Source organism: Falco rusticolus, chromosome 1 (assembly GCF_015220075.1).
Source record: "Falco rusticolus isolate bFalRus1 chromosome 1, bFalRus1.pri, whole genome shotgun sequence".
NCBI lineage: Eukaryota > Metazoa > Chordata > Aves > Falconiformes > Falconidae > Falco > Falco rusticolus.
In genome coordinates, this window is record NC_051187.1 from 27,601,150 (window position 1) to 27,739,157 (window position 138,008).

The window sequence follows — 138,008 nt, forward strand, 5'->3', positions numbered from 1 at the left end:
CCGCGTCCCCGCACCCCGGGGTAGCCGCAGCCGGGATGGATGCTCCCCGAGGGGACCAGCACCTCACCCTCCCAGCGGCTCCGGCCCCAGGACCCCCACCCGGGTGCCGCAACCCCGTTGCTCCGGCCCCGCCCCGCCCGGCTGCGCGGTTGCGGGGGCGCGGCGCACCGCCCCGAGGCCGCGGCGAGGGGCGGGCGCGGAGGCGGGCGGGCGGGCGGTGCTTCGCCCGGGGCCCGCAGGCTGCCGCCCCGGCGCGGTCCCGGCGGGGGCGGTGCGGCCCCTCCTGCCCGGGCTGCTGGGAGTTGTGGTCCGCGGCGGCGGCGAGCGGAGCGGAGCGGAGCGGAGCGGCGGCCCCGCACGGCCCGGCGCGGGCAGCAGGTCGGTACCGCCGCAGCGCGGCGCGGCGCAGGGGGGCGCGGGCGGGAGCGGTGCCCTCGGGGGGGGGGGGGCGCAGTCCGGGGCCCCGCCCGGCCGGGCGACACGGCCCCGCCGGGTGACACCGCGGTGGCGGGTGCCAGCGCCACGCTGGGTGACGTGACACCGGCCCGGTGGGCAGCGCTGCCACCCCGGGTGATGCAGCTACAGCGGTGACAGCCTAGCTGATGCCGCCACGCCGGGTGACACCATCACGCCGGGTGACACCATCACACCGGGTGACACCGCCGGGGTGGCACGGCAGAGGAAAGGGCGAAGCGAGCACCCGCGGCTGCCTGGCCGTGCTCCAGCCCCGTAGTAGCAGCCGGCACCTGCCTCACCCCGGCGCTCCGGCATCCAAAGGAGGTTCCTCACACCCATCCCGAAGGCGCCGCCGCCTGTGCCGTGCAGATGACAGCCCCGCCACGCGTCCTCGTCACCGCGGGGCCCACGGCCTGGGGATCCCGGCCGGGCTGAGCAAAACCCACCGCCTCCAGGAGATGCCGGGGCCACCGCGGAGCCACCAAGATGCAACTTTCTGCTGCATCGAAGCCTCTCTGCCTTCATTATGTAACACCGCTGCTGCCTGGCACGGTGCTCGCCTCCACGTCCTGCACAACTTCAGTGCAATGTGGAATTGATTTCCACTCTTCTGGACTGGCTCTGTTGTTTGTTATCAGCTGACGAGCCTTTTCTTGGATTTCGGGCCGGGGGTGCAGGCCCACAGTGCTCCGCACAGCCAGGCTGGAAGGGTGACGGCACCGACCGGGCCAGCAGCAGGTCCCAGCCGCACAGTGTCCATCAGGCGCGGTGCCGGTGTTTGGGCCCTGCTCTGCTGCCGCCGGCACAACGCCAGTGGAAGGTGGGTTTGGGTAGGTTTGCATCGGGGCGCAGGAGGCAGCTGCTGGGCTGGACCCCCGAAGCGTTCCCGTGCAGCCCAGGGCTCAGCAGCCCGAAGGCTCCCTGGCTGCGAGCTCTGGGGCCAGGCAGGCTGCACGTGGGTGCAGGGGCTTTGATCTCCTACTGCTCTGACGGTTTCCCCCTTATTTTCCCACTTTGGGGTGTTGACAGCAGCCCCGGGGCAGCAGTGGGGCCCTGTTTGTGCTGCACCACCCTTCCAGGGGTGTAAGCAACTCTGGCTGGAGGACCCCGAGTCTGTCAGACCCCCCAGCTCAGCCCCCCCATGCCCTTGCTTTGCCAGCTGACTTCTCAACAAGCCTGGCTGCTGTGCTGAGGCAGCTCCCTGTTTGCCTGTCAGGGTGAGAGCCACCCTGAATACAGATAGTGCCAGGGCTCTCCCTGCCTTCCCTGGCACACTCCAGCACGGCGGAGGAGGGTGGGGGGCTTGTGCCGACCTCAGGGAGCACCCTTGGGACCGGCTCTGTGGCTGCACCCCGGGAGCTGAGGACTGGGCTGGAGAAGTTGGTGTGTCTGGAGGAGTGCCAGCTGGTGGGGCTGGAGGAAAGTTATCTTAAAATTCCCAGGAGGCTGTGACATGCCACGTGGATTGCAGTTCCCAGGACAGGGCATGCAGGCGATGTGCTACAAGGAAGTAGGAGGGAGGCTGGCTGTGTGGCTGTCCCTCCCCAGGATGTAAAACTGCCTAAAGCCTGTGTCCCCAGCACTGCACACAGTCCCCAGCTGCAGGGTCAGGTCCCAGCCAAAGCTCCGCCAGCTGCAGCGCATCACTATTGCCATCAATAGGGAAATGCACATTCATTAACAGGCTACAGGACCTTGGCAGGGAGGGCCAGGAAGGGTTTGGATGGCTTCCCTGGCTAATAAACCCATCCTACTCCTTCAAGTCAATGCTCTTACAGAGGAGCTCCCATGCCATCTCCCTTCCCCTTACCTGTATCATCCTGATTTCACTCCTCCCAGGTGGAGAGCTATTTGCCCTGCAGCTCCTGCCAGCCTGCATCCCCCTGCCCTGCCCAGGGCTGTGCACCGATTGACTTATCCAGGAGGTGCAGTCTGGGCACAGCAGTAGCACAGATGATCCCAGTGAGAGCCTGTATGCCTCTCTTTGCTTCCAGTGCTCCGGGTCGGGCTGTGACCCCCCACACGTGCCCAGCCTAAGCACCTGCTTCGTGTGGAGACTTGACCCACGGACGCGCTGGTTCAGCCACACATCAGTAATTACAAGGCTTTCCTTCAGTGCTGGCAGCGTGCTGTAGGCTGAGGTCACTCTGGGTGTGCTTTCCAACCTGGTTTGTGTATCCCCTCCGTTTCTCACCTGTTGCCTTGCCTGCCCCTCTGGTCCCACTGCCTTTTGCTCAAAGCTGCCCAGGGATGGAGTTTGGGGTGAGCGAACATCACTCGTGGTTGTGGGGAGTTGGAGCATCTTCTCTTTTTGTCAAGCTGCTTTCCCAACAGCTGTGATGGTGGGGCAGGACAGAGCTGCCCTGACACCACTGAAGAAGGGACAGACAGCAGCTGGTTGTGTAGCAGACTTGTCCCCTGCCGGGGGAGGGAGGACAGGCTCTGCTTTTCAGGCCGGGTGTGCGGGGCGTTGCAGTAGTGCTGGGAGCCGTTCAGCTGTGGTAACCTGTGAGCTGGTGAACTCTGGTTGGTGAAATCAAACAAGAGAACCACGACCTGCCACCATCACTGCCGTGCCCTCGCCAGGCTGGCCAGTGCCCTCGCCAGGCTGGCTGAGTGCAGGGGCAGAGCTGGCGGGCTCGGGGCTCTCAGCTCAGTCTCTGCAGGGAGAGTCGTTTCAGAGCATTTAGATCGAGGGGATAAAGTGATGTGCTGCAAGATAGGGCTGTTAAGTGTCTATTCCCAGCTTTGCCCCGCTGTCTATCAGCCAGATTTCAGTCATGATAAGGCAGCAATGGAGGAGAGAAATGGAGGGGAGAGCAGGAGGGAAGATCAGTGTGGGGCAGTGGGAGCTGAGGGCCCTGTCTCTCCCCCCTTAACTTCCATTTGGGTATTTGTGGAAGACGTTGTTGGGGGGTGGGGGCTTTTCTCAGCATGGGATGGTGTTGGGCTCCTGGGCAGATAGGAGGACTCCTCATCCATCATCCCCCCACGAGGAGCTGGTGCCCCACGTGGCCATGGCACACAGCCGCAGCTGCACCCTGTGCGCTGAGCTCCGGCAGGGACCTCAAGGGGAAACAGTCTACCCCCTAATGCCTCCGGGTTTCTTTCTCCAGAGCCTCCCTCCAGTGCTGCCTTTCAGGATGATGGCCCCAGGAGCACCAGTGGGGACCCTCCAGGCACGTCTCTGCTGACCCGCTACACTGGGACCCCCGGGCAGCCTGGCCACCCACCTCCCCTGGAGCTGCTGGCTGCTGCTGCCAATGCAGAGCCTCTGGGCGTGCAGGGGAGAGCCACAGCTCCGCTTCCCCATGGCAGCCCTTTCCCCCAGCGCCCTGGCCCAGCTGCATGGTGTGGGTGCCTCTGAGGACCACAAGGACTGACTGCTGGGCCCCCCTGCGTGCACCCATCACCCGCTGCACCACCATGTCTTTGGAGTGGCTGGTGGACTGGAGCTGGTCTCTGGACGGACTCCGGGATTTCATCGCCACTGGCATCCAGTCTTTCCGGGACTGTGATGCCACTGCCCTCGCTGCTGTTGCCTGCCTCCTCGTCCTCTTTGTGTGGTACTGCTACCACGTGGGGCGGGAGCAGCCCCGCGCCTATGCCACCGTCAACGCCCTGATGCAGAGCGCTGAGGTCAATGGTGTGCAGAATGGGTTTGTCTACTGCCACTCGCCTGAGTGCGTGCGCTGCACGCACCATGATGGGCTCAACCAGAAACTCTACCACAACCTGCAGGAGTACGCCAAGCGCTACTCCTGGTCTGGCATGGGCAGGATCCACAAAGGCATCCGCGAGCAGGGCCGCTACCTCAACAGCCGGCCATCCATCCAGAAACCAGAAGTCTTCTTCTTGCCAGACTTGCCAACCATGCCCTATTTCTCCCGGGACGCTCAAAAGCATGACGTGGAGTTGTTGGAGCGCAACTTCCAGACCATTCTGTGTGAGTTTGAGACCCTCTACAAAGCTTTCTCAAACTGCAGCCTCCCGCAAGGATGGAAAATGAACAGCACGCCCAGTGGGGAGTGGTTCACCTTCTACCTGGTGAACCAGGGCATGTGTGTGCCCAGGAACTGCAGGAGATGCCCACGGACGTACCGCTTACTCGGGAGCCTTCGCACCTGCATTGGCAACAACGTCTTTGGGAACGCGTGCATCTCTGTGCTGAGCCCGGGCACCGTCATCGCCGAGCACTACGGGCCCACCAACATCCGCATCCGCTGCCATCTAGGTAAGTGCCCAGCGGTGTGGTTCAGCCTCACTGGGTGTCCCTGCCACGGGTGCTGTGGGGGGGCTGCAGCCATGCCTGGGTGCGGGAGCCCTAAAAATGCCTCTGGCACCCCGTGCTCTCCAAGTTCAGCCACTAACTGCAGCCCCAGGATTGGCTCAGGTGCCTCTTCTGCTTTGGCCTGAGGGAAGTTTTGGGGCTTTGGCAGCAGCAGCCTCCCCAGAAGAGGATGGCGCTCAGTCCCCCTGGGTGTCCAATCTCCCCAGCGTCCCCAGCTCAGCAGCAACAGCATTTTGCCTCCTCCCCCCGCCAGCCTGGAGGCATAGGCTCTTGCTGGTGTGAGATATGGAGCTGATACTGTGCAGGGGTCTCCAGATGACCCCTGCTCTGCAGGCAGCCCCACCTCCCATCACAGGACCCAGGGCAGCCTGGGGTGCTGCTCCAGGGACCCAGGCGTCTCTCACTGCTGCGCCTCCAGCAGCTCCCCCCTCTCGTGGGATTCCAGGGCTCTGCGCGTGACATTGGCAGATGTGAGCAGAGATGCTGCTTTGCTGCAAATCAGGGGTGGGGGTCCTGGGGTATCCCCTCCGGTGGGTTGAGCCCTGGGCTGGCAGCGCAGAGCTCCCCGCCCTGCGGGCCTGGGCTGGGGAGAGCCCACGCGGCACAGATGGTCAGGGCTCTGCTGCGCTGGAAGCAGCGCAGATCGTGCTGGGGGAGGCACTGCACGGGCCCTGCTGGCAAACACTGAACACGCTTGTTCAGCCAACTCTTCTTGGGTAAACACACTCAGGCAGTGACTGGCCATTTATTTAGAACGGGAATCAGTCGTCAGAGCTGATCCAAGGAGTTCTCCAGGCCTGGGGAGCTACTCGGGAGCTGGGACATGCCCTTGCTGGTGCCAGGAGGCAGCCCGCTGCCCTGCCACTGGCTCTCCCCTCTGTCTGGGTCACTGGGAAGGTGCAGTCTACTTGCAAGAGGCTGAGTGGTTCCTGGGAGGGGGCCAGTGAGGTGAGGTCCAGGCCAGCCTGTCCTGGCAGCAGAGCTGGGGCCAGCCCTCCAGTTGGAGCACACATGCCCTGGGGAGACGAGCAATGCAGGTCATTCATTCCCTTGTCCTTCCATGTTTTCCAGCTCCATCTGCTCAGTGGCTGCTGGTTCTCCAGCCGGGACACAGCACTGTGCCTGGGGCACACCGACCTGTGCTCACCCCCACCTCAGTGCTGGGGACTCAGCGCTTGCTTTGCCCAGGGCATGGATGTGTTTAAGAGACAACCTGCCCTTTCAAGCTGGTTTGCTCTGCAAAGCCAGGACAGCAATCAGCGTAGCCAAGTCACTGTAGGATTTTCTCCAGCACTGGTACTGCTCTGCTGAACATGTGGGCCCAAGCACAGGCACCAGCTCTGCCCCTCCAAGGGCAGTGTCCCCTGGGGTGTGGGTGTGATGGAGAGGCTGCAGGCTCCCCACCTCCCCCAGCTGCTCAGCTCCCCCTTTCCAGCTGGAGCATCTCCAGCTGAGGCTGTTGTGCAGGGAAATGGCTTTGGGTTTTGTAGGCTTTGAAATGTCTATTAGAAAAGCAGATCGGTTTTTTACACTCCCAGCTCTCCTGGGCAGATGAGGGTCCCTGCTGCACTCGCTTGGTTTTGGCATCACTCTGAGATCCATTCCTGCTCATTTGCTGCATCGTTACTGTTGGCAAGCCACGTGAGCCCTGACCCCTTTCTCCGCCACGGCTGCATCCTCGGGGCAGGTTGACTCTGCACCAGCTCCAGCGGTCCCCAGCACTGCGGAGGGTGACATTCCTGATGCAGGTGGTGATGGAATCAACCCTCCTCAAACTGGTCTGGCTTACGCTAGTATTTTAGAAAAAGACCCATTTTATTTCTAGGATTGTCCTTCGTGTGGCCTCTTCCCTATGAGGGTTTTGTGACACCCCTGAATTTCTGTCCTTGCAGCTGCCTGGTGGGTCACCACATGGCAGTATCTCAGGTGGGGAAGCAAGTGACAAGGCAGATGCTGAGCGATGCAAGGTCAAATGGGGATCTTGTGGCAGAGCCAGGAATAGAGCCCATTTCTCAGGTCTCAGTGCAGCATTTCCTCCTACCCCAGCCCTGCAGTGGGCAGGGTAATTGCAGCAGAGCTGGAGGAGGGAGGTGGCAGGGTCTGCCTTTGGTCCTGAAGCTAGAAAAAGCACCAGGAAACTGGCTTCCTGCGTGCACCTGGTGTTTGTGGGCTCTGGGGACTTGACAGCTGTTCCAGATACAAAAGAGAGCGCTCACAATGCTGAGCTCATTGGGGTACAGCAAGCAACTGGGGGCAAAAGGGGCAGGAGGGAGAGGGCAGGGGCTGAGCTGCATCAGGCTAAAGGTTCAGCTTGCAAATGCAGCACCAGCTTCGTGCCTGTTTTGAACCCTGGACTCTGCCATGCACTGAGTTCAGCACAGCACCTGCTGCTGCTCTCTGGAGGGAAGCAACCCCTCAGCAGTGTGGAGCTCACCAGTTGCACTTCAGGGCTGCTCCCTCATCACAGGGAGCACAGCACCACCTGACCCTCCCTGTCCTCTCTCTTTGTGCCTGAAGGTCTGAAGACACCCAGCAATTGCGAGCTGGTGGTGGGGGGCGAGCCTCAGTGCTGGGCTGAGGGCCGCTGCCTGCTCTTCGATGACTCCTTCCTGCACACGGCGTTCCATGAAGGTAAGCACAACGTGCAGCTTGCGGGGCCTTGCAGTCCCATCTCACACTGACACCAGTGCTGGGGGCTGGGGAGGGGTGGATGGCCAGGGCGACTGCACCCAGTCCCTTCTGCTGCCAAGGTGTCTGTGGGGTTGGAGGCACCTCCATCCTGTGGGGGTTAGAGTGCCCTTGTCTTGCTCCAGGGAGGGTGGTAGCTCCATTCCTGGCATGGTGGGGCTCGCCCATCACGCATGCTCCCTGCTGCTTCGGGGTGGTGGACCCCCCTCCTCAGCCTGTCCTGGGACTCGCTTCTGTCCTGACTTGCATGCAGTCCCGCAGCGCTGCCGCAGCACTGCCAGCCTGGCCCGGGCCCGGTGATCCTCTCCCTGCTGTGGCAGCCAGCATGGAAAGGCTTCCCTCATCCCCCGGAGCTTTGCAGGGCAGCTCAGGCTCCAACACCGACAGCCTCGGCATCCTCTCACCCTGGCTCGCAGCAGAGCTGCCGGCTGCAGTGGCCCCGTTGAGGCAGCAGCTCAGTGCTGACGTGCCAGTGGTGCCTTTGTCTCCTGTGTAGGGAGAAAAGCTTCACACCGGCCTGTTTTGTTGCCTCTCTCCATCACTGATGGAGGCTGTTCCACTTCAGCTCTCCCAGATTAACCGGCATTAGTCGCTGATGGCATAAAAGCATCAAGCCAAGCTGTTTTACGTAAGGGACTGTGTGAAGAGAGTGGGAGAACAAAAGCTGTTGCTCCCACATCAACCCTGCTGTGGGATTGGGAAGCACAGCTCAGTGCAGAGCTGCGGGGCCGGGAAGGCTGGAATAGCACAGCAGCAGCTGCCTGCACAACTCTGAGGTGCAGCTGCAAGGAGGACAAGCTTAGAATCGTGCCTGCTGCCCTGTGATGGGAGACCTTTGGGTCTGATCACCCCGAGCAGCCCCAGAGCCCTGGCAGGGAGGACCCTGCCCCATGCCGGCTGCTGGAAGCACTGAGCTCCCAGTATGCAGCAGTTCAGTACGGGATTGCACTGGCTAGGCACCTCCCCGCTGCAGGCTGGCCCTGCCGCTGGGCACACACTCTGCCCGGGGTACAGGCAGCAGCGTCCCGGGAGCCCGTCACCGTGTGCCAAGGCAAGCGCTGGCCTCTCCCATGGGAGCAGGGAGCACAGCTTCACCCAGTGCTTGCATCCCACCCAGGTCCCCCGGAGGAGGGTCCCCGCGTGGTCTTCATGGTGGACCTGTGGCACCCCAACGTCGCCGCTGCAGAGCGCCAAGCCCTTGACTTCATCTTTGCCCCAGGACGATGACGGCGCTGCCTGGTGTTGTGGGATCGAGGGCAGCCGGCGGGCGGGCGGCCGTGCCAGCTCAGCTCTGCTACGGGTCCAGCACCGCACATGGACACCTGCGGCACAGGAAGCCTCCTTCCAGCACGTGGCCTCGGGGTCCTCCATCCCCAGGGGCTCTTGTAAATGGAAACTGCAACGTGTATCAACGCCCATCTCTCTCCTCTCATCGTTGGCTTCAGGGATTATTTTCCAACATGACAGCGCATTGCCTTCCTTCCGTGGTTAGCTGCAGCACCACTCTCGTACGTGTTATGTTGCTACTGTGTTTTGCGGTGTTCAGAAGTAGAGTAACAAAACCAAGGGTGTTTGTTTGAATGTAATAATGTAAAACTTCTTGTGGTCATCAAAAGAACAATACACACACACACACACACACACACAAAACAAAACAGCAAACCAGCCAAACAGCCCAGCACTGTGCTCAGCCTTCCCCTGTCCCAGTTGCAGTCCCTGGATGGATGGACAGACGGATGCTGAGGGCTGCAGTGGGCACAAGGCACACCCCGGGCAAGGGCTCTCAGGCTGGGGCAATTGGGGTTGCAGGCAGGGCAGCACAAGCAGGGCAACGCTCTGCCTGCAGAGAGCTCTTGCAGGGGCTCCTGCTTCCTCCCTCGCATGCCAGCAGGGACCCCGCACATGGCTCCCCAACCCTCACGCCTTGAGAAACCTTTTTACCACACAGGCAGGAGAAGAGCTTGCTGGCTGCACACCCGGCTGCAGGTGCCCCAGCCCCAGCAAGGCAGCAAGCCCAGGAGCGCCCTGATGTACACCCTGTTGAGGGGACAACACACATCGAGCCCTGCTCTTTAATCTGACCAAGAGTGTTATCAATTGCCTGAATCCCCTGCTTACTTTATCTGCAACCCTCAGTTTTCACAGCTGAAGCTGGGAAGCCTCTGCAGGGGCAGGGATGCTGTTTGGGAATGCAGAGCAGGGCTTTTGTTTGTCCATAGACAAAGGGAAAAAAGGAGGTCGCGCTTTCTTCTGCTGCTCCATCTTCTTTCCTGGAGCCAGGACAAGTTTAGAGAGAGGCAGCTCACAGACCTGAGAGCAAAGAAAAGGTTTCCAAAGGCAGGGGGTGTTTAATTCTGCAGCCCAAGGAACAAGCCCCTCCACCCCCTGGGAGTCTTGCCCATCTGTAACCAACACACTTTGCCTGAAGTTGCCCGACATCCAGGGTTTGTTCGGGGTTTTCAGGGGTACAGAGCTACCTTACAGTTTATAACATGCTACACGTGAAGCACAGCATGTCATGGATGCTCACTGCTGTCCTCACGCCTCTGGTTGGGAAGTGGCTGCACTGGGCTCAGTGGCCTCGGCACGGCTCTGGGGACCGCTTGCCTCCGTGCCCTGCCCAGGAGGGAACGCAGCCCTGTTCCCCTACGATTTCTTTACAGATTTTTCAGTGATTACATTGCAAGATAAGGCAGAGATTTCAAATACATCCGAGATATTTTTTACACCTGTCTTGTTACAGAATACCTGAAGTGCATGATTTCTACACACATTGACTACCTGGAACCAGACCCTGAGGAAGCAGGCTGGCTTGGTAACTGTCTTACGGTTTGGTAACATTCATACAGTGGATAAGCAAAGATTATCAATAAACAGTTGTGCTGAAAACAGAACAGGCTCTGGCTGCTGTGTAACTCATCCAGGGTCAAGCAAAACGCTGAGGGCTCAGGTCCTGCTTACCCCAGCTGGGCCCAAGCAGCTCACCCGGCTGCTGGTGTGGAGAAATGCAATGGAAAAGCAGGAGCTCCAGGGTGGGAGGAGGGCATGAGCCCGGGCTGGGTTTGCGAGTGATACAGTGAGGGAGGGTAGTGCTTTAAAACACTTGTCCCCCTGGCACTTCTGTCCTGAGCAGTTACAGCCTCCCTGGCCCGGATTTCCCTCAGAGCCCAGGGTGCCAAGGAGCACAGGGAGTGTCTGCTCTGCATCTCCCTGCATCTCCCATCTCCTTCGCCCCGCACCGAGAGCCGGGCAGCACACACAGCCTGTGCCCAGGGCAGCAGAGACACCAGTCAGCAACATAAAGAGCTGCAGCCCCACCTGCCCCCCAGCTCAGCTCAGCTCAGCTCAGCACACTCTCCAGGCTCCGCAGCAGGGCCACCAGCCTGCTGGAGAGTCTTCAAAGCAACCATTTCGGAAAATGCTTCCAGCTGCCTGCACTGATGCATCAAAGGCAGCAGGCAGCTTCAGCAGGAGCAGCTCCAGGGTGGAGGGTGCTGGGCTGCCACTCAGTTCCTGCCCAACTGCCTGAAAGCCAGTGCCCAGCATCACCGCGAGCATGGAGCCAGCCTGGCAATGCAAGAAGTCGCTCCACGCGAGGTCCCCAGCCCTCATTAGCAGCACTCCCACACGCTCAGGCAGGACACAGCCAGCGCAGCAGCTGCTCATCTTGTTATACTTGAAATGACCGATTTTTAAATATCCTCTCTGCAATGCAACCATTACGTCGAGGGCCTGGAGCTCTTTGCTGTCCTACCCCAAGACAACTTTCCTCTTAACGATCAAAGGACAGAAATAGGTCTTGGTGGCCAGATGCAGTTCAAGAAGCAAAAGGGAATGAAGCTGCCCCAGCTGTTCCACTGCCGACAGATGGCACAGCAGATTGTGGTGGAAGATTCCTGACGACAGCAGGCAAAAGCATCTATTTTGTGCCTTGCTGCTGTGCCAAAACTCCCTCCTGTCCCTCTCAGGCTTTTCCTTCAACTTCTTCATGTTTCCTGATAGAACAGACAACTTCCCCAAACACCCAGCTAGGAGACAGCAGGATCTCCCTCGGGGAAGCCGAGCGTCTGGAGCTGCCTCGCAGCTTCCTTGCCACCCGAGCATCGCAGAGAGAACCTGGATCAGGGCTGCCGGGCGTGCAGAGAGGAGACAGACAGAGCAGCGTCTAACAGGGGGTGCCTCTTGGCTTAGCATCACAGCAGAGCCCAGAACATCACAGGAGGGCTGGAGCTGTCTTTCCTCCCACCTTCTCCCACCACCTCATCCCTCACCAACACGATGCCTCTCTGTGCTGCACTCCAGAACCAGAGCAGCTTGTCCGTACCTCAGGGAAGCAGCACCTTGCTCCGTGCTGGCTCCCGCATGGGTGTCACCAAGGCAGGAGGTCTCCTGCACGGCCACAGCTCGGGCTTTCCAATGAGCTTTCACATCCACACTGCCATTAGCCACAGGCAATGCTGACAGTAAGTTAGTGCAGAACAGTTTCACTGCAATAGTCCCCCAGAGGACAGCAGTGGCAGGGAACCGTGCCACACAGCTCTCCTGCTGCTGCAACACCTCCTCGGCTGCCAGAGTTGGAAGCCAGATGGCAATCCATGCCCAGCCACCCTCTGAGCAAGCAGCTGGCTCTTCCTCTGGAGTCCACTGGATTTCCCAGCCAAGGTCTGCAGAGGAGCCCTGCAATGGCAGAGCTACCTTGGGAATTGTCTGTTGCCAGAGTGGAATGAGAAGCTGCAACGATGGTGACTTTACTGTGTCCAGCTCCTGAGGTTGCCCTGCTAACACCGACGCAAGCCTTCTCACCATTTCACAGTTAAGCCAGTAACGCATCTACCTTTAGCAACCTTCTAAGACCCTGACAAGGAGCCACTTTTTGCAGGAGTGATCCAGGCAACAGGCACTGCCTGTTCAACCCCACCAGTGCAGGAATTTGCCCTTGGCACAGGGCTAACCAGGGGCAACAGGTCACCCAACCCCAAACCTTCACACCAGGAATCACAAACATGACGACCAAGCAGTAAGTGGGACTGGCCGCTGACACATAGTACTTGGACGAGTCTTGGAGACTCCCTTTTATTTTCATGGTCACAGTGATGTGCGTGTAGGTAACAGCAGCAGGCTTTGAAACATACAGCACAGTCAGACAGAGGCATCCATCACGCAGGTCTAAGCAGCCGTCACCAGCAGTTCCCCCCCAGCCAGCTGCTGACACAGGACACGCTGTCTGAGCAGAAAGAGAACAGTTGCTGAGGAGCTACAAAACCTCTTTGGTCCCATTAGCTTAAGGGCTCCCACTTGCCTTTTCTGTCACCAGAGAGTAGACAAATTGAGCAGCAAGAACAAGAAGGTGAAACAAGATCCTGCAACTGCAACAGGAGGGAGGGGAGGAAGCAGAAGGCCGAGGGGCAGGCAGGTGTAGTGCATTCGTACCACCGCCAGCACGGCCCTGTGAGAGGCCAGCAGGTTACAGCTACGTTGGGGGTCAGCAAGGAAGGCTGCATGGTGCTGTACAAGGATCTTCCAGATTCAGCTACAGTATAAAAACCTCCTGACAACGCCTGTAGGAGGATTGCGAGATTTGCAGCACTTGTTCTATTCCAGTTAGTCTGAGAACATGCAGGCTCTGTTAGTCAAGGTAAGGCGTTACATTGTGGCGGGGATCATTTCTATAGATTAAGAAATATAAATAAAGCCCAAGTCTGACCAGGGCAAGTGTAGGCACAGAACTCCACGCACCTGCAGTGTCTGAGTGACATCTCTGACAGCCAGTACTGCCCAGTAGCCTGGTGTCTGTGTAGCTTAGAGCAAGAGGTTCTACTTTAGGTCAAGGCACTCCAGGAGTCTCTGCCCATGGCAGCAGAGCACCATGAATAGTCCTAGAGTCAATGTAAACCAAGTACCCCAGCACAGCTACTTTCCATCTTCAGTCTTTGGTAAGTGCTAACATCAATAGTACCCTGCACTAGCACAAAATGTGCTGCAGGAGCAAGGCAGTAAGTGTTCCCCTTGCTCAGAGCAAGGCAGGCTGGAGACACTACAGACATAGCACAGAGCCTTGTGCCTCCTATGGAACAAAAGGCTTTGAGATTTTAATAACTGAAGATGAACTAACTTTTAGCACGGGCTGAGACATGTTGCCTCAGTGTATCAGTTCAAAGCAGGTTCACTCCATGCTTCAGCAGCTTTTGCTTGGCTTTGCTTGGCAAGGTGAATGCACTGTCGTGAGGGTTGGGAACACCTGAGTTGCGGAGTGGAGCACCCAGCTGCTGGAAGTAGGTTTCCTGGACGGGGTTCCGGCAGGCATACACAGCTGTGGAGGCATTCCTAGCAGGGCAGGAGAGAAGGCAGTGGTCAGGATTTATAGCTTTGTGCAAGATCCACTTCAACTCGCCAGACTGGCTGTTGGGATGCTTACGGCACTGGACTCCCAGCTGTTGAGAGGGACTTTTCTCTCAGCAGAGCAAAGGAACATAGAACTAAAATGGGCAGCAAAACCCTGCAGTGTATCACCAGAAGGCCACAGGGAACCAGACCTGCCTTCCTAAAAGAGAAAGTGTCATATGTCGCATGCTCTGGGACCTACTCAGCAGCCTTAACACCCATGCATGTGGCCATCCTGTGATTATTTCCCTTGCTGGCACACTAGCCCTGTACATCAAGAGCCAGTAGTTAAATGCTCCTTGCGTCCAATACCCCTTCTTTCCTGGAGGAAACTAGCTCACTGCTGCTGTCCATAAGCAAATCCCAGCACAGCACCCTTGCAACAGGAACCATATGAGGTCATTCAGTCACACATGATGAAGCTTAGATGACAGTCAGATACTGTACCCAGGAAAGCTCAAGTTGTTGATTAAAATCACTCAGTATTTACCTGCAAGAGGGCTGGCAGGGAGCAAAGCAAAGGAGTCTGTACTCCTCCTTGATGGAGGAAAGCAGCAATTGATATGTTTGCTGACACCCTTCTGTGACAACCCTCCATAAAAGAAAGCAGTTTTAGTCATCTTGTTACTCAGTCTGATTCACACACGGAGTTGCTTTTTTTGGGGCACCAGAGAATATGCCAGCTTAGCCAGTACAGGATTTAAGGAGCCAGTCAAACTAAGGCTAAACAAGGAGTTCTCCAGCATTGAAGTGTATGATTCACATTCCTTTGGCAAGCTGTGTCAGAGAAGTGTAACAGTGTAATTCCCAGAAGCATCTTTATTTCAACATGTTTTGGACAAACAAGCGCAGCCAGGCAAACAGAATCTCTGCACGCTCACAACACAACCATCCTCTCTGAGATCAGCTACAGGAACGGGGCGAGTGCTGTAGCACGAGATCAGCTTTAGCTGCGGCTGTGTGGAAGGGCTCTGACTGTGATAAGACCATCTCGCCTGGCGCATTACAATTGAGTTTGTCACACACATTACAGTGTGTTTCCAACCCAACAAGCCGTGCAAGAAAACAAAATCTAGGTTGCCAATTCTGGGTGCCTTTGGCTCCCAGCCGAGACACAAATTTATTAGGAACAGCTATATTTAAAACTGCATCTTAGAACCTTATGGTGCCAGAACTGGCAATACTCTAACATTGTATCTTAATCCAAACCCATGGCACAACTCAGCTGGGCCTCCAGTCCACTCGCCACAGTGCCATTCTTGCCTCTCAACATCCAGATCACACTACAGGCAGAATATTAAGTAGCCCGCATCTAAAGAGGAAACTTCAGGGAATAAGGCAACATGCCTGACCCTTGGCAAGAGACACCAGTGTGATTATAATGCGTGCTGAACCTCAGCCAGCCTCAGAAAAGGCATTCCCCCCTTCTGCCTATTCTGTGTGCCACCCAGTACTCCTGGGCCTGGAAGAGGAGGGAGTTACAAGCACACTTTACCTGATTATCACTTCTGAAGCAGTCGGAAGCTGGTTGAAGTTGGAGTGGATCAGTGCAGCAGCTCTCAGGAAGTGCCGATCCAGAGGGCCAGGTGTTTGGGGCAGGTTGGCTGCAGAACAGGAGCAAGGAGCATGTTAAAAGCCCACTCTGTAGAGGAGCGTGCCCCCATTTACTGAGCAGGAAAAGGCTGCGGACCTCTCCCACAGATCCTGGCTATCTGCAGAAGAGAGACTGGGTGACAACCTAAATCCCAATGTGACCTCAATGCAATTAGTCAGTGACTTGCGCCTGGTGTACACACTTCAGAGGGGGGGGACAAGAAGGCCCAAGGCCTGGGTTACCCAGAATCGTTGGGGTTTCTCTCTTTCCCTAAAGCACTACTTCTGAGCTGGAGGGAGCCAGGACGCTGCCTATGACACTGCCAGAAAAAGGGAAACATTAGAATGCAACTGGAGAAATAGTGTACGGGACTTTCTACACGTTGATGGTCTAGTCACCAATCCAGGGCAGCAGTCACTGAACTGCTGGCTACTGCCTGTTCCCTGTTCCTGCTTCTCATAGCCAGAAAGGACTGACAAACACTGCTGTACAGCAGGACAAAAGGCATCACACCAGGGATGAATGGAGTTGGGGGAAGGACAACGGGTTTGAAGAGGATGTCGAGTCCTACTTAGTCCTTCACAGAACCCAAAGCAACATCATTTCAAGCAAAGTGCCAGTGGCAGCTGCTCCATCTCCCAGAAGCCTCTGGGCTCTCATCCAAATAAAGCAATCAACAAGCCTTCAGCAGATTATAAACTCACAAAAGATAAAGCTTCCTCAATAGGGCCTCATATCCAGGCTATTTTGTAAGAGTTATAGCAAGCAATGATTCTAAAAAGTTGTCTGAAGCATGAGAAAAGGTTACCATAAACCCTGCTCTCCTCCTTACTCCCTCCTCCAAAGCAGCTGCTGCTCTAGGAGATGAAGGCTTACCTGTGAGTACGTTCTGAACGCAGTCATAGTGAGTGAAGCTGTAGGTTGTCTTGGCTGGGGACAAGGAGTCTTTGGGCAGAGTCTCCCTCAGATGAACCTCAAGGCCGTTTAGAGAAGCCAGACTGCTGTGGTACTGCAGAGAGGGCAAAAAACAAGTGTTACAGCAGAAGCCTGACTTCATCTAGATTTCCAAGGAGGTACCAGAGGGAGCTTGGGTGACCAATGTTGATGACAGGGAGACTGGACCCTTCCACATACTGCTGCTGCTGACCAGGCCCCCACCAGGAACGGCTGGGAAACTTGGGCATGGAAGAAAGCAGATGAGCCTCATAACTTACAAGTCAGTGAGACAGGGACTCAGAAAAGGGTACTCCAACCTGAAAATAAGCCATTAAACCAACTGATGCTATTAATTACAGGAAAACATAAGACTCCACTAATTTACCATCAAACTTTGTTCTCCAGGGCTCATTTTCACATCCTGGCCATTACTTTCAGCTGCTAGCAAGGGATATTCCTTTGCTTACCAGCCTTTACTACACCAGACAGACAGTACAACACAGGACGCAGCTTTACATGCTTGGGCTGGATTTAATTGCCTGCAGTGTTTCCTGCAGCACGCTCTCAACATATGAGTAAATCTTCTAACAGGCACCCAGCCTCCGCTCTGAGCTTCTTGCTGGCCACAGACTGCAGGCACTGGGCTACCACCAGAAGGAAAAAAAAGCAAAGCCAAGAAAACAGCCTCACCTGTGAGGTAACAACAGGCCTGGCACAGAGCAATGGATTCACGTAACAATGTACTAACATGAAAGCCAAGTTGCTTTCCTGACTGGACTTTCAGTAGCCCAGCTGCCTTGGCCGTGTGAGGCCCCCAGGCAGCAGGCAGGGCTGAGGGGCTCTCCAGCAGTGCCGGAAAGATTAACTCCATGATCCTCCAGCCTGCCCATGTGCTTCCCTCTGCCACGGAGAGGATCAAGCCACTATTCAGCAGGACGACAGCACCTGGCCTACCCTTGATCCCCCTGGTCATGGAACAGGTTTTCTTTTCTGTGCAGCGAAATGAAGGGCTAAGACCTAAAGAGCAGCAGGAAGCCAGCCTGAAAGCCGCCTGCTCTGCAGGGAACGCCTGTATTGGAAACCACCCTCCCAGAGGGATGATCGGTACTGCCTGCTGTTCTCAGCTGCACAAGTAGCATATTTTACCCTTCTTTGGTGTCATTCAGGGGCCTCAAAGCATTCAACAAACATTAATTACAACTCGGCTTTGACATCCCTGAGAGCTGAGGGTCATTTTTAATCTACAGATAAACAAAGGAAGAGACAAGCTGAGGTTACGCCTCAAATCCACCATGATGCCAGCAGCAGAGACCAGCTCTACCTCCTCAAACAACACTCTTCCTCCTGGGATGATGAGACATGCAGTGCATCTCCCCTAAGAGATAACAAACACCTGTACACAGAGTGAGAGTGTAGTCAGAAGAATCCAAAACCCAAGATGTGTGGAAGTACAGTTTTGCTAAGATTTGCCAAAGCAGGAGTATGCAAGACGGAAGCAACGTGTTGGGGAAAAGAGGAACCTGAATGAAACAGGACTTTGTCAGCCCTGGAGCAATACGTAAAGGAAAACCGACCAAAATGCATTACAACGGTGTCAGGCAGTTGATCTTGAGACATAACGAACTGAATGACAAACTGAGCCAGGCTGGGTCCACTGTGGGTCTTGCTTAGGCATCTGATGAGGGGAGGACACGCAATGCAATGTGTCACTAGCAGAGCTAACCCTCCAAACAAGGCGTTTCACATGCTAGCTACATCCTTCAGATGCTCCTTCTCATGGCAGGTCAGACATGAAGCAGAGCAGAGGCTGTCGGGGATCACACTGCCTCTGAGCACTGTGCTGCCAGACTGGAGCCACAACTGGAGGCAACCCTGAAAAGCTGGGGGTACCTGTGCAATAAAGACAACCTCCATCTCTCAAGAGCGCCAGTTCCTACCTCCCTGTATCTCCCCCTTTCCCCCTCACCAGAGAAGACGTGGTAGAGCAGGAGATGTTGTGCAGATGCCTGTTCAAAAGGAGCAGAAAGGGGGTAGAGCAACATGCCATGTCTGATGCAAAAGGCCACGGCTGCACCTCCTGGCCTCTGCTGATTTTGCCAACCCTTCCTAGAGACAGCAGTCCTCCCATGCTGTGCGGAGGTGGCATCGCACTGCTTACAGGGGGTGGGATCGCAGGCACAGCCCCCGAGTCCCACAGCTCAGAAGGAAACGGAGTAACCTTGAGGCTCTGCTAATGCTGGGAGCCCTTAGTCTGAGCTTTCCTCCACCTTCCAGTCTGTCGGTTAAAGAAATTAGGTTGTTCCTATGGCAACTGGCATATCAAACAGGCCTCTGCAGCTTTGACTCAGCTCCTGCTAGGGAGGCAGAGGCCAGGCAACAGCTCTGCAGACTAATGCTTCACCGGGAAATGCCAGGGGCTGGCACCTCCTTCCCCCGCAGCCCCATTAGCTGCACCTCACCGCTTGGCAGGGAAGCCTGTGCACCGAAGCAAATCCCACAGCAGAGTAATTTGGAATTGCTCTGGTACAGCACCTATTTGCAGTGCCCAAGCGGCAGCCTTCGCTCTGCCCCCCCGGAGAGCAGTGCCAGGGAGAGCAGGCTGTGGACTCAGCCAGCCAGACTTTCTTGAAGAGAGGAAACGCTCTGGGGACTCGATGCCAGACACGTCTCTCCAGTGCTTCCAGAGTGAGAAGCTGTGACATGTGAAGTGGAGGTTAAACAGAGAACAAACCTTGCTTTCCAAAAAGCACTACAAAACTGACAGTTTCCCAACAAAACCCAGATCCAGCACAGGCCTTTGGCAGCCTGCGGGGCTGTCTGACAGTCACACCTACACATCCTGCTCCAGCGCGGAAACCGACAGACAACAGGCAACAGGAGTCGCCTGAGAGACAATGCTCTCACCTCTCAGACTCGCTCCCTGACGTTTGTGAACAACCTCCCAGGTAGCTTTGGTTGTGGCAACGAACCCTAAGACAAATGGCTTTGCCTTGCACAACAGAGAGCAGGTAAGGAATGAGATGGGGAGCGCAATCCAATGCTCGCTCTTCAGTTGTAACCCCTGCCCCCACCAACAGGCAAGCAGCAGTGAGCGGAAGAGCTTTCCCACTTACCACATCTTCAATGGAGCTCTGGTCCTCTCGGAGGTCATCTTCAGCTAGCAGGGAGAGCACAAGCCCCTTAAGGCAGTGAACATACAAGCTCATCTTAACTGGTTTGCACTGTTCGCCTGACTCCACACCGATGTGGGCTCCTCGACTGTCTACCTGAAGTGGCCAGTCACTCTCCTTGCTTCTGGGACAGTGGACGTTCTCTGCTGGGTCACCGGGCAGACTCTCTTGAACCTCTACAGCTGGCAGCTGACTTCTGCTTTGGAGCTCTGATTGCACAGCAGCAGCTGGACAATCCAAACCCCACACATTGCCACCAGCTGCACCGCTGCTTTCTCCAGAGACACTATTTTGGCTCATAGTTCCTTGTTTGTCTTGTTTACCTGATTTCCTTCTGCTCAACTCTTGGGCAGGAGAGCAAACAGCCGTACTGCCACTGGCTGCACGATAACTTTGGAAACTGCTTTGCTCAACGTCAGAGTTCACAAGGGATTTCCCCATGTTCTGACTCTCCTGTTCCCAGGCATAAGGGTTCGGAAAGGAAAAGCCTTCCAGATATGGACCTGTAGTTTGAGCATATTCAGCAGTATGGAGTGTGGAAGGGCTCAGCAGCTGCTTTGTGCCTATCTTTGATGGGAAGGCTGCTTTTTTACTGAGCTCTGAGGTTTTGTTGTCTGATCTGCTCGGTTTTGCAGTTGGAGAATTCTTTGTACTAGTTTCCGTTTCAGAGAAGCCCTTCAAAGGACCGGTGTTAGCAAGGCTGCCTGATTGCACAGCATCTTCTGGTGCAGCTGTGCTTGAAGCTTGCTCAGGGGACTCCTGCACAGAGATATTATTCATGTTTTGGTTTTCATGAACTCCTGTTGACTCCGAAACTGCCGGAGAGCAGAGAGCATTCTTCTCTCCTCTAGGGCTTGCTGAGGACACAGATGACCTAGCAGGAGATGACAAGTTGATTAAACTACTGAGTAGGATCTGTTTGGAGTTATTACCTATCTAGTAACATTACCACCTCCTACAGTGTTCAATAGCTGATCTATTCTCTGCTACAAAAAGCATCCACCTGGGAAAAGGATGGGCTAAGGTCTAACAGAGGTGAAAAGCATGGGTCTCTTACACTGCAGACTCCTGGGAATGTCACTCCCTTACTCACAAAGCACATAGGCTTTAAGCAGCACTGTGAGCTAATAAACAACAGATCACACTTGGTCTTGGGAAACAGTTCCGCTTCATGCTGCTTCACAACAGAGACACGGACACCACAAATTCTGTCCGCTCCGAAAGACCTCAGGCAGCTTTAACAGTCAGATGACAGAGTTTGAGTTAGTATCAGAGAAAACAGTGACAATGGCTAGTGAGGACACAGGGTCACATGTTAGCTCCTTTGCTGCAAAAGCCTCTCTGTGTGTCAGATTGATTTCCTACCTAGTCATCCACTCCACTGGAAAGTCTCGGAGCACTGAGACTTCACCTTCTGTTAGGAATACTGGGATGATACGGACACCCTGCGGCAATGGAGAATCTGCAAAAGCAATGGAGGTTCGAGGACTAAATTAACATGCCCAGCATAAAGAACAGAAGCCAAACCTATCAGCCCAAAGGCTTCCGCAGGAGATGAAGGCAGCTATCATTCTGTATCTTGGGTCACCACAAACTAATCACGTCTGACTAGGCAGCATTTTCCCCCCCTCTTCATCGCTTAATGCCCGACAGTTAAAATTTCCCTTGGTGTTTTTTTTATTAACCATCCTGGCAGAGTATCTATAAACTGATGCTCAGAAACAGTGACTGAAGATCTGGACTGTAAGCATCAGCCATCTGTTTTCAGGGCTCCATCAGTGGCCAAATAGGCACATGGGTAACTGGAATTAAAGCAGGCGTGTTGGGAATCTGCAGAACTGACAATTAAACCCAAAAGAGCAAATTCCTTTGCTTAGCCAAAGGAAGGAACTAGTTCTGATTACACGACACCCACTGGCACATGCTGACTAGTAGCAGCAACACCCTCAGGGATATACTCCTGCATCCAGCAAGAGCTTTGACGTGAATCCCAGAGAATCAGCTCGTGCTCTCACTGCAGAGAATGCAGCCCCAGAGGGTCGCCCATATGCTGCTGTGCGCTTGGCAATCAGTACTCTGCAGCTGGATGCTCACCAGGCTCCCGCTGCTCCTCACCTCCAGGCTCACTCTGAAAGAAAAGCCAAGAATCAGCTCTGTGGCATGACTTGACACTGGTCATCAGTGCCACCAGGACGTCTCTTCCAGCCTCCTCAGCCTCCCTGTAACTACTGCAGGCCCCAGACCATCCCCTTCAGCAAATGCTGTGACTGGTTTACTATGCTGGGCAGTGATTTGTTCCTTAGGTAGCCCTCGAGGTAGAGGGATGTCCCAAGAACCAAAATACAGCTGAAAGTAAGGACAAATACACACCTGAAAGCAAGGACAAATACCACAATTTGCCATTACTGCCTGCTCAGGGCACAAAAACTTGGTTTGCTCAACCAGATTAAGAGCAGAGGCCTTCTTCTTCATATCTGGATCTTGATGGCTTTTTTGAACCACATAAATAATTACTTTTGACAGGTTTTAATGCAAACGAAAACTGATTTGTCACTGTCAGACATAGATTTTATATGTTTAGCACTAAATACCTAAACTTGGGTAAAAAGTTAATCAAAACATGACACAGATGAGAACTCATGAATTCAGTAACTTAAAGAATAAAAAAAAAAAAAGCAAATTCCTAGTGCAGAAGTCTTGAAACCTTACTCAGGCATAACTAATAAAAGCTTTTAGCATCAGCATCAATATTTGTCCTTCCCAGTAATGGACACGTAAGATCTACATGACAAGAGCTCCCACACTGCTCTTACAAGTGGGTATCTGCATGCAGGGAACATGTTTAGCAACATACCTGGCCTGAAGACTCATTGCCTTGAAGGAGAACTTTGGCAGTGAGAGGAGGTGGCAGCTGGGTGCTCACAATCCTAAAAGGACAAAGCAAAATCATCCAGGAGCAGAACATCCATTTCCTGAAGCTCAGCCATAGACTCCTGGCACTCAGTGCATCAGGACAGGCAGAGTCAGCCGTAACGCTCACAGGACATTTCTGCTTGTACTGAGCAAAACCAACAGTGCTGCAGGGCCCCACGTCACAGCTGGGTGATCCTTGGCAGTCCCCAAGGTTCCATGGCACCCACCTCTCCCGGTCCCACCAGATACTCTGCAAGGGTTGAAGGACCATCCCCAGACATGGGCTGGAGCTAACACATTGCTGCACAAGGGGAATGAACATTGAGTGACCATCAGGAATCTTTTTTTTTTTTCTTTGGGTAGTTCCACTCTAAACTTAGGAAAGCTGCTTGCTGGCATTTACTTTGGGCCAATAAGTCTGGTTTTGCTAAGTCAAAACCTAAGACAGATCAATCTATACAGGCTTCCTGCCACTCCAAGAGCCGTGGACAGTGGAGAAGGTTTGGAAAGACTAGCACTCAAACTACTGCAACACAGGCCCCTTGTACAGGACTTCCAAAAGTATTCTTGGTCTTTCCATTTACGTCTCATTGAGATCCACATTCTGGAGGTTCTCCAAACGACTCTAAAGAAGTTTAACCAAGCACAAAGCCCTTTGCAGTGTTGTTAGCAAGACTTGACTTCAGAGAACTCTGATGACACTTGGTGAACAAAAATCTCCATTAGACAGACCAGTGATACAAGACACAGACATCAGTGATGGCTAGATGCAGAAGACTCCGTTTTCAAGTTAGATGTCCACTTCCACTGCAACATGCTGCCAGCTTTAAGGTGCTGCAATGACTCACGCTCAGCATCCTGCTTGTAAGTATGAGATCATTCCCTTAAAAATGCCTGACTTGCCTCTGTCAGACCTGGAAGGATGCACACATTGTGGCATATTTCCAGTACTCGTAAACGGTGTTACAGGAACAGTTTATGCTGAAGAAAAATGGCATTTGAATGCTATTGCCAAGAAATTCTCAGAATCCCACACCGCCTGTCTTTCAAGGCCACCTCTGAGGCTTTCCTTGATGTTGTTCAGTGCCACATCTGCAGCATCTTCAGCTATGATTAATCTCCAGCTGAAAGAAGCCAGCATTTCTCATGGGAAATTCTGGCTTGTTCTTCTGCATACTTTCTATCAGTATAGACAGTGGTCCCGGGCCATCAAGTTGGTCACAAATACATACATACAGCACATGCATCCACTGTATTTGTAAGACTGCAAAAAGAATACTAATGGGAAAGAATCATATTCGCACAACTTTTTCTTGGTGACTTCCACCTAAAAAGCCAAAGTTCATGTCCTGCTGAACATCAAAGACAGCAGATTACTACTAAACCCCAAACCTTAAATTTCTTCATGTTTCCATTTCTCTCACTAATAACTGCAAGTAACCTCTCATCCTCTGTGAAACACACCAGACAACAGGGATTACTTTGCCTGAAGCATTAATGTTCCCACCAATAACACAGAGCAGCCCTGTGTGTACAGCTAGGTCCTTGCTCCGCTCCCCGGCTGCACTCCGGGATCACAACCCTGAGAAGGCGCAGATTTAACGTGCGGGTTAAACCTTTAGGTAACATCTGGTTACTTACAAGCCTTTGTAGAGAATACAGCCTGCCAAGACATGGGGAGACCGCTGGCAAGTTTGCAAGATGAGAGCTGCTTTCAGTAAAAGTAGGGGGTCCACCTAGACAGGGAGAACCACAAGAAGTTAGGACAGAGAATCCTGGGAAATGCTCAAAGCAGCAAATAAACACAAAACCATTGGCATTAAGGCAGCTCGAGAGCCAGACACTATAGAGGACAGATGTTTACCTTGGTTTTGTCCAGATTCCAGAGAGAATTGAAAATCTTGTGGAGGTCACTGGTGTTTTTTTGGATATGTTCAATGTATCTGTCCCACTGCCTGCTCAGTTCCTCCTGAGAAAATGCCTGCAGACAACAAAAATCCACAGAGCTGTCACTGCACAGGCCTTAATGCATTCAGGATGTTAGACTGGCACCATCAACCTGAGAGAGTACCTATAAGTGACGAATCTGGGGAGGATGAGGAGGAAGATGATACTGAAAGTGCTTCAAACTGAACATTTAGGAAACTTTTAGTAGATACCCCCACTACCACGGTGCAACAGGAGGATGGGCCTGTACACTTTTCCAGGTCCCAATTCTTTCATGTATGAGCTTGTTCTGATCCTTGCTAGCAGGAAGACAACATAAAGGAACACGCCAGCACATATGTGCCTGGGTAGAGCTTGGCCAATACGGGAAGTATTTTAAGATCTCTTCCTAGGCAGAAACATCATGGCTGCTGGTCTTTAATTACCACATATGCATGGTGCACAGGTCCATTGTAGAAGGTGAAGAGGCTGATCAGCTGCTCCAGAAACCGTCTACAGCTGACATCAGGAAGCTCAACAGCACAGCCCAGAACCTTCAATACAGAAAGCCAGGAATGAAGAATGTTTACTGACAAAACCCAGGTACAGCAGGTGAGAACAACTCTCAGTCGCTTTCAAATGAGTATCAAAGGCATACAAGCAGTTCTGTAGCAGGCAAACATCCCCCAGATTCACAAGTCAGATGAAAAGGAAATTCAAAAATACCCACAAAAGAATCCTGGTGCAGACAGGATAAATAAACAATATTGGAAACCCAGCGTTTTAGATGTGCTCCCTTCCCACGTTAGATGACCTAGCTCAGTGCTCTAACAGCTAAGAATGCTTTCCTGAAACTAAGTACTTAAAAACATTCAAATTAACTTGTTATTTATAGCACTGAAGATACTTAATTTAGTTTTTGAGAGAAACAGAAGCATCAGGCTTTCCATCTCAGAGAGCGCCCAGTGAGCCTGAACAGCACTGCCAATTCATAGAATCACCGAATGGTTTGGGCTGGAAGGGACCTTACAGATCTTGTTGTTCCAACCCCCCTTCTACTAGACCTGTTTGCTCAGAGTTCCGTCCAGCCTGGCCTTGAACACTTCCAGGGACAGGGCATCCACAGCTTCTCTGGGCAACTTGTGCCAGCGCCTCGTCAGCCTCACAGCATTTCTTCCTGATATCTAATCTAAATCTACCCTCTTTCAGTTTAAAACTCCTTGTCCTATCACTACAGGCTCTACTAAACAGTCTGTTCACATCGTTCTTACAATCCCCCTTTAAGTATTGAAAGGCCACTGTAAGGTCTCCCCAGAGCTGCCTCTTCTCCAGGCTGAACAACCCCAGCTCAGCCTGTATCCATAGGCAAGGGGCTCCAGCCCTCTGACCATCTTCGTGGCCCTCCTCTGGTCTGATGGGTCTCAGCCCAATTTCCAGGGGACAGTTTGGGGCATTTTTCTCATGACTCTGCCACAGGCTGCTCTTTATATACTAAATGTCTGCTAACACTGACAGAGTCTGCAGGAAATACCGAGGGTTAGAAGGAAGGAACAATCAGACTATCAAACAGGGAGATCGAGTCCTTATTATAAACTGCAGCACATGGTATCTTGTTTCCAGTCACTACCAGTAACCCAAGGACACATGTAACGATGTAGAGCTCAACATTTTACAGCCACTGCCAGGCACATCTTAAAAAAACACATTGGGTGTGAACACACAGATGAGGTATGTGAAGCTTTTTACAGAACAGCTGAAGTGACTGCCGCGACACACAGTTGTAGGCTGTGGTAAAAAAAATAAATCTAAGTTACCTTGCAATGAAAAGTTGTGCATTGCAAGTTCCCACCCCAGCTCTCCCCAGGTCTATCTGTGTGCAGCCCATACCCGGGGCGGGGAGGGGAAGCAGTCTTTTTTGATACGGTAGTTCAGACTCTCACTGTTTTCACTCTGTGACTGCCTCCAGATCTCTTGAACTCACCCACAGATAGTCTCCTTCCACTACAACTGCAAATTTGAGCTTTCTCAGGCGAATGAGACTTGGAGGAACTCCAGAAATCTCAGTCATGCAGTGCACCACTCCGGCAATCTGTCCGCATAGCAGTTCCTGCTGGTCGGGGAGAGTCTGTCGAGGAAGGCAGGGAAAAAAGACTTTTGTTTTCCTTGGAAAAAGAAATCCTGGACTTGGCGGGAAAAAAAATCACTACAGTATTCAGATATAAATAAAAATTAATTATAAGTTTAATACAATTATAAATCAAATGTAGTAGCACAGGCAAATTTCTGGGGAAAAAATAATTGGACTTTTTTTTTTTCAGGCAGCACAAGGGCCTAGAGCTTGTTTAGGGGAACTTCTATCCCTCGTGCATAATTATTCATATCACCAGAACAGACTTGGACTCTGCTGGACTACTCCACCAGTCAGAATCCACAGTGAGGGAGCAGAGCACGGGTCTACCATGACCAGCCTCGGAAGCCGGAGGACTTCTGTGCACCAAGCCTGGGGGAGCACCACTCTGCTCCGCCTGGTTCTAGCTGCACAAGTTTCCTTAAAACTTTTGTGAATACTAAATAGGAATTAATCCAAAGCTCCGCCTGAAAGCCCGGCTATTCCCGAACTAAAATTATGAGCACTGACTAGCAGGACAGACACTTCCTTACAAGCACTGAAATAAAAGCAGACATTACCTGAGGAGGATAAAAATAACAAATCCCAGCACTTGTAGGATCTCCTTCTTCCTTAACCTTTGAGCCATCATAAAGGAAAAAATAATTCCACCTAAAAAAGCAAAGCATTAGCAGAAACGACCGTATATTTGAAAACTGTTACATTTCTCCCTCTCCTTTCTATTATTTCAGGTGGAGGAATAAAAGGGTTATTGCAAATGAAGGGAGACATTGTTGTCACAGAGTCACACTGAGTTCAGACCCAAAAGGGTCCCACACTATGAAGTCTGCCCACTTTTGTGGGTTGAAGATCCCTTCTATAACTCTGCAGCTGAGAGAGGCGGAAGGAGAGGCAGCCTTGTGAGACCCCATCCTGAGCACATGGATTAATCGTCATTAAGCATCAACCACGTACAGCCCAAACAGCTCCCACAATCTGCTGCTTTTCACCCAGTCGCCGACTGCACAGGCCAGGCTGCAAGGAGCACGGGCGGAGGGCACAAGCCGCTGCCCGGCCCACAGGCACCGGGGCCGCAGGGCGGCCTGGCCCGGCCCGGCCCGCCCCTCCGCGCTCCTGCGGCCGAGCCCGGGGAGCCCCGGGCCCGCTCCTGGCCCACATGAAGCACCTCCCTACGAAACCGAAGGGACAAACCCGCGGCCGGTGCCCGCCACGCGTGCCGCAGGCCCAGGGGAAGGGGCTCACCATGGCGCCGGGCCGGGCTCCGGTGCAGCGGGCCAGGCCATGGGTGTCGGGCTGCCGGCGGCGGGCCGGGCCGAGAGAGGGGCTGTCCCGCCGGCGCCGGGGCTGAGCGGCGCGGCCCTCCCGCCGCTTCCGGGAGGCGCCGCTCCCGTGACCGCGCTACGGCGGCCGGGCGGGACATGGCGGCGGCGCCGGGCGGGTGGCGGGCCGCGGGCGGGCGGCGGCGCCGGGCGGGCGGGGAGGCGGCGGGGGCCGGCGCGGTGCTACGGAGGCTGCGGGAGGCGCGGTGAGTGCCCGGCCCCGGCCCCTGTGCCCCCAGCCGCAGGCGCCGGGCCCCGCTGACGCTGCGCTCTCCCCGCAGGGACGATCTGCTGAGCTCCGGGTTCTGGGAAGCGAGCGCCGGTGAGTGCGGAGGGCCGGGAGGGAGGGGGAGGGGGCCGGAGGAGGGGGCCGGGGCGGGGGTGGGGGCTGGAGGAGGGGGCCGCCGCCCCGCCGACGCTAGTCTCCGTGCCCGCAGGAGCCGTGCGGGCCCCGTTGGGCAGCAGCGCGGAGCCGCCCGCCCACTGCGTCTGCTACGGCCTGGGCCGCTTCAGCGTCTGCCCCGCCGCCCGGCACCAGCTGGCCTTCCTGCTGCTGCTGCTGGAGGAGCTGGGGGTGAGCTCCGGGGGGTGAGCTCCGGGGGCGGGGGGCGCGGGTCGGGGTCCGCCGGGCCCATCCCCGCCGCTCCCCCGCAGGTGCCGCCCGGCCGGTGCGCGCTGTTCGATCCCGCCTTCTCCGCCCAGGAGGCGGACGCGCTGCGGGAGCTGGGGCTGCGGCTCCTCCCGGAGAACGAGGTGAGGGGGGCGCCGGGGATGGACCCCCATCCCCACGGGGGGCTCCCGGGGCTGGACCCCCATCCCGACCTGAGCCACCCCCACCAGGGCTGGATCCCCCATCCCCCCCGACCCACTCACCGGGGTTCTGGAGCTGGACCCCCCCACCCCCAGGGTCTCCCAGGGCCAGACCCAAATCCCCACCCAAGCCACCTGTTGGGGTTCTGGGGCTGGACCCCCCATCCCCACTGGGGCTTCTGGGGCTGGACCCTCATCCTGCCTGAGCCACCCCCCCCCCAGACCTGGACCCTGATCCCAGCCACCCCAAGGCCTGGACCGCCGTCCCCACTGGGGCTCCTGGGGCTGGACCCCCATCCCTGCCTTGAGCTACCCTGCAGGGCTCTCAGGACTGGGATGAACCGTCCGGCCTTTGCTGCCTGCCTGCCGGGGCCCAGCTGTAACAGGAAGAGTTGGTTTACACGCAGGAGGGGAAACACGACGTTGAGGGATCGGCCACGCTGTTTTACATGGTGCACTGCGGGAAAGCCTTGTACAACAACCTCCTGTGGAGGAACTGGTCTGCAGGGGCACTGGCCAAAATGGTCATCATCGGGAACAGCTTCAAAGGGATTGAGGAACGGTGCGTGCAGCCTCCCCAGGGAAAGGTTCTGGTGCCTCCAGCAGTGTTTTCCTCTCCTCCCTTCTTTCACTCCTGCTTCTTTATTGCTTCTGACAATAATACCCATGTTTCGCTCATTTTCAACTTGCTATCCCGTTTGCAGTCATCAACCATCTCCTACCTTTTCTGTCCCACACACTTGTGCAGAAAAGTTGTCTGAAGTCACAGGAACATTGTGTCTAATGCTGATTACCTTATGTTATTCTAGATTGTTGTCAAGAATATTGGAGAGAGATTATTCTTACATAGCAAAGGTATGAGTAGTTTTTTTTAACATTAGCTTTCTGTTGACAAAGCACCTTTTAATGAGAAAGGAAATTAATAGCAATTGCAAAGAGGGTGGTTGTTTTTAAAACCTTTTTTCCTGGTTGCTGCAGTATAAAAATGGAATTGCTTTAGGATCTTTCTACATTATCTGCAGAACACACTGCATGCAGGTGTTGAGGTTAAAATACCATCCTCATTCTTCACAGACTCTAACTGAAATTTGCAGAGTGGTTCCACATCGTCATGTAACTTTTCCTGCAAATGCTTTTCAGGTCTTGAAAGGGACAGAGGAAGTGGCACTCCCCACTCACCCTCGGTACCTGGACACCTTTAATGACACCTCCATCCACTGGTTTCCCTTGCAAAAACTGAAGGAACTCTCCCCTGAGGTCTGGGAGTTCATGGAGGAGCCAATGTACCAAGACTGTGATGACTTGGAGATCATCAGAAAGGAGGACAGAACTGACCGGCACAGTCCCGCTGCCACAGAGTCCTGACAGTGCTCTGCAGTGCCGGGGGGGAACCTTGTGGCTGCACCTTTTCCTGTGGCAGCTTCTGCACAGCCATGACGAAGCTCAATCACTGACAGTGTCACCATGCTCTGCCAAAAGTGGCAGCACTCCAACACTGAGTGTGATGGGACATTTTTGTACCTGAATTATTTAATAAAAGGTAAAGTTGTGCTTTGACTTATGACTCACTAAACCCTGCCTTTTACACCATGCATACTGTGTAACAATTGCTCTTTCGATCCCCTCCCTTTTACGAACAATTCAAGGCCTTTGCATATACTACACACGTTCTGAAGCATCAGGAAGGAGAACTTATTGGAGAGGGGGTTGTAGTATTAGCGTCTAGTTGCAAATGCAGACTTATAAAAGCTTTCTCATAGGCAAGGGCCTCCAGCTGCTCAGTGCTACTGAAATCAGCACTTTTTTCTGTAAGGAATAAGGTCATCTCTAGGGGGAAAAAAAATAATCCTGTTTCCCTTCCTTACCTCTGTACCCCGAAGTGCTGTGGTCTTGCCAGCACTCATTCTGTGTATTTGCTGGAAAAAATTACCTCCCTTCCAGCTCTGTGTTGACAGGGCAGAGGGGCACCTGGAGCAGCTGATGGCCTGCAGGCAAGCACCAGGCTGAAGGAGCCACCAACACACCTGCAGAGAGGCAGGATAGGTCCTGGCTGCAGGCCACAGAGATGAGCCCACTGTAAGAGAGAAGTTGTCGGGACAGTAACTTGCTGCCAGAGCAGTGCAGCAGAAAAGGAGCTGTGACATCTCTGTCACTGGAGCCCTTCAGGACTCAGCTACACCAGCCCTCATTCATCTCCCGTTGGCACAGAGATTCTCCTCTCATGGTCCCTTCTAACCTGCTGATAAACCTCTCTCACAGGTGGCAATTACACAAGTGTCAGAACTTCTTGTTTCTCCCTTAGCACTGACTTCCATGTGTCATTTCATCTCTTGACAGTGCCTGAACTAAGAAAAAAAAATAATCCTGGCATATAGCTACGGTTTTACTATATTTAAAAATTCGTAACTTCTTTATTCTAAGAGTTACACTGAACATGTTACTAAGATGGTCTTCACAGTTCAAAGCAGGGGCCTCACTTTGCCATGTCAATGAGACTCTGAAGAGATGTTGGCACCCAAGTCTTTTCTCCTTGTACAAACACCACACCTCTGTCAATATAAATGACAATTCGTCCAAATGTATACAGCTGTTTCCCTTCGTGCCGCTTTCCGATCACAGGCATGAAAACAATGTTGTGCTCCTCTGCTTTTGTCTGAATTAGGTCCTTAAAATTCATGGGCACGGAGCTGGCAGCCATGCCAATGCCGCGCTGGGCCATGTTCTCAGCCTCCCGACGCTCCTGCATGGCTTCATACTGAAAGTCTTTCCTCCGCTCTGTGTGGGTAAGGTAGGCAATGTTCTCTCGAGCACCTGGCTGCATGTACCCACCTGTTTGGAGAGACAAAACACGTGAAAACATGGTCCCAGTCCGTTCCTAGTGCAAGATCTATGAGTAAACTCCAGTCCGGGACACAAAGTAAATCAATAATGCTCTGGATCCTCCTATACACATTCAAATTCACTAAATTTTGTATTGTTACTGCTAATACAGCACAGACTAATTAGGCGAATTTGAGAACTGCAGCAGAAGCAAGAGAGTTTGATACAGTCCCAAATTCTATCTGAGCATGCACAGCACAGGAGGATGCTGCACTGCTACTGGCAAAGGGAAAACGTGAATGACAAAAAGAACAGCAACAACAAACCACAAAACACTCCTCAAAGTCAAAACCTTGCCTGTGGCCTGCATGTGGCACTGCTGGGTTACAGAGAGTGACTGTTGCAAAATCAGGCTCGGGATGGAGCAGTACCATACTGCAGGAAGCAGAATTGCATCAGGAGCACTTTCACTACCAGCCCCCAGTTCACTTTCTGGCTGCGTGACTATCATGCCAGGAATTTCTCAACAGGTGAATTCCTCTTTGTGCAATGCTTGCCTATAGTTGTATCATTTTACCACAGAAATAAACTTAACACTTGAAACGGGCCTCAAGGAATCCTCCATGCTTCTGATGCAGATTCTCCATCACACTATACAGCAAACAGGCAAGAGGAATGCAGGAGAGGAGCTCTCAGTCCTGGAGGGCAGGGCAAATTCTGGGTGCTGCTCCCCCAGGCATGGCCTTCTCTTTTTATACAGTTTAACTCCCAGCAAATTACTAACAATCTGTTCTAGGCCATGGGGAAAGCCACGTGGAAGGAAACTTCACTGCTCTAAAGCCAAAGAGAAGAACCAGTATCTCACCATAAAGGGGAAAAAACTAACAAATTATAGCTTTGGAAGTCAACATCCTTAAATGATGGTCTCTCACTGACTGACATAAAATGCACTGTAATCAGGCAAGGCTGACAGAGAATCAGTTGCTTAACAGCACAGACAGCCACTCACCAAAAATCTGCTTCTGCTTCAGTGAAGCACAATTATTAAGTAGCACCTTACAGGTGTTACTGAAGGACAGAGCAAGAATTTCACTGCTCAGGGGAGCTTTACAATGCTGATCAGCAGGGCGATGCCTAAACAGTCTCACAAGAACAAACATTGGCTGTGCTTACTGTGGTGGCATACAGCATCGCCATAAGTCACCTACCAACACTGGAAGAGACAGCCCGGTTCATGATATCGAGAGCTTCATTAAATTTGTCTTTGATCGATGGATGTGCTAACACTTGGTCTGAGAACATGGACTTCCAACCCAAGTACCATTTTGTAATCTCTTCGTAATTGGGGCTGTTACTAAGCCAAGAGCACAGCACCTGCAAAACAACATGACAGATCAAATGCAGAATAGGTACATTTATGGAGGAGAGTCCTGATTACCATTTAAGATTATTATTACTGAGCTTCCAGTAAAAGAAAGGACTGTGACAGTCTTAGAAAATTGTTGAGGTATATGGAGCTATGAGTGGAAATCACCCCATTTGGCAGCTGAAGAATTTCAGTGCTGGGGCAGCTACTTCTAGACAGGAGTGACTAAAACACTTCACAGTGTTCACAAGCCTGTTTACTCAGCCTTCATGCTTTCTCACCTGCAGCCACTTTGGAAAGAAGTGTTTCTCCAGCAGCCCAACAAGGCTGGAGACAGAAATCATCCCCTCCCAGTCAATCACCCAGTAGAAGGCATCCATGTGCTGCTGGTGAGGGTTTATGATGAGTTCGTTCAAACACATCCCTGGGAAAAGGGGGAAAAGAGTTAGAAAAAACAACTCACAGTTTTATCAGTGCCATGACCTATTTCACTAGGAACACACATGATTTGAGGAGCGCCTGTATCACGTCATTACCCTAAGGGACATTTAGGATCTTTAAACTGTTTGGTTGATACCTGCCACCAAAACAGCACACTTCCATTTCCAGTGATTACAATTTGCCACCAGAACTGAGAAACTTAAACATTCAACTGATTTTTAGACTACAGAGCTTTTTAGCCAGTTTGCATGGCTGAATGGTGAATTACAAAATCTCACTGTGAAAGCGTTAGCATAGACCAAATAAAACGGGGAGTAAGACAGAGATATTTTGTAACCTGGTACTACCTGACAGCTATCAGATATTCCTGTCAGCTGAACAACAGAGGAATCTGATGATTTAGAGAAATGAGAGAAAACACTGAGAATAATCAGAGCACTTCCCCATATTTTCTAAAATGCCTGCCACAGAAAAAAAATGCACAGTACTAGCAGCAGAAAAGAAGATGCAAGCTTGCTCTGAACTTACTAGTAATGTTCTTTCAAGTAACACTGGCAACCATACTAACATGTATCTTTTCCAGGTTTAAGGGGGAAGGTGGCAACCAGCAGATTTCAGAAATTTAGCGCCGTCTGGCTCATCTCACCTAGTTTAGGCACAATGTTTTTGACCATAAAAGCCTCCCATGACCCAGGTGTGAACACATCTTTCCAGGGCTGAAGGATCAGTTTGGCAGAGGAATCACTGGGATGCCACTTCTGCAGAGCATTCGCCAGCTTGTTTCGGATGGGAGAATACAGCGGCTCTAACCGTGCCTGCATCAGGGGAAGCCAGGGATGGATCCACGAATGGATTGGGACTGTGTCTGTCAAAGGATTCCAGTTTTCGACCTTGAGGTAAAACAGAAAAGATTAAGCTAAGTCCATCCATTAAAGTCTTGCCAGATGCAAAAAGAGGCATAACGCAACCCCCCAGACTCCTATACACATCAGCAGAGGCAGCAAACTGGTATTTCAGAAGTTCTAGTTGACTGAAATTCAAATACTGATGCAGAGCACAGCTTCATTCTAATGCAGCCCTCTCGTCTTACCTCCTTCTGTAGCTTGGGGAAGATGAGCTGATCCAGAATGTTATCCAGTATCCAGACAGGAACAACATTTACCCAGCTATCCAAGAAATCCACCATGGATCCACAGTTCCTCGGTTGCCACCGTGCTACTATATTTCTGACATATGGCATCCAAATTTCCCACATCAGTCTGTAAAAAACCAAACAAAAAAAGAATAAATCAAAGTTAAGCTTAAAGCTATAGCCCCAGGCCTAAATAAACTAAACGGCAACTCTTACTTAAAAGCTGCTTCTTTTTATATAGCTGACAGCTGGATTTTAACAGACACATCGGGAGAATCATCTGGAAAGCATGCTTGTACCTGTTCTTTTCCATCCCTGAGGAAGCAGCACTTGAAGATGCTGCATGAAGTACAACTCATTTGTTCTTTACCTGTGAAAAGCATCCGTTGACAGGTCCTGCCCACTGTGTGATAACAGCTGATCATTTTCCAAGAGGTTCTTCCACTTGGCTATGATTTCTGTGCCATATGTACAATCCTGGAAACGATAAGGCATGAACAGCCTTTATCCTTTTTCATTAATTTCAGCTGGTATCTACAGAGAGCAGGCTGATGGCACTCTGCTACAGCCAGCCTTCTCACCCATTCAAAAGGCAAGCCAGGAGCTTGCAGCCATGATTAGTGAAGTCCCACAAAAGGAAAATCCCACTTTATGGACTTAACATACCTCCAGGGGGAGAAGAAGATAGCCTGAGTTTTTTCAGGTGTACAGAGAGAATTCAGATTCTACCTATCACAGCCTACAAAGCATTAAGAATGGCAGCACATATCTGACTACCTGACAGTCTCCTGCTTTTGCTAAAAACCAAGAACTAGAGACTTTGCTTTCATCTACTTCTTCTTCCCAACACCCACAAAAGGGGTTGATTTTAACCTTACAAGCAGCTAAATTGTTAGCTGCTTTGCAGAACAGTAGCCTTCAGGCACAGAAAAGTCTGAGACTGGGTCCAGAGTGGGGTTTGGGTTTGTGTTTGTGGTTTTTTTTCTTCTCTCCATACTGTTCAGAAATCTGGGACAGGGAGTAGGGGGAGGAGTCAAAATAATAAAGACTACTCAAGCCATCAAGTAAGAACTGCAGATAAATCAAATACACACCTTGAGGGGATCCCAGTTCTTGAAGTAATCTTTCATCAGAGGATAGACTATTGCTACTGCCAGGTCTACCCTATCAGACATTCTGTACTCTTCATAGTATTTATCTTGAAGTGTCTCGAAAATCTTCGCACACTCATCCAAGGTCAAGGGATTTTCACAGCTGGGCTGCATCCGTCTCTCACACTCTTCCACCATCTCCAGCACCTTGCTGAGATTGCCAATTGCAGTCTCCTCGTGTGAGAGAACTTCAGACATCTTCTGTATCTCATGGGTCAGGTTGACAACCATGTCTCTCTCATACTGCAGCTGCCGGTCGTTTTGGATGATCTCCTGCTCTGTGATGTCAATGAGAAGCTGCAAGTTGTGCTCCAGCTCTGGCAAGGCAAAACCCTGGGGCTTGGAGTCTTTGCCCAGTGGCTGCTGTGGGCTGTCATCTGGGATGTTGTGCTTGTGGCTAATTTGACTGTAGCTGTAATAAACCTTTTGTTCCCGACCCGTCATGTCTATAACCTTCCAAGAAACAAGAACAAACATGTCTCAAGAAACCCCAAAACATCTGCATCTAGTATTTGGAAAAGGAGGAAATAAAATCCCTGACTCCAAACTGAAAACTGGAGATTTCTAAGTATCTTAATTACTCCAGGAGGCTACTAATACACACTGGTATTCTGCATGAGGCAGCTGGGGATTGCCTCTAAAAAGAGGTCTACTCCAGACATGAAGAGTTAGAATGAAGAGGAAACAATTTGGAGTTAGAACAGGAAGAGTCTCCTCTTCTGATCTCAGTTTTACTATTTTGCTGAGTAATTCTACAAGCAGTGAAGATGCAAGTAGTATACTATTCATTACTGCATGGAACTCTTAGGTACTTTGATACTGTTTTAAACCACACAATAAAATTATTCCTCTGAAATTAACAGCTGCCTACAAGACAAATCCTTTACTGTCCCTTTTAGGTAGAAGATGGTTCAAATTATCTGTTTAGTTGTACAATCCCAACAAAGACAGCTGTGCTTTCAGAAGTGGATGAGCATTTTATCTATAACAGATGTGAAACAATTAAACTTATCTTCAATTAAAAAAACACCAAAACAACATGTGTTTTAGCTAATTTGCATTTTCTGAGGCTAAAGAACTTGCTTCAAAACAGATCAAATGTCCTAGGTGACACAGTGGTCTATTACACGATTCAGTGATGAGTCTGAGGCCTTGATTTTTATGAGGTTACTGACAGCTACAAAGCACTCGGAATAAGCCAAGTGGACAAACTTTTCCCAGAGATGCCATCTCTTGGGTTATCAACCTTACCTTGACTTGAGACAGCTCCTTCTGAGGGGCAGAAAGCTGCTTGCTGATCCTACCCTTGGCTTTCAGTTCTTCTACTGTCTTATAGCTGTATTTGGGCTTTTTCTTGCCTCCATTAGGATCCTTCCGCCACTGACTGAGCTCTTTTTGAAATTCCTAAATAATAATAATAAGAAAAAAAAAAAAGTTGTGCTTGCTGCTCTTTGTCATGCCCCAAATTTCACTCTTATTTCCCACAGGAAAATAACCATCGGATCAATGAGGAATGCTGTACAGCAAAATAGATGGGAAAGTGGTAAAGTACTATGACAAACCAGCTCAGATGCCATGATCCAGTCAATCACCCTATTCACAATACTAGCATATGTTTCTGGTATTGTTATATATTTTTTAATTTTAACAGAATACAAAGACTACTGGAGGGACTCTTTGAAGATTGAGTTCTAGTAAGACTACTGGTATAAAGTTAGCCAGAAACAACAAAGAACACTATGATGACAAGAAGAGTATGTCTAAATGACATTAATGTACTATGTCTTTAGCTTCTTATCTAAAATAAGGCCAAACAGTTTCCTCTGACACACAAGCTAATACTAGAACTGAATTTTGTATGCACAACACAACAGGGAAATGGATATACCAAGAATCATACAAATACCTCCTCAGCTTCTTCTTCCGAGTCCACAACAGGAAAATCCTGCAAAGACTGGCTGGTTCTTTCAGAGCCATATGCCCCCACAGCTCCTTTGCCTTTTCTTTGTTTGGCCTCAATTGGGTTGATAATACCTAAGAGGATGGTAGTTACATCAGGAGCAGGTTTTTTTACCAAGAGAGAGCAGCAAATGCTTTTTCTACAGTACTCTAAGTTAACAAATCAGCACAAACATCCAGCCCAGTATTTTGCCTCTATCCCTAGAGTATCTTCTACCACTTCAGTAATTCCTTAGTGGCCATAAAATTACTTAATTCCAACACACCAAAGAGAAAAAACGCAGAGCATTACTCACAACTGCATTTCCCTGCTTTTTTTTTTTCATTCCATCACATAAAATAGTATCTCTTTTTCTGTAAGCTAACTACCTTTGGAATTTTTCTCCCTTACTTCTGTTTTATTCTTGCAAAATAACAATAGCCAATAAAAAGACCAATAAAACTGGCCTATGGTAATTAAAACACAACTGAATCTTAAGAACAAAGTTATAAGCCACCTGGAGACGGCAGTTCTTTGAAGAACCCAATCTCTTCTCCAAATTACTAGTTAACAATAAAAACCAAACACACACTCAGTACCTTGAGCATTCTTCCCAAGACCTCTTCCAGGAACGTAACCCATCTTCTGGAGAAGCTTCTGTCCAATTCCCTTCGTGTGTCTCTCCCAGCTGCCAAAATCCATAAAAGATTTTGTCCCCCCTACAAAGCCTTTCTGACTAGGCTTGAAATTACCACCCTGTTAAAACAAACAAAAAAAAAGAAACCCACAACCTTAAGGCATCATAATAACCAAGCTCTGTGTAATTTCACTCAAAAGGAAAGTTCTTCCCAGAAGCAATTCAGTTGTCACCACACTACACAGCTCACTGCACCACGACTTGTCCATCCATGTCAGATGCCTGACACCTAAGGAGTTTCCTGGAATTCCTTAGATGGAAAAGCAAAGTCCTGACAAGCTCAAACTGACAACCTGACAGTTATTAGGCTCTACCACCAACTTCAGTTGAAGCTGATTCCTAATTCTTTCTGTCTTTGGTAACCAAAAATAAGGCTTTGATTTTTAATCTATAGCACTCCTAGATTTGTCACACTGTGCTGTGAGATTTAAAAAAAAAAAAAGTAATTGAAAGGCAGTAAATCACTCCCATTCTTTTATTTCAACCTCAGTTGACCAAAGGGAACATTAAGGAAGATAAAAGGGCCTAAAACGATAGATGTTTCCCGAGGACACCCTGTGATACAACACAAAGCTACAGAAGACCGAGAAAATATCTCCTTTTAACAGCATGCTGTCACATCTTGTTCTCTGGTTTTAACGATATCTCCTTTTCTTTAGTGCTCCTTTGACTACCGCCTAAGTTTCATAAATACCTCACGCAGAATTCAAAACTTCCTGGATAACTCACAGTTTTTAACTTCTTCGGCACAAACTCTTTAGGGATTTCTTCCTGCTTAACGGGCTTTTCATCTTCATCAGAGTCTTCCTCTGACAAATCCTCAGCAGCTGACTTTTTCAGCCCGGCGCGGATGAAGTTCACTGGTGCCGAGTAATCCCTGGAGCTACGCCAAAACAAGACCTGTGAGTGAATTCTGTTCCAGTGGACCGGTACACGTCTCTACACAAGCCTGGGGACTACTGTGCCTTAGACCCCTCCCTTAAAATGAAATATTAAAAACTGACGAGCAGTTTTTGCGAGGAAACAAATCACTCCTTCCCCCGGGTAGCAGCGACACGCTCGCACATGCAAAGTCCCCCCAGCCGGGCCGTTCTGATGGGTGTTTAGAGCCTGAAGCGCCCCCCGAAACGGGGCAGCCACCCGAGCCTTGGAGCCCCTCCGAGTGGGGCACAGCCGGGGGCCGCCAGACGGGCGGGAGGAGACGGCTCAGCTCGGCTCGGGGGCCCCTTTCCCCCCGTCCCCGGCCCGTACCGCTTGCCGCCGAAGCTGGGCCGCTCCTCGTCCGAGTCGCGCTCGGCCCACACGCCGTAGGTGGCCTCCTCCTTGCTCTGCCGGTGGCGCTGCCGGTGCGGGTTGAACTCGTTCTGTAAGTCCCAGTCCGACACCTCGAAGTTCTCCATCTCCACGCCATCCTCCCCGTCCGTGCCGTACAGGTGCGACATCGACATGGCGCCTGCGGGCCCACCCGCTCCGGCGCCGCTCCGCTCCTCCCCTCCAACCGGCTCCAACTGCACCGCTACCGCCCGGAACGCAACAATCTCCTTCCGGTGACGCACCGCCCCAGCCACGCCCACAACCATAGAGCTGGGCAGAGCGGCCACGCCGGGGCCTCCCGCCCAGCGGCTCCTCTGTGGTCTGGCGGCGGGCGGCCTGCACCGGCGCAGGCAGCAGGGAGGCAGGGCAGAGCAGAGCCCGAGCTATTAAAACAACACTTTAATGGTGTGCAACAAAGGAAGGAGGCGGGACGGGTGGGTGGGCTCATATATTAACTCTGCAATAGCCTCTGTAAGTCATCACAGTGAAGGGGGGGGGGGGGGGCGGGGGGCGGGGCGGGGCGGGGTGGGGTGTTTCACTCGCACGACAAAGGCTCTACAAGGCCAGGACACCTATTTCTGACCCCTGGATTAGAGAACAGCATTACGAGACATTGACACGCGATTTAACGAGTCCTCCAGCCACGAAATCTCCTCCCGAGGTACGCCGACACCCCTGTCAAGTACGAATTTCCACAGATGCTTTCACCACGGAGCGCTGGGGAAAGGCAGACAGTGGGTACCAGAGTATCAGACGTGTAAAGTGTTTGGCCTTTGCAAATAAATGCAAATACATTCCTCGTATAGCAGTCATTTTGGCAATAGTATTAGCAAGCAATATGCTTGGATAACCGATTTCCACTGGTGCCGTTGCAAACTCTTCTTTGTTGGACAACAAAAGGCCATTTGCAGCATTCTGGAAGAGAGAAACACAGACTCAGGAGCAGGATCCGGTCACGCCAGCGCAGCAGATGCTCAACTAACAGTTTTAAAGCAGCCGTGATACAAAAAAAATGGTTAGAAAGAAAGTAAGTCCCAGCTCTAGGATGATAGGCGCACAACTCCCCTTCTCACACAGTGCTTCTGATTATTTTTTTAGCACAATATAGTGCTTTTACATAGAAAATAGTTTTTAAAATGTCATTTTTAGAAAGAAAAATTACTTTATGTTTTAGCATAGAGGTTGGCTGGAAAGAGAGACTGAAAAACATCCAACATATCAACAGTTATATCTGGAGCAGAAACCCCAGATAGCAGCTTTGTTTTCCCAAACTGACAGCAGATGCGACTGCTTTATCTTCCCTTCCAGTCCATGGCACATCCTAGGAGACAGCTGGGGAGCAGCTCAGCTCATCTACACATTCCCGCATCCCATTTCAATGCTCCCCGTGGGGACAGTCAGCAATAACTCTCCCAAGTGGCCAATTTGGATTTTGCTGAAGTAAGCCTGTTTCCAGAGCTCAGAAAAAGAATTTCTGACAAATCGTCTCACGTAACAGTATTGTTCTAGAAACCTAAAGTAACCGTGAAGAAGATCATTCGCATAATGAGCATGCCTGGAGCAGCCCAGCTAATCCACAGGCACAAGAAATTACGCAAGCAAAATGCTAACCCTGGAGCAATGCAGGCAGATTTGCCCGAGCCCCAAAATGAAGTACAAGGTCTTACCTGGAAATCATTAATTTTCCTAGTGAGAAGATGATGTGTTCTGAGTCACCTAGAATAACCCAGAAACAGAAGGGTCAGCTTTAAGCCACCATCTGCAACTCAAAACATTCCCGCTGTGTTCCCAGCAGCAAGAAAAGGAAATGTCTAGGAGACAGAAAGCAGCACAAGGGCAGAGAACCAGCAGCCAGGAGGTGCTGCCACAAGACCACAGTCTCTTGCTTCACTACCATTCACGCAACACAAACCACCCTGGGCAGCCATCTGGGAATCACCAGCAACACCTCTCACAGTGAAGCCACTGCACGCTCGCTTCACCAGCAGCCCCGCTTCCTCAGTCTGGGACTGGGCTCTGCATCTTCTCGCCCAACACTGGGCTCAATCCCCTGCTTCCCTTAGGAGTCCACATGTTGAGCAGGCAAAACCTGGCACCTTCAATGGAGACATCAACACCAATCTACTGTATCTCCATACTGTGCAGGTGGCACCTTCTGGAGAGTCATGAATCCTTTTTTTTTTTTTTTTTTTTTTTAATTTGTATGTACAATGGCTGTTGGACATCTCTGCATTACAAAAGATGGTAATGAATTGTTTTGAAGCACTGTTCTTTAGGGAGGGAGTCCCATACTGTATTTTTGACACCTGAACACAATCACCCAACTACAAGAACTAGGAGACCTATCTGTAACCTGTAAATCAGGCAAGCCACCCTTCCCCAAGGCAAGACCCACGGTAATTAAGAGTTTTGAAACAGAGAGCAAGGTAGAAAGTGTCTTGAAGTAAGACAGTGAAGAGCACAAGTTCCTGATGAGTGAACACAGAACTCCCCAGCACAAAACCATACACACAAGCAGACCAGGAAGGAGGTGGCAGAGGTGAATGAGCAGGGTCTGAGGAGCACAGGACACACAGGACACCAACGGAAGCGTGGCAGGTGGCAGCAGTGGACAGCAGGAAGGACAGGCACATCGTCCCCAAGGACTGAGGCAAGAGAGCGGGGACATTTCCCACAGGTGGCTGCCCAGCCTGCAAATGCCCTTAAGAGGGAGCAAGGGACCAGGCACCCAGGATTAACCAAACAGGGCAAAGCCCTTAAAAGGACATCAGATTCTTACCTGCAGATGACCTTTCAAATTGGCTGGCGTTTTATAATCCCCCTTTAAAACCTATGGAAAAGAGAAAACTGGAGTGACCCTTCTGGGGTAGTGGCTCTATGAACACCGGCAAGTCCGCCTCATGAACTGTGTCCTATGTTCCAGTATACCTGAACCAGCTGAAACACCCTGATAGGGGTTTGATCTACATTGTGGTGCTGTACTGGGGCAAAAGCGGGAGGCTTCCTCCTTCCTGACTGTAAGCAAAGTCAGGGAGCAGCATCCTGCTGGGGCAGGGAACTGACACAAGCAGTTCTCTGGTTCCCCCCTTAGACTGCGAGGGGAGAGTATTTTGGTCTTTACCATGACAGTTTTCCAAATTCATCCCAAGTACTTAAAGATCCACATCAGAGACCCAAAATGACACTAACCCTCCCCAGGGCAGATGTTCACCCAAATCACCTGTGTCCTAGAACAGCTCTCAGCAAGCAGAGAGTGAGCAGGAGCTATAAGAGACCAGAGCACTCGGAGTACAGAGCAGCTCCAGGGAACCTCTTCTGACCTTCCAGGTCAGTGCTGCTACTTGCCTGCCTACTCACACTCTATAAATAGTACCACAGGGACCAGTCTCACCCACAGATGTTCCCCTGCTCCCACCAGTGTGACAAGAATGCCTCATCCAAGGGCACCATCATGGGGAGCACGTGGAAAGCTGGGGGAGCTGCAGAGTCCGGACTCAGGCTAGACAGGAGCCGGGTCTGCCCCAAAACATGAGAAACTCCCTGTTTAGGAACTGCTGTCTGTGGCTCTGCAGCTTCTTCCTTCTAGTTCTGCTCCAAGGACGACTCAATATTCTAAAAAAAAAAATATCTGCTGGTTTTGTCCAAATGCATTATGAGCCTCCACTTGTTCCTCACAGGTCTGCAGGAGTGACTGCTGAGCTACAGACAGTGCAATCTGCGAGTCTTTCTGGGGCCAGACCAGCAGGTACAGTGCCTACAGCTATGCACCCAGGTAACATCAGTACACACCAGTGACTGCCACGCCTGGGTTCGACAGTGGAGCTGGATCAGGGAGGGACAGGTCAGTATCTGCCACAACAGCAAGAGACTAACACCACCACAAAATTATAGGGAACATCATCAGTTTGAGCCACGCCAGGCTCAATCTATGGCACACATCTGTTTTGAAATCATTTCAGTGTAGCTGCATGCCTGTCATTCCCAGTCTTCCCAAAAGGAAAAGAGCGTTTGTTTTTCCCCTGCTCTTTTCAGATTCAGTTCAGCAGCCTGCTCCGCTCCAGAGGGCTCTGAGGGTGCAAAGACCCAGAGCCCCACGTCAGCACTCCCTCCCCATGGCAGCACCGCAGGCAGACGGCAGCAACACTCACTCTGTGCGTGTTGTTGACAACTAAGGGGTCGGGGTGGCCGTAGTTGGGTGGGTTGGCGTAGGGGTCATAGCCAAGCCTGGCAAGCATCGGTGCAATGTGGGCCATGTCCTGCAGCACATCCCCTGGGATGTGCCCGATCCATTTAGATAATGCCTCCATGTTCACCGGCTTGATAACCTGGTCTGTTGATCTTTCTATCCTGGGAAAAATAATAAAGAAAAAAAAACCACAAACGAAACAAGACACTAAAGTTGTATTTTACACATGTGCTAAGCTCAGAAAGAACAGCCCACAGCTAGCTTCACTGCCACCTCAACATTTTGCTTCCAATGACCAAGACATGCATGCAGCACAAACACTCACAGCCTGCTGGGTATGCCTGGGGCAGTCGGTGTGGGGCAGCCCTGGCACAGCTGCTTCCCACTCACAGCCCTGCTGTGGGGGAGTGGATCTTGGCAGGAGTTTCCACAGTCCCACAGGCTGGGTCCTCCTGTTCGGGGGGGATCCAAACTGTACTGGGGTATGGGTGTTACCGGGACCCCTCTGCTTATTACAGGATAACCATGCTCCCTGCCAGCTGTGCTCCCTGCCCTCCAAACTGCAAGGAGCGAGCCCCTCGCAGATACTGCCACCCCTCTGCACCCTGTGCCCAGCAGGACGCTGGCCTGGGGCGAGCAGCCGCCTGCTCGACTCCAGCCAAAGGAAACCACACCTCACGCAGCAAAGGCAATGCGGTGTCTTAAGAGGGATGAAGTACAACAGGGGCTGCGATCCTGAGCCTTGTGAGAGTGTCCCTGTCACCGACTGCCAAGGTATAGGCAATGCCGCACCGCCTCCTGCAGGAGAGTGTCTGAGGGCAGAGGCAAGCGGAGCCCTGTTGCACACCCACTGCCTTCCCAGAGAAACAGAGCAGCTGCACATCCCACAGCGGCTCCTTGCTGCCCTCATCACAGGCAATTTATATGAAGACTGCTTGTATGATTCCCTTACACGACCGATTAAAATTTTGCCAAGTTTGACTTAACCCTCCATTTAGAGAAGAAAAGCATTAAAAGAGAAGAAACTGGGAAAAAGCAAGCACCCCCTGGCACGCTGAGACGGCCAGCCAGCAAGGAGGGAGTGCTGGGGTGTGTCTCCATGGAGCAGGTATTTCTTTTATTCTGCAATACCAGCACCAAACTTGGCAAGAATTGCTGCTCACCACTGAAAGCCATTCATTAGCAGCAAAACTAATTGCGGTAAGGAGGTATTTGAGGACGGGTGAAGAAAAGAGACATTAAGGAGCTCATGTTTCAGAGCAAGAGGGTCTTTTCAAATTAAGAGACCAAGAGAGATTAATAAAACAGTCACCTGGTCCTAAAGTTCTCTCTTGACAAGCTGCTCTGTTGGGTACAACAGATTGCAAGTATTAAAGCTATCTTTTACTCAGAAACACAAAACCTACGGCAGTAAAACTGGATGGGCTGCCACATCTGTCCCTGAAAAGTATGCATAAATACAACCAAAGCATCTTTGCCCCCAGTTTTAGCCTTGACCTGCTTCACGTAATGAAAATGCTCCTTGAAAAGCTGAGACAGGAGCCAAGACACTCACTTGGAAAGCGACACCCCGCCAGGCTTCCCTATCAGCTCCTCGTGGTGCAGCACCGTGTCGCTCCAGGAGATGTCCAGGAACTTCATGATGGCATGCATGGACTGCTCAGGGTGCAGCACGAGCTGCTCGTAGTAAACGGGCAGGCACCGGGACCGCCCGATCTCCAAGCACTGGGAGTACATCACCTCGATGGCTTTGTTCCACTTGGTCAGGCAGTCTCGGTAGCTGTTCAGGTCGAAGCCTGCGATTGTCACTTTCCGTGTGATCATGGAATGGACTGAAGCCCGGCCGTCTCGAACCATCAGGAGGAATTTGGAATTGGGGAACAGCCTGGACAGGTAAACAGAGGACTTCAGCGTGAAGGGGTCCTTGTTACACAAGTACCTGGCTGGCTCACCATGCTTGGCGATCACTTCCAGTATAAAGGCCTGCATAGCGGCATCCAAAACTTGGTCTGTCACCCCTGCTTCGTCCAGGCGCATCTTCTCTCGCCCTGATTTGGACCAGGCCTGCCGCATGGCCAGCACCCGAGGGATGATGCGGGTCTCCTCTCCACAGCGTACCTCAGGGTGGGCATCCAGCATGGCCCTCATCAGCGTCGTGCCGCTCCGTGGGACCCCGCCAATGAATATCAGGGGCATCTCCTTGCTGTAACGGTACTCAACATGGTTGGAGTCCATCATGATCAGCTCCTCGTTCTCAGGTCTCATCAGCCTGTGCCTCCTCTCGCTCAGGACCTGCTGGCACTCCAGGACCTGCTGGCCGAGGTGCAGAGTCACCATCAGGGCGACCACCGAGCCCACCACCAGCAGCACCCTCCTCATGGTGACCCGCATCCTGCTTTCCTCCACACAGGCTGGTGACCACACTTCAGCTTTCAGCTACCAAACGTTCAACCCAACAGGCATCTGCAGAAGAAACACAGCACAGTCAGAGGAGGAGGATCCACAATCCAGCCCAGCCCCTCCGTCACCTCAGCATCCAGCCTGGCTCCTTCAGGACGCTGACACCATTCCAAGCTTTCATCATCTCTTTCGCTTATCAACTTCCAGGCTAGGTACGTTCTACCCAGGAAGTAATTAAAGTCTGTCTCAAAGCACACCCAAAGATATTACTTCTGGACTGTTTGTGTACCCAGAAACACAGGTTTACAGCTGGAGCAAACCTCCAGGAATGTTTCGGAGAGGAGGAGCCATGGGTACCCAGTCAGTCCTAAAAAAATCTTCAGAGATTCCATCCCAAATGAAGCCCAAATCCTCCCTGCAGTTCTCCTTCCTTCCAAAGCACACCACTGTCTTCTTGCTTCTCTCAGCCACCTGTCTCCTTCCTATATTTTCTTTAGTTTCAATGTGCTGTCACAGGGGAGCGGGGAAAGCTAAAATAAGAGAAAACCAAAAGAATCACATGCAAATTTTAAGTGTCCAAGTCAGGAGAGGCAGTTATCCTTTAGAACTAAACACTTTGAGGAATTAAACCATTTGAAGGCTAACAGCAATACACAAAGTCAGTGTTAAACGCCCTTCCTCCAGAGACTGACCTTACATAAAAATCCTTGGAAGACTTCATCCAGCATTAAGATTTTTGGGGGTTTTCTGCATCTTGGTAAAATACCCAGCAGGAAGCCTGCAGTTTCTGCAAGTCCCTGCTCTGCTGCCTACCCAGGAGGGACTCCTAGGAACACTGGCACTGCTTCCCACACCCTCCCCCCACCCCTGCTCCATTTGTGAGCGCAGGTTTTGCAATCCTCCCCTGGGCTCACCCGGGGATTTCAAGTTCTTTGTGATTATGTGGCTGGGGTGGGAGCTGAATAGAGTGGAAGGAACGGGACGTCCATGCATTTTGTTTTGCTGACAGTCCAAAGAACTGCTTCAGAAAAACCTTTTTCTCCTTTCAACTCTTTCCATCAAAGAGCACACTTAGCAGCGGCTGGTGCAAAGCCCGGCTGTGGCAGGGAGCAGGCAGGAGAGCCACCCTGGAGCCAGGCAGCCTCCCTGCCCCTGCCCTGCCTGCCAGCACAGGCTGCCCCAGCACTGGCCGGGTGCTCCAGGACTCGCTCTGTTCCCCTTCCAGTCCCTGACATCCCCCTCCACCTAAACGGACTGGTGAAGCACTCAGCTGCTCACCATCCACCCGCTCTGCTTTTATCCACTTCTGCTCATGCCACCAGATTACCAAGACATGGAGAGGCAGTGCCTCCCTGCCTGCCCAGCTATGTGTTTTCCCACCCCGGCAGCAAAGTAACATCACCACCAAAACTATTTTTGTGGCTTGTTAGCACCAACCTGGCCAATTGCTTGGTTAACATACCAAGGTTAAACAGTTTCAAATGCATGCCCATCTACTATATAAAAGTCAAAAAGTCAAATGCTGGTTTATTTGTTTAGGCATAAATCAGAGGGAACAACAAACAGTGCTAGCATTTTTGCAGCACCAAGCCCAAGAATCAGACCCAATAAAAAGACAAGCGCTTGTTTGCTCCTTCCTGCTATCTTGATCTGTTTCAGTCATGTAAATATATTCAAATGTTCACCCTAAAAATGATTGCAAATGCTGCAAGACCCATTTCAGTGCATGGTAGTTGGAGCAGTCAGGATTTAAGGCCAACTGGAATAATTACGGCTATGCAGACCAAGACAGGCTAATTAGCAGGAAAGATCTGCAGTTTAAAAAGGAGGCTGGGAGCACAGAAGTGCTCTGTTCTTTGCAGAAAAACAGCTTACAGTGAGCATTTCCCACTGAGATGCTCCCAGCATCTCTGGTCCGAGCACCGCGGGAGGTGAACAAAGGGACTCACTCATTTTGCTGTGTGAAGCGGGAGGCTGGCTGGGAGCCTGGGGTACCAGCCCTGCTCCGGCAGAACCTGGCGGGACAAAGTGCCGTATCCCTGGGGATCCTGCCTGCCTGGCCAGGGCAGACACACAGCCCCCACCACTGCCCATGCAACACCACCAGCCAGGGGAGCTCTCGCTGCTGTGGGGCAGTGGGAAAGGTAGAGAGGCAGGTGCCAATGGCTGCTGTTGGGAAGCACTGTTCTCCCTCCTGCTGTGCTCTGGACTCTCCCTGCTGCTGCAGCACACCACTGCTCCTGCCAGCAGAACAGCCCTGCTCTGCCTCTTGCATGGCAGCCACGGGCACTGGGAAGGCTGAAGCAGAACAGACTTCTCTGTTGGGATTACCCCAGTGTACCCAGGCAGGCTGAACAAGCATCCGTGAGCATGCTCAGCAGCAGTCTGTTGAGCAACTGCAAATCATTCTGGCTTACTTTCAACTCTTTTGTGCAATCCTCCACCAAGAATTTCCCCAAATTTATGGGGCTTATTGGTCTGTGCTAGAATAGGGATGGATAATTTCCTCCACAGCAAATATTCTGGTGGAAAATATCATGGCATAATTAGGCAGCACAGCTGTCTGATCAGAAACAACCTTCTAGTCCTTCAGATGCCCAAGCTGGCTCTTAGAGCTTTCCACTCCAGCAGGAATTAAGAGAGCTCTCAGGGGCTTCTCTGGCACATCATGGCAGGGACTGAAAAAACACTGCAGCTGGTGACAGGGAGTTGAAATCAAAGTGCCAGCAGACAAGCCTGAGCTGAAGCCCCCAAGTGCAGCTTGGACACTGCAGGACAGGGCTGGGCTGTGACCCACCACCCGGGACTCTGTTCCTGACGGCCATCAGGGCCAGAGCAGACAGCCAGGGGGAGGATGGGAGCTGACAGGGAAGTGACAGCAGAGCAGTGACAGATGTCTACAGGCAGAAAGTCTTCCTTATTTTGCATGCTGATCAGAGATTAGTATAAACAAGGCTTAAACCGTTTCTCGTTAGCTTGCAAAGGCAATATAATATTAACAGAGCATCAGTGGTGGTGTGGACAGACATATGAAATATTCACCAGCTTGCACCCAGCATCACAGAGGAATCAACTGCTCTGGCACATGCCATCCGTACATGCTTACCTTCCCCCGTTAAGTTCATTTTGCTGCTAGCCAAGCTTCATGCTGAAACACAGTTGGCGGCGAAAATACCTAATGGGGAAGAAAAGCCACAATGTTGATTTGTTTATTTACCACACACATCTGTGCACACGGTGATGAGCGATGCTCTCCTCCTGGGCACCTTCCCCTCCCACAGACACTCCTGCCCACAACCTCCCTCTGAGCCCCGGGAAAAGGTGGTCCACTGGAGCCGGGGTCCCAGCTCATGGTCACGGCACGCCTGGGACCTGGCCACCCACCCCGAGGCACCAGCGTTCACAGGGCTGAGCCAGAAGGCGACACTAAGGGAAGCGGGGAGGCAGCTGCTCTTTTAGGAAATGAAGTCTCCTGGAAGAGAGAAGCCTCAGAGGGACAAGAGCAGCTGGGATGTTTAAAACTCAGGGGAGGGGGGGACATGGACAGACAGGCCGAACATGGCACACTTCCATCACACACAAGCGACCGGCACAACAGCCGGTCCCAAAGGAAGCAGCTCCAGGCTCCAGACTCGCCTGCCACAGGCTTTGGTACAAACGTTGAAATCAGGAAAAATCAGACTATAGTCAGAGTCCCCAGACCAGTAACAGGAAAAGGAGACAGGGCCCAGAGGACTCCCCAGGCCTGGCAGGTCACGCTTATACCTCCAGGCGAGGTCAGGAGGACGCCAGCCTCAGTGCTAGCAGCTGCCCACGCTGCCAAGAGCTCCCCAGCTCCAGCCCAAGGAACAAAGCTCTCTCCAGCCTCACCACCCACGGAGGAAACATCACCAGCCGCTCACAGCTACCCTTCAGGTAGGGAACAAACACCCCCTCATTGGCCATTGGCCTGGACACCAGGTTTTCCACAAGGACACGATGCCTGCACCCACAAGGACTGCACCCATCCTGGGGAGCCCAGCAGCTGCCCACACCGCCTTAGCTGAAGCTGTCCTGCAAGCACAGAGCACCCTGGTGACAGTCTGCCAGTGCTGGGGTCCTGCCTGCATCCCGCTGGCGGTGCAGCAGCCGTGTCCCTGCAGGACACCCTCCTCCAAGCAAAGAAGGGCAGCGGCAGAGGGGACCTGTCCCAGCAGGGCTGCGGGTTTCCAAGCAAAGCTGCTGTCCAGGAAGCTCTGCTGCAGCGGAGCACCCTGAGCGGCCAGGACCCGATGGGCAGGCAGATGGCACTATGCTCTGAGGGTCACAGCGTGTGCATGGGACCACAGGCCTGTCGTGGGGCTGCTGCAGCTGGGCCCTTCTTACAGTCAGTCCCCCCTTGATGCACGACAGTGCCCTGGCCTTGGAGGATGTTTTTGAGAACATTTCAAGTATGGACATTAATTGTTATTCCAGCCACCCGCAAGTCTCCTCCTCTCCTGCCCAGCTGCCATCAAACGTCACACAGCCCCTCCACTTCAGCACTAATTAGAAACCAGAGGGAAACTCCACCCAGCATGAACTTTGCAAGAGCTTATCTGCAGTGCATGCATTGCCTTCCTTCCCTGCAATGCTTGCCGCTCAACCCTTGCCTGGCCCCCATCAACCACAGGATTTCAGGTCTGGACAAGGCTGCAGGTCCGCGGAGCAGCAGCTGCATCCCTGGATATGCTTCTGCAGTGCTACGAATGAGCCGGTGCATAGAGCAGCAGTGGTTTAACAGCCCAGCCCCGAGCCACCCTGCTCCGGAAACGGCTCCAGCTCTTGCCCGTGCACACAGCCACACACACACGCTTGCAGACTTCCTTCCTGATGCTGTGCGGCATGCCACTGCGCGGCTGCACAGCCGGCCGGGCAAACACCGCAGCTGACTGAGCACCGAGTGAGCATGAACCAACTGCAGCCTCCACGTCCTCCTTCACCTGCTGTTGTGAAACGGGTAAACCACCACTGCTGCCAGAGAGCAGCTCTGCGCACCGGCTGGTGGTGTTGGTGCAGCCAGGACCGCCAGCGCGAGCGAGCCGTGCCCCATCTGTAGTGATGAAGCAATGTCTCAAGTCCATTTTTTAAAGCAGCAAACTGTTATAAACAAACAACAAACTGAGTTTCTACGAGAAGCTCCCTATGACCAAAACTTGCATTTTTCTTTAAACCATTCCCAGAAATGATTGCTATTAATTGCAGCGTCCCCAAAAGACATAGGTGTGGCTTGGAAAATTTTAGCTCACATCATTGGTGCTTAATAAAAGGATGAGGAACTGCTAGACGTCTTTGTGGTGGAACAGCAGCAGAAGCTTTGGTTAGCAAGAAACACCCTTATATATCTAGCTCACATCTTTACAAATCAGCAAAATTTAATTACTTAATTGATAGTCTCCAGTTAATTCACACACAGCATGCAACACAAAAATAAACACAGCTCACCTGACGGTGACTGCTGCTGTCCCAACCTGAGCACAGACAAACTACCCACCCAGAAGCACTGTCACCGCTGAAGGCAGGCGTGCTTCCCCCAGTCTCTCCTGCTAGCAACTTCAAATGTGTGTTTCAAAACACCCGATGACTCCAAGGCATCTCCCTTAGCCGGATAGAGATGTTCACGTCCTGAGGAGGCAGCCGCAAACAGGAGAGGGGTCAACAAGCCCCAGGAGAAGAAAGCCGGGAAGAGCTGGCAGGGGCTGACAGCAAGAAGCGGGAAGGGATGGGCTGCTGGCACGCAGACGCACAGGGTGTTTCTCCATCTCAGTTTCAAATCAGCCTGAGTGAAAGCTGATCAACACATTTTAAAGCATTCACCAAGAGAGCGATGAGCAGCCCTGGAAAGCAGCAAGCACAGAGCAAGCACTGATCTCTGCTTGCTGCTGCGTGCCCACAGAGGCTGCCAAGGGGACGGCCGAGGTTCATCCAAACGCAGCGTCAGCCCCGTTGCACAACCCACAGCTCATGCCTGTCCCAGCACAGAAAGGATCCATCCCCCTGGGGACGGCCAGCCCGTGGGAGCGGGGTCCAACCTACAGTGCAGTTTGCTGCCCACCCCAATCGATACTACAACCACTCGCAGCAGAACAGGAGCTTTGTACAAACCTCTGCTGGAGGTGAGCAACAGCCTGAGGCTCCAGGCCATGAGAGAAGAGACCACTTTTATGTGCCTGAAATTAAGCTGTCTGGCACTCACAGCACTCAAAAAAGAAGTTGTTTTCAGGCCACCAACTGGCAAAAAGAGCAACATCGACAGCAGAATGGTTTTTGCTTATGAAAGCTAAAGATTCACTGCAGGCCACAAACCCAGGCACATCTACAGGAATCCGAAGCCAATCCCAGTAAAAATACATGGATTTTAGCGCACTTCAGGGTTATGCGTCCCTTTGAAAATTCTCAAATAGAACAAACAGCACCATGGTTTGCATTTGTACCACCAACATCATCCCAAGTAAACTTGGAAGAAAGAGTCAAAAGACTTCAAGAATGAGTGCTTAAGCACACATCTTAGCACCCAAATCACAAGGAGGGTGTTTATGCTTGCATCTTAGCACCAGCCGCTCTGCTCAACTCCACAACAGCTGCAGGGCACGCCAGCACTGCCACACTTGTACCTCCTGCCCCATTTCCTTTCAGTTAGGCACTCCCAACGCCATGCACCAGGCCAGAGTCCCTGCAAGGATGCTGGTTCCCGAACATTCCCTCTTCACCTTCCACTGCAGAAGGGGCTCGCCGTGGCTCCAGCAGCTCTGCTCAGATGCTGAAGCCACCCCAGCAGCTGGACATGAGGGTCTGGTGGCACAACCCACCACCATGGTGCAGCTCCCAGTCCTCAGCACGACCACAACTACTGCATTCCTGCAGCCTAGAGGTCACTGGCTCGGACCTGCAGGGGCGAGGGGGTTTCACAAAAGACCATTTGCCTCCCAAAGCATAAAGCCCTTCTCTAGGAGGAGATGGGGGAATTTATTCTCACTGCTGAGTATTTAGAAAAATAAATGAGCAGAATCTGATGCTCCAAGGATTAAGGCAGTGCACACCAGCCTTAAATACAGCCTTTCTTGCTCAGAAAAGCCTGCAAGGTAGAAGACCTGAGCCACACAGTGCAATCCCAGCCAAGCATCCCCGCACACCATCCCTGGAGAGCCTGGCCAGGGATGCATACTGAGTGCGCCAGCCTGCTTTAACAGACTCTAAATCACATCAACAAAGAATCAACAGACATTTCACAGCACAAACGTACTGTTTGTTTATTGCCTCAAGGCTCTTATGATTAGAAAAACATTTTATTATCCTACTTAATACTACAATGTCCCTGAAATAATAAAAATCCCACCAATTTACACCATCTTCACTCTGCCCACCTCTCATTCCAAGCACAGCAATGGCATTTTATTGTCCGGCAATGAAACCCACAGCATCCCCTTCTGCCAACCTCTCCATAAGGCAACAGACTTTGTCTCAAACTGGCTTATTAATTATGAAACACCTGAAGTGAAAGCTGCTGGCAGAAGGCAGTGATGGAGGCACCCACCCCAGCAACCTGGCACAAGCCACCATACCCACCACAGCCCAGCAAAGCTCCAGCAAAGCCAGGAGGGAAGGGCCTCGCCATGTCCCCTCCTTGGCTCAAGGAGCAGACAGGAAGCACAGCTGCCATTGGAAGGACCAAGCCAAGCGAGGGGGTACAGGCAGGGAAGGGAGGACACCCCTGCTGCCCTGGGCCAGAGCAGAAGGTATGTCTGTGACCCCCCAGCGATGGATGGGGCCACCTATCAGATCAGTTTGGTCTTCACTATGAAAGCGCTTGCGCTGAAATGGAACTGGAGCTCTGCATTTCAGAGGGACGCTTCTGACTTTTAATCAACCCACAGCTCCAATTCACAGAGCTTTAAGTTTTCTTAATTACTCTGCAGTCGCTGCCACAGGGGGACAAAGGCAAAGCCAGCGCAGGTGCCACGGCACACACGGTGACAGACAGACGAACACTCCCATGCTTGCTCCTCTTGCGGCGCCCTGACCATTGGCCCCGTGGTCCCGCTCCCCCAGCCCAGAGCTGGTCAACACGGGTCTCAGGAAGCATGGAGCTGTCCCCCTGCTTCTCCCCCTGCCTCCGACCGACTGGGTCCCTCCAACTCCCACCCCTGGCCCAGGGTAGGTCCTAGAGAACCCCCTGGAGAGGGGCACAGGGGGAGCTCACTGCTGCAAACACGACTCTTCCCTCGCAAATCTGAACAAAGATTCCCCGCGTGAACGTGGGTGGTCACAGCCCACCATACAACAGGGAGAAAAAGAAGTCAGAGGAACTGCTAGAAAAAAACCCTAAGTGTCTTCAAAAAAATATTTTCTGAATCCACATGTCAAACCGTAAGTCTCAACAAGCTCCATTCTTGCAGACACAAAGATTAGGATTTGCAAATAAAAGGTTGTTTCTGCAAGAGAAACCCCAAAACCTCAAATTTGCTTAAGAAAAAAAATCAAAATATTTTATTTCCCCATGCAGCAACACCAGGCATCCCCAGAGCTAAAGGTACTGACTGAGGAGAGGGTAACACAGAGAGGCACACTGCACACCCCCTGGGCGGTGAGGTGGGGAAGGAATGCTGCTGTACCCTACCTCCCTGCAGCCCCTCACTGCTCGTCCCTGCCCTGTTTCCTGCAGCTCCCGGAGCTGTGCAGCCCTGCGGGTACATGGTCCTGAGCACAGACCAGCCCCCACATCTACATCGCAGCCCAGCCGGGCTCAGCACACCAGCTGCCACAAGAGCAAGCGTTTGGCATTTTCACAAAGCCAGTAATTTTGGGAAGGACAGAGAGTGCTGCCCGGCACAGACTTCAGCAATGTGTGAGTGAGTACGTGGCCTCCCACTTGATATGGCACAAAGCCCGTGTGCCTGCACAGCCCCCAGCAAGGACGTGCAATGGCCTCCCACCAAGCCCTGGAGCAGGAGTCCTTCTTGTGAAACTGTGGATGGAAGAAAAGGAACTGGGTCCTTCTGAGACGTGCTGCTCTGTGCATGGCGTGGCTGACCCGTAAGACAAATTACCCCAGACAGCACACAAGTGCTTTGTGGCTCGGTTCCTGTCCTCAGAAGCCCAGCTGTGAGCCCTGGGTCCTCTGCTGCCATTCGCATGCGCAAATGCTGGGCCACCGAGGGCTGCCTCTGCATGCTGTCCTTCCCCTGCATGACACCCGTCCCTGTGCTCTCCCACCCCCCTTCAGCGTGTCCAGGCACAGACGCTGCCAGAAATGGTTGCTCATGCCACAGGATCCACCCCCAGCACCAAGCAGGAACGCGAGCACTGGAAAAATCCCAGCTGCTTCTCCCTGCCCCACTACAGCAGTCTGCAGATGGCAGTGGCTCCGACAAGCCGGTTGCTATTTCTCAATGGAGAAGCACCTCGAGGCCACAGCCACTCGTGGACTCCCCAGTCTCGATTTGGGCTCACGCGACTGGGAACGTGCGATGGGAACCAGCCGCTTGCTGCTTGCTTAACCTCAGGGTGCTGTGGATTGAGCAACCCTCTGCTGCTATCAGTGGTTTGTGTTTGCAGACCCTGCGAGGGGACTTGGGGTGGCTGCTCTGCACGCTGCACAGCTCGGAGGGGCAAGGCCAGCCCCAGGCAGCATTGCCAGCCCGTGCTCCTGCCTGCATCTGCACTTCGAGGCCAGCAGAAAAGAACAGACGGGATGAAAAGGGGGGCAAAAGCCCCCAAAAAATCGTTCACCTTTAGGAAAAACCATTGTTCACCTCACCTTCTTTGAAGAGAATCCCTGCAATAGGGGAGGCATGCAGGGGTTTAGGAGAAATGTGCAGACTAAAGGCTTACAAAACAGTACAAAACAAAGCAGGCACACAAGAACACAGCAAGCTTCTCCCACTGGCCCGCACGCTCATTGCCTGCAAAATCCAAAGTGAAACATGCTCTGTTGAGGCACGAGGCTGAGGCTTCCTAAATGCATCACAGAGTCGTCAGAAGATGCATCTATAAGGTGCCAAATAAAACCACTTGCTGGGTGTTTGTTTTCTCTCTCCAAAAATGTTCTTGACAGTCACTGCATTTTATAGCGCTCCTGCCACCCCACACATCCCCTGAAGGATCAGCTTATCTGTAATGCAAACTGCCTTTGGAAGTATTTTCTTAAAATAGCAACAGAAATTACTAATACAGTTTTTAAAACCTACAGGCAGAGAAGGGCAGTGACACAAGTGTGCCCATCCTTCTGCTGAGCCCACCAGCAAACCACACCCTGGAAAGAACCCAACAGCAGCTCCCACCTCTGCACCCCCAGCCTGGGACATGTCACCAGCACCAGTGTGCAGGGCACAATCCTGCCCGTATCCCCCTGCAGCAATGCTCCTCGACACCAGCTGCAGCACTGGCTCTGGATAATGCCAGGAAGGACCCATGCAGCATGGTGCGTGGCTCAGCGGCTGCCGTGGACACGGTGCTGCTTGCCCCAGGTGAGGGGCTTTCAGCTCTGCACGGGAACTTGAAGCACGGTGGTGGCTGCCTTGCCTCAGGTGACATGCCATCAAATGTTAAGGCATGGAAACTGGCTCTCATGGTCGGGTCCTAGCAGCGACGCTCCGGCCTTCAGGGAAACGCAGAGCTGCAGGCAGCAGCCAGCCGCTGCTCCCCTGGAGAGCAGCGCTGCTCCCCCAGCACACATACAGCCACAGATGCAACTTGCAGCGATGGAGAAAGCTCAGTGCTCTGGACCAGAACACCAGGCTGCTGGGGGGGTGTTCGTCGGTGCACCAGCAAGATCCACCAGCCCCTTCCAAAGTCCCCTGCCACAGGTTCACGCACAGATCACGAGGTGGTTACAAAGGTCAGCGCTGGAAATCGCCCCCCTATTTGAGGGGCTGCCTCCCCTGTGTGAGCACCCTGCAGAGTCTTGGCTCTCTCTGCGGACAGCACAGCACGTCTGCTCCTGCCAGGTGCCACATGCAGGCGGCCACCAAGCCCAAGCTGCAGTCAGGCACGCTATTACAAAACCCTGCTTGGAGGAAATGTTTGAACCTGCGTCGGCACTTGACAAGCTCCCCACGAGCGCGCTGCAGTATTCCCAGAAAAGCAACGTCAAATTTGGAAACCTGTTAGCACAAATCATTTTATCCTCTCCACTCACCCTTGCTCGGTACCCGAGCATGAGGGAACAGCACAGCTGTGCAGAGGGGGGACTCGCCGCCCATACGTTAAGTACAAGCAGCTGGTGGGGCTGGGCTCTGACTCGCAGAGGAAGACACGTGAAGGGGTTTCAAGCTGTGAGATATTTTTTGGACAGAGCCTGAGCATGGAAACACACACAGCGAGGGACAGGACAAAGGCCCGCACAATGCAACCCATACCCTCCCTGTGGAAGACTGTGGCCCAGCTCACACTGCTGGCAGTGGCAACACGCTGACAGCAGCACCAGGGACTGTGACCTGGCCACGAGTCCCAGGGAATTTGAACGGCATGGATCTCACATCCCTGACATGCAGCACCGCAGGGCAACAGCCCAGTGATACACTGGCACAGCCAGGAGTGTGTGCGAGGCACCAACGCAGCCACTCAGGAGCATGTCTGCAGCCCCCTGCCAAGGGGCCCGCACCCCGCGGCCGCCCAGCAGAAGCTGCAGCTGCTCAGACCTCAGCTGCTGCAAAACCCCTTCGTGCCCGAGGTTGAGGCCAAGGCTGCCCGAGACCCGCAGGCACAGCCTGTCACCGAGCACTGCTTGGCCAGGCCACCGTGCCACCGGCGGGCACGCTCGCCCCAGCAGCAGAGGGCAGCCCCGACGGCGCGGCTCAGCCCTGGGTGCGGGGATGGCCAGACAGCCCTGGCCCGTGGGTGCCTCCTGTGGGCAGCGCGCCTGAGCCTGCTCCCCACGCTCCCCGTGTTCCCCACGCTCCCCGCCGCAAGGGTAACGGAGAGCACGGCCTGGTCTGGGCTCCCACGGGCACGGGGGGGCCCTGGGGCGAGGGGAGTGTGCCAGAAGGCACTAACGAGGGGGAAAGAAAGGTACATGGCACACCCTACTCTGAGCACCCTGCACGGCGTGCTGTGCACCAGGCACCCTGCGCTACCGTCCACGCACCGTGCGCCCAGCACCCCGCATCGCCCGTGCACCCAGCATCCCACCCTGCTCCACGCACCGTCCGCTCTGCACCGTGCACCGCTCGCCGCGCACCTTGCAGCGGCCACCTTGCAGCGGCCACCCGCCGAGCACCCAGCGCTGCCCGCGGTGCCACCGAGCAGCGCCCGCCGTGCAGACCCGCCGCTGTCACCTGCCGGCCGGCGCCGCGGCGGGCAGCGGGAGGGGGGAAACCGTGCCGGGGGCGGGCGGCGCAGGCGACACATGCAGCCCGTGCGGTGCCGTGCCGTGCCGATTCACCCCCTCCCTTCACTTACCGGGGCCGCCGCCGCCGCCGCCGCCGCCGGCCCGGAGCGGCGCGAGACGCGGCGACGTCACGCGCACGAGGGGCCGGGATCCCCGCGCCGCGCACCGCCCCACTGCGCATGCGCGCCGCCGCCGGCGGGTGACACTGGAGGGGGGGGCACCCGACACGCGAGTGCCCGGGACACGCGCGACACCGCCGTGGCCGCGCAGCCCCGCACCACCGCCACGGTACCCGCGCCGGCAGCGGTCACCCCCGCCCCGGCGAGCCGCGGCGTGCTGCGGGCACGGGGCGCGGCAGCGCTGCCGGCGCTGCAATCAGCGCGATCGTTAATTAGCGAAGTGGGAGCGAATTGGGAGAGCGGGAGAACGCCACTGAGGACGCCTCACCGGGAGGGAACGGGGATGGGAGAGGGTGGTGGGGAGGGACAGCGTCCGAGGGGGAAAAAAAATAAACCTCGCTGTGAGTGACTTGGTCACGGATTGACTGCAATTAGTGCTGTTAATTATTTACCGCTTAGGTGGATGCCACTGCGTGTGGCTCACACACCTGCCTCGTGGCATGTACCCACTGGCAAGGCCCCCTGCGCCACCACCACCCCGCAGGCACAGAGGGAGCAGGGAGCCCCCCCCATGGTGCAACCACTCCTGGGATGCCCTGAGCCCCCGCAGCCGGGAGAGGCCCCACAGGGGCTGGAGGAGCCTCCCACCACCCGCTGTCCCATGCATGCTCCTGCTTTCACCAGGATCCCCCCCGCTGCAGCCCCAGTGTTGAGGGGATTCCTGCCCGAGTGTGGTTCCCCTGGGAAAATCACCCTCCACGTCCCACCCGGCTTCCAGCGCAGGGCTGGCGCGGGGCAGGAGAGCAGCGCCAGCTCATGCACCACGGACTCCCCAGCAGCTCTAGTCTTCTGGGTTTTTTTAATTTGCCTCACAAGGTAGAGTACATCCAGGGAATGTGCAATGTACAAGGAAAGTGCTGAGCAGGCGAGTGCGAGGGGAGGCGGGGGTGCCCCACGGGGCCCAGGACTCGTAGCTAGCAGGCGGCACGCTCAGTCGGAGGGCGCGTCGGGGGTGACGAAGGTGCCCTTCTGGTCCCACTGCATGTCCCGGATGCGGCGGATGGACTGGATCTGGGGTTGGAAGGCAGACCACTCGTTCCAGTGTCGGAAGTCTCCAGTCTCAAAGAGGTACTGGTAGCCTCTGTAGCCAGGATATTGGTACCCCACCCAGCTGCAGGGAAAGCAAACAGAGGGCACCTGAGTGGGGTCGGCCACTACAGGCAGCAGTGACATGGCCGGCACGCTCTTGAGAAGCCAGCAGAGCCCCCCTGCCTCCCGTGTGCTGGGCGCGAACCCCTGGGTGACAGGCTATGCCACCAAAACCAGCCATGTGGCACTTTCTGGGCACCCGAGAGCCCCCTGTGGGTGCTCAGGACCAGCAGGCAGCAAGCTGGGGCACAGGGGAGGACAGGGAGCCTGGCAGGAGGCAGCCCCTGCTGCAGCCCGGCTTACGTTCCACTGGGCACCTGCACGCTGCCCACACGGTCGCAGAAGCCGTAAGCCCAAAGGCTGGGCACGTCGTCCTCCTGGATTTCCATCTTGTTGCCCTTGAAGTCAGCAGACTCGTACAGGGAGATTTTGTGGTCCTCAGCCTCCTGGGGAAGACAGAGGGAAGGTGCTGGGTTGCACGGCCAAAGCCCTGGAGCTTGCTGCAGGGAGACATCGAGCAGCACAGATCCGGCCCTGGCCAGACCCTGCTGGGTGCCTTCCAATCCTGGACCACTCACCATTTTGATGGGACGCATGGACATGAAGCAGTCACTCCGGTAGCTGCTAGACCAGGTGTCCCAGCGAGGGTACTCGCCCTTCTCCAGGATGAACATCTCTCCGCGCATGTTGGCCTGCTCATAGGCCACCCAGCTGGGGAGAGGGGTAGGACAAGACAGTGGGTCAGACACCACCCAGAGCTCCATTCCTGCTCAGCCAGCCTGCAGGGTTCCAGACCTGGGCTCTCAGCACCCAGAAAGGCTGCGGGTGTCAGGACTGGTCCCACCATCCTGCTCCCATCTTTCCCCCAGCCTAGACACTGTGGTATGTGCAGAGCCGGTGGCTGATGTGAAGCAGCGAGCCAGCAGGCTCTCAGCTCAGTGCTTGCTGGTGCATGCATTCAAGGCCTGCAGCAGACACCAGTGTGCTCGCAGTGCTCCCCTTTCTCAGCCCAGGGAGCGGCAGGACCCCAAGGCAGCTTTGACTGTTTTCCCTCTTGCACCACCAAGCCTGAGCCAGGGCTGCCCTGGCTGTCGGATCCTGGCACGCTTGCACGCTTCACTGCACCAGCGTCAGCCAGAGCTGGCATTCATCCCACTACCAGGATGCGGGCACTCAGGGCTTATTCAGCTGCAATGTCACCTCTTCAGAAATGCCACGAAGGTGTTGCTGTGCTATGAATGTCACAGGCTCTGGGCTCCAAAAGCCCTTGGGAGCAGAACAGCCCTGCACTTGCTGTTTCACGTTTCTATGCAACACGGGGCTGTTTCTGCCGATGCCCACAGGTATTTTCCTGATGGCAGGAGATGTGTTCTAGCGCCATAGACAGCGTCACCTTACACTGACTTCTAAGGCTCAGCTTCACTGATTTTATCTTCCTCTACATACATTTTTGGGCACAGAGTCTCAGCAGTGACTCTCAAGAACACTCTGAGAATTGAGGACCCCAATGACACATGTACCCTCTTCTCCAAGTTTCACCCTTTCTGTATCTAGTGCAGCTTCCCAGGCATCCCACCCAAGCTCCTTTGAGGCTGCTCCATCCTCTTTCATTTCAGTAAGAGCTGGATATTCTGGGTTCCTAATAAAAAGTTATCAATGGTGCTACAATGGTGTCATTCAAGGTGACCACAGGTCACCCTGCCCAGTCCCTCAGCGCTGCTGTCAGGGCAAGCTGTTTCCCATGCACACCATCCCCACACACCCCCACCCCCGGCAGCACTCAGACCCCCTGGCTGTGCCGCTGCTGCCAGGCTGCCTTCCCAGGCACGGCATTTCCAGCCGGGTGCAGCCACGGGCAGATGCTCTTTCAACATAAAGATCATCTGTCTGCTCTGTTATCTGGTTTGGTGATCATTTTTGTCCCTGCCTGTGTCGACTGTTCCCATGGCTTTCAGAGCTTCCCAGCCCTTTCATCACTGCTCAGCTGCTGGGGTGCAGGCAGGCGTGTGGGGCCGCCTGCCTGCCTTCCCCTGCCCGCTCCAGTTTTGTCTCCACGGTGGTCCTGGCCACCAGCCTGGTCCAAGGCACGTGCCTTGTTTCACCCTGGCTTCTCTAAAATCTATAGGTCTCCTGCATTTCATGGGCAGCTTCAGGTAGCAGATCTGATGGACACATTTCCTTGGCTTTCAGCTTTGCCTCTAGTGCCCTTGGCTTTACAAATGACCCTGGCATCCTTCCCACCTGCCCACATCATCCTGCCCTCCTTGAAGGAGACCCGGGGTCCCCAGCTCTGTTCCTGTGCTGGTTCTGCTCCGTACCCTGCCTGGGCTGCAGGGAAATACCCTGCATGTCACACTGCGCCCAGGGCTGCTCCCCAGGACCACATCTCCACCTCCCCGGGGCATCCCCAGGGACATGGTCCCTTCGTGGCTGGGGTCACTTACGGTCCAGAGGTGACGATGACACTGCGCACCCGGTCGAAGCCACGGTCCCCCAGGTTCATGCACTCAGTGGTGAACTCCATCTGCCTGCCCTGGAAGTTCTCCTGCTCAAAGACGATGATCTGGGAGCAGAGGGGAAGGGTTGGACAGGCACAGGCATGCTCGGGGAGGGCAAGGCAGCGCTGTGTGTCTCTGCACGGACCCTGCACACACAAGCCCACTGCCCCATGCAACCACCTTGAATCTCCAAGGCTTCCTGCAGGTTTTCAGGGCTGGTGCCCAGGCAAGCCGAGCTGCGCTTTGCTTGAGCAGCCCCGTTCAACATGAGCTGAGCACAGGAAGATCCCCTCCTGACAGACATCCCTGCTCAGAGATAGCCTCATCCTGTGCTAGGTTTTGCTGCTGCAAAGCCATGTCTCCCTGTGCCGGTGCCCACGTCGGGTCCCAGCTGGGCTGGGAAAGAGGTGCTTTTCCAAGAGCTGCATCCGCGCTGTGGCCTTGGCTGCCTGGCATGTGCAAAGTGTCACTGGGGCCCTCACATCATTTGCCCCTTGTCCCCAGCCCCAGCGCAGCACCTTGGTGACACAGTGCCCTGGTGTCACTGCCGTGTTTCAGTGCTGGCCCTGTCACTCACAGCCTCCTCCTCCACCCCCCCACCCCCCCGCAGCACTACAGGACACCCGCCCGTGACTGGAGGGAGCAGGTGACAGCACCCAGCCCTGACGCCATGACCCAAGGCAGAGCATTTCCAAAGCCTGCGGTCCCCAACAAGCCATCCCAGCCAAGGGGCACCTGGAGCATCCCTCCTGCAGCAGCCCCACAGGCAGCTGCTTGAACCCTGTGCCAGATGAGCCTGTGCCCCTGGGAGGGACAGAGCAAGGAGGGACAGCATCATCTGCGCTCCCCTCCTGCTCTCGGAGCAGGGGTCCTTCCCCCTGGGATGCCTGCGATCTCCTCCTGCTGACCACCCCAGGGATGCTGCCACCATCTCTCAGCCCCAGACCGTGTCCCTGTGTGTGGGGAGCAGCAGGGCTTACCCTGAAGGCTTCTGTGGAGGGCTCCTCGCCCTTGCTGTTTGTGATGGGAGCAGGGTCGAGGGATGGAGTTGGCGCAGGGGCTGCCTTCTCCTTCTCCTCCGCAGCCTGGCCAGGAGCAGCGGGTTTTGTGGTCTCAGACATCGTGGTGTTGGGCTCAAGTCTGGAACAGGGCACCAGGCAGAGTTGGCAGCAGCAGGTTAGAGGGGAGGCATGGATGTGGGCACCCACCCCCCACCCCAGCTCTTGCCCTGCTTCGGGGATGGTTGCATCAGGATGGGGGGGCTCAGCAATGGGGTGGGTGGCTGGGGCTGGGAGAGGAGCTGCAAGGGGGAGTTCTCTGGCAGACACAGGCAGGGGGTCCTGCCTTCACCAGGAGGACTGTGGGAGGTCTCAGGTATCCACACTCTCCTTCTGTGGTCAGGAGAGCCCTGAGCATGATCCTACCACTGCAGGGGTGCCCAAAGCAGCCCTGAGCCCCAGTGCCTGGTGGCTCCCTGCTCTCCCTGGCGAGGCTGGGGCCTGATGCTGCCCTGGGTGCTGGGGCCATCCCGCACAGGGTATGCCTGGGAGCCTGGCTGGGCACCGGGGCAGCGTGTGAGGGGGTGGGAAGGGGACAGCCCTGGTTTGCTGAGGCCCTCCAGCAGGCATTCTGCTGGTAGCTCCGCAGGTGTCACCAGCAGCTGCTGGGGGAGCGAAGGGTGGTGGGATGCTGAGCACCGGGACTCTCCCAGACATGGTGACCACAGCGGTGGCCATAGCTGAGACCCTGCGTTTCCCTCTCCCCACCTCGGGTCCGGCTGCAGCCCGGTGCCCGGGGACTTTGTCCTCTTACCTGGGCAGCTGCTGCTTCTTGTTGGAGTGAGCGGGCTTGTGTTTCGGGGTGCAGCGAGGCCCCCACTTTATAGCCTGGCAAGGGCAGACCCCCAGGCGGGCGCACAAAGGAACTGCCAGCTCATCAGTGTCTGCGCGGCCGCCCAGTCATCACATCCTGCAAAGCGCTGGGCGAGCTGGAAGCCTCTCCCCGGCCCCGTGCCCAGCCGCTGAACCCAGCACTTTCCTTTGTGCCTGCGGCACAACAGAAGACCTGACCGTGCCACTTTGCAGCGTGCGGCAGCACCCGCTGCCCCGCGTGCGGCCGCCCTGGCAGGGCATATATAGCCCTCCCACGGCCCAGCCGGTGCCGGCACGCCACCGTCCCCTGCCCACCGCCCCTGCCACCGGACCTGCACGGGCACTCAGCTGCAGTGCTGCTGCATCCAGGGAGGGTGCACCAGCAGCGCCATGGCTTCGTGGTGCCCAGCCTTATAGCTGCACCGTGCTCATTTCTCCCTCTAAACACTTGATCTCTTCCTTTAAACATCACTCTATGCCCTGAGTGTGATGCACTGAAAATGCCACGATGCAATACTTAAGTGTTTTCAAATGCTTCAGGAGCTGGGTTTTCCCAAATGCTGTGTAATCAAAGCTGACACTTTCCCGACCACCCCAGTCCCTGAAAATGGTGTTCTTTATTGAGGATATCCCCACTCACTGCATCCACTGGCACGGGCATTAGCTAGTTTTTAGCCCAGTTATCCTGTGCTGAGCTCATTCTATACCATCCCTACTTTTGCCATCACCACACTGCACGGTACCAAATCGCAGGTGGGATTTGGGTGCACCAGTGCTGTGTCTGACTGACGGCGGGGGGGCTGCACGGTGGCTGGCCAGGGGTACACTGGGTAACCAGTCCCCAGGGCAGCTCAACCCACAGTGCCACGTCTCCTGCACCACATGGCTGCTCTCTGCACCAACAGGCACCTTGGGGGAACCTTCCCTTGACTCCCACCAAGCCTCCGGTCAGTGGGTCTCCCCGTTTGCCTGCTGTGATCCTGTTGGTCATGTAAATACCTGCACACTTGCTTCCTCCTGGTCCTTTCCAATACCCCCAGCCTCCCACAACACCCAGCAGCAGCGCTCCTGGTCTGGCTTTTCATCACTGGCAGCAGTAAATCACCCAAGGGTGCATGTTCAGAAAGCTCAGAGCCCTCAGTTTTGCCGTCATCTTTTATTCCTCTCCAGAGTGAAGTGTCAACCAGCAGCAGTGGGATTCAGCTGCACCCCCTGGACTATTGCCAAAATCCCGAAGAAAAAGCATTTATTGATCCCTTCTTCTTTTCCCATGGTTTTACAGAGGGATGGGCTGTGCCTGCAGGCATGGCCGGGCACAGGTGCTGCTGCCCCATTTCCCCTGGGCACTCCTGGCAGTCTGGTCTCTCACCTTGATGCTGGGCAGCTTTTTATGATTCATGGCTTTCAATTTGCATTCATTTTCATGTTTGTTAGACAGATTTCTATTTTAATCTGCATTCTCTTCCTCTCAGAGCCAGGGTAGGTTTTTTAACTGCTGTGCCTCACCTGTGGCTCCTGGGCATTAATCAGCGGGTCTCACCCACTCCCAGCTTCTGCTGCCCTGATCTTGCTCTGCTTTCCCTCCCAGCTCCCAGCACCCTTGGAACTGGCCACTGGAAAACCGTGCTTGGAGGCACTGAGCTCTACTCCTGATGGCTGCTCTGCGCTGCTTTGGTCATTACTTTGATTTTCCCAGAGTCCGTGCTGTGCAAAGGCTGACAGCTGGGATCTGTTCTTGGTGGTTCTGGAGTCCCTGGACACAAAATCCCTGCTCTCCCCACTGAGCATCCCTGCTGCTGGCTGCAGGTGCTCTGGAAAGCCCCTTGCTGCACCGGCCTGTCCTGTGCCAGCCCCTCGCTGCACCGCCCTGCCCTAGCATGGACGGGCACATGGGATGCACAGTTCAAACACAGCAAGGGTTGCCCAAGCCTCACCCCTGGTGCAGATGGCTGGAGCTGACACAGCTCAGCCCTGGCAGGCACAGGCGTGAGGGGTTTGTTCTGCTGCATGTGGAGCTCTCGCTGCTGCATCCCCTGCACTGAGCATCACTGTGAGTGCACCCAGCTGCAACCCAGGCTCTACAGAACCATGTCCCAGTGATGGGGCACATCACGGAGAGCAAGTGAGCTGTCGTCACCATGCTGGTGGCCAGCAGCAAGCTGACTTTAGCTCAGGCCATGGTGAGAGGCTGGGGACAACTTGTGCCAAGCACACATTTGCTGGGGGCTGCAGGTGTCAGGGACAGCCAACGCAGCCCCACTGCAGCCAGGAGCAGCCCGTTGCATGTGACCACCCTCCTCCCAGCTGCTGTGTTCACTTGCTCTGCCTTCCCCATGGTGCCCAGAGCTGCCAGGGCTGCAGCTGTGTGAAGGAGGATGCTTCAGCTCAGCCACCCAGCAGTTTCCTGGCAAATCCTGTCCCAAAACACAGCACTACCTCGGAACGTGGGTTTTGCCACTCAGCCCAACAGCCCCCTTTTGCTTCTGCCTCAGTGTTCCCTGCTCCAAGGGGCAGGCTGTGTGGGTGCCTCTGCAAGGTGCTCAGCCCTCGGAGCCTGCACACTCCCAGCACAACCCCAGAACAATTTGGCGGGGGGGTCACCATGAGCAAAGCTTGATGGTGTTTAGGTACCCAAACTGTGGATGCAGCGGGCTCTTTTCAGGTCCCTGCACAGAGAGGCAGGAGCCTGCTGCAGCACTCTCTAAGTCTTGATCTGCATCTTTAGTCCCTCTCATGCCTTTGCAAGCTTGCCCCTTCCTTTCCTGCATGCCTGTTCCCTGCTTGTTACAATGATGCTCCGTGGTTGCTGTATGCTCAACCTGAAAAAGAACAATTCTGACTTTCAGGGAGAGCTGCTCTGCCCTAGCAGGAGAAGCCTGCACTGCCACAAGTAGAGACAGGTCTTTCCTCCTACTTCCCAGAAACGTAGGTGACAAAACCTCCCAGCACACCCAGCCAAGGCACAGGGCAAGCAGTGCTGCCCGTGGGCAGGAGGAGCTCTGCCAAAGCTGGGGGGCACAGTCCCAACCCAGTCCCAAGCTGGGGCAGGGCACTTGGCAGGAGGGCTGGCAGACCCCGGGGTCGATGCCCCGGCTCTGGAGCTGCAGGGCTGGGGGTCAGAACCTGTGCCTGGTGGGCCAGGGGAGCAGGAGCTGTGGTGTCCCGGCTCATCAGCTTCCCTGCAGCATCGCCTTTGTTCTGCCCGGTCCCTCCTCCCTGCCATGTGCTGAGTTAGGGGTTTCAGTAATGCTCTCCTGGGCTCTGTCTCTATCTGGAGGCTATAAAAACCCAGCTGGAGGGCTGCTGGACATGTCACCTCCCCGGGCACCAGTGCCTCACCCCAGGTAAGCACGGGAGCCTGGCAGCAGCTGCCCCTGCCCGGCATGGCTGGGTCCTGGGAGTGGAGCAGATGTGGGGACGTGTGGAGGAGGATCCGAGAGCTGGGGCTGGACCTTGCTTCACAGGCACGACCCGGCCAGGGCTGCGGGGTCCTGCAGCCAGGGCATGAGACAAGGGCAGCCACTGGGGATGGGCCATGGCACTGCTCTGCCGTCACATGCGTCAGGGAACGGTGGCGGGGGGATTGGAGGGCACCGCTGGCCGTGGCAGCGTGGCGGGGTGCTGCTGCTCAGTGTGGGCATGCGGCCACATCTGCAGCACTCCTGGCTCAGTGCTGCCCTGGCTGCAGCTCCAGTGCTGGCCCTGCCTGTGCATGGTGAGCACACCTGGGGACCCGCACAGGGCTGCCTGCACAGGGGCTTTGCCTCGGGGATCTGCCTGCAGGAGGAGGACTCTCCCTGGGCATTAGCAGCCATGGGCAGTGCCATGCATGGGCAGCAGCGTGCTCTCCCCACTGAGGTGCTGTCAGGCTGTCCTGCCAGACACCCGCTGCTCCACGTGGCCCAGACAGCAGCCCCAGGTGGGCAGGGAGAGCCTCAGCCCCTGCTCTTTGCCTGCTCCAGTATGAAGCAACCCCATCACTGCCTCCCATGCCACCAGCGAAGGGACGTGCGTGGGCTCCTGAGGGCATTTTCATCCAGGCAGAGGCTGGAATGAGCCCCACAGAGCAGGGTCTGGCTACCTGCAGCCTCCTGCCTCCATCTGCCTGACTGTCTGTGCAAAGCATGGCCCAAAGCCTGGTCCCAGGACATGGGATCCCAGGGAAGGGCCAAGCCCTGGAGCAGGGCTGGTGGGTCTGGCCAGGCTGCAGCGGTGAGGCCAGGCTTATGGGGGCCAGCAGTGTACCAGCTCTGGGGCAGGCTTTAATGGTCCCGTTCCCCTGTGCCCTGGCAGAGCCAGCATGACCCATCGCTGCAGGAAATCCTCCGGTCTCTGGAAGGTATGGGAACCTGGGGAAGACCAGCGATGCAGCCTGAGCCCTGCGAATGCCTGGGCATGGGGCTGCAGCATCTACTTGGGGTCCCTGCCCCCATGAAGCCCACTGACTCCCTCCATCCTCCCCAGATTGTGGTGTGGGATGAGGCTTTCTTCCAGGGCAAGAAGCATGAATTCACCGCTGACTGCTACAGCACCCCAGAGCATGGCTTCAGCACTGTCGGCTCCTGCAAGATCGAGAGCGGCGCGTGAGTGAGGGTCACAGGGTACTGCCACCCCATGGTGCTGTGGGACTCCATGGAGGCAGGGGGGTTGGAGGGTGGAGTTCTCCAGTGCCTTTTGCCACCTGAGCCATGGGGCTGCCTCCTCTGGGCAATGGCTCCATCCCCACAGGGTGCAGGTCTCACCCCCCTTTCCCACCCCGGCAGGTGGGCAGGCTTCGAGCACTGCGGCTTCCAAGGGCAGCAGTTTGTGCTGGAGCGCGGCGAGTACCCATGCTGGGAGGCATGGAGCGGCAGCAACGCCTACCATGTGGAGAGGATGTGCTCCTTCCGCCCCATTGCCTGTGCTGTGAGTGCCCCTGCCCCGGCTCCCCACCGTAGGGCCAGCCCCCGGAGCCCACTGCTGGGCTGGTGCCCAGAACCCACCATCAGTTGCCAGCCAGGGGGCTGGGCAGGGCAGCCATGCCAACACCATGCTCCTCTTGGTGGCAGGACCATGGGCGCAGCAGGCTGATGCTCTTCGAGCAAGAGAACTTCCAGGGCAAGCGGGGGGAGCTGAGTGATGACTGCCCCTCGCTGCCTGCCCTGGGCTGGGGCAGTAGCGCCGTGGGCTCCTTCCTTGTCCGTTCCGGCGCGTGAGTACCCCGGGGGTTGTGCTCTGCCAGGACCCAGCACTGGGGGCACACACCAGAGCTGAGGATGCTCTGGCAGCTGCGGGCACCCTACCTGCTGCCCAGCACCTGCAGTGCAAGGTGCTTCATGGTGCTGCCAGCCCTGAGCCACCGTTGCTCTCTGCTCTGTCACAGGTGGGTCTGCTCGCAGTACCCAGGGTACCGGGGCTTCCAGTACCTCCTCGAGAGTGACAGCCATGCGGGCGAGTACAAGCATGTGCGGGAGTGGGGCTCCCACGCACAGACGGGCCAGGTCCAGTCCATCCGCAGGGTCCAGCAGTGACCGCCGGTGCCGGAGCCACCATGCCGCCAGCCACATGCCCTGGGCACCGTCTCTCCCGCGGGGCGGCGGGGGCAAAGCTCAATAAAGGCTCAGTTGTCCAAGATGGCACGCTGGCAGTTGGGGAGGGGGTGCCGTGGGAGTGTGTGGCCGGGAGCAGAGTGGAGGCTCTGCAGGGGCAAGGATGGGGTGGGGGAGAACGACTGTCCTTTTCTGCCCCTGCAGCCAGCACAGGCATCCACATGTCCCTGTCAGAGGCAGATGAAGCCCCTGCCCAGCTCACATACAGAGCTGCAAAGCCTGCCCTTGCCCCCCTGGCCAGCCTCGGAGGAGCTGTGGGGCTGGGGGCCAGTGCACGGTGGTCAGGCCCAGTGCAGGGGTGAGGAGCTGGGTCCTGAGCCAGCAACAGCAGCAGCAGTGCAGCCCTTGTACAGCGCTGCACATCCCGCCTGTGAGGACCGTGTCTGTCCTGTCCCTGCACCAGCCTGACTGCCGGCTCAGGGGCTCTGCCAGACCCACACATCCCCACCGCCCCACAGACTCCACCTGCTCTGCCAGTACCAGCCGGGGGCTACGCAGCAGCTGCAGCAAGGCTGAGCAGAACACTGTGTGGCAACTGCTGAGCCTCAGCCTTGCTCGTGAGTTGGAAGGAGCTGCAGGATCCAGCAAGCTGCAGCTGCACCCATTCCTGCACCCATGCATGCCCCTGCACTCATGCACAACCATGCACACACTCCTGCACCCACACCAGCTTGCAGCACCTGCCAGCCTCGCAGCATCTCCCCTGCCTGGGGCAAAGCGGGCAGCCCAGGGCAGAGGCAGGCAAGCTCCTCTCTCCAGCGGTGCAGGGGACCAGGCCAAGCTGCGTGGTGGCCCTGGAGCAGCGAGGTGGCACCACAGGCTCGTGGCTCTGTTTGCCCCAGCAGCGCGGCGGGCACGGGCAGGGCCTGCTCCTCCCTGCCTGGACCTGGGCTGTCACTGCAGGAAACCTGGGGCAGCAAGAAGCAGTCGGGGGCTGCCGATAAACCATCTTCTTCAGCTCATGAGAAAGTGGCCATTAACTGAAGCTGAAAATGTGACAGGGAAAAGGCTGGTTTGGCAAAAATCTCTCATTTCAGAAAAGCTCTGGAGAAAAGGTTTGATGTGATGAAAATGTCCCATTCCTGACCTCTGCAGCAGAAGAATCACCATCGGAGACAATGCTACCCAGGAAGGGTTCTCTCTGCAGGAAATCACAATTAAAAATGCAGAGTAAAAGAAGAAACAAAAAGTTTTGGGATGGGCTGAGTGAAACCCTCCTGCCACCCCAAGGCAAACCCATCCGGGGTCACCAGTCAGCAAGCCCTGGAGCAGTGGAGCTCCCCAGCCCCTCCATGGCCACATCTGGTGGGGACCCCTATCCTGGACAGCCCCCCCTGCCCAGCCCCAGGCGGGGTGTGGGTTGCGGGGTGCCGGGAGCAGGGCCAGCACACAGCCAGGCATGGCAGGCAGCTGGCGGCTGGACCAGTGGGTCCCCGGGGATCTGGTGACGACCTGGAGAACAATGCAAGAGCCCAGCAGCTGCAGAGCCCCAGCCCCCCGGCCCCCGGGGTGGGGGTCTGCCCCCCACCGTGTCCCCCCAGGCTGGGCTGGCCTCTCTGCCATCCTTCCCTCCACCACGGCCGGATCCTGCACACCGTGTCCCCGGGTGGCCTGCCCAGCGCCCCTGCCCCGTGTCTCCCACCCCTCATCCCTGTGCCACCCCCGTGGGTGTGGGGTGCCCACGCCCCCCCAGATGGCCGTGGGGGTGCGCCCGTGCCAGCACGGCAGGCCGGTGGCTTGGCGTGGGGGACGACGACACGGTGGCCTTTGTGGGGGGGCCCGGCTGCAGGGAGGTGGGTGTCCCCGGGTCTGCCGCAGCAGGAGCGGTGGGGGGCGGCGGGAGGGGGGGGCAGGTGGCTCGGCCGCATTTCCAGCATTAAAATTTAATGGGAGTTGCAGCATTCTCCTGCGCCGTAGGTAGGGCCCGGCGGGGGCTGCGAGGAGGAGGAGTTTGCATGGCAATCCCTTTCTCAGGGATGCTCTCTGGAAAGCTCCAGCACAAAGGAGCTGCGCGGCGGCCAGGAGCGTGCGGAGCCCGGCGGTCCCCGAGCCCAGCCTTCCCCTGTGGGTCAGGTAAAGCCGCGCTTATCTTTCTCGCTGCTGTTTTCCAGATGGAAGTGCGGCTCCTTTCCGGGCGCTGGTGGGGTTTGGGGGCGTCAGGCGGAGCCCCGGGGGCCGCCCCCCACCTCCGGGCGTGATGCACAGCCAGGAGCAGGGAGAGATGCTGCCCCGGGTCCTGCGGGCATCCCTCCCGGGAGGCTGCGGAGCGGCAGGCGCTTCTGCTCTGGCCGCTCCGTCTCGAAAAAAAAAATTAAAAAAGCGCCACCGCATATATTCTTATTCCCTGATTATAAATAATTCCCCTGCTCAAGATGGGTTGGAGCCACCAGCTTCTCCCGGGGGACACCAGGCTGGGGCAGCCCGGGCCCCACTCCCTTTGTTAGGGGCGATGCTCGCCCTGGGCAGCCCCGGGGGGCCTGGCTCCCTCTGCGCACCGTCTGCATCCCCGGTACCACAGTCAATATTAACTGATGCACCGCTTGTTTGTATTTTTTTTCCTTTTTGTTTTTTCCTTTTTTTTTTTTTTTTTTTTCCAGAAACCTCATCAAGAATAGGGCTCGAGACAGGTAAATGGATTCTTGCCTGATTTTCAATGCTCCTGGAAGGAAATGTAGCCAAAAATGCTGGTTTACTTCTTTGTCTTGAAACCACCATTTTCTCCTAAAGCTGGTGATAGGTAGGGGGTTAGAGAAGAGGCTGGGGCCAGCACCCCCCCAGGGCGCTTCAGCACAGCCCTTCCCCCTGCAAAGAGCAAACCTGACAGATGCTATCCGGGCTGCTTTTGGGGAGCCATTTTCTCTCCCTCATTGTCTCATCGCCTTTTGTGTGTGTGAGTACATCCTGCCCCAGGGAGCCAGGAGGAGCCCAGAAATAATCAGGTTTTCAGTTGTTTCTGGGTTTGCAGGGAGCCTTTCTCACCCCCTCCTTCTCCCAGGGCTGCCCAGGCTGCCCAGCCCTGAGAGCTGCAGACAAAGGGAGGCAGCCCCAGAGCCCGGGCTGGCAGCGAGGGTGGGCAGTGCTGAGGACAGGGGCACATTGGCCACCCTGCCAGGAGCTGGGGGATCTGGGGTGCCCAGACGACACCTCTCAGAGATCACCTCTCCGGGCATGGGCAGTAAGTAGAGCAGCCAGCACCGCACCGTGCCTGTGGCACAGCGGGAGCACATGGGCACTCGCAGCAGTGGTGTGCCTGCTGTGCATGGGCAGCCTGCCTGCTGCCCTTGCCTCCCTGCTCCTGCCTGCAGTGGAACTCGTGCTCCTCTCCTTCCTCCTTGCTCAAAGGTTTTTCTAGCCCCTGTTTAACTCAAGTGCTCCTGGGCGCTCAGCCCCAGGGACAAATTATGTGCCACCAGCCCTGTGTGGCAGCGGCAGTCGAGCTCGCAGCTGGTAATCACTGCTTGCCATGCACAAGATTAGTGTTTGGTTATGTGCTGCCCACACAAAATTGTTTTTCTCCCCCCACCCTTCTCCTGGGATGTACTTCATTGTTGGGTGAGAGAGGCCATCCTGCAGCGGTCACCCCATGCAGACACGTCCCTCCTGCCCCACCATGGGCGCTTCCCGCTCAGATCCAGGCAGGGGAGTCCATTTGCCAGATGCTGGATGGCATCTCTGGTGCCTGCCGCTGCCCAGACCCCACCCAGCTGCCCCACAGCAGCTGGTTTGCAAATGCTGCCTGGACGTGCTGTCCTCATGAGAGGGACTATCCTGCAGGCAGCGCCTGCAACTTGCGGCAACAATGAACCGTGAGAAGCAACAGCAGCTCCGCAGCTGAACTGCAGAGTCATCTCGGCCCAGTTCCCCCAGGACCAGCCTTGGCTGTTCCACGCGGGCAGGGCTGGAGGAAGGCAGGCAGCGCAGGCTGGCTGATGGTGCCAGCCGCGTGTGCCCACATCCCCGTGGCAGTGGCAGTGGCAGAGGCAGAGGCAGGCAGTCCCTGCAGAGCAGGCAGGGACAGTTTGGGGCATTGTCACCATTCTTGGTGTGGTTCTTCCCAGTGCCTCCTACTCTGTTCCTGCTGGTGGGTCTGGCTCCCTCCTGCTCTGCATGGGGACAGGCACAGGAGGGAGAGGTGGTATTTCTTTGGGGACTGGGTGTCCCTGAGCAAGCAGTGGGCAGCTGAGCAGATGCACATAGTGGGGGTGAGTGCAGGTCCCCCATGGGGAGCATGGGCTGGAGCTCCCTCACTTCCAACCTGCCTGCCTCTGCCCCACTGCTGCCTGCAGCAGAACCCAGCACCATCTGCCTGCAAGCTGCAGGAGCTGCTGTGAGCACCTGGGTACCAAGGGGCAGTGCTGGCTTTGGGGGGGTGCTTGTGGAGCAGGGTGTTCATCTAGTGCAGGAGTCAGCTGGGCATTGCCGTGCTGCCCTGAGGCGGTGCCAGGAGAGGGGTGTTAGTTTGCCTGAGCTGGGAGGATGACTGGGCCAGTCCCTGCTCCCCAGGGCAGCCCAGCGTGTGGGAGGGGGAAGCTGTGCAGGGCAGGCTGGGTGCTGGTACAGCATCTCCCCAGCAGAGGTCTTACATCTCTGTCTTGCAGGATCTGGCCCTTTGCCCCCAGCTTTGGGCAGCACCCAGCCACCCTGTGAGCACCAGGAATGGTGCCAGCAGTGCTGGGGTTCAGAGCAGAGGATCCTGCCTCAGGGATTTAATCCTGCAGGAATGGGGAGCTGCAGGAACGGCAGGGGAGCCAAGGGAGGTTCTGCCTGTGTTCCTGCCTGCCCGGCCCTGCCCGGCCCTCCTGCCAGGCTCCCAGCAGCACGATGCATCCCCCCTTGGCTCGGCTTGGCTCAGCTCAGCTCTGCCTGGGGATGACGGTACCGTGTTGCTCTCCCTTGCTGCGTTGGTTGCTTTCTTTTGCAGCTGCTAATGACTGACCTGAGGTCTGTTCACACACAGTCCCCTGCGCAGCCTCCACGGTGGAGCAACCAGACAGGACGGGGGGACATTGCACGGCACTCACATAGCTGGTGACCACAGGTAGGACCCCCAGGGAGAGTGACACAGGTGGTGCAAGCCCCATGCTCTCCCCACTCCTCATGACCTGGGAGGGCCCTGGGCAGCTGGGAGCCAACTTTCCTTCCCAGGGTCCCATCCCCTTGTGGGCTCTCCCCAGGCTCCAGCCAGGTCTGTGGGCTCACACCATCCCCAGGGCCACCTGCATGAGATGATGCATCCCCCATGCATGCCCAGTGGTGGGGAAGGGGTGGCTGCCATGCTGCCCAGGGTCTTATAACATCTCTGCTCCCCAGTGCCACCAGCCCCAGGGGCACAGCCCCAGCTCCTGCCTGGTCAGACTGGCCATGCCTGGAGGGGAGCCAGAGCTCAGGGAGCCAGAGCTTGGGGAGCCTCCATCGCTGCCCACACATGGATGCCAGAGCCGGGCCAGCCCCAGCAGAGCAACCCGGTGCCAGCTGCCATGGGCTGGAGCCATGAGCCTGGCCACTGCAGGGGACATGGCTGAAGAGACGGCGGTGGTGACACCTGAGGACATGGGTTTGCATGTGTGCACATTTTTTCTACAAGGTCCTGAGGTCTCCTTCCCTCCTGCTGCTCCATCCCAGCCAGACCCAGTGCATGGGCCTCCCCATGTGCCCTCCCTGGCATTGGGCAGGGTCTGGGCAAGATGAGACCCATCACCTCACCGAATGCAATGTAGGAGGAAGGAGAAGGGGATGGGAGTGGAGCTGTGCCAGCTCAAGGAGGCAGGATGGCCAGAGCCCAAAGGGACCCCAGTTCTTCCCACTGATCCTGCCTGTCCTTCTGTCAGCAAAGTCCTGGTGCTTTCTACTCTGGAAGTGCCCTGCACTGCCAGCGTCATGTCCTGGCAGGATCCTGCCTCTACTCTGCTTTGAGAAAACATCTGGTTTGTAGAGCATGGGGAGGGACACGGGCAGTGCATCCTCCTCCCGAGGCCTCTGCAGGGCCATGTGGGGCTCCCAGTGGCCCCATAAGCAGGTGTGACCATTGCCTTCCCTCGCAGCCCCCTCCAGCAAGCGTCCCCCGAGCAGGTGGGAAGGCTGGGTGGGCAGTGGGCTGGGGGCTGAGGGCAGACACAGCCCCCTGAAGTGCACAATGGAAAATTATCCTCATGCGGAATGGAGGGAGCTAGTGCTGCAGCAGGAGGTGACCCAGAGGAACATGGGGCAAAGGGTGCCCTCGGTGCTGGGGCAGGGTTCAGAGCTACTGCTCCTGCCACCCCTCAGCAGTTGGCACCGGTCAGCGGCCTGCTCCTGCAGGCAGCCCCGTGGAGGGGCAGCTTCTGATGGGGAGGGGATAAGCTATTGGGCACCCTTCTTCTGCTTCGTGTCATGGTTTTCCCTGCTGGACCTCCTCCTCCCTCCACGGGCAGTGGGAGCTTGGTGGAGACCCAGAGCAGCTGTCACTGTCTCTGTAGAAGCCCTGCTCTTGCAGAGCTGCCTGTAGCCTTGCCCCTGGCACTCCAGTAATGTTTTCACCCCTTCCCTCTCTGCTTCTGCCGGCTCCTTTTGTGCCCTTACCCCAGAGCCTTGCAATGCTGAGTCACAGTCTGGCGCTGCCAGGATTGTCTCCTCTGTGCAGCCCATCTCTCATTTTCACCAGTACCAGGGGTGGGAAACACATGTTGTGTGTGGGCACACGCTGCTTGGGCGTTTTGTACCTCACCAGCATGGATGATAGGGGCAGGTCCCTGCAAAGCATTTAATTCAGAAAGCCTTACATTACTGCAGGCTAAACCCTCCGCTAACACCTTCCCAAATCTCAGTTTGGTGACAAAGCCCAGGAACACCTCTCACTGTCCTGAGCCAGAGCCCTGCTTCGTCCCCAGGAGCCACACAGACCCTACCCTGGTAAAGTGCTCCTCCACCGGCGGGGCGCTAACCGGGACTGGCTCTGCATGCTGCTGCTGTGCTCCGATATTAACCTACTAACCCTCCGGGACCCTTGCCACCCCCTCTGCCAGGGCTGCCGGGGGCTGCCCAAGCCCCTGGCAAACGGACTAACTCACTAACTGGCTCCAGCGCATGCCCTACTAACCGGCCTTGTCTCACCTCGCACTAACCGCCGACAGCCTTTAAAGGGGAACGGAAAAGCTGGGTAAGTACGCTTATAAGTGCCGGGCGTTGCTGCGTTGGTGACAGGCTGCGCAGGCAGGGCCAGGCAGCATGAGCCCCTACAGCAGGCAGGAGGCGGCTGGCAGCCCCTGCCCCGCGCTGCTGCCCTTGCTGGCATGAGGAGAGGGTTTCTCCCCGCACGCCGTGCTCGGGTCTGCCTGTGGAGTCTGTTGCTGACTAGGAGCCTAAAACGGTTTTATCAGCAGAAGCTTTTCAGTTCCTTTTTAAGCCAGTAGATCTCTGTTACTAACACATTCCTGAACTGAATTAAACAAACTAACCGTTGCTGCTTTTCTCTTCATTTCTCTTCCAGTATGTATGTCCTCTAAGTCAGACCGATTGTGCCATGCTTCTGTTACTAACCTGTACTAATTGTTCCTGACTTATTTCTCTATTGCTACTAACAAATACTCTTTGCATTTTAACTCTCGGACACTATTTGCCATGATAAATGAACAGTGGCCTCCTTCTGGACTCTTGGTTATCAGCCTGCAGCAACCCGAATCTCAGTGCTGCTGAGCATCTTTGTCTCCCATTCGGTGCAATGGGAGGGAAGATACTCAGGCTGGGGAGCTTTGAAAATTTCCCTAATTGGCCTTCTGTTTTCCAGGAAATTTCCTGTGGCTAAATGAGGAAAAGAGGCTGGAACAGAAATAAGACAATGTGGAAAAATGTTAATAGCAACTGGTAATGGCTGTAAAGGTCCAGCAAACCCAGTTTGCAGAAAGATTCAGCCAAAGAGTGATGTTATTGCCATGAGCCCCAGCAGAACCCAAGCTCTGCGCTCTGCTGGGGCCCCAGTTCATCTGTCATGGGGAATGGTTTCATGCTGCTCCCCACATTGGCACATGGGTGCCAGGGTGGCTGCAGGGTGCTCCCGGGCTCCTCTCTTCACTCCCTTTGTCTCTCCACAGTTTTTCTTGTGACTTTGATGCATGTGGAAGCCATTGCCAGCAGCGTGGTCCTGACTAACTGCACGGCACCGAGGGCTGCGTCTAACCGCTGGGTTGGTACTTGCAGGGTCCCCCTGGCTCGGCCACGAGCCCAGTGGGCAGGAGCGGGCAGCGGGTGGTGGAGGGTGGCTCTGCTGCTGGCTGCCTGGCAGGGCCAGGGGGCTGTAAGGCTGTCATGGGGGTGCAGCCTGTGCTTTGCTTTCTGTCCATCTGTTAGTCGGATGAACATCCCCTGCCTCTACAGGGATTCTGCCAGAGTTAAGGCTTCAGGATCTGGCCCATCTGTATGGGTTTGGCATGCAGGCTAGCGATCTGTGCTGAGACACCCTCAGCACGAAGTGCTGGCTGTACCAGTGGGACAGAACCAAGCTCTGCGTGCCAGCAGAGGGTGGTAGCCCTGTGCTGCTGGCCGGGAAGGGGCTGGCTCATGAGGACTCCCAAACCATGGCTGCTGGGGGGACATGGCTGTGGGGCGGCTTGTGGGGGGCTGCCTCAACCAAGGCTCATGAGGGCAGCTCTGTCTGGGGTGTGTATAGATCCGGACAGCATCCATCTCTGGCTGCTCTCTTTTGGCTTTGGCCTGTGCTCACTAATCCCATGATGAGGACCTTCCCAGATAACCCATAGGCGCTGGCCCACTTCAGTCTCACCCGACAGCAGCTCTCCTGCCTGCTGTTGGAAGTCAGAGCCAGAGCAGGGTCCCTGGGGCAGCCAGGTTCATCCCGTGATGCTGCCCACCTGCCCTTGGCATCCCTGCTCTGCACTGCCCACAGCCTGGCCCTTCAGCTGGGGGCTCTTGCGCTGCCGGGGCTCCCCTCCCTACCCAGCTCCACGGCTGCCGACCTCCACCTTAACCCACTAACCATGTGCCTCCCTTTCCTGGCACGGCTGGGGCCAGGGGGGATTTTTGGGCTGGTGCTCCTGTGTTTAATTGAAAGGGAAGGTAGGGCTCTGCTGTGGGCTGGGGGAAAAGTGAGCAGGAGGACCAGCTGGGTTGGGCACAGAGCAGGCAGGTCTAGGGCTCCTGGACAGGTCAGGAGTGCCACGAACACTGGGCTGGGGTTCCCAGAGCCCACCACCCATTGCAAGGGACTGCCCTCTCTGCCCCCACAGATCCCTCTTCTAGCTCCAGAGCAGCCCCCCAGCCAGCCCTGTGCCCAGTGGGACCTCCCCAGGCAAGTGACCGAGGGGAACAATGGGACCACTAGTCACACAGATGGCCCAGAGGATGCATTGGGCAAATGCGAGCCGCATAGGTAGCAAGTGCTGCCCACAGCCTCCTCGGTGGGGGCAGGCCACCAGTGCCTGCGGGGCGGCTGCGCCCCCCTGCAGATGACCACTTCTGAACAGGGAGGGGCTGGGGGGCAAGAAAGGCTTCATGGAACATCCAGGTTGCTCCTTTGCTCTCCCCCAGCACCTCGGGGTTCCCTGCCCCTACTCCCCATTTCCCTTGGCTGGGAGAGGAGTCAGTCTGTCGGTCTGTCTGTCCCCCTTTGCTGGTGCCCCCAGGGCTGTCTGAAGAGGGGAGGCAGTAGCACAAGCGGGGCATGATATGCAGCTCCCCCTTTACCAGCTGCAGCGATGACAGATGTGAGGCCAGGCCACCTCAGCAGCAATGTGGGGTGTAGAGGTCTGGGGGTGATGCCTGGCTCTGGGGGCACCATCCTGCCCAGGGCACACCAGCCCAAGGTGGCCGGGGCTGCCCCTGCTCTGCAGGACCCCGCTGCCGCCTCATGCCCAGCACGGTGGGAGCAGGCATGGCCGCGGTGGGGCTGAGGACCAGTGTGGGGCAAGGATGCTCTGGGGGAGGGGATCCTGGGGCTGCCTCTGTGGTGTGAGTGGAAGTCCTGTGGGTCCCCACAGTCCTGAGGATGTCCCTACTGCCTGTAATGTCTGCTGTGAACATGGCAAGTGTGCAACCACCCCGCAGTCTGGTGTCTTTGTGGGGTGTGGGGGCCTGGGGGAGCCGGGCAAGGATGGTCTGGGGGTGACCCAGCTCCCATGCCATGGGGCACAGCGTGGGGCACGTGGGGGCCAGGCAGTTCTCACCACTGCCATGTCAGCACCCTGCACGGCAGCCAGGGCCACCCAACGGGGTGTCAGGGCAGGAGGGGGCCGAAATGCCATGGTCCCTGGGTGCCCGGTGGGAAGAAGGGGCAGGACAGGGCACCGCGGGAGGGTGCAGGAGGGATGTGACACCCCCACCCCCGGGCACTGTCCTGGAGCCGAGAAGTGACATCACCCAGTGCAGGCAGCGCAGGCAGCAGAGGATGCGGCGGGGGTGGGGGAGGGCGGCCGCAGGCAGCGCGGGGCTGGGGTGAGTGGCGGGGCTCGTGCCCAGTGTGGGGACACATCTTGGGGGCGCGGGGGGTGGTCCGTGGCGCAGGGTGCTGCCGGCCCGGCCCGTGGGGCACCGGGCACCCGCCGATGCTGGCCTGGCCCGGCCCGGGAGGGTGCGGCAGGTGGAGCTCGTGCTCCAGGAAAGCCCTGCCTGCAGCCCTGCCTGCACCCTGCCCACAGCTCTGCCTGTACCCTGCCCACACCCTGCCTGCACCCTGCCCTGGAAGCCAGTGGCAGAAGCGAGGGCAGAGGGACCGGTCTGGCCCCACACTCCCCAGGGCAGCCCCGGCCGGAGATGTGCCATGGATGCCTGGGTGCTGCAGAGCACCCCAAGCCCCCCGGGGAAGGGGTGAATGGCCAGCACCCCAGCCTCCCCGCAGCCACCAGCAGCTCCCGCAGATCTGTGCACAGCTCAGCAAGGTGGGGGGCATGGGAGCGAGGTTGGGGGGTACAAACCCATGTCTGCAGCAACAGCAGCATGAGCAGCAGTGCCAGGGTCTGTGCATGTCCCTGCCTTGTTCCCGGCAGGGTCAGGGTCAGCCCAGACCTCCCCCAAGCAGGCAGGAGCTGGCAGAGTGGCAGCCGCATCCTGCGCTGCCCGGAGTAAACCCCGGGGACACCGCAGTTCTGGAGGAGGCGTTGTGGACGGGGTGGCAGCTCCAGCTCAAGGCACAACGGTCATACAGAGCGGGGATGCTTGCCTGGCCCTCTCCTGGGAGGGAGGCTGGAGACCCATCGGCTGCCGTGGGGAGGGGGCTCAGCTCTGGCCTGTGCCTGGCCATTCCCGGCAGTGGAGGGCAGCAGCCAAACCGCCGTGTTTATTTTCCTCCCTGTAAGCAGCATTTTGACATGTCACAGCAAGTCTCTCAAACACATGTTGACAGAAAATGTGTACGAGCACGAGGAATGTTGTTCATTTGCATCAAATTGCGAAGCGATTCTGTGAAATTGATATGTGGCATTTGTGTGAGTGGCTGCGAGCGGCGCGGGTGCCTCTGCCACCGCAGGCAGGGAGCCAGGGAGGGTCCCTGCGGGCAGGGCTTTGCCGGTGGGACTGTGAAAGCCCTGAGCACCACCGGCTTTCCCCAGTGCCCCCAGAGCTGGCCACGGAGCTGCCGAGGGGCCTGGGAAGGTGGGCAGCATGCCAGCCTGGTGACCAGCACCAGCAGCACCCAGCTGTGCCTGGAGCCTGGGGAGTGCAGGAAGCTGCCGGGGTGGGGGGTAGAGGGGCCGCCTGGCCAGGTGTCCCTGCTCCCAGCTCTCCCCCTTGCCCTTGCTCTCACGCTGCCTGGCTTTGGCTGCGCTGGCACCAGTCACTGGGTGGGTGCACAGAGAGCCCAGGGGGTCCCAGGATGCTCACTGCGGGTGGGTGTTGCTCAGGAGCTGTGAAACATCCCCAGGCCGGCAGCTCTGCCTGAGTCCTGCCTGCACTGCACTGCGTGGGGAGGTTTAGCGTCTCTGTTCCCAGATCTGCAAAAATAACCTGGAAAAAAAATATTTCAGTTTTTCCTTTTGCTTCCTTCGCCCCAGGTGGCAAATGGAGCTGTGCCCACCCACAGGCGCTGGAGGCAGTGGCCATGCCAGGGCTGTAACCCTGCAGCACACCCACCACACTGACCCTCCCTGAGGGTTCTCCCCAAGTCCGGGAGCTCGATCCTGGGAAGCATCATCTTCTGCTGTCCCCAGCCCTTCACAGGGCCACCGCAGGGGGACTCTGCTCTGCCCGAGTGTTGCAGTGTGGGTTGAAATGCGGCTGCACATGCAGCCTCTTGACCTAACCTCATTAGGAAGGTGGAAGTAATACTAATTAAAATCATGAAGTCCCAAACTGAGCTTCTTTCCTGGTTTAATTTATTTCTGGCTACTTCTCATTTCCACAACTAATGCTCCACCGAGTTAATATTCTGAAAATGATAAAAAGATGGGTAGTACAGATTGAAAGATGTTTCAGGAACTTTTCGGGTGTCTTTTAATGGCATTTACACCCAGGGCTGTGGTGGTGCCAGCTGGGGAAACACATCTGCATCAGCTAATGCTCAGCCTCCTGCATTGCCAGGCCCCGTTTGGGAGCGAACCCTGCAGAGACCCACGGCTGCCAGGAGCCGGGGACCACCAGGACTGTGCCTGGCACTGCTGCATCACCCTGCCTGCTGTCCTGGAGGGTCTGCACTGAAATACCCCTGGAAACCAGGGGAAAGCAGGGAAGAGCCAGTGCATGAAAACTGTTACCAGCTGCAGTCATCACTCCACTGTGCAGGCAGCCCGTGCAGGCAGCGATGTGCGGGCAGCAGCAGCATCCTCCTGTGGGGAGGGTTTAAGCAGGTGCCTGGCTGTCCTTGGTGGCCAGCGTGGACGCTCGCCTCCAGGCAAGGAAGAGCCACGAAAGCCATGCCGACAGGCTGGAATCCACTTGTTTCCCAGATGGTTATGACTATTTCATACCTTGCAGCAGAGTCAAAAGCCATGTGTGGAATAATGAGTAAAGCCGAAGCTTAAGACAGGAGATCCTGGCACATCTTGAAGCAATTAAAATATAAGTTACAAACTTCTGTGTGTGCAAAGCCGCCATCCTTTCTTCTTCCACCTTTGCAGAACGAGGAAGTGGCTGCAACATGGTTGGGCACCAGGACAGATATTTAAGTCCTGCCTGGAGCAAAGTGCGCTGCCCCGCTGCACCTCGTGGGGACTTGCCTTCCTGGCAAACGGGGATGCTTTATAAAGGCAAAGCCTCTTGGTCACCCAGCTGGGTGATCAGTGCTGGTAATAGAACAGCCCGGCTACTCCTGAGTGAGAAGCTCACTAGACAAAAACCCAGTTCCCACCAGATACAGGTGGCCCCAGTGGCCTCAGTGCCTGTGGTGCAGTGGGGAGGGCTGAAAAAGGGCTCAGGGCAATTTCTAGCGTACAGGCTTGGTCTGCCATGCTGTGGGGTCCCCTGCACTGGCTCCCCGGGGCATGGTGCCTTCAGGGGTGGTGGTGGCTGCTCCGGCCGGCCGTGGTCGGGCTCTCCCCTCTGCTGAGAGCAGCTTCCTAGCCTGCGCTGCTGCGTGCTCTCATTAATACATGGGATTGTAAGGCGATCCATAATTAGATGCTAACTGAGTTTTCTCTAAGTTGGGTGAGGGAAGGTCACCAAGGTAGGACTGGAGTCAGCTTATTGTTATTATCAATCAATAACCTATTTATTTTCCAGCATTCCTATTAACCTCTGCAAGCCACTCGCCGTTTCCATTTGAAAAGGCTGTGCAGCCGCTTTGCTGACTGGACAACTCTGATTGAAAATGTAACAGTGACCCGACCCCAAAGGCAGAATCCAATTAAAATCATTTTCATTTGTAGATTAATATTTTTTAACATGTTCTACATTCCTTGCTTCAGCATTTCACACAGGAACTGCTGCCTCATTACATGAGCAGCCCGTATTGATAGTGCCATAAGAAAATAATTATAATTAATTAGACACAGAGACAATAGGACCATCCTTTAACAGGGAGTGAGGGACTGTGTTCAAATGCGATGTGCCACCCCTGGGGTGACAGTGACCAGGGTGCTTGTGGCTGGCGGGACAGGGCTGCTGTTCTCCTGAGGGAGGAGAGGGACAGGGTGGGCTCAGCGCTTGGCTCCTTGTACCGTTCTACAAGCATCAGCCCCGAGGAGGGAGGTGGGTGAGGGTCACATGTGGTCTGGCCTGCACTGATGGAAGAGACCAGATGCTCCAGTGATGGGCACGTCACAGCATGGTGGGTCCCATCCTCAGGCCCCCACAGTGCCTGGTGCTGAGTGCTGCTGGGGAATGCAAGGGAGCACAGTAATTGGCTGACGAAGCTTGGTCTTAAGGTAAAGTCTATTATTAATAATGTGACTTTGATAATAAAAAGATTAAAATTAAGTTTATGGTTTGCTGACTGCCCTTTCCACACTGTAATCATCTCTCATTCATATTCATGAACCGCTCATTAGTAACCACTGCTTACAAGCAGGCTAAACATCCAAACCATTCAGCAGCCACCACCTCCTTAACTGCTTAACTTGCTCACTGATTACCAACATCAAATTAACTCTGCAGAACGGATCTAATAAGCTTCCCAGTGGCTTCAAACCTCCTTGAAAATTGCTCTGATGTCTCCATGGGGTCCTATTAAAAAAAATTCTTCCCCTGCGAATATTGCATTCTTGCACGGGTAATGCATCAGGCTGCAGCTGCGGCGCTGCTGCCCCATTCCTGCCCGGGATTGCGGCTGCTGGTGCCCATGGGCTGCTGTGCCAATGCTGCACCCCACAGTGCCATCACCGGGGCAGCCCCGGCGCTCTTTGAGGTTGCCTTTGCAACGGAACCAGCTGTTTGAACTAATGTGCTGTTTTCCTGGGGGCCCACCCGCTGCCTCCTCTTTGCTTTTCCCAAATCTGCCTCCTGATAAAACACGAGTTTCTTTCTTGGCAGCAGCAGCCACTAATCTCCTGGCTGGGGAAAGCTGTTGGGCTGCTGGCTCCCACCCTCCCCTCACCCTGGGAAGCATCTCCATAGCATCTGCCCAGCCCTGGAGCAGCCCTGCGCCACTCCCCGCCAAGCCCCTGCCTCCAGCCCCCATCCTTCATTAAACTCTTCCAAGACTTGATTTGACTATTTGAAAGCTCAGGGCTTGAGTAACAAAAGAATAAATAAGAACGACCTTTCCATTTAATTGCTTCTTTTAGATGTGGGAAATATATTGGCTTTCCAACAGGGTGGTGTGAGGAGGTTTGGCAGCATTTAGGAGGAGCGAGGGGACCAGCCTGATGATGCTGTGCGGCTGCAGGGGCAGTTGGCCCTGGTCCGGCCCAGGTTTGGGGACACCAGCACTGCCTACATCGCCAGGGACAGCACGGTGCCATGGAGGGCAAACTGGGGGCTGGGGACGATGCTGTGCTGGCAGCTGCCAGGCTTGGCATGGAGGATGGGGGTGGCTTCCTGGCAATTAGCTCTGATTAATATTTCAGGGGTGGCCCGGCAGCGCGGCCATGGCCATGCGGAGCGATGCTGGCGCCGAGCATCACGGGAGGCGGAGGGGAACCTTCCTCCTCGTTGCCATGGCAACCGTGGGAGCGACTGGAGAGCTGCGAGGGGCCTGGGGGGATGCTTCTCTCCCTGTAAACAGACCTCTGGCTGGGGCTGCGAAGCCACCCTCAACCCCCCCCTCTCTGTGAGAGGGGTAGGTGGGCTGCACCCGGTGGGATGCCATGGACTCCACATCACCCGGACCCCCTCTGATCCTCAGCCCACCCGGGGCCTGGGGCCCCATGCATGCATCCAGCCCCACTGCAGCTGGGTGGGATGCAGAGATCCAGCTGCAGCTCCCCACCATGCAGTGGGGCTCATCCCCCCGAACAGCGGGCAGAGCTGGCTGCTCCCACCCTCACCTGGGAAAGGCCCCGGGTCTGCAGGGTGTATATGTGGGAGTCTGAGCCCCTGGCCCCATGCCCCCCAGCCCCCTGGCACGGGAGCCTCCCACCCCTGCCTGGTGCTAATGGAATGAGCAAGGTGGCTGCAAATTCCCACACCAAATGCATATTTTCTGCATGCTGGTGAGTGCGCCTTGCAGCAAGTCAGAGACAGATGAGATTTAGTAGGCAGGAGGCAGAGAATTTGTGTGTCGGTTCCCTGCTTTATGGCATTGGAGTCTGGGAGGTGGAAGCAGGCAGCAGCCAGCAGCCCTATGGTCCCCCGGCCCCACACAGCCATACTGCACGTCCCAGACCCCTTGCTCTGAGGCTGTGAGGGACAGGGACCCTCCACTTGATCCTGAGTCTTGGACCCCCGTGACTTCGGTGTTAATGCCATGCTGTTCCCAGAGCCAGCAGTGTCCCCCTGCACAGACAGAGGGGTTGCGGACCATGCTGCATGCCTGTCTTCTGCCTCAGTGTGGGCAGAAGATCCTGCAGCTCTGCCCCACACCATGCCTGCCCCATACCATCCCAGCCCCATGCCATCCCTGCCCCAGGAGCTCATCACAGCCCCACTCCCTGTGGAGGAGGCCCCGGAGCCACAGCAGCACTGCTTCGCTGCAGGGCAGGCAGGAGGGGCTAGGGGACATTGCCACCAGCTTTTGAGCAGGTGAGGAATGGAGATGCTCAGCCTTCCTCACCTGACCCCCAGCACAGCTTGGAGATGGGCTGCCTGGGGCAGGCAGAAGCTGTTCTGCACCCTAACCCCTTAACTTCCCTCCCCATCCCTTGCCCACCCCCCTGCTCCCTCCCACCTACCTGCATATTCTTCCCAGATTCAGGCTAGAACTGATATTGATAATGGCTTATTTCGAGTTTTCAGCCCACTTTCTCCCAAGAAAATATTTATACTGAGCTCCATTTTCCATTTCTTTTCAATTACCACTGTGTCTGATCACCTCCCCACAACTCTCCTCTTTAGCCATAAACACAAATCCTATTACCTTTTCTCTTTCTGTGTATTTGCCCTTTGATTTAAACTGCATTTTCTCCTGTTTTCATCAGTTCTGGACCTCTCCCGCTGTATATCTCCCTGTTTATCTACTTTCCAAAGACCTCCTCTTATTTCTCTGGCCCTGATCAATACGGCTGCAGAGCCGGCTGGCAGCTCCTCTCCACTGCTGCCTGTAGTTTTTCTTGGGGGACTTGTCCAGTATTTCTTGTTAAGCTTCTGTCTCAGCTTGTTCCATTTCTCATTAGGTTTTAGCACTGGCATTGTAGTATTTCTTGTATTTCCACGCTGCCCAGCGGATCTCTTGTAATTCTTAATGGCGAGGCTTAAAGTCTCAGTCTTTAGTGGACTCCTGAGTCCTTTCTGGCAGGGTTTGAAGTGGCAAGCAGCATGACACTTTTATTTTCAGATGGAGAAAAGAATGTCTCTGGTTCCAAGCCAGGCCATGATTTTTTCTAACAAAAGGGGCAATGGGGATTATTTGTATTTTACAGCCATTATTCCAGGGGATGTATTTCCCAGGGCCGTGGCGGGTGGCAGCCCCTGTCCTTGCAGTGTCTGGAGGGTGGGTGGCAGCACCCAGGGCACCTCGGTCCCCAGCCAAGGCGCGGGTGGGAGGGATGCACTGGGCGCATGGCTGCAGCACTGCCAGTAAGGCAGAGCCAGGAAGCCCCCGCCAAGCCTCCTCCGTGCCCCAGGAGGCCCCCAAACCATGGCCCTTGGCTCCCTGGCCAGGTGCCTCACAGCTAGAAAGCATCCTGGCTATTTTGCAGGGCTTTTTTCATCTGCATCCCTCTCAAAATTTTCCTTCTGAGAGAGAAGCTGCTTTTAAAATACACCCCAGCTTTCCAGCTGTCAGAAGCCAGCAAATGTATTGCTCTCCATGGCTGCATTTCTGAGTATTAAACATGACGCGCAGTCGCTGCTACACAATATTTCCTCAGATGCCACTGCACCGCGGGAGCCAAACAGTGTCCTTTAAAATAAAACCAATTTTTCCTGTCTCCTCCACAGAATAGTCTTATTTATACGCACTCAAACAGCTGTTACTGCAGGTTAACCAAAGGTTGTAAAAACATTTTTCAAATGCCCTTAACTTCACTTGGTTTGTTATTGAAATTATTAATCTTGGGTTTAGATTATTTTCCCCTATCATGCTGGTATAAAATAGGCAAAACCAGCCCTTCCCTGGCCCTGCAGAGCTTTCTGCCTCCCAGCAGTGGCTCGGGCAGCAGCTCGGTGCCTCCCCATGCAGCATCGGGGCCATGCAGATGCTCTGCACCACCCAGGAGGGACAGAGATCACTGTTTCAGTTCAGTCTTTGCACTTTCGTGTTACATTTCTGTCTAGCGAACACCTCCGTCCATCTGTCCATGCACACATGCACGCACAAGCCTCCCTGCCCTGGCTGTGTCAAGCCCTGAGGTGGCCGCTGACACCTTGAGTTTGGTTGTTGAAGTTTTTCTGACAACCTTGTAAAACTCTCACGATTATGTCAGTGCCTTCTGTTGCCTTGATTCCCACCTAGATCAGTGCAAATGGGATTTGCAGCAATCAAAATTTCTTTTAGTTTCATTGCTGATGGGGTCATTGCTTGGCCCCAGCGAGCAAGCAGAGCAGTGGCCCAGGGACCAGCACTGGAGCACACCGCTGCCAGCAGCAGGGACACGATTCTCTGGCCTGGTGAGGGGCCAGTCTCACCTCCAGCTGCCTGCACGGTGTGTGCAACTTCATGGGATGCTGCACGATGCTGTGCAATGCAGCACTGTGCAATGCAGTGCAGCGCTGTGCAATGCAGTGTGGTGCTGTGCTGTGCAATGTGGCGCTGTGCTATGCAATGCCATGCAATGCAGTGCCATGCAGCACTGTGCAATGCAATGCAGTGCAATCTAATCTAATCTAATCTAATCTAATCTAATCTAATCTAATCTAATCTAAATCTAAATCTAACCTAACCTAATTCTCCTCTCTTCCTTTCCACTTCTTGTACAGCAGCTGGGATCAGCACAGCTGTGGCATGCCCCTTCCTCTGAGCTTAGCATTAGCTCTTTCTCCCTTGCCAGCCCCTCGGCTGATGTCCCCCTGAGTGTCACCCCTCAGCCGGTGTTCCCCTGAGTGTCACCCCTCAGCCAGTGTACCCCTGAGGGTCACCCACCCACCCCGTACCTGGCTCCTGCACCTTGCCAGGAGACCTGGCACAGCTGGGTCAGGGCCAGCGCTGCTCACAGAGCAGATGAGTTATCACCATCTTCCCCTCTCACCCCAAGAACACCATTTCTATGCAGATGAGTCTCTCATCTAGGAGTGGGAAACCAATGCTGATGAAATCCAATCTCATCTTCAGTCTGATTGTGATAATTTGCAACAAGCTAAGGAAAAGTGAATTATTATTAAATGCAAATAAAAGTTAAATAATGCTGTTTGGGAGCTGCTGCATGTCGCACCATCCACATAAATCAGGGGGATGTTTAGCCTGAAGTAATATATCACTGCAGGTAGCTACCACCTCTAAATTTAGGGTATTTCCCTGGCTGTGTGTCCAGAGCTGCCCAGATCCTCTGTTACCCTCCTGTTGATTTGGGATGGTGATTACAGTGCTGAGGACTTGACGGGGAGCTGCAGATCTGCGGCACCCCCATGCAGAGCAGCTCCCGGAGTGCGGACAGCAGCAGGGGACCAGAGGTGGCTGGGGAGCAGACTGGCCGATGCGCGCCGAGGAGCCACGGAGCACCCTGATAGTTTTATGTCCCTGTAAATTGTCTACCAATCCAAGGGCTGACAGAGATGTATTTTTAGCTGCTGCAGCACAATTAAGTCTTCTTGTTAGTCTCAGGAGGAGAAGGAGGTTGTTGGTTTACTTGCAAATGCTTGAGGTAATTCTCTAATGGCTCCTCCACCATTACACAGACACTGTTTTCAATCTCTTATCATATGTAATCCCTAATGATTTCTCTGTTATGTCCTGTTTTATTAAAGCGCCATTGAACTATAGCCTATTGATTTAGATTTCACAGACAATTGAAATTTAAATTGACTCCAAATTGAATGTCTCCGCGCAATCTGTGTTCTGTACTAAAGATAGATAAAATGCTTCTATTTTTGATAACAACTTATAGTGGAGGCACATTTTAATTTTGGAAAGTGTGGAAGGGTGTCAGGATTTCCGTGACAATGTCAGGTGGCTGGGAAGGCAGTGGTTTTCTGACCTGCATGGGCATTTAACATCGCCCTGGGGCTTGGCAGGAGCTGCCGAAGCCTGGGCAGCGTGCTGCAGGTAAGCGTGCACATGTTCCTTGGAGTTTTATTTAGAGAAAAATTGAGCTTGATGCCATGAAGGATGCAGCTAGTGGAGTCCTGAAGGGCTCTCGGCTCACTGAGCACAAGCCGAGCTGCCTGCGCCGGCTGCCCGAGCTGCCAGCAGGGTGCTTTGCCACTGATGTTTTTCACTGCACAGCAGCACTGGCAGCACCGTGAGCGGCAAGCCGTGGCGAGCAGAACCGACACGGAGCACACAGCCGAAACACTGTGCCAGAGGGGAAAAACTCACCGCATCCCCAAATGTCTTCCAGGTTTTATTTGCTGTGACGCTATTAAGGGCTAAAGCCGCGCTCTGGGCAGCGCACAGACCTGGTCAGGACCCCACTGCCAGGAGTACACGCCACAGAGACCTGGCACTGTGGCTCTCCACTCCCCGTGCCCCATCCCCGGGTGTCCCCATGGAGCACGGTGCGAATGCAGCCACTCCTGCGGGCTCTGGGGACCCACGCCTCCGCCTCCCAGGAGCTTCAGTATAAATAATAAAGAGTTACAGGCTGCTATCTGCCACAGGCTCTACTTATATGCCTCCCGCTAGTAATAATGTCTGTGTTACAGCCGACCTTAATGCCAGCAAAGATAATTCTTTCAGTGCAATGAACTGTTTATTGGCTGATGGATACAGCCCTGTCACGCAGGGCGATCCCCGCAGACCTGAGAGCCCACAGAGCCCCTGCACGGGGACGGGAGCCATCACCATGGCTGCAGCATCCCCCCACCCTCCTGCAGCATCGCCAGCAGCCCGGCCCCAGCCCCTCTCCCAGCTGGGCGGTGTGCCCAGCAGCATCTTCGGAGATCAGGGTTTGGGAAACCCTCTGGGATGCTGGCCACGGGGTGGGAGATCAGCCCACTCCTGCTCAAAACCTGCCCCTGCCTTCAGCAGGGAGGCAGATGCTGATGCCCCTTCCCCAGCCGCTGCCCTGCCGTCAGCCAGGGCCTGTCTCCCCAGCTCCAGAGCTGCAAGGAGTGGGTGCTGAGTCCAGTTCCGAATGGCCCCGTGTGCACACGCGCGGCGATGTGTGTCTGTGTGTGCACGTCAGGGGCCGCGGCTGATGAAGTGAGCTGCGTTCCAGCCTTTTAGAGATATTTACCTTTAAACTACGGTTTAACATTCCTAGCGGGAATACTTCCCAGCTGAAGAATGTTTTCCCCAAGCCTTTAGTCTCATTTCTGACATTTCACCTGTCATATTATGTGCTTTTCAGGGGAGCGAAATGGCAGCTTGTCTCCTTAAAAGCGATGGACACACTGTTTGTCAATGAGGGGAGCTCTGGGTGCTGTCCCCTGCTCATTTAGAAACAAAACTCCCCTTAAAGGATGGTTTGAACAAATAAGCCATCTTGCCAACCTCTTCCAAGCGGAGGATGTGGTGGATTTCCTGGCCGTTAGGGCTGGGTGCTGCAAGTGGGGAGGGTGCTGCAGAAGGACGGGTGCTGGCTCTGCAGATGGGGAGGACCCAGAAAAATCTGTTAATGTTAATGCTGCCAGCCTGGAAGCACAGCCCACCCCCAAATACCTCTGGTTAAAAAGATCACCCGCCTTTAAAGCCCACCTAAACTCCTACAACCAGAGCTGTCACCTAATTTATCAGGTTACTGTGGTTTTCTAAGAATGATAGACAGTAATTAAAACTAAGCTAATAACCTCCTCAGTCCTGACATTTCTACAGGGGTTTTGCTCACCATTATCTACATATAGATTAAAAATTGTAATTGGACCAGAGATAGGGTTAGAAAAATCAACCACCTTCCAACTGATAGTTTGCTAGTGAGTGACACTTCAAAATTTTATTTAATCTGAGAAAATTGAGTTGAACTCCAGTAAAGTTGAGTTATCGTGAAGTACCTGCATTGGGTAGAAAATGCACATGACAAAGGCGCGGGGGGAAAGTGGGGCTGCAGAAACACTGCCCTGCTGCAAACCGGCCAGGAGAGTTTGCAGTGAGAAAGTTTCCCTCCTGAAAAAGTCAAAGTGGAGCAACTGATGCTTCTGGTAGCACCAGGTGCTTTAAAGCCTCCTTGCAGGTGTTGGGAGCAACCTGCCAAGCTGGCGGCTAACCCAGTCTCACCCAGCTCTTCCCAAGGGACAGGACATCCCCGCAGAGGCTTGTTGCTGCCCATGGGCACCTTGGGTGCACAAGTGTCAGTGCTGCAGCAGGGAAATGCTCAGGGAAATCTGCTCCACGCTCCTGCTAGCCAGCGCTCAGGCTATCTGCCCTTTATTGCTGTTGCTGGTGGTCTTTTATCCTCCTGTCTTTTGCAAAGAGGCTTACTCACACGCTCCACCACAGTGCAGGACCCTCCTCTGCACAAGAGCTGCTGCTTGGGTGGCATTTCCCTGGGGAGATGGGCTCATCCCAGATGCTTTGGCGACAGCAGGGAGAAGGTAGCGATCTCGCTGTGGGTCAGCCCTCTGAGGAGAGGGACCCCTGTCCCGCATAGACTGGGGGGAGTCAGCAAGGCTTGGTGTTAGCTTCGGATGGCTGATGCTTTCCTGGGATGATGCTGGCAGGCGCCAGGCTGCACCCGGCTTGCCGGAGCAACACGGTGAGGTGGCTGACATGCCAGGGTGGGCAGGGGTCAGTGAGCAGAGCTGCTGCTCATGAATTTCATCGTGCCGGTGCAGACAAAGAGCATCCCCACATCAAGCTCTCTGATAAAACTCACCTCTTCCTCTGGTGGCTATTTCTCCTGCGTTATTTACACTGATTTTTATTCCGATCTATGGCAATCCATGATCACTATAGACACTTAATTATTGCCGCAATAATTATTATAACACGGTATTAGTAATGGAGTAATGACAGCATTTATTTTAAACTGTGACATATTAACTAAGCAGGGCAGTATTAATTGCAATGGTGAATTATCCTCATAGACACTATTTCAATTATTGTTTTGTCACTATTACGTTTATGACAGTAATAATTACATATCTAATATACTCATTATTGTTAGATATACAGAATAAGTCTGAATAAATGCAGCAATTAAGGGATAATGTTCCTGGTGGGGAGCGATGAGCAAAGAACGACTTTGGTGGTTGGTTTTAAGGCCGGGGTAAGGCAGGCACTCTCCTGATTGAGACCTTTGGTGGCTCGGCTGCCGGCTGTGCTCCAGCACTTTGTTCTGTTTCTGCTGGCTGTGCCAGGGGATGAGGGCTCGGTACGGGGAATCCTCCTCTTCAGGTCTCTGGCACAGTGATTATGTTGCCCCAAGACGCCACAGAGACCTCAGCTCCTGGAAGTGGGGTGGTTTGAGCAGGGATGCTGGTCCAGGAGGATGCTGGGGAGCAGGGTGCCCAGGGATGCCCCACCAGCACCTCTGGCTCTTGGGGACAAGTTCAAAGGCTCCCCTGACTGTGACTTGTCCCCTGCCACCTCCCTTGTACCTGTGTTCCTCTCCCTGCAGGCGCTGCCTCCTGTGCTGCTCCCTCTGTGCCCGCCGAGGCAGCAAGCAGGGCTGGGTGTCACACACCAAAGCAGCAGTTTCTCTTTTTGCTGTTTTTATCCCCTTTGTGTGTGTTTTTCTTGTTTTGTCTCCAAGGAAGCGATGTCAGCTCCAACAACAGCAGCAGCAGCACCACCAGCCAGTCTCAGCTAATGCCCCAAGTGCAGTGTCACCATCTCCGGTGCTGACTGAAAGATTTTGTTTTTTCCCGTTTTAAAGCTCTTCCCTTGGCTCTTGCCAAGGGGAAAGGAAATAAACGGTTTACTAATTGAAAGCTTTGCTTAATACTCAATGTTTAAGATGGTCTAACTGCTTTCCTTCTTTTCTGTGCCTCTAATAAGAGCCTAATGAGATTTTTAGTGTTGATTGTTGCCAGGGGGCTAAGCCAACTCACCCAGTGGGAGGGTGGCTGCAGCCCGGGGGACACCTCAGCACCCGTGGGGCCACTGAGCATAGCCCAGAGGAAGGAGGAGAATCTGCCATAACCCGCAGAGCCTCCCCAGCCATGGGGCTGCCAAACCGAACACCCAAGGAGGTGGGAGAGGGAAAGCTGCTGCTTCTCCTGCGGTTGCATCCCCCCAACACTGCAGCTTGTGTTTTCCCATGGTGCCTGCATGCCTTATTGCCTTGGTCTTGGTGCTCGCTGCTTCCTTTGCTGCGGGGCAGACTCAAGCAGAGACACTCAGGACCAACAGTTGTTTCTTATGAAAACCACCTGGTTTTCTGCAACACCGCTGCTGCAGGCTGTGGCACTGGGTGCAGGGTGGTCAGCGGGGGCTCACCGGGGTCCTGTCAAATGGCCACAAGGTCCAGCCAGGTTGCCTCTCCCTTCCCTGGTGAGCAGGGGGAGCAGCAGCTCTCTGCTCTGCAAATCTAGGGGTGACTGTCAGGGGTAGAAGAGATGTGCCACAATATTTGCAAATAATTCCCTTCCTGCATGGCAGAGCTGCCAGGCCATGGGGAGGCCCCAGGTGCTGCATGTGGTAGCGCAGCGCTGCAGTGTGCTGCACGCAGCACGTGACATGTGGTGTGCAGAGATGCAGCCGTGCAGCGCATAGGGGTGCAGCTTGCAGCCTCCGGCAGTGCCATGGTGCGGGGTGAGGCGTGCAGCATGCGGTGTGCAGCCATGCAGCCATGCAGCCATGCAGCCATGCAGCGTCACAGTGTGGCAGCGCGGCTGTACGGCACGGCACGGCGCGGTGCATCAGTGCATCCCCACACGGTGTCCCTCTTCACCCGCGGCATGGCCGCATCCCGCCCTGCCAGCCGCCATCCATCACTGCCGACCCGCCGGTCCTCTCCCAGACAATGAGGGAAAATCGGCCTTTTCAGAAGAGCCACTTTGTTGTTTATACAAAGGAGTTTGGCTGTTAACACATGTAAGGTAATGGGATCCCCACCGGCTGCTCGCAGGGCCTGCGCAGGGGTCTGCCTGATGGATTACCCACACCATTCATCTAAATTATGTCACAGGCAATAAGCAACTTGCTTAATCTGTCTAAATGAAGGGCCGGGTTGGCTGCCGCTGACACGCGCTTAATGCTCCCTTCCTTGTGATCACCGGCAGCATGGCCTGACGACAGCCTCTGTCTACACAGCACCGCACTGTGATGGGGCCAAACACCCCCTGGGTGTAAGGTGTAAGGGTTTCCTGCCCAGCCACCCCACCGCAGCACCTTGCAGCGAGGCAGCTGTGGTCACCTGCACTGGACCAGCTCCTGGGGTGCAGGGTGGGTGCCAGCCCGCAGGGAGGATGCTGCCGCCAGGGATGTGGGTACAGGCAGGCTTGCAGTGCACAGTGGTCCTGCCCTGGCTTTGGCACACAGACCCTCGCTTGCAGTTTTGCATGCATCCAGAGGCTGCATCTCCAGCTTGGCAGCTGCCTGCACCAAGGCTTTGAATGCAAAGTCCAGGGGCAGATCTCACCAGCAGCAAACACCTTGCACCTCCCTGCCACCCGCACCAGCTGCTCCAGCCAGCAGAGCCAGGGAGATGACCGGGCTTGGCTTGCTGGTGCAGGTGAGCTCCAAGGGCCAGCCCAGTGCCTGCTCTGGGCGCAGACCCTGTGCCATGGTGAGTGCGGGTGTTTGCCTCACACATGAGTCCTTTCTTGGTGTGAATCCCACCAGTGGCGTGGCACAAGGGGGTTTTTGCCATGGTGTGGCTTGCTGAGAGCAGCAGCCGGAGCGAGCTGCTCCATCACTACGCACAGAGCCACAGCGTGTCACTGGCGGGACAGCTGGCATGCATCGGCTCCCTTGCTATACAAACACGAGCTGAGACATGGGCAGCAAGCTGGAACGCTCCTCGGTGGTGTAAGCAGCTGTGTTGAGCCATGGTTCTCACTGCGGGCACGGAGCAGGGGTCTCCTACTTGTGGCTGAGGATCCCTGGGGGTCCCTGGCCAGCATGTCCCTAGTCAGTGGTTCCCAGCAGCAGCACAGGGGTGGGGAGAGTGGGAGGCTGTGGAGGAACAAGGACTGGATGCAGGAGCTGCAAACCCTGGGTTCCTCCGGGGTGTGCGGGAGGCTATATCGCTGCCTGACTATGCTGGGTGTGACACCGCTCCGCTGCCAGCCACCACTGGGACTGGAAGCAGGTTCCCAGTGGGCTGTTTCTACCATCCCAGTGCTGAGGGCCTGGGAGGGGACCGATTCCCTGATGCACTAGGCTCTGTGCAAAGGCATACCAAAGCACAGCAAGCTCTGTCTGGAGAAACTGCATGGCCGAGTGACTGCAAGGGAGGATTTTTCTCAAAAGCAAAGAGACCTTTTGAAAGTTCTTGCCTGCTTTGGCTAGTGTAGGCAGGTTTGGTTACTGCCTGACTTCCTCAGCAAAGCCAGCAAACACTCTTGGATTTTCTGAACTGACACGCACGGTGTAAATGAGAGGAATGGTTCATAATCATCCATTCAGTCATTAGCATCTATCCTGCACGCTTCATGAATAAGACAGAAATGGGCATAAATGCATGTTGATTTGCTGGGATAGAGATTAATTCTGCCCTGAGGCTCTGTGGGTACTGTCTGTATCTCCTGGCCTCTCTGTTTGCATGGGGTGAAAGCATGTGCATGGGACTGCATCACACTGTTGATCTGCCCCCAGGAAGGGGGAAGCAGCTCGAGCTCCCAGGAGGTTTGAGATGTGCGTGTGGTGGTCTGAGGACCATGGTGCTGTGGGGAGCTGAGGCCACCCCACAGCAGCAGCAGTCTTGCTTTTCCTGCCAGTGAGGCTTGTTTTGAGTCACTTCTTGTTTCCCAATCCCCCCAGGAATCCCAAACCCCATCTTCAAGTGGAATTTCCCATAAATTTGCTGATGCGGTTTGTGCAACGTCTTATCTTTTTTCATTGTTCTTTTACAAAAAAATGTTAGTATATCTGCAGCCCAGACTTACCAGGATCAGATTCTGTAAGAGCAATAGGCTGACAGGTGACCTACTGCAGAGATTCAAACCCTGGCACTTCCACACCTGCACCACATTGCCTCATTTCTTGATTTTGGCTTACCGAAACCACTCATCAGCCAGGCTGGCTGGGCTGCCTCCAGGTGAGGTTCAGCAAGGCATCCCACCTTATCTTGTCCTGTCCTGTCCCATCCAGTGCTGTCCCACAACCACAGCAGCCAAGCTTGAGGCAGATCATTGCATGTGGAGCAAGATGTGATGGGGCCAGGATGCAGCCATGGAGCTGCTGAAGCTCCAGCCCCGGGGGATGTGTGGAGGCCACACATGCCACAGCCATGCATTGCCCTGTCTGCAGAATGCAGATTAACGAGGACCCAAATGCTGAAACCATCAGAACAGCATCGAACAGCAAGAAGATAAAAGTTGTGACTGCAAAAAATTAGGAAACTGAACATAGAGGGTAAAGAGATGCATGATGTAATTCACGTTTATGTAAATTCTTCACATTGTACTTATGGTTTATGCTAAATTTTCCAAAATACTAGTGAGAATGGACATTCCTGATTAGTGTTTATTTGTATCTTCTTTTGTGTTAATATTTAGAATTTTTAATTAATTCATATTTAGCAAGAATGCAAACTTAGAATTAATAAGATTTTAGGAGAGGCTGTTTCCAAAGCCTGGCTCCTTAAACTGAACCCCGCTGCTCCCTGCTTTGCCCTCCTCAGGGGCTGGTCCCTGCAGCGGGTCTGTTGCACACCGGGCGCTTGGGCAGTTAGAGCTGCTCTGAGCCTGAACTCACCTGGGGAAGGGCTTCCAGGTGTGTCTGGGTTAAATGCCTTCTGCCCCATCCAAGCAGATGAAACCCCACATGTGCAGAAGAGGCAGTGGCAGCTGGACAAAGGATGGCTCTGCCTTGCAGCGTGAGGAGGTCCGAGCCTTTCCCCATGCTCTGGTCAGATGGGTCCAAGAGTCACTGCTCCGCTGCTTCCCTCCTGCTTCTACTGTCAGCATTGCCCTGGGCTGGAGGAGGGTGTCCTTGCCCCAGCGATACACATTGTACTGTGCAAAATGGAAGATATTTTCAAAAATGCAAATGTAAGGGCTTGGATCTGCGATGGGTGCTGGACTTGTAAGCATTGGTACCTGCGGGAACACGGAAAAGCTGAGCACTTAACTGCCTAGTTTGGGCACTGTGAGAGAGAAGGAGAATTAGAGCTGGGCTTTGGAAATCTTAACAGCCTTCCCAGTGCAGCCATAGAAATTTAAAAAGAGAAGAAAAAAAGAAAAAAAAGGAGGAAGAAAAAGAAAACAGACAGTGCTTTGTTCTTATGGCATCATTAACCCAAAAGCACTAAAACCCAGCTACGGCCATCAGCTGGTGCTTGCAGCCAAATTAGTCATCCCCCTGGCCGGGTTACTCCCAAACACTAATGACTGGAGGGGACACAGTTTCATTGCAGCAATGAGACATTATGTAGTTTCTCTTGCTGCCAAAACATTGCTCTATTCTGGATAACGAGACACCTTCGGCTTTAACATCCTTAGGAGATTTTGCAAGCTCCTTGTATAGCCAGCATGACCAGCTCAGAGAAGTTTCCCACTGACAAAAAGTAAAATTTTGGGCCACTGGTGAGCGTCAGCCCGCTCTCCAGCCAGCTGCCCGGCTGGTGCTCCAGGCAGTGCCCACGTCAGCTTCCAGCTGAGGGCTGCAATGAATCCCGCAGGGATATTCTCACCAGTTACCATAAACTGAGTCCGTCCCTGCTCCCCACGCTGGCGCTGTGCAGCACTGGCAGCTCACCAAGGGCTGGGCAGCTCCAGCGGCCGTGTTCCTTGCCAGCCACTCTCTCCAAAGGTGAGAGCCTTATTTTAGAGGTGAAGGCTTATTTCAGAGATGAAGAAAGGAAAGAGAGGAAGGAGAGGACCCAGCTTTTCTCCCAGTTTGGTGCCAGGCTAAGGACCGGAGATGGTGGCTAATTTGACAAGGCCATTGGTCCTACAGTGATGGTGTTGGACTTTTTGACTAATGACAAGGGATGAACTCTCTGTAATGCAGCTTACAGTGGAATAGCTCTGGGCGATCACCCAATTGCATGTTCAAAATGTTGCAAAGTAAATTGTCTAATAAAGCAATAAAGTAAGGGACTCGCTAAATGATTTGTCTTTTAAGTATTGTAATGGATTTTTTTTAACATTGTTTTATGTTGGAATGCAAAAATTATTACAAGTAATTAGAGTAATTTCAATTCAGATCTCTGCTTGGGCTTGACATATTTTGCATACTTCCACCCCATATAACAAGTCAGCTCATAAAAATGCAGGCAGCTCGCGAGCTGCGTGGCTCAGGCGGGAGTGGAGGTTGTCTAAACTAGCGTAAAGCTGCCTTTGCTTTAGCGCAAGAGAAGGGAAGGGGGGGGATGGAATCTGGCACCACGTAAATTTATTTTGTCTCATTAAGGAGCAAGGAAAAAGAGTGGTTCTGCATCGCAGCAGAGCTGCAGCATCCCCCACTCCCTGCCAGCTTGGGAAGCACCTGCACAGCCTGGCACCAGCAAGGCTCCCCAGGCACTCGCACCCCCAGGAACCAGGCTGGAAGGGGGAACATTTAGTGTTTCGTTCTGATTTTTCAGCTATTCTGAGCATGCGCAGGCACTGACAGGCTCTAAGTATATATTTATCCATTCTGTCTCAAAAGCAGGCGTCTTAGCAGAAAACCTTTGGGGGAGGCGGGGTGCTCAGCAGGAACCCCTCTTATCTTCTGTGGTGTGACGATGGTCTTATCAGCTTTTTAATAACACTATAACTACTCGAATCGCAGCCAGGCCTTTGCACAGACAGCCATCAGCTTTGCGCATGGGAGCACTGGTGCAACTGCTTCACCAAGGGCATTGCTCCCCATGGCATCAGCCACCCCCGGATAGCTCTGCCTGGTGAAGAGGAAAAGCACAGGAATTAGAATAACTTTATTACAGAAAAAAGAGAAATCCAACAAGGCAACACTTAGCCACTGCAGGAACAGAGTTTAACACAGATGGGGTATATCTCTGCTGGTACTAGAAACATGTAGTTTTTACCCTGACTGGCAGGTTGGAGCTGTTCTCTGGGTTCACATTTCCATCCGACTGCTGGAGCAGCTGCGGTGGGCTCAGCTCGCAGTGCTGCCTGCCCTCCCTGCCTCTCCTGCCCGACATGGTGTGCACCAACCAACCCAAAACAAAGTTCAAAATACCCAAGATATGAACGGTTTCACAGGCAGAATAACAACAGCAGCAACAGCAATAGGGACAGTCCCAGCAGACTGGGAACCGCAGGTAGATCGTGCAGGAGAGCTCTGCACCAGATGCTGAGCCAGGCTGCCAGACTTTGTCCTCAGGTGTTGGGAAAGCCACCGGGAACAGCTGGTCTGGCTGTGCAGTGCCTGTGCTGGGGCTGGCCAGGCTGCTTGGACCCCCAGGGCTGTGGTGGAGAGGAGATGCTGAGGCTCAGCTGGGGCCAAATCCTGCTCACCCCCCTTCAGAGGGGCTGTGCCATGCTGACAGCACTGCAGATCTGCTCCTGACAATCAGGTGGGATCTTTTACCCGCCGCTTTATGTATCACACCCTGTATACAGCATCTCAATACCAGATCTTATTCTTTCTATTTGTCTTGTTTGAAAGCCCCTGTGTAAGAGAGACAATTTTTTAACTGTAAGATAGATTGCCTGGAGCTGTGCGACAGCGGGGATGGGGAGGCAGAGGATGATGGATAACGTACAAATGATTAGAGGACAGGCCGCACAAATTCAGATGGAGAAAAAAACATTACCAGCAATGTCACGCCTCTCTCCCCTCTGGTCAGTGCTTGCACAAGCAGCTGGCTGTGCCCACAACTCCTCCAGAGCTGGTGGGGTCTAACACAAACCCTGCGCCTGCCTACAGCTGCAAAAATGCACCAAACGTGATGCCTGAGTTGCAGGATCCCTCCCAGCCCCACTTGTCAAACCATCCTCCGGTGCGAGGGCACAGCTTGCCAGCACAGGGCAGTTCTCTGCAGGGCTCCTTTCTCCATCCCTGTCCTGCTCCTGGGCCAGTCTCGGTGCTGAGGCGATGCTGAGTGCCACTGACAGGGGGCAAGTGCAGCAGAAAGGAGAACCTCTCTGCCAGACCTGGCAGGAGCACGGCTTTGTGAAGGCAGGGTAATTGCTAAGGGGCCCCAGCACAACCTCCTCATAAAACAGTGGGGCTGAAGCCCACTGCACGGGGACGATGGTGCACAGCCACCATGTCAGCAGCTGCCTTCATGTCCTCGGGCTGTGGCAGTCCAGCCAGCAGCATGCCGGTAACCAGCCCTCACCCCGTACCACTGCTCCTCCCTGCTTTCCGCCGCCACGGGCCAGCCCTGGTGCCTTGCTCAGCACCACAACAGCATGTTCTCCCTGCTGAGCCCCGGGGTACGTGCTGGGCACTGCTGGCCGTGCGGCACCACCAGGGCGTGATGGCACAGGCTCTGCATGGTGGGACAGCCCTGCTAATGGCAGCATAGAACTTGCAGCTGTGGTGGGGAGCAGAAAGGAGTGGTGGTACAGTGCGAGGGCTGGTGATGGTCACACTGCTTGCTGGCACCACCACAGCCCAAGGACACGAAAGCAGCCACTGCCTGTGAACCTGGATGTGGTGCGGCACGAGCTGCCAGCAGAGCTGTGCTGGGCTTTGAGTTTCCTCCACCGTCTCATTAATCCTGATTTACAGAAGAAGGCAGCAGGCTGGGACCCTCTTAACAGGCTGTCCAGGCTGCTGATTTGCCTTCACAGAAGACAACGGTGCCCCCGAGATACAGCCACACTGAATTATTCAAATCAGCACTGGGGAAGGGGAGCAGGGGCCTGCCAGTGTGGCAGTGGCCCTGCCACAGCTGCGTTCCTGGGTGTGCTTGGTGGCACAGCCCTGGTGCTGTGGCTGCAAACAGGGTGGTTGCTGGCAGTCCCCTCGCACATTGGTAACCGCACCCCAGAATAAGGGAGCAGTGCAGCACACCCCCCCCGGGAGTACAGTGAGGTCCTGAGCCCCAGTGCTGGCAGCGAGCAGAACCTGCTGTGGCTGGAGCTTCCTGGCATCCAGCACATGAAATGGCCCATGTTGCTGCTGCTGGCTGCACCTTGAGGCACCGTGCAGCTCCTGGCTCTGCGACCGGCCGCTCGGCGCAAGGATGAGAGCTTCCCATCCATCTGTTCACCAAATACAGATGTGAGCACCTTATCACACCTCTGTTCAGCTATTTTTCAACTTAAAGGGCTAAGAATGCCTTAATAAAATTGTTTAATTACAGAAAATGTCCTTTATTAAACATAATCACCATATGGTTGCAAAGTACTTACGGCCACATTCATCACATGAGAAAGTAAAGCTTCTCTGGTGACACTGGCAGTGTCATTAATAGGCCTGCATTTAAATTATTTCTACACACACCCATGCTAATTCTTTGAAGATTAAAAGAAAGCATTTGCCATGAGGCAGGAGTGAAAGCCTTTACCTGAGCTGCCACCAGTGCAGCATCTGGCCATGTTGCTGTCTCATGAAGCCCAGCTGCCCGATACAGGAGCTCCGGGCTGCAGTCACACAGCAGCATCCCCCGCATGGGTGCAGCCTCCGGATCCGCTGTGGCTCCCTGCGGCCCCATCGGTTGGGACCAGCCTACTGCGGCACTGTGGCACCAGCCAGGCACCGCAAAATCATGTTTTGCTGCAGATGGTGGTGCTGGGTGGCCCGGTGCAGGCAGCTGGGCATGAGGCTGCGGCCCCTTACCTGACACCCTGTTGCAAACTGGTCAGCAGTGGCCAATTAATCTATTACCTAGAGATACATTTTCCATTAGCTGCTGAATCACTGACTTCAAAGCAATTAGCAAAAGTAATGAACTTTAGTACTGTGGCAATGGAGGGAGCCATTAACCCTTTCTCCCCTGGATGAAGCAACTGGAGATGGTGGCTGATGAAGACCTCCAGACAGCATCCCAACACTCCCGGCTGCACTGTGGGGGCGGCTCACCTCCGTGCGAGGGACACAACCATGCATCTCCCTCGCCTTTCCACCACAGCCCACCCAGAGGAAGCTAAGCAGCACTGCAGCCCTGCAAAGGGTGAGCTCTGATGTCCCTGTGCGCACCCATCCCTCCCCAGGACAGACACCCCTCTCCTCTCCCAGGCCCCCAGGGATCAGCGCAGGGTGTCAGGGATCAGTGCCATCTGCACCGGGCGATGTTCTGCATTGTGGACTCATTTAATCCTCCAGCAAACAGAGATTGATTACTTTGTGCAGCAAGCAGCACATCACAGACACAAAGAAACGTCCCTGCCCAGTTTAAATCAGAGACACGAGGCAGCTCCACGCCCGCCCCAAGTGCTGAGGACCAAGCAAACGGGCCCTGTGGGAGAGGTTTACTGAAGACGAAGGAGGCTCTGGGGAGGGTTTCCCAACCCAGGACATAGTGTAAAGGAAGGGAAAAGCTCTGCTGTGCAGCTGTCTGCATGGCTCCCACCGCTTCCTGGTGCGGAGCTGGTGCCAGGCTTCTCGTACAGCCAGGCTTTGCCTCTGGGCTGCTGGTGGTGTCACTGGATGGTGAGCAGGGGGGACCAGCTGCAGCGGCAATGCCTTTGCACCCCTTGTCCTCAGCGAAGGCTTGGTGCAAAGCTGAAGGAGAAAGAATTCCACTCATTTTTCAGCTGCCGCAATTTTACGTGTAATTAAGTTTATTAATTACGTATATTAGTGATGAAATGGAGACACATGATTGTCAGAGCCCGCCCCAGCAGGCATTCATCTCACAGGCATCTCTCCCAGACCCTCGTATGGAGGAATCACAGCTCTTGCAGCCATCTGCTGAAAGGTCTAGCACGTCCGCAGGCCACCTTGCTGTCCTCCCCTGCCCTGGGGAGATAGGAGGATGCTTGCTGCTACTAAAGGTTCTGCAAACACGCCCCAGAAATGCTCCTGGAAGGATTCTGGGGTTGTTGGCGGAGGCTGCTGGGAACGGACCCTGCCCAGCAGCAGTGCAGCAGAACCAGCGATGCTGGCCATGAGGATGGGGAGGTCTGTACCTCTCTGTCTGGGGTGTGTCCGTGCCCCTGGTCTGGTAGTTAACAGATGATTGCCTAAAGACAGCTAATTCCTGACCAGGCTTGCAGTGTGTCCCAGGAGTGAGATGCTCCCAGATGCCACACTCCTGCTTGCGTGCACCCCCAGGGTGACTGTTGGGCTGCTAGGCTGTAGAGCCTGAATTCAGCCTCCGTGGATGCACGGACAAGTGGTGGCCTTGGGAAAAGGGGAAAGGAGAGCGTGGGGCAGCGGAGAAGTGGCTGGGAGGTGCCCAGGCTCAGGGGCTGGGGGCACTGGGCTGAGAGCTCCATCAACCAGGTTGGCAGCCTGGAGGAGGAGCCAGGCTGGAGGGACCTTCACTGTGGGGCGTGGTGACAGCTTCGCTTTGGCAGTCCCAGGTTATCATTTCATTCAGAAGCTGTGTTAATTGCTCCTGTTTGTGCTGTACCCTCGGCAGCTGCTACAGATACTATTCATCAGATGCAACATCATAATCCATTTGTGCTAACGAACCACTCTGCAAGGCACTGCTCTGCTGCAAGAGTGATGAACTCTGATAGTCCAAGGAGCAGAAGAGAGACAGTGTGAACGTGGACAGGTGGAGAGACAAACAGATTGAAGCATCCAAAGAAAAACCAACTATGATTATTATTCATAATGAATAGACAAAGTCTGTTAGTTGCAGTATTAACCTTGCGGTGTTGCAAAGTCCCTCTGCCTGGTTTGTATCTCAACTTATTCACGACTTCACCTCCTGGTCTGTGCTGCTGTCACTTTGGGGCTAGCAGGGTTTAGGGGACCTGGCTGGCCATCACCCAGGACACTGCCGGGCAGGGGCACGGCACAGGAGCAGCCTCTGGCAGGTTTTCTCCCTTCAGCTGCTTGTGGAGGTTCAGTCCTATTAGTGATTTGCTGATCTTCATGGCCCTGGGTGAAGCCAGAGGCTGCAAACTCCTCATTTAACCAGCGTCAGGATCCCTGCACATGGTTATTAACCCTCCTCGCAGAGTGCTGGCTGTTGTTTAGATGCTGCCTTGGCCTTTTGTTCTGATTGGATTTAGTTTTTGCCACTAAAAAAAATAATACAAGAGACAAGAGCGTAAGAGCGCAGATGCTCTGGGGCTTGCTGCATAATTCACAGTAACCAGCTCCAGCCCAGCCCTGACTCTGGCACTGCTGCCATCGCTCCCAAACTGCCTCTGGTGCTGCTGGGCGGCACACAGCTCTGGGGGGTGCGTACCTGCGCGGGTACATCCTAATGCAAGCGGTCTGCAGTGGCAATTATCATTTGCAGGAAAAAAAAGTCATCACCTGCCCTTAATCTTCCATGAGAGCTCCTTGGCTGTCAGCTTAGCCCCTGCCCTGGGGCTGGCTGGGCAAACTGCAGTCGGGGTCTCCACCCTGGTGTGGGGCTCCAGCAAGACCCCTGCTGAGCTGCCACCTTGGGACCCTTGTCTGGCAGCTCCCGCCAGCTTCAGGGGCAGGGAAAAGGGTTAAAAGGGCAGCAGGTTAGGTACATCGACCAGCACCAGCACCCACCACAGTCCAGCTGGGCACACAGCCATGAGCCCCAGGGCTTTGGGGACATGGGCTGCAGCCCTCTTGCCCCTGGGTGGGTGCAGGACAGGCCAGCACTGGGCATGCACAGGGCAGCTGGCTCTGACGTGGCAGCAGACAAGGTGGGAGCCATGTGCCGGTGCCTGTGCCAGGAACAGGGGCTGTGGCAGCAGCGAGAGGGGCACCTAGGCCAGTGGGAAAAGTGACACATATCACACGGGGACACAGTGTGGCTGTGGCAGTGCCATGAGGCATGTGGTGCTTTGGGCTGCAAATAGCATCACTGGTTTGCCTCAAACTCTGCAAACTTCAATGGTTCTGCATCTGAATCGCTACTGATATTTCAGTAGCTCTGGCACTCCCATAAGCATCCCAGGGTGCCTGCATGGCTTGTGAGCTGGTGTGCTCACCAGGTGCAGGGCGCCAGGAGTGGGTCACCAGGAGCTGCTGGACAGGAGCTTTAATTAGAGCACAGGGGAGAGATGCAGCTACTGAGAGCAGCAGGCGGCTGCTTTCAACCCAGGAAGGAATCACCATCCCTGGAAATGTTTAAGAGATGTGTGGATGCAATACTTAGGGACATGGTCTAGTGGTGGACTTCGCAGTCTGGGGTTAATGGTTGAACTTGATGATCTCAAAGGTCTTTTCCAACCTAAACGATTCTCTGGCTCTATGGTTCTATGGAGACGCATCTGGTGCTACAAACCGTTGATGAAATTAGTCTCGGCAGAGGGTTGAGTATGGGCTCGGGTGCCTGAGAGCCAGGCGGGATGAAGGAAACCCTTTCTTTGGGACTGGCAGCGTGTTTGCAATTACACTTTTCACCCACTGTGGTCCATACCACATCCATCGGGCGCTGGGTGTTAACTCTTTCACCAGTTGTGGCTTCCAAAATGCATCTGCCTTTGTTTTTGGTGAAAAGCAGCCCAGCCCAGCAGCCCAGCAGCTCCTCAGGGATGTGGGGTTAGTCCCAACCAAGGGATCTCATTCATTCTTTCCATGACGTACTTTTTGTGAACATCTGGTTAACATTTTCCAAATGAAAAGAGTTCTTCTTTGCTGAAAAATGGCTTCTTTCCTTTTTTCAAAATTGCTGAGATATGTGAAAAGTTGTTCTTTGTTTCCCGCCCCCCCAAAGCGTTTGCTTCTTAACCCATTCTCCTGAAGGAACCTGCTGGTACGATCAGAACCTGCCCATTGGGGCTCCTCCCAAGAAGCACCTTCCCTGTGCAGATTGACTCAGGTCAATCATTGCCTACAGACACCCAGCAAAGCCAGGGTGGGACCTTGTCCTGGGGGTCACCTTTCTCAGCCCTGGGAGGGGACACAGCAGTGGTTTGACACCCAGCTCCAGGATATGTCCCCTCCACCCTCTGCTTGCCCCCCTCCTGCTTCATGGATTTGCTGGGTCTCTTCTGACTCTCACCCTGAAGCTCTTCAACCCACAACGTGCTCTCCCAACACCCTGTCTTCCCCCTGGCCCCCATACTCCTTGGTCCCTGGTGCTCTGCCCTCCCTGTGATGTTACTGCATGGGGTGGGGGGATTTAATCACCTGGATATTGAAGCGGAGAGGCTGGCAAGCAGCTCTCACTGTGTGGCAAGTGCTGGCGTTGCTCTGGCAAGGAAAGCCCAGGGGAGCGGGCATGGGGCTGAGGATGCCCTGGCTCTGTGGGGAACCTGTCCCAGTGCCCTCAGGCAGGCACTGCAGCTGCTCCCTGCTGCAGGGCTGCGGCCAGGGAGGCCTGTGGGTCCTGTGGCATGCCGGAATGGGGTGAGATGGCCACCTCACGGGGCCCCACGTCCTCCTTCCCACGTGAGCCCAGCCTGGCTGTGGGCTGCCCAGGATAATAGGATTCAAAAGGTGTCTGTGGTGGGGGGAGAGTTTGCATTTTTTTTTTCCTTCAAATTTCCATACCTTGGATTTGATCGGGCCCTCTGGGGACCACAATGCCGTTTGATCTCATTTTGTGTTCCATTTCTGATGTTACACCTTGTCATGGTGTATTAAGTGCCATCAAGCTCCGTAATGCAGTGACATGAGAACCTGATGCTACATGATCGACAAAAATATGCTCGTCCCCCGAGAGATGCTGACAGTGTCATATCTGCTACCAGTTCCCGCCATGTGCAAAAGGCACAAACCCCGTTTTATGGCAGCTCCAGTGCTTCTGCCTGTACAGTTGAGTGGGGAAGACTGAATTTCGTTAAATCTGATGTCCTGGAGCCTGACACCTGCAGAAAATGAGGTCCCCAATTAACAGCAAGATCCTTATCCAGAGGGTTTAACCACCTTGGGGCTGTGGGGGAGCAGATCTGCCCACTGGGCAGGGACCTGGGCTGCTGATGGACTCGCACGTCTTCAAGACGGTCATTACCTGCCTGTTTGCATACGGATAAAGCCTTGAGGTGTTGCAAATTCTAGAAAAAGAATGAAACAAATGCATGTCATGCACAGCCACACCGAGCCCCCCTGCCTGTCAGAGCGAAGGGGACTCGGGGACATTTGAGGGTGCACAGGGATGGGCACAACAGCCATGTGATGAGATGAGCAGGAGAAGGACTGCGCTGGGCGGGAGGGCATCGCCCCCCTGTGCCCCCCTGCTTCTGCTTGGGGGATCCTCGCTGGTTTAATCCACAGTTATTTCCCTTATTTCCCTCGCCTGGGTTTCTTGACAATCGTTAATGTGCGAGTTGACTGATTTTCATGGTAATATGCTAAACAAGTGCCTCTTTCTCTTCGCAGCGATCCGGCGGCTCAGCCAGAGTCCCCGTGATAGACTTGGTGTACAATACCCTGATGTAGTGAATGTGGCGTGCCAAAGTAATTCTGAGTGAAATCCCAAGGGATTTATGTCAAGGACAAAATAGTGTATCCCATGGGTAAATATAGTTAGCACAGCTGCAAAACAGAATTTATTTCTTGTTTGCGATATCATTTTTAAAGTATGGCATAGGGAAAGCTTTAAAAATGAAATTATAGCATGCAATAAAAAAAGCTCATAGGCACTGTATTCAAATTATGCAACAGTAATATGCTGAGTTCATAAATAAACATCTCTTATTAACCCTTCTCATAGCAAAATGGTATTTTTCCCTTGAAATAAACAGTCAGAATGATTTGCCAGGGAAAACATCAGCAAACAACAGTAAGCTGTATCTGCAGATGGTGGTGTTATCTGCAAAGCTGCGTGCAGTATCTGCACCAGGTTGGATGGTGTGCTTGGGAAGGTGCCCGGGACATGGGGGCAGGGCAAAGGCATCCTCCAACCCTGGCCAAACCCCAAATTGGGTGATGGTGATGGCCCCGGCCGCGGGAGGGGTGGGGGTCCCAGGGGCTGCGTAGGTCCCTGAGAGCCTGCACCCACCGCCCCCACCCCCCCAGCCCCCGCTCCCCACTAGCCGCTCCCTGAGTTATGAGGCAAAGCACAGAGCGGCTGATCAATTTTGTTTGCATATGCAAGTGAAGACGCTGTCATTTCATTAGCTTAAGTAAGGACTCAGCACACTTTGTGCAGCTTCAATAATTCTCTTTAAAGTTATTGAGAAATGTATGCTTAATTATATTTGCATATGAAAAATAGGGTCTAATTAGTTTGATTGATTATTATTTTAACCTTAATGACATTTTGAGTATCTGTCCCAACTAATAGCGAATGTATCTCTAATAAATCACGAATTTTTATAGCATGGTCTATCGAGCTTCCTTTTGAAATATATTTTATTAATATACCAGAATGTATTGAAACTGAAACAAGTCAAACAACTGCTCATTTATTAAACCGTTTAAATGTCAGTTTTATACAAGAGTAATGTTACAGGAAATACATTCCTATGAAAGACATCTGTAGGCTAGGGATACTCAAAATATTAGTTATTTTAGCAAAATATATTAAGGAAATAAAAATTCAATTATGTCATTTATTGCACTAAATAAATTTATATTGACTAGCATAAATGTTTTGCATTAGCAGATGTTCTTTCCTCCAAACTCTCTAATTTTCCATGGCCGATCCCGTGCCAATGCTTCTCGCCCGCCTGAGCAAGCGATCCTGGCCCAGCAGCACCGTGCAGCAGGGACTGGCGCTTTGCAGACCTCTGGGATCCGCTCAGCCTTGGAGAACACCGGGAAAGAGCCCAGCCGGAGCCAGAGGTATCCGAGCTGGGGCTGCAGGCACCAGCACGCGCCGGGCTGGGAGCAGGCGAGGAGCTGCCCACCCACCGTCCCTCGAGAAATAAGAAGCAGGGGCCACTTTTGTACCATCCTTGATTGAAATTCTTAGGCGGTGGTGGTGTCCCTGCCATCAATGCCTTAATTAGAAATTAGGATAGTCACATTGGCATAAATTAAATCAGACTAAAGATGATTAACAAAGTAATGCAAGAAATCATTAAATTAAACCACTGTGCCAAGTCCACTGCTGATCTATCACAAATTTGGGCTGCTAATGAGGTCTTAATTAGTAAGTTAGGTCGAAATAATTCATGTCATTCAATTCAGAGAAGACACTTTTTTTTTTTTTTTCCAAGACTCGATGCAAATGGATCAACTAATGGGGCCATAAATAAATAAATAAACAAACAGCATCCCTGTGTTATCACAACTCTGCCATGGAAGTGGCAAATGTTAATTTGCAAAGGAGTGGTGAGCTCCCTCAGTGCCCCTGGCATCCCGCTGTGCTACCTGGCATCTCACCGGTCTCGCAGCCTCCTGGCTGAGCCTGCCCTGCACCCTGCACCCTGCACCCTGCACCCCGCATCCCGCACTCTGCACCCTGCACCTTGCACCCTGCATCCTGTGCCCGGCACGGCCCTGCCCGGCTTTTTGGGGATGGAAACACAGCTTTGCTTGCCAAGCACTGGGCAGCAGCGAGGGGGTTCAGCTCTGCCCAAGAAAGGGGACACCCACAGTGCTGCCTCCCAGCAGAGCTGGGAACCACCCTGCAAGAAACTGATCTGAACGTGTGCAAGGACATCTGGGAAGTTTTCTGAAGAGCCACAGCATCATTAAATTGCTCTCTCTTGCTACCCTGAAACAGTAGAGAAGTACTATTTTTTTCACTTTTTTAAATAGAAAAAGATGGGGCATGCTGAGATAGGGAAAAGGCACAGGGGGTGCGATGCGCAGACCCAGAGAAGCCTCAGGAAGGCCGGGAAGCCCACGGCAGAGATCCTGCCAGGGGGGCTGCCTGTGCAGGCAGCAGCAGGGCTGGGCAGTGCACAGCAGACGCTCACTGGGAGACACAGTGCAGCCCTTCGGAGCGGCAGTGGAGCAAAGGGCTCTCTCCACCACGAGCAAATCTCTGCTTTCTTGCTTCGCTTTTGCTTTTCCAAGTATTTTTTATTCACACATTTCCGGAGCACTCCTCCTTTGGGGCAGTTACATTGCAGTTACGCTTGCACAGGCACAGCAGGCTGCTGCTGTAGGCACAAAGAGAAGAGATTTATTTAAAAGTGGACTGAAATGTCCCCTTTGAACTTCCTCTGTGCTGCTCCCAATGCCTCTTCCCCTGCGCATGCTGAACCTGCGAACCCTCCTTTTCCATTCCCCCCTGCTACCCCGCTGTGGAGGGCACTGTGGAGACAAAACCGTGGTGCTTGGGCAAACGAGGCAAAATGCAGCCCTGTTCCCTGTGAACCCCCCAACCGGTGAGGCCACAGCCCTGGAGGGTGACACCGCCCGTGCTCATTAGCAGCCAGGTTGCCTGATGACATTGCCACAGGCAACAAGAAAAAGACGAAGGACCCTGATTTGGCTGCACGGTGTGTGCAAGAGGAGAGCCTGAAGCACAGGGGAGGGACCCCATGGCTTGAAGATGCTCCGGACCTGAGGCTATTTCTTCTGCTAAAGAAGGGGATGAGAATAAAACTGAGGCAGGGCTGGAAAGCCATTTCAGTTGCAAAATTCTTTAAGCCAGCACTGGAACAAGTGCAGAACTGCAATGCAGCTGCCTCCCCACAGTCCTGCAGCCCAGGGGGGATGCTGCCCAGCACCCCCATGCTCAGCCGGCATGTCCCCAGCTGCAGCATGCAGCACTGCCAGGTCACCGCGCTGGAAGAGCAGCGGCTGTGCCACAACAGGGCTGCAAGTGGCAGTGTCTGCAGAGTAATAAAACCAGAGAAAAGCAGTCCAAGCCACTGCCAAGCAGGAGATATACAAACAGGGATGCTGGCTGGGAGAAGGGAATGTCAGAGAGGGGCTCAGCCTGCTCTGGGGCAGTGGGGACCCGCCAGGCTCCTCAGGGTCCCTCCACTGGCAGAAGATGTGAAGGATGAAGCTGGCAGAGAAAGCCCTTATGGAGGTGTGAACATGCTGATGGGTGGATGCAGTGCCCACAGGCACCAAGGGTTAAGAGGGGATGGGGAGAGCAGGCAGGGGTGATGTGATAGGCATAGAAAAGGTTCAGAGCAAGCTCCTTTTCATTTGAAAGGAAATGTTCATTTGGGCTGGACACCTAAATTGTCCCATTCTCTCTTCTTTAGAGCAACAAGAATTGGGCTTTTAATGTGCTCAGATGCTTTTGTAAAGCTCAGCTTTGCCTTCCCCCTGCCTTTGGCCTCTGGCCCTGGACCCCACAGCAAGCCTGGACAAAGGACAAAGGACGTGGAAATAATGAACAGAACTGTCAACCATCACCTCTTCCCAGAGCCTAGGTGCTTTCCACCCACCCAAGTGCTTCCCACCCATCTTGTCCATGCTCCTCAGCCGAGCCTCCCTCTTCCCAGCCAGCACCCCATCACCACTGCCAGCAATCACACTAAGTTGCTCGGGCAGAAAGATATTGATTTTTTTTTTCCTTTGCAAGCAGACCCAGTTGCAAGAAGGCGGTTGACAGGGCTGGATGTGGCCATGGGGGTTGGGATGCCCAGAGCCAGGCAAGCTGTATGCTGCCAGAACTCTTTGGGGGTCCAGGCTCCCATGGAGGTGATGCTCCATGCAAACCCGCCCAGCCTGCAGCATTGCAACAGTCTTCTTGGGCACTTCTGAGGTAAGAAAACCTGAAGGCAAAGCAGCAATAGTTAAACGTCATCTATAACAGGTCTGAGCATCCCCAGGGATGCACAGTGCCTCATGCAAAGGCCAAGAAGAGTGCTCAGTCAGGTGTTCAAAAGCTGGAGCTGGCTGATCGGCTGTACCACACAGCATTGCCCCTTGTTTGGGTGCTGGGAGGGCACACAACTGAGGATGGATGCACTAAGGGCTGAAAAGCAAGTGTTACTTGTCTGTATGGTAAATAATGCCATTAAGAAGCAAAACTGGCCATGGGAGGTGTGTATCTGTGGAAAACAAGGAGGGTGTAACTGGACAGGGAACCCCCAGCATCTCCCCTCCCATCTGGGGGGCTGTGACCCACCAGAAATGGTGGGATTTTGCACCACAATTCTCCCCAGAATTGGGTCCCACTGGGTTCCCCACCCTGGGACAGAACTGGAGAGAGACATAAACAAACCCTGATATTCTAATGCTGGCAAAGCACCCTACAATACAGAAGCAATGGTAACAAGAGATGATCAGAAAGAGCCAAGGAGGGTGACCTGGAAACCTTGTCTGCATGCATTGAGTTCTGCTGTCTTGGCTACAGTGTGGGGATGTGTTTGGGGAATTAAGCAAAGCACATCACTTTTTTTGCATAATTGAATTCTCTGCATATTTTTTTCTTTCTGTGCATAATCTTCCTTTCATGTTGTTCATGTACTTCCTAGATAATTCAGAGGTTACTTTCCTTGAAAAGAAAATACTGAAAGAACCTATGGCACTATATCCTTAAGTATTCCACTTGTTGTAAACTCCCCGAGGAATCTTACAGACACTAAACATCAGTGAAAAAATATTCAATACATTTTCAGAACAGCTCTTTGTACTTGAAATACTCTGGTTTATATTAAAATATTCTCATCTCCCTATAATTTATAAGAATTCATAGAAGTAAGAGGACTCTATTTCTTCCAAATCCTATTTAGCAATGGCATCAGCGGTGCCAAGCGCAGGCACTACTGTGAGTACGGGGCAGTGCCAGTCATGCTGCTCACCGGGGCTGTGCACAGCCTGGCACTGGCACCGCTGCGAGGGGCTACATCCTGCACTTCCCACCCCAGCTCTGCAGGCTGGTGCCAGGAGCAGGCAGGAATCATGCTCCACTTCCCAACACACAAACAAAAGGAGATCTCAAGGAGGAGAGGAGCGGAAAATTGCCCACTGACATTTCACCTGCAGCACCGGCGCAGCTCAGCCCTGGCCGGGGCATGGCGGGGGGATGCATGAAGCAGCCCTGGGGGAGCGTGGGGCTGGGGTGGGGGAGCAGCGGGGTCAGGCAGAGATGCAACCAGCCAGGGCCCCCCTGAGATACATGGGCACTGCAGCCGCGTGCAGCTGGCAGCACGCATGGGACCTGCGAGACACTGCTGGATGGGGACCCCCCTCCAGGCTGGGGGTGGTGCTGAGTGTAAATGCATCTTTCCCTCCAGCACCCTGCTTGCTCATGCTGGGGAAGGGTGCAAGGAGGGTGCGGGGCTGGGACAGGGTGCAGAGGGATCCCCAGAGCCAAATAAGGCTCCCAGCAGGGCCATGGGCGAGCTGAGCTGCTTCCATTTTACGTGTTAAAAAGGAATTTTCCACTCCTTATATGGGCCCAAGTGGAGGCTGGAGCAAGGAAAAGGGAGCCAAGACCGCACCATCGCCTTGTCCTGCCCGGATGGGATTAATTTCTTGAAAAAACAAACACTTTTCCCCTGCAAAGGCAGAGCCCATGGCAGCTGCACCTGACACGTGTTCCCGGAGCGGGGATGCGGCTGCCCTGAAGGGCATCGGGAAGGAGCTTCCCAAATTCCTAGCACTTCAGTGGTTAAAATGTTATCACTTTTATTCGTGTAATAGAGATGAAGTTCCTGGGCCTTCCAGGAGCATCAATCTAGAGATTTATTAACCAATTTAAAATACTATTGTCTTTCACTTCAATGTGAGATTGAGGTGTGTTGTCGGAGGAATATAAAGCTACAATCAGTGAGCCGCAGTGCTGGGAGATGCCAGTACCTGGAACTCAATAGATATTCATGAACATTCTCGTATTTAGTGAAGGAAATAACTTAATACCGACAGTGTCGATGGAATAATAGCCATTTCCTGGCTGACTTGCAGCCCTCAGAAAATGAGATTGCGCCTGCCTTCATTTTTCTTGTCTTTCCTGGGTTTCTTGCCGGGGACTGCACCGTGCAGGGATGCTGTGCGCATTCCAAATCAGCCGCAGGGCAAGCCCCGCCACCGCCCGGCATCCCACCCCGGCTGCCTCTGGCAGCCCAGTCACACCAGGAATACCCCCTCCCCGCAGGCGTTTCATCCATGGGAAGATTATAAATATTCCAATTATTATTCCAGGCAAAAGGAGGGTAGGCGGCTGCTCTGGCATCCCACACCAAGCCCCACATTCTTCCCCCCTTTAGCACACGCGCAGCCTTGTGTGCTGCATAAATATTCATAGCAAAATCAATTTGCACCTAAAGATCTCTTCTGAAATTGCATCCCCAATGCAGTGGCTTGGCCCAGGAGCACAGATGGGACGTCACTGGAAATGCCATGTTCAGCCTAAATATATAGAATGGGGTAAATCTCCTGTAAGTAATTGTTATATGATTTCTCTTATTTCTCCATCATAAACGGCACTAAATTGGTTTTTATCATTTTAAGGGCTGCCGGCAGATGCTGCTGTGCAGGCTCCAGAAAAAAAACATATCCCTCCTCCCGCCTGGGTGCCAGCCACAGGCAGGCAGCACTTCCCAGCACGGGCTGCCTGCGCTTTGGTCTCACCCCTGGCAGAGCCCGGCAGCGCACACCAGCGCGCACAGCCACAGGAGCCAGCTCGCTCCTAGTGCGAAAGGAGTCAGGCTTTCTGGACCGGTGACTTCAAGGGACAGGTGGCTAAACCTAGAGATTCTGTCAGAGTTTTTTTTAAAAAACACATTAAAAAAAATGACCTAATATATTTCCTTAACTCCAGTAAAAGCACAGTTTGCAGAAAGCTCAAGCAAGGAAAAGTATTTTGTATTTCAGTGCTCTCATTTGCCTTACTTGCCTCACACCAGCTAAAAACAGAGACCAGGGTACACTTGGTCTGTGGTGCCCAGGTAATTTCCCTGCTACTTCCAGCTCCTGGGCTAGGAAGCAGCCAGGGCTGCTCCATGTGCTAAACACCTCTAATACGAGCGACAAGCGCCCTGTGGCCCCTCAGAGCCTCCAAAGCCTGCAGTTCGCCTGGGGTCTTCCTCAGAGAAGCTGATGGCTTCCTCAAGGCTCCAGCTCCTGGAATCACTTGAAAACGGGCATCTGTGCCCAAAATGTGGGAGCCTTCTTACAGGAGCGGAGCATGGGAGATGACCTGTGCAGCAGGCAGCTGCCTGCAGGGTTGCACTGGTATGCACCTGGGGCTGGGAGGAGATGTCTCCTTCTCACGCGCTGAGGACAAAGCTCTACAGTAAAAACACTGATCTCCCAGTCTCAGGAAAAAGCTACAGCACCTACCAATCATTTTTATACCCGCTAAACAAAACCTGACAATGAGGATTTATTGCTTATAATATTAAGTGAAGTTTAATTTAGACCATCTATAAAAGTCCCATTCCAGAGTGTTTCCCAAAGATCCTCGATGCTTTAAAATAAAGAGGACAAATACTGAAGTGCTCTCTGAATGTTATGGGACAATTTCCTTTTATGTTGCCATTCAGCGATGTTTTCTCCCTGGCTGGAACCCAACATTTCAATGAATTTTTCAGACTCTATCATGCTCCTTCCCTCCCAAGCTGCCAGATGATGCTCATGCGAACAAGCTTACACTGGCAGAACAATAACCAATGCTCAGCATCCCCTGGAAGCCCCACGTTTGTTTTCATCTCATACAGCTGGGCGCTTGTTCTGCGTGGCGAATGCAGCAACATGTGTGAGGGACACCTTGGAGAGGGGTCTCTGCTTTCCCGACCCCCCCTCCCAACCCTGCTGGAGGGAATGGGGACAGAGGGAGGTCTCCGGGGCCAGCTCCCAGAGGGACTGCAGCAGGGTCACTGCCCAAGAACCAGGCAGCCAGGGATGGCAGGGATGCGGTCCCAGCCAGGCTCTTGCCTTGAGCACACTCTACAGGTGAGCAGGATCACACTGCCCCATTCCCGAATCTACTGAGGACGTGGTAGCCAGTCGCACAGTTTCTGGCCTCCTTCTGACCACTGGGAGCTGGGTTTCTGCATCTTCCACTGCAACCTCTCCCCAAGGGTGATGAGGTGAAGAGCATTGCGAAGGAGAGCCAGTCTGGATCGTAATTAACTTTGGGCTGTCACTGTTTGGTGGCAAGCACTGAGCAGCATCTAGCATTATTCTTTTGTTCTGGATTTTGCTTTTTCTTGCAGGGTTAACCTGTGCTTTCCTGAGCAGGGTTAGAGGGTGCTGGAAGGCACTCCTAGGGGGCCGGTGGCTGGTACCCCAGTGAGGTAGCACCCATCCCAGCTCTGCTGGGCTCATGGGCTGCTGGCGGCTGTCTGGGCAGCGGCCCGGCGCTGGGAATGCTCACAGTCAGGTCCTTGGATAAACAGAAAGCAGAATATGATCTGCTGTAGGCAGAGCTGGAAATGGCAAAGCAGTGACGAATAGCATTGCTATGGTAACTTCATCAGTTAAAGTCCTCTGGCTCAATCCACTCCTGTTACCAGCAAGGCTGGGAGGAGAGTTAGGGAAAAAATAGAGATGGGAAGAGTGAGAGATGAACTCACCTGAAGACAGCAAGTGCACTGGGCTGATTGGATTAATCGCTGCCGATGACTGGAGCTCTATTTAGAAAGCACTGTTTTAAAAATATGCAGAATTTTAATTATGCATTGACACATGCTTTATTCCTAATGAAGAAGAACTTGACAGCAAGGGCAGGTGCTGTTAATTACGGCTTCTAGCACCCGTGCTCACCGCACCAGCAAAGAGCTCAGGAGCACCCTGTGGTCCCTGGGCACTGACTGGTGGGTGTCCCTGCAGCCTGTGCATGGGGCGTGCAGACAAACCCCGTCGGAGGGACTGGTGGTGCATCCCTGGCAGAACCAGCTTGCTGCCGGACAGGCAAACCCGCGGCAAGTGAGCCTTCCCCAGGGACTCACGGGGCTTGCTGCCGGGGCATTGCAGGTATGGAGTGGCTTGCCAAGAAGAACTTTTTGGTGCCACTACCTTCCTGGCCTGATTCTTCATCTATTTTATAAAGGCAGCAACAGCCCTTTCCCTGTGAAATGGAGCCTGAAGCAGCAGGCGAGCAGGCGGGGTGAGTGACTTTAGGTGGGTTTGCTTGTTCATCTCTCAACGTAGTGAACTGGTGCTTCTAAAACACCCCAGAAATGATGGTAAATGTGTTTTAAAATTTTGTGACAGTGCATGCACAAATCACCAATTAAAGACTCCCTAAGTGCCCATTAACATGATAAGTCGTAACAGCTCCAAAAGAGACATTATTGTTTATCACGTCAGCGACCCGTGGATTAAGGACTCCCCAAGTACACATTGACAGGGTGAGCGTAACATCTCCAGAGCTGTTCTCCACGCCGCCACAGTCAGCTGTGGAGAATGGCAGCACTTGGGAGCCGCAGCAGCACCCAGCCCTGCACAGCCATGGTAGCACCCAGCTGTGCTCAGCCAGGAGGCTCTGGCTCCGACAGGTCCGTCATCCATACACACCGCTTTAAAACAGGCTCAAAAAATAAAGTCTCATGACTCTCCTTGTCCTACTTATGCCCATCCTGCCTCATCAACCTGCAACAATCTGAGCAAATATTTCATTTGTTTCAGAGCCACTGAAAATTACTGTACCTGCTGGTTTCTAACAGAAGTTTTTTACTTTTTTATTTGCAAATAGCATCAGTTTGCTCTTAGAAGTCTTCACTATTATTTGAAAAGTACAGTTCTCCCAAGCCATTATAGCTTGGGATGATGGCTTATCATTATAATCATTATAGCCAAAGACGGAAGCCTTCCGAAAGGGCTTTGCTCACATGGTGCCTTGTGGGAGCTGTAGTCCTGTAATGCAGCTCGGCTCTCGGCAGAGCCGGCTCTCCGCTGGCACAGGTCTGCGTGCCACGGCCTTGCTCAGCTCTGGGACACCAAAGCACCAGTGCTGGGAGCTCCTGCTCTTCTGAAGTGCATGTGCCTGGCTCCTGAGTGTCACCCCGGAGCCAAAGGTCTCCATTTCCAGCTATGCCTGTTTCTCCTTTTTGCTCTCACTCTGCTTTGAGCATCTTGTCCACAACAACAAGGGAGGAGGAGGAGCAGCAGCAGCAGCAGCAGCACCCTGTCCCCTGCCCTTCATCAGCACCATCATCTGGGGACTCCACAAGTCCAGGGGTGGCACAGGGGTTGCTGGTGCCAGCCTTACTACAGTGGATGCTCCCTGGGAAGTGCTGGAGCTGCTCCCAGGAGGGTCCCCATCCCCAGACATGTGGGGGGACATGTGTTCCCAAGGCAACATGGACCCCCTGCAAGTGCTGCCTTCCTGTCAGGATCCCACCTGGATCTGCCTCTTACCAGTGGTACGAGTGGCATGGCTGTGGGCACAGCTAACCCAGCAGCAGGAGCCAAGCCAGTGCCTCTGCCGTAACGGGGAAGCCTGCAATTTGCTGCTCAAAGTGTAGTGATGTCTCTTAATTTCCAGCCACACTCATTACAAGCCAGGCCAGCTTATTATACACAATATACAATTTGTGCAGGGAGCGCGAATTCCCAGGTCTTTTCCATCCCATTTCCAATTCCAGATGCACTGACAGAGTTGTACAGTTCAATTTCTGCTTAAACCCTCATATGCTGTCTAGTCCCATGAAGAGCTCTCGGCTTTATTCTGCTCGTCCCAATTATTGTCTCAGGACCTTAAGTCAGGGAGGATTCAGTCTGAATTCCCCAAATCTCTCCATTAAACAGATCTCTTCTTGTTAGAACCTATTTATTCAAGATGCAAATGACAGGCTCGCTACCCAATTGAAATCATTTTCATCCAGAGCCAAGTAACACACTTTAGTCTTCTTGGCATGAAGCAGTGAGCTATTAAAAATGGGAAGGAAATACAGTCAGGCTACTTCATTCCTAGCTTCAGGCCTTCTTCATCAATATTTTACTTAGGGAGCCACAGCTCCATTTTAATGTAAGTCCCATAACCAGCCAGATGGCAGCTTTGTCTGCGCAGCGAGCAGCGGCCGGGAGCCGACAGCACCGTGGCACCTGTTGGAGCTGGGGCTGGCTGCAGCCCTGTGCCCAGAGGGGTTCCATGGGCAGGCAAAGCAGACTGCCTCCACCTCAGTGTCCCCGATAGCAGCCCTAGATGTCAGCCCCAGCATGGCCGGCTGAACAACAGCCCCCGGCTCCAAAGGGCTGTTGCCCACTGATGCTTCCTAGGGAAGGGGAACCAGGAACCTCAGGGCTGGCGCAGCGTAGCAGAGTTGGCAGAGGGTGGTCATGGGAGGATGCTCATGGCAGGATGGTCATGGAAGGATGCTCATGGCAAGGTGGGGGCTCCTGGCTGTGGTCCTGTCTCTGCCAGTTCCTGATTCATGACTTGACCTTGCAAAAAGTGCCAGAGGCCCAGGATCTGAGCACCAAGAGGTTGCACCCAAGCCTTGAGTTGTGCTTGGGTCCCTCCTAAGGATTGCAGTGCCTGGCGTGATGGGTCCATACCCACCTGCGGCTTGTTTTCTGCACGAGAGGAGACCCAAAGCAGCGGTGTAGGCAGGAGGAAGCAAAGTCAGGGCAGGGATGGTCATCGCAGGGATGGTTTCCCCCTGCTCATTGCAAAGTGCTGTTGAGCCAGGGTAGCGTGGACTTCTCGCTGGCGGTTTGCTGCTGGCTGCTCTGGCCATGCCCACAGCCCTTTGGCGAGGCTCTGGGAGCTGGAAAGGGAAGGCAGCGGGTGAGATAGCAGGCTCCGTTACAGTGCAATAGGAGCGTGTTATTCGATCCAAGAGCTACAGAAGCAGAGATGAATAATGAGTCTACAGCACATCCACTTGTTTTCCTCAATAGTCAGACTTGGCTTCTTTCCCTTAGATCCAATACTAACAAAACTGTATTTGAAATTCACCCAAGTGTACAGTAACCATGCCAATGTGTTAGCAACTTACTTCTGGCACACTGCTGGTAACATGTAATTACACCTGACACCATGCTATTTAGTGTATTTCATTCAAATTAAACAGTGCGCTTTAGAGTGTTTAAAGGCAATGTCTACTTTAAGCTTCACAGAAGAGCACGGCATGTACTTTGTGCCAAAAAATGCACACATGCGCACACGCACGCATGCACACATGCACACACATCACCTGGACACTGACCGGGCTCCCTGGGACTTGCAGGGCAGCAGAGCCCAGCCCAGCTTGGCCAGTCCTGCCCTAGTGATGCTCACGCGGGGGTTGTGCCAGGGCAACCTTGTGATGTGCTCTTTGCAACGGTGCTCCTGCCCCAGACCCAGTGCGAGTAATCCATGGGCAAGTGCTACCTGGGTTCCCTGGGGCATGGTGGCTGCAGGAGAGGAGGGATAAGCCACATCCTTGCTGGGATGTGGATCTGGCACAGCACAGGGCTGGCAGCCCCTGTCACCTCTGGCGGGGGTCTCGTGCTGAGGAGCCGCCTGGCCACAGGACAATGGGAGCAGAGTGGTGATGCCGAGTTTTGCCATTGACTGCTGCCTTTGCAGATGAGATAAGTAACCAAAACTCTCATTCTCGGCTCTGGTGCCAAGGATGGTGACAGGAATAGGAGGCAGCACACAACGAACCCATTTGCATGCTAACGAATAGGGAGAACTGGAGGCCTTGCTGAACCAACTCTGCCTGGCCTGGCTGCAGCCTTGGGATCCTTCCCAAATGCCATGTGTCTCCACTACCATGCCGATGCTGGAGAGGGGCTGATTTTGCTCACAGACATGCTGGAGCATCTTTCTCCTCTGGTTAAGCCACAAGAAGACCCCAGGCTCTGCCCTGAAAGCATTACCACTGTTCCATCTCTGGGAGATTCAGTGCTCTGGAGAGAGGTGCTGGCAAAGAGCTATGGGGTTGTGGGGAGAAGGGTTTGCTGTGCTGGTTCCCTCCATCCCCACCCGCAGGGACTGAAAAGCAGTGCCACCGTGCCCAGTGAGCTGCTAAGAGCTGCATGCTTTGGCTGGCAGCAGCAGCTCTCGATGTGTGCAGCCACGCGGCTCCCTCTTATCCCTGATATTCTCATTAGTGTCCCTGGCACTCCGGCTGCTGGCCGTGAGGCTCCTTGGTATTATATATAGAAAGTTAACAAGGATCTGCAGGGCAATTGTGAAGTAATGGGAGCTTTTAAGGGTTTATTTTATTGAAACATTTTAACATTAAATCTCCTGTTAGACCAGCGATTTCTATTTCAATACTTTAAGCTGTTTCTGTACTTGTCACTGAATCTTAATGGGGGCAGACCAGAGCTGAGTGCTAGGCCCTGCACCTTGCAGAGCAAAAAGGGACTATTAACTAGTAACTAAGGTCATTAATAACATGCTTAGGCGGTCCTGCATCCCACCATCCCGCTGTGCCTGGGGACCATGCATCCCCTTCGTCGCGCTGCTGTGACCCCCCAAAGCTCTGTGCATGAGGCTGTGAACATGGGGCCAAGGGGATGTGCTGGAGAGGAGACCCCCAACCCCTGAGCAGGCTCTGCTGAAGCTCTGCCAGAAGCAGCAAGGGGTGAGGGCAGCTGGCGGGGCGTGGGGCACCGAGCCATCTGGTCAGGGTGCAAGGTTTGTCCCTGCAAAGCCAGGGTGCCCAGTCCTGCTGTAACTTGGTCCATGCTCAGCCCTGCTGCCGTATCGCCGAGCACTGCAGCTCCACTGGGCTTCTACTACCTTCCCTTGCTTCTGCGTGCTTGATGCGTCTCTCATTTCTGGCAGGTATATTGAATTGCTCTTCTGAACGCATATGAAGTGTATGAAATGTTATAGAACAATAAATACATTTAAAAGATGGGGATGCAGCATGTCAGCCAAGTAATTTCCCCTCAGTAAAAGGAGCTGGGAAAGGGAGCAGTGAAGTTGCTGCGATCCTATTTCAGACTTCATACAGTATCTGCAATAACATCAGTGCAATCCAAAAAGAAACAATACATAGTTTATGAGCACCTTAAGTGCCTGTTGTACCTGCATTTACTCCATTAGGTTGTGTCACATTGCATTTGAACTGGAGACTTTGCGTCTCAGTCTGTTCACCACACTGCATGAGGCAGGAGAAATCCTCCCAGGTGAGGGAAGGATCCTGCAGAGCACCATGGCAGGCAGCTTCTTCCATGGTGGGCAGCATCCCTCTCAGGGTGGGTATCTACCATGGGTGCTGCCACAGGGAGGGAGGGGAAGGTGAGCAGAGGGCAATGCCCTGGGACCACCAGCCCCAGCCCCAACTGGCAGGGGGTGCTGCCCCATGGCAGCAGGGTCTACACTGCCTGTGGAGCTTTCACAGCTCTGTTTGTTGTAACTATGATGTCCCTGGGACAGCGACTTGTCTCAGCTTAGCAGTTATCATTTGAAAAAAAGGAGCACAATTAAAAATACACTAAAAGTATATTACTCCCAAGCACAGCTTTACAGCATGATGTGCTCCGGCTAGCTGCTCCAAGTGGACCCTTTCTGCTCCAATTCCACACACTGTTATGGATAATAAGCTGCCTGCACTTAAAAAAATATAGCAAGCGTGTCTGAATGCTCTGAAGGGGATGGGTAGTCTAACCTTTAGTGCAGCTGGTGATACAGTGAGGTATGATTTATTAGTATAAGGCAGTGATCTGCATGTGATGGATAATAGTAGTTCATTATAAGTCTGAAGTAAAAATTAATTGCAGCACATTGGAAAAGGTCACAACTCCCTCTCTAAACTTTATAGGGCCAGTCAAAATACAGCAGAACAAAATAGAAAGGTGATAAAAAATTAGTAGAGTATTCTGGAAAAATAGATATATAGGTAGATAGGTAGACAGATGGATGATTAGATAGATAGATAAATAGATAGACAGAGTATGTGTGTGTGTTCATGTGCATGTGCATTAAAAAGGCATATAAGAAGGCATCCATAGTCTGTTTTCTCTTCCACCTGCTCAGTGCCCCCCCCCCGAATGAAATATTGCGCTTACAATTATTTATTTATTTTTCTGCATTCCTGTGACGGTTCAAAGCCAGCTCTGAGGTCCCTTTTCCCCTCCACTGGGCACTTCTGGGACGTGCCTGGGACCCTTCTGCAAAGGGGGTTTGCAGGGGCTTTGCAGGGGCTCAGGGTGGGGGAGTGGGAGGAGCCGAGGGGAGCAGGGGGGTCTCTCAAGGCAGCAGATGTTTTCCAGAGCCCTGTGCCTGGGCATGCAGGAACAATGTCCTTCTCCACCCACAGGACCATCCTTCAGGGGTGATGGTTTTGTCCCCAGTTACGATTCATACACAGCCCGGCTCAAGCTGTTGCTCTGGTCCAGCTGGGCTGAAGGATGTTTTTCCATCACAGAAATAGGATCTTCCATCCCCTAACTGGAATGTGCCGGCACATCTTGGCTGGGATGCTGCCACCTTCACAGGGTGATTACCCATACAGCTGAGACATCCCTGCCCAGGGCACAGGGCTGGTGCTGACTCCCCATCCCCACCCTAGCTCCGAGCCAAGTGACATCTCTGTGACCAGCCTCCGTGACCAGCCTCCGCTCAAAACCTTTCAGGACTCCACGGCTGGGAGGATGCTGGGGCTGGGGCTGCAGGGCTGAGCCAGTGTCTCTGCCAACACACCCAGCAGGGCTGTGCTGCACAGCTGGGGTGCCAGTACCAAGCACTGCCACCTTCCCGTGGGATCGCCCTCACTCCCCGCAGGCACCCAGCGGCCACATCTCTGTGTGCAGAGTGAAGCGTCTTGTGCTTCTCTGGTGCAAACAGACAAGGAAAATTCACATTAGGGCAAATATTTACTGAAGATGCATTGGAGGCAACATTCAGTGGGAAAGTCAGGAACACGTGTTTGCAACCGGCATTTCACAGCTCTTGCTATGTTTGTGAGTTAGAAAAGTTGTCTGGTCAGAGAACAGAAATAAGCTTGAACGAGTTTGCAGTTAATTAAGGCAGTAGTAAGGCAGGCCAGCCCTGGCCCTGGCTCCGCAGCTGCAGGGGGCTGGTGTGGCTTGCAGGCAGCACTTCCTCACAGCTGTCGGAGCCCAGCACCGCAGGCGTGTGGCCGCACTCTGCGCTTCTCCGTGGGATGCAGTGGCCAGCACAGTGCAGGCTCTGGGCAGCAAACGTGTTCCTGTCTTGGAGGCGGTTTGGAGGAGGAATTGGGTGTTATTTGGGAGTGCCATCAGTGGCGAATGTCAGCACTGGCTTGTGAGCAGCTAATGAAAGGATAACATCTGCTGAATAAATTATCTGTTGCATTTTTTCCCCTCAGCTTTGGTGTGTTGCGATGGTGCAAGACAATAAAACTTTTATTTATGCCTGTCTGTAAGCTGGTCTCTGACAGTGGGGAGAGATGAATGATTTCCTGAATGCTGCATTGCATACTTTCCCCATGAACCCTGCTAATACTAGTTTGTCCAAACTGTAAGGCCCTGAAAATGAAAACTGATAAATGGAAACCAAAGCAGCCACTTGACCCTCCTGACGTGCAAGCTCCTCCAGAAGGCACTGGCTTTTCCAGCACAAGCTCCATTTGCTGAATATTGATAAGTCTGCTGGGCTTTTACGCACGCTTGCAGCTCTGTAGCACCCATGAGTGTGGCTGCAGCCTCTGGGCTGGCTCCTTCACTCCAGGCTGGGTGTGAGGGCCTCCTCGGGGGTCCCACTGACCCGCTGGGTAAGGCCAGGGTGGAATGGAGCAGCACCCACTGCCCCCCAGCCACCCCCAACATCCTTGTCCTGCCACCATTGCTCCCTCAATCCAGCCGAGGGTCCTGGTGGGCTCCTGAGGCTGGTTTAGCTTCAGGCTCAGGGAGCAGGGAGCGTGGCAGGCAGTGATGCCCATACAGGGTGAGGTCCAGCCCAGTGCTGTCACTGGAGTGGGCACCCTGGGGAAGGAGTGACACAGGACCCTCCCTCCAGCCCTGCACCTTGAAACAGTGCCTTCCTCCTTCTGTCCGAATGCCTCAGAGCAGCTTCCTGACCTGGCTGAGGGCATCCCTGTGGAGCTGCGGGGCATGGGGTCCCGGCAGGGCTCCTCTCGCACCTCTGCATGGTCTGTGGCAGCCCTGCCCCTGGAAGCACTGCCACCAAATCCCGCTGGCCTCACGAGCCCAGCCAGCCCCTGCCACAGGGCGTGGGGACGAGCTGGCTGGGACAGTGGCACTGCCAGACCCCAGCTGCTGGGGCTGGGGGCACTCTGTTGGCCAGGGACCCTCCATGGGGCTGGGCTTGTCACGGGTGGCTCTTTTGCCCTATAGGAAAGGGCACAATGTGCACTGGTGGGAGCTGAAGCTGGGAGATGCAGATGTGTTTTAAACCGAGGGGATGTTTAGCCCAGCTAGAGATGTCACAGCTAGGAATGCGCTGGATTCCCCATCGCTTCAGGTTCTCAAATCAAGAGCAGATGTCTTGCTAAGAGATCTGCAGTTGCTCAGAGCAAGGCTGTTTGGCCGGAGCTCCACGGACGCCTGCGTGATGCTGCAAGAAAGCAGCGGTGCCCTCCCACAGCTGCAAACATCCCCGCCCGAGTTCCCCACTTGCTCCCATGGCCATCACACTCACAGGCACCATGCTGATGCCATGCAGGTGGCCTGGTGAATGGATGTGGCAAGGCAGTGTGTGGTGCCACTGCCCCCTCACCCCCCTGGCTCACATACGGTCATGCCAGGACGACCATCACAGGTCGTCCTGGCATGGCACAGGCTATAATTAAGAGGGGACGCACACCCATGAGCACTGCCAAGGTTAAGGGGTGACCTTGACAATTTTTGTAGATGATAATTTCTAAATCTTAACAATAGGTGGAGGGCAAAAAAAGTGGCATCTAATTAATAAAATCACACAGCACAGCTCAGCACAAACTTTGGGGTGATTCCGTCTTTCTTTTGCTTCGATGATTTCAGAAGAACATGAACCATCCAATTATCCAATCATTTCTACACTGTCTGAGTAGCAGCTAAGAAAGGGGAAAGGTCGGCACATTCCAGAGAACAGGACTAAAATGCCTTCATTTTCTCTAATATCTGTCTGTTTAATTACTGGAACAATTGTTTGAACATTTTAATATATTAATTTAGCAGGAGGATAATTGTATGATTACAAATTCACTTTGGCCGTGATAAACTGAAAAGTCAGAGCTTATGCTAAAAGGAAACTCAGAGTTTGCAGGAAGAAGGAAAAAAAGGAAGAGGGTGGGCATTGGGTTCCCCTCCTGCCTCCCCAGGGTGCAAAATGCTTCGTTAGTCATGAGCCTGCATGTGCCTTGCTTTGGGCAAACCCGAAAGAGGGTGCCAGTCCCACCAGGACAGGGCAGGGGCTGCGCTGGGCTCTGGGTTTGGGGAGCAAGACACCAGAACTAAAACAGCCACAAAAGCAAATAGATTCAGTCGTTTCTCACTGAGCTTCTCAGAAACAGTTTGATTCCGATGCTCCTGGGAAGGAGTTAGCTTCGAGTTTTTAATTTTTTTCCCAAAAAGAGCCTTGCAAGCAGTGAAACATCAACACAAAGCACTTGTGTTTTGACATTAAACAAAGCATTTCAGATTTTGCTTGAAATAGTCCATATTGATATTTGCTTAATTTATAGCAAAAGTATGTAAACAGAGGTCAGCACTGAACCCACATGTTTTGAAATGGCTGAAGTGAAACATCGGCAAGCTGAGCACTGGGGATTTATATGTACTGAGAAGTGAGATTTTGAGCTCTGTCCTGTCTTGGACCAGCTGCAGTTTCAAGCCCCTTTCCCCCAGTGCCGAGCCTGGCACGGCTGCAGCCCCAGCAGGGAGTGGGGTCGGGGTCCCGCACTGCTGCAGCCCCCCCGGCTACCGCAGGTTTAGCCAGAGGGGTTTTCTGGGCAACAGCCCCACTACCACCACCCACACTCACTGTATCTGTGGTGAATCTCGCAGTGCTCTGTGGCATCTGGCACTGGCCACTGTGGTGGCCTGGGACCCACTTAGGCATGGGTCTAGGGTCCCTGGGGACCTCCTTGACCCCAGTCAGTCCCAAGGAAGCCAGGGGCTGGGTGCATCTCCCTCACACAGCTCAGCTGGCATTTCTGCAACCACTAGCAAGAGAGAAAATTGGTCTTTAACAGCTATTCATAGAAATGTCACCAAGTGTAAACACCGGGTGACCTTTGTTTCTCTCCCTGCTCCTTGGGGAATGAGCAGCAAATTCAATAACAGAGCCAGTGGTTCCTAAATGATATCACCTCCCGTTTTAAGTAAATTAGTATCTAATCCATCTGGCCCGGAGCCTTTGCTGGCCTTCAGATGGAGGCACCTCTGTCCTTGGGGCTATCAGCAGACACTTAAACAAACAGCACCTTGCACCCCAGGTGCCAGTGTCCCCCCTTGGTCCCAGCTGCCATGCTAGGCATGGCTGCACAGGGCTCTGTTACCCAGACCCCACACAGCTGATGCTAATGAGGACCAGGGTCCAGGCTGGGTGAGGGTCCCTCTGCTAAAGGACACGAGGACCCAGAAGTGAGACTGGGGCTGACCGGCCAGTCCCCGCATCCCATGGGACACACTCATCCCTCCCAGCTCCCCTGCCCCGCGGCAGCAGGGAGAGCAGCTGCCTCCTGCCACCTTGCACCCTGGCCCTGCCCGCTGCAGGCAGCGTTCTTCATGCTGGTGTGATTTTCAATTATCAGAGAAGTTCCCAGATTTCTGCCTTTGTCCAGTATCTTCCAAAGTATCTAATTCCAGACAACAATTATATAATCCATCCATGACAGGACAATCAGTCACACTCTAAATTAAGCATCTCAAATAAAGATTTATTAGAATTAATCAGACAATTAATGTATGGCCATTAAATAGAGTTTATTAAAATACATCTAAGTGTATTAACTATTTAATAGGATAGATGTTGGTTATGGAATTGGCAAAAGGTTTTCCAGTCATTCTCTCTTTCCCGAATGCAGGCTGGCAGAACCACGGGGGCAGGATCGGGGTGAGCACAGCAGTGATGCTGCCTGCCTGGAAAACACTGCGCCTGTAGCAGCCAGGACCCCGATCGGTGCTGACCTCACCCTGAAAACCTACAGGCAGTGATACCTGGGTGCTCCCCCACACCCCTGCTGGTGTCCCCGAGCCCCCAGTGCTGGGAACAGGCAGGGGCAGGAAGCTGAACTGTGCTGGAGGAATGGTGCTGACAACCTGCATGCACCTGCAGTGACGATGAGTGGTGTTGGGTGGGCACTGCTTACTCCTGACAGATGCATGGAGGCTTCAGAGAGCTTGTTTTAATACAGGAGTGATAATTAAAAAAGCAGATGACAGAACTAAAGAGGGCTGAGCGAGACTGGAGGTCCAGCTCCCAGGGGAGGGAGTCTCTGCTGCAGGTTAGTTCTGCAGGAGGGAGATCATAGGACGCACAGAGGATGCAAACCTCAGTCCAAACAGGCTGCAACCACCAACTGCTTATCAGATCACTTTGCAGGAATAATGGCAGCATCATTACTGCCCTAGGATATAATTAGCAGCCTTTTAAGTAAAGCAGCACTAAGGGCATAGCAGGGAAAGCCAGCCCAGCACACTTGGGCTCCCTCACAGGGCTATGCCCTTGGTCCATGGAACTCCGCGGTATCTGTGGCTGGTAACAGCCCCTTCGAGGTCCCTGCCGACCCCCCCAGTGCTGCCCAGCCCGGAGCTCCGGCAGCATTTGTCTAGTTCACAGCTACACATTCAGCTGGCATTTCTTCCTTCCCTCTTCCCCGCCTCTCCTCTAAAGTATCTCCCATTACCTCGAGTACCATTGCCAGCTACTTTGGATCATCCCATTTATACTTTGCACTTGTACAGCACTTTACATTTGCAAAGCCGACCTTAACTAATTAATCAGATGTTAATGATTCCTCAAAGGTGCAGCAGACCAGACAGCTATCAATCCTTGCCTCTCCCTTTGCATCTCCCCCGCCTCCACAATTAGATTCCAGCAGATTTTCCTCCTACTTTGCTCTGTTTTCCCTGTGGCCTCTGTTTCGGGGAAGGACGGCTCAGCAAGCATCCATCAACCCTGCGCTCTCATTACCGATGCATAGTAAGCAGCGTTTGGCCGCCTTTGCTGCTGGTAACTCCAGCCTGGGAGCACAGGAAGGCTAAGCAACAGGCAGACTAACAGACATTTGTTTTAGTCTGAAAAAGCTGAACCTGTTCTTAGAAAAATGATATGTTGCAGAGACATCCCACACCTCCCACCCTCCCCTAGGTTGCCTGGGCGGGAGGGTGGTGGCATTCCCTGCGTGTCCTTGGGTGCACGCTCCTGGCACTGTAGCAGGTCCCGGGGAAGGGAGGTGTGGGTCATGGCAGCCCTGCGTGGGAAGGGACCAGGCATGGTGCCAGCAGCTGGGGCAGGGGGCTGCTCCTCCTTGCTAGCTGACAGCGAAGGAGGCACATCTCTCTGAACAGAGCTGACCTGCCAGGAAATCCTGCAAAAGCCACCCAGTTTCCCCAAACAGGACCCAGCTCCTGCTGTCCTGAACCAGCAGGACACTGGGGTCCCATGGGACGAGGCGGGGGACTGCTGCAGAAGCACCCAGCAGTCGAGCTGTCACCTGTCATGGACTCCACTCACAGGGCCTGTGCCATCTCCAGAGATCCAGCAGTGGCATAGGATTAGGCAAATTTCCTCCGTTCAGGTGCAGTGTGTGATTACTCTAACCTGCGGGGCTTTGCACTTCCATTTCCTAATGAAAAAGATGGGGAGGAGAGGAAGGGGGGAAAAGGGCAAAGCAAAAATACGGATCTTTATGATATGCAAAAATATTCCAAGACAATGCAAATTAAGCAATTTAGCCTCGCAGGCATTCCTCTGTGCACCGTTATTAAAAGTTCCCAGTCTGGAATTGCAATTTCTAATCACAAGTGGGATCCAAGGCAGCCGGAGCAGGAGCCGGGGTCGGGCAGACCTGGGGAGCGCAGGGCAGGGTCAGATCACGCCAGACCATGCTGTCGACAGCATTTTGCAAACAGGGACCCCCAGCGTTTAGTGCACAGGGATGAGCAAGCAGGGACTCACTCTTCTGAGAAATTATTTGCCGTTTGCTGACCTCCCACTGCCCCATGCCTTTAGCGTGGGACAAACGCCTAAATTGTTTTGCTGCTGTGTGGAGCGACTGGGTCCCAGTATGGGAACAGAGGGCTTCAAGTTATCCCTTCCCATCATGTCTGCACCCCAGGGAGCTTCCCCCGCCCTAAACTGGGAAGCACAGGGCTGGCAGGGGAGGCTGAGGGGAGCGTGGCCCAAGCGGAGGAGCAGGGGCATGCGGGGGCTAATTAGCTAGCAGCTGCGAGGTATTCTGAAGGAGCATATGAAATACGTAATTATAATTACAATAATAGCAACTCTGTGAGCAACGCAGAAGTGATGAATTCACTTCAGCAGTGGTGATACAACTTGACAGGGCTTATCACAGGGAACGTTATATCCAATTAGCAATTAACTGTGCTGCAGCCACTGTGCTAAACACCCCTCACCCAGTGATGGACTTGTGCTGGAAAAGCCTCTCTCCTCCTCAAATTCCCAAGAGAGACACACACCCCTCCTCCTGCTGCCACTTGATGCACACCAGGACCGTGCCCTGTGCTTGGACCGCTGGCACTTGCCCCATGATGGCCCTTGCCTTGCAGGCAGCTGCCTGGCTCTGCCTGCTGCCTGTACCAACCCCTCTGCTGCCCTTGCTGCAGGCAAGGGGTGTGGGGTCATCCCTGGATGATGTCTTTGACCTGAGCAGCTGAGACAGGATGAAACTGAAGAGCAGAAAGCACAAAAGCCTGCATTTAGGGATCAGTAGTGACAAATCCCCTGCCTTAAACAGTGAACTCATCAGCTGGAGGCCTTGGGAGGAGAGGGCAGCTTGGCTGATCATAAAGTGACATTGCCAGTCTGGCACTACTATCCAAAGGCAATCTTGGACACAAAGGGGAAAAAGAAAAAAAAAAAAAAAAGTGACCTACCTGCCCACCCCACCATCATCCATCTCCCTCTGATCTCCTCACTGTTACTTTTTTCCCCACAGTGTTTTTGTAGGCATTGCAGTCAAGCTGAGCAGTTTCACCTGTTGCAGATTCCCATCTCTGTTGAAAGGGGGATAAACCCTTTTCTGGTTTTTCCCCAGACTGATGCTCACCCCTCACAGCTCCCGGAGATGAGCTCCATCCCCTGATTCAGCCTTTTGGCATTTGCCGTGTGTACCTGGGCTGTGTCTTTACCCCTAACCCCTAGCAGTTCAGTCTGAGCTTTGCTTTTTGTACGCTTTCTTTGTGGACTTGAAGTCACCAAGAATCTTGTGATTCTTGTATTTTGAGATGGATTGTTTGTGTGTGTTAAAATAATGTATTTCAGAAACTGCCTTCTTTATGTATTTCTGTAATTTTTGTTTCCAAGGATACTATACCTATTAATTCTCTGAAATTACTCTTCCTTAAAAGTGCACTCTTTCCACTTTGCTTTTCTTCCTTTTTTCCTTCAAGAAATTATAAATGTTATTGTTTCATGGCCATTCCCAGACAGCCTGCTGCCTTCGCATTCCCAATCCATTCCTCTGTTGATTAGCATCACATTCAGAAGAGTTTCCTCTCCATTTGTATTTATGTCTTCTTTGCTTACAAATTGTTTGGTGCAGAGGAATTCAGCAGAGCCACATGAAATAACCTAAAGAGCTAGAGGGGGGTGCAAGGAGGGCCAGAGGAAACTGGTTTTGTTTGGTCAAAAGGAAAGTCTGAGGGGAGAGGAGAGGATGGGCTTTGGACCGGTAAAAGGCAAGTGAAGAAGAAAGTCACCCTTCTGGCTCCTGTGGGAGGAGGTGAGTAGCCTGCATGAAAGAAAGGAAGATTTGGCTTTGTGTTAAGGACAGTGAGGCTTCTGAGGACAAGAAGGACAAACCTCTGTCAGAAAAGGTGTCCGTACCTGGTCCTGCTTTGCCTGTTATCGCCTGGTTATTGCGGCAAGTGGAAGGGCCAGGCAGGTCTGGAGCTGATCTCCAGAGGCGCCCTGAGCCCCGGGGCTCCCTCAGGCCGGTGTGCTTGTACGAGCAGGGCTGGGCACGGCACATCTGCTGGCTCTGCTGCTCTGGGTTCCCGTGAAACCTGCTGAAGACAGGAGCATCGAAATCCCCTGCCCCTGCCTGTACCCCTGCCTATACCCCCACCCTGCCCTGCAGCAGGGGCCGCCAGCTGCAGGAGGGGCTGCACATCCCGAGCAGCTTCTGCCCAGCGACACCAAGGGGCTATCAAGGAGTCATTTCACCATTACATAAGTGACTAACGATGTTAGACTAATTAATAAGCAATGGAAGTGTAAACAATTGTGTCAAAGGGAATTTAATGATTGGCAATATAATATGATTGTGATTAATACAATTAGATTCTCTAATTGCATTAGTAAAACCAAAAACTAGCTCCAGGTCACTAATTTGATTGAAATTTCTGGCTAAATGAGCTCCAGTCCTTCTCGCCTCCCTGCGCAGATGGGCCATCGGCAGGACTCACTGCCACCTCCCACCCTTCCAGACAGGACTCGCAACACTGCCAAGGCTGACCTTGGCCACCGCTGCCCAAGGCGGGTCATTGCAGAAGGTGGCACCCACCAAGCTTGTCCCAGCCCCCCCCCCCGGCCTCATGACAGCTCTGCCTGCAGCTGGGAGTGCAGAGAGCTGCTCTGGGAGCATGCACAGGGCAGCAGGCAACTGGCAGGACCCTCACCATCCCATCTAAAACTGATCCCATGGACCACAGCTGGTCAGTGCAGCATGGTCCCGTGTCCTGCCGCTGGCTTGGGAAAGAGGTGGCACCTCTGGGGCTGGTGGAGATGCCCTCTGATGCGCTCACACCACGCTAGCAAGAAAAGCACCTCTGTACTATTATGGAATTTTGCATGTAAGAGTCAGGGAATGTTTAAAAAAAATCCCAGTGCTTGTTGTTTCTGCAGCAGCTGAGCTAGTCCAGACCATCCCAGCCATGTGCACAGCTTACAGAGGAGAGCAGCTCAGCTGGCTGGGCAGCCGTTCCAATTACTGATGATGAAAATCTAATTATTGACTTTAATGGGAGCTGAATCCCGCCTGAAGAATCCAGGAACAATTATTCTGGGTTCCTGTTATATTAAACAGGAGCGACAGAATAGCTCCCTTCCCTTGTCATGCAGAGATCAGAGCTGAATAAAAGCTGAGTAAAAACTTTGCCCATCATGTTTTGTTTTCTTCTTAATGCATGGAACAAGGTAACGGTGCTTAGCAGAGCTGGACTTGGCCCAGGGTGCTGGGAGCTCATGCATGGGGCAGCCCCAGTAATAGGGGTTCCTCCTCTCTGGGCGGTTCTGAACTGTTACTGTACTCAAAACAATAAAAAAGTGGAGCTCAATAAAATGCCATTTTTCTCTCATGCAAGTTTGCCTTGGCAGAAAGTTCACATACACAAGCGGCAACAGGCTGGGGTAAGGACGAACTCATAAGGACAGTCTTCCCATATTGGCCCATGAATTCTTAGGGTGTTATTCGAATTCATATGGAAAATACCCAGGTAAATCAAAAATTTGCATATGTACATGCAGGAATACATGTCACTGTGCAGCTCAGTGACACCTCTGCAGGGATTTGCAGGTACCAGGACGCGTTTCTGGCTGCTCTCCCTCACACTGCGCTGCCTCTGTGGCCATGGGACTGGGCGCAGGAGCCCTGCGGGAACATTGCCACCATCCTGCAGGATGCTTGGGGTGACGGGGCTGGCCTCCTGCCCTGCTGCTGCCTTGGGAAAGGGGACTGCCTGCCTGCGGCTTCCCGAGCTTCGAGATTTATCACTTCTGTAAGTGTGCAAGAATTGAGACAATTTTTTAGGATGTGTATTATCCACCCGCTAGACTGTGACGGCTCTTTGTGAGCTGTAACGCTCTATTGTATAAAAGCAGTATTTAGGATCTATTTTAAAATTCATATTTTCTACTACATAGAACATAACGGCTCCTTGGGAACCAATTTAATGATTATCAGATAGATATGTTTTTAGAGTTATTTTTTTTAAGACACACATTTATTTAGAGGCCATTTTAAAAACGTGCATCATGTGCTACCCTTGGGCTGGCCGGTTGCACCCCCACCATGTAGGGGGCACAGGCTCTCCCTACCATGGTGATTCAATGCCCAGTGACTCAGGGGTGCTCAGACCAGGGAGAAGGACTCAAAGTTTTACTTATCCTGATGCTTCATACTTGGTACTATTCTTCGTAATTCTTTAGGGATTCTGTAGTACTTACACTTTGCCAACACTTCACTATGCAGTCCTGGTAACTTGGACTCCTTCCCTCCCTAGATGTTTCAATTTCATCAAAAGCCTTCAAATAAGTCCCCTAAGCCTAAAGATGTGTCTCATCCCAACCTTGGCCTGGGTCAGGGAGCAGCTCGAGCTTTACCAGGAGTGGGTCTGGGTGTCATGGGCTTTGGGGTCACCCTTCTGCAACCAGGGCAGGACAGGAGGGGACTCACTGAGTCCTGCGAGGGGGGAACAGCTCCGCACGTCAGCTGTCCTCTTTTTCTGCACAAAACGCTGCCGTTAGGAGACGGGCAAACAGGCTATGCAGCATTTCCCCACACCAGCCCCAGAGGGCTCCACTCCTGCTGTAAGCCCTGGTGCTCTGGCCCCTCTCTGTGCCTGAAATACTGCTTTAAACACCATCTCTTTTATGTCTTGACTTGTGTGATTAGAATTTGCCAGAGTAATGATCCTGGTTTGCTGGTCTAATCACGGCTATCTCTTCCCTCCTGGCACAAGGAAGTATTTGAAGCTGTGCTGGTTGGTTTTTTTTCCCCACGTTCACATTAGAGTTTATTAAATTCTCATTCCAATCTTAACATATTAGGTTCCTAATCCCATTACAGCTAATTAGCCTGCTCTCCCTGTATGCGCAGTGTGGGTGGGCTCACAGCCCGTGCTGGGGCCAGGTGTTTGCTGGCTCGCAGAGCGCGGGGCAATGCTCCTCTGGCCATGGGCACGCCTGCAGCCGCAAGCAATGACAGGGTGTCATTCCCGGGAATGTGGGGGGCTGTTTTGGTTGCATAGTGGTGCTTGAGGCACCCCTGTTATGTACGGATTGCAGAAAGGAGCCCCGCATTTCGGGGCTGTGCTGCTCCTTGCAGAATGCTCAGTGATGGTGCCAGCAGGTTACTGGTGCTCAGGAGCACGGCAAGCGGTGGGACTGAGGCAGGTAGCAAGCGAAATGAGAGGACCTGCTTCAAAATGAAGGCAGAAAATCACTTTTGGGGACAAAATATTCCTTTGTTTATAGCAAAAAGCAGATTTATGGGTTAATAAAGATCTACTGTTGGCCTCTGAAAAAATATACCCAGGTAGACAGGAATTATTCATTCAAATTAACTATAAATTAAGATCAGCCTAATTTAGGTCCATTAAAATGGAAAAGCATATTATCTCCCATTCAAAGGAATTTGTATTTGATGCAAATAGAACAAATTCAGAAACTTTAGAAATGTTCTCTGATTGTTCATTTGCATCGTTAACCGATGTAGAATGGGACTGTGATTTAAAAATGGGAGAACAGAAGGAACAATAATTAGTTATGTAAATAATGTGGCATTCTTGTTTATAATTAGTTCAAGAATAAAATAAAATTCACGCATGTCACAGGACTAATTTTCGTATGCAAATTAACAATCAAAATTATAAACGGTAATAATGCAGTTTGGGAGAATGTGGCATTTTTAATTTATTAACCAAAGCATAAGCTAGAGCTGATTCCAGTTGACATTGGGAGATTTCAAAGGTACCTCCAGGATGAGAAAAATATGCAAAAAAAAGAGAAAAATGAAAGAGAGGGGGAGAAGATGGTGCAGCATCCACCTGTGGAGTCATCCTGAAGGGGAGAGGGTGCAAAGCTCACCTGGGCTCTGGGAAGGATGCGACCTACCTGTACACATCGGGGCCAGGCAGCCTCTGTGCTGGGCTTCATACTGAGAAGGCTTATCCTTAACCAAAAAATCTGGAGGGATGTAGGAATGTTTTAAAGTTCTCTAGACTTCCTGTTGTCTCTAACTACAGATGCAGTCTTTCTTTTTTCCAGGAAAATGTGGTAGAGAAGAAAATCAGGGGTGGAAGCCCTTTCGGCTGCAGTCTGACATTCCACCAGCTGTCACAGCAGTGGGGTGCATCTCCACCATGTTTTGCAGAGTGGGTCTCGCTTGCATTGCCCAACGTCCAGACCTGTGCGAACAGCACCGTCCCATGGAAATACCTACTCCACGCCATTAAAAAAGCCAGATTTCCATCCATTCCTAATACTCCCCATTTCAGAGTGAATTTTCATGAATTTAAATGAATTTTATCCCCTGTAGATCAACACCAACAGCTGACAGGAGCTTGAAACATCTCTTCCTTTCTGTCCTGCTGCGGTCAGGAACATGAATGTGACCCTAGATTTTTCTGCTTTGCTCCCATCCAAGTGACTTCATTGTGAGGCCGGTCCTCAGTGCCAAGGATGTGGCAGAAACCTTGGTGCTGCAGTCAGTGCCTCCCTGTACATCCCCGGGAACAGCTTGAGCAGGGGGACCCTTCAGGACAAGCAAAGCTCTAGGAGTGTAAGGGATTATTTGGTATTAATTATTAATAATGGCTTATCTTGCTTCAGAGTGTGGAACAGGAATCAGAATCTGCAACAGGGAGGACAGGACATCTCGGGGAACAGTAATGCTTAGACTTTTCTCTTAAAATATGCTTTCCACCTCAGCTCAACACCGTAGTTGAAATCTCTCAGTGGAGTGGTGGAGCTGAGATGAGCATGTTTTATAATAAAAGCGAGTACAGTAACTTTAATTAAGGCTGCTCAGCTTGGTGCTGCTGCAGAAGGAAAGGCAGCTCAGGCTTCCCCGGACTGGGACTGCTCAGGTACGGAGCCACTCAGGGGGTCCTGAGAGGGTGAGCATCCCCCCCTCCCCCTCCTCCACCCAACCCACACCGTGGCGGTACAGACGGACTTGCCCTGGCTGCAGCCACTGAAGTCTCGGTCCCCCGGTGAGATTGCAGGGCTGCAGGGGACGATGCTTCACCCCATAGCAGGAAGGTGCCAGCCAGGGGAGCAGGGGTGGTGCTGGACCACCTCCAGCCCTCAGTGCTGCAAGAAAAATGCTGCAAACTTTCCTGAATGGCACCCAAAGAGCCTCACCAGGGCTGGGGTCGGCACGCCTGCTCTCCGCAGCGCGCTGCCTTCCAGCCAGACTCCCAGGGACAGAGCTGGGGCTGGCTGCCGACGTGGTCACCCGTGGCTGGCATAGGGCTCAAGCCAGGGTGATCCCAGCAGGACAAGGGCTGAGAAGAGGTGTTCTCTGCAAATCCGCTAGGGAGGTAAGCGCTGTGGAAATGCAAGTGTTTCAGGTAAACAAGTGCTTTTGCTAAGCCCCAACCCCTGATTTCTGGGATGAAATCTCAGAGGAAGCACATCCAGAGGCGATCCCATGCCTCCCTCCCTGCAGGGATCCCATGGCTCTGATCTGCGGGCAGGTGTACGGGGCTGTGCTGCGTGGCCGGGAAGGTCCAGGAACTGTCCTTGC

The 138,008-nt window shown here is 54.0% G+C and overlaps 7 protein-coding genes and 1 long non-coding RNA gene across 11 annotated transcripts; 4 read left to right on the forward strand and 4 right to left on the reverse strand.

The window, feature by feature from the left end:
• The first annotated feature begins 221 nt into the window (after window positions 1-221).
• Window positions 222-10,646, forward strand: ASPHD2 (aspartate beta-hydroxylase domain containing 2). Of its 2 annotated transcripts, none has more exons than XM_037375276.1 (4): window positions 222-378; window positions 3,573-4,690; window positions 7,265-7,378; window positions 8,553-10,646. In XM_037375276.1, the coding sequence occupies exons 2-4, from the start codon at window positions 3,805-3,807 to the stop codon at window positions 8,660-8,662; spliced, it is 1,110 nt and encodes a 369-aa protein (XP_037231173.1). In that variant the 5' UTR covers window positions 222-378; window positions 3,573-3,804; the 3' UTR covers window positions 8,663-10,646. The 2 variants fall into 2 exon arrangements, with proteins under 2 accessions (XP_037231173.1, XP_037231174.1); XM_037375277.1 differs by lacking the exon at window positions 222-378 and adding an exon at window positions 560-1,276.
• Window positions 10,647-12,470: 1,824 nt separating this feature from the next.
• On the reverse strand, window positions 12,471-27,828 carry HPS4 (HPS4 biogenesis of lysosomal organelles complex 3 subunit 2). Its single transcript, XM_037375279.1, has 13 exons — window positions 27,726-27,828; window positions 27,044-27,134; window positions 26,337-26,480; window positions 24,802-24,909; window positions 24,294-24,410; window positions 24,071-24,165; window positions 22,371-22,443; window positions 21,611-21,644; window positions 20,882-20,978; window positions 19,460-20,390; window positions 16,287-16,419; window positions 15,312-15,420; window positions 12,471-13,759 (listed from the first exon to the last, which is right to left on the reverse strand). Exons 1-13 carry the CDS (start codon window positions 27,764-27,766, stop codon window positions 13,588-13,590), a joined length of 2,145 nt encoding a protein of 714 aa, XP_037231176.1. The 5' UTR covers window positions 27,767-27,828; the 3' UTR covers window positions 12,471-13,587.
• Window positions 27,829-27,901: 73 nt separating this feature from the next.
• On the forward strand, window positions 27,902-30,204 carry SRRD (SRR1 domain containing). Its single transcript, XM_037375284.1, has 7 exons — window positions 27,902-28,008; window positions 28,084-28,124; window positions 28,240-28,376; window positions 28,457-28,555; window positions 29,020-29,174; window positions 29,422-29,467; window positions 29,753-30,204. The coding sequence occupies exons 1-7, from the start codon at window positions 27,902-27,904 to the stop codon at window positions 29,975-29,977; spliced, it is 810 nt and encodes a 269-aa protein (XP_037231181.1). The 3' UTR covers window positions 29,978-30,204.
• Window positions 30,205-30,982: 778 nt separating this feature from the next.
• Window positions 30,983-39,838, reverse strand: TFIP11 (tuftelin interacting protein 11). Its single transcript, XM_037375278.1, has 12 exons — window positions 39,410-39,838; window positions 38,888-39,041; window positions 38,061-38,217; window positions 37,429-37,556; window positions 36,774-36,926; window positions 35,466-35,975; window positions 34,742-34,848; window positions 34,330-34,498; window positions 33,886-34,129; window positions 33,080-33,222; window positions 32,641-32,806; window positions 30,983-31,441 (listed from the first exon to the last, which is right to left on the reverse strand). The coding sequence occupies exons 1-12, from the start codon at window positions 39,736-39,738 to the stop codon at window positions 31,086-31,088; spliced, it is 2,616 nt and encodes an 871-aa protein (XP_037231175.1). The 5' UTR covers window positions 39,739-39,838; the 3' UTR covers window positions 30,983-31,085.
• Window positions 39,839-39,982: 144 nt separating this feature from the next.
• TPST2 (tyrosylprotein sulfotransferase 2) lies at window positions 39,983-58,560 on the reverse strand. Of its 3 annotated transcripts, none has more exons than XM_037375280.1 (7): window positions 58,476-58,560; window positions 49,165-49,233; window positions 45,214-46,121; window positions 43,621-43,819; window positions 42,252-42,302; window positions 41,140-41,188; window positions 39,983-40,387 (listed from the first exon to the last, which is right to left on the reverse strand). In XM_037375280.1, the coding sequence occupies exons 3-6, from the start codon at window positions 46,047-46,049 to the stop codon at window positions 41,159-41,161; spliced, it is 1,116 nt and encodes a 371-aa protein (XP_037231177.1). In that variant the 5' UTR covers window positions 46,050-46,121; window positions 49,165-49,233; window positions 58,476-58,560; the 3' UTR covers window positions 39,983-40,387; window positions 41,140-41,158. The 3 variants fall into 3 exon arrangements, with proteins under 3 accessions (XP_037231177.1, XP_037231180.1, XP_037231179.1); XM_037375283.1 differs by lacking the exon at window positions 58,476-58,560 and adding an exon at window positions 58,220-58,307; XM_037375282.1 differs by lacking the exon at window positions 58,476-58,560 and adding an exon at window positions 51,571-52,024.
• Window positions 58,561-59,404: 844 nt separating this feature from the next.
• Window positions 59,405-63,294, reverse strand: CRYBB1 (crystallin beta B1). The gene is made up of 5 exons (XM_037400582.1): window positions 63,151-63,294; window positions 62,117-62,235; window positions 60,251-60,383; window positions 59,976-60,118; window positions 59,405-59,694 (listed from the first exon to the last, which is right to left on the reverse strand). Exons 1-5 carry the CDS (start codon window positions 63,289-63,291, stop codon window positions 59,514-59,516), a joined length of 717 nt encoding a protein of 238 aa, XP_037256479.1. The 5' UTR covers window positions 63,292-63,294; the 3' UTR covers window positions 59,405-59,513.
• A 5,047-nt stretch (window positions 63,295-68,341) lies between these two features.
• CRYBA4 (crystallin beta A4) lies at window positions 68,342-69,551 on the forward strand. Its single transcript, XM_037402145.1, has 5 exons — window positions 68,342-68,380; window positions 68,506-68,624; window positions 68,805-68,946; window positions 69,090-69,232; window positions 69,404-69,551. Exons 1-5 carry the CDS (start codon window positions 68,342-68,344, stop codon window positions 69,549-69,551), a joined length of 591 nt encoding a protein of 196 aa, XP_037258042.1.
• A 1,995-nt stretch (window positions 69,552-71,546) lies between these two features.
• LOC119142386 lies at window positions 71,547-79,656 on the forward strand. Its single transcript, XR_005102243.1, has 3 exons — window positions 71,547-71,702; window positions 72,227-74,667; window positions 74,940-79,656. It is a non-coding gene; the product is annotated as an uncharacterized LOC119142386 (long non-coding RNA).
• Window positions 79,657-138,008: the final 58,352 nt, after the last annotated feature.

Bases quoted from the DNA above. Each gene is read 5' to 3' on its own strand.
- ASPHD2 (XM_037375276.1), top strand. From the start codon at position 3,805: ATGGTGTGGGTGCCTCTGAGGACCACAAGGACTGACTGCTGGGCCCCC. The intron at 4,691-7,264 runs GTAAGTGCCCAG...TTGTGCCTGAAG, and splicing joins CCGCATCCGCTGCCATCTAG to GTCTGAAGACACCCAGCAAT. The intron at 7,379-8,552 runs GTAAGCACAACG...CATCCCACCCAG, and splicing joins GCACACGGCGTTCCATGAAG to GTCCCCCGGAGGAGGGTCCC.
- HPS4 (XM_037375279.1), bottom strand. From the start codon at position 27,766: ATGGCCTGGCCCGCTGCACCGGAGCCCGGCCCGGCGCCATG. The intron at 21,645-22,370 runs GTATGTTGCTAA...CTTTTCTTTCAG, and splicing joins GCAATGAGTCTTCAGGCCAG to AGTGAGCCTGGAGGTGAGGA. The intron at 15,421-16,286 runs GTAAGCCTTCAT...CCTGTTCTGCAG, and splicing joins CGTTCAGAACGTACTCACAG to CCAACCTGCCCCAAACACCT.
- SRRD (XM_037375284.1), top strand. From the start codon at position 27,902: ATGGCGGCGGCGCCGGGCGGGTGGCGGGCCGCGGGCGGGCGGCGGCGC. The intron at 28,125-28,239 runs GTGAGTGCGGAG...CCGTGCCCGCAG, and splicing joins GTTCTGGGAAGCGAGCGCCG to GAGCCGTGCGGGCCCCGTTG. The intron at 29,468-29,752 runs GTATGAGTAGTT...AATGCTTTTCAG, and splicing joins ATTATTCTTACATAGCAAAG to GTCTTGAAAGGGACAGAGGA.
- TFIP11 (XM_037375278.1), bottom strand. From the start codon at position 39,738: ATGGTTGTGGGCGTGGCTGGGGCGGTGCGTCACCGGAAGGAGATTGTT. The intron at 36,927-37,428 runs GTATTTGTATGA...ATTATTATTTAG, and splicing joins CGGAAGAAGAAGCTGAGGAG to GAATTTCAAAAAGAGCTCAG. The intron at 34,499-34,741 runs GTAAAGAACAAA...GGTTTTTTACAG, and splicing joins TCAACGGATGCTTTTCACAG to ACTGATGTGGGAAATTTGGA.
- TPST2 (XM_037375280.1), bottom strand. From the start codon at position 46,049: ATGCGGGTCACCATGAGGAGGGTGCTGCTGGTGGTGGGCTCGGTGGTC. The intron at 43,820-45,213 runs GTGAGTGTCTTG...TATTTTTCCCAG, and splicing joins GGCGGGGTGTCGCTTTCCAA to GATAGAAAGATCAACAGACC. The intron at 41,189-42,251 runs GTAAGAATCTGA...GGGTTATTCTAG, and splicing joins ATTTGAAAGGTCATCTGCAG to GTGACTCAGAACACATCATC.
- CRYBB1 (XM_037400582.1), bottom strand. From the start codon at position 63,291: ATGTCTGAGACCACAAAACCCGCTGCTCCTGGCCAGGCTGCGGAGGAG. The intron at 62,236-63,150 runs GTAAGCCCTGCT...CTCTGCTCCCAG, and splicing joins CCTCCACAGAAGCCTTCAGG to ATCATCGTCTTTGAGCAGGA. The intron at 60,119-60,250 runs GTGAGTGGTCCA...TGTCTTCCCCAG, and splicing joins CCATGCGTCCCATCAAAATG to GAGGCTGAGGACCACAAAAT.
- CRYBA4 (XM_037402145.1), top strand. From the start codon at position 68,342: ATGACCCATCGCTGCAGGAAATCCTCCGGTCTCTGGAAG. The intron at 68,625-68,804 runs GTGAGTGAGGGT...CCACCCCGGCAG, and splicing joins TGCAAGATCGAGAGCGGCGC to GTGGGCAGGCTTCGAGCACT. The intron at 69,233-69,403 runs GTGAGTACCCCG...GCTCTGTCACAG, and splicing joins TTCCTTGTCCGTTCCGGCGC to GTGGGTCTGCTCGCAGTACC.